Source organism: Lynx rufus, unplaced genomic scaffold, assembly GCF_022079265.1.
Source record: "Lynx rufus isolate CCGP_SWC_20201006 ecotype Redwood Valley unplaced genomic scaffold, mLynRuf1.p SCAF_6, whole genome shotgun sequence".
Classification (NCBI taxonomy): Eukaryota; Metazoa; Chordata; class Mammalia; order Carnivora; family Felidae; genus Lynx; species Lynx rufus.
In genome coordinates this window covers 106,425,869-106,566,161 of record NW_025814878.1, presented here as the reverse complement: position 1 = coordinate 106,566,161, position 140,293 = coordinate 106,425,869, and the positions used below count along the sequence as shown (strand labels likewise).

The 140,293-nt window shown below is 54.9% G+C and overlaps 1 protein-coding gene, 1 long non-coding RNA gene and 1 other non-coding gene across 7 annotated transcripts; all 3 read left to right on the top strand.

The window, feature by feature from the left end:
• Positions 1-15,699: 15,699 nt before the first annotated feature.
• On the top strand, positions 15,700-15,784 carry TRNAR-UCG (transfer RNA arginine (anticodon UCG)). The gene has a single exon. It is a non-coding gene; the product is annotated as a tRNA-Arg (tRNA).
• A 48,100-nt stretch (positions 15,785-63,884) lies between these two features.
• On the top strand, positions 63,885-70,010 carry LOC124528798 (uncharacterized). Its single transcript, XR_006966234.1, has 3 exons — positions 63,885-64,081; positions 65,942-66,070; positions 69,455-70,010. It is a non-coding gene; the product is annotated as an uncharacterized LOC124528798 (long non-coding RNA).
• Positions 70,011-76,041: 6,031 nt separating this feature from the next.
• FOXP4 (forkhead box P4) lies at positions 76,042-127,692 on the top strand. 5 transcript variants are annotated; one of them, XM_047102463.1, is made up of 17 exons: positions 76,042-76,125; positions 94,103-94,334; positions 106,772-106,861; positions 112,996-113,085; positions 113,702-113,788; positions 115,096-115,243; positions 115,366-115,579; positions 115,831-115,935; positions 116,741-116,828; positions 117,818-117,901; positions 117,984-118,191; positions 118,274-118,350; positions 119,285-119,386; positions 122,945-123,066; positions 124,573-124,639; positions 125,129-125,298; positions 125,789-127,692. In XM_047102463.1, the coding sequence occupies exons 2-17, from the start codon at positions 94,119-94,121 to the stop codon at positions 125,934-125,936; spliced, it is 2,016 nt and encodes a 671-aa protein (XP_046958419.1). In that variant the 5' UTR covers positions 76,042-76,125; positions 94,103-94,118; the 3' UTR covers positions 125,937-127,692. The 5 variants fall into 5 exon arrangements, with proteins under 5 accessions (XP_046958419.1, XP_046958421.1, XP_046958417.1 ...); XM_047102465.1 differs by having other exon boundaries at positions 112,963-113,085; positions 115,369-115,579; positions 118,020-118,191; XM_047102461.1 differs by having other exon boundaries at positions 112,963-113,085; positions 115,369-115,579.
• The last annotated feature ends 12,601 nt before the right edge of the window (positions 127,693-140,293 follow it).

The following is a 140,293-nucleotide window of genomic DNA, read 5'->3' as shown; positions in this document are numbered from 1 at the left end:
GGAAGTGGGCACGGTGGGCAGGAGAAGTAGAGAGGAAGCTGTGTGCCAGGGTGAGCCCGACGGCCCCTCTGAGATGCCACTCAGGTGCCTTTGCCTCCTGAAACTGGGCTGTCCGGCTCTGTCCTCTGGGCAATGGATATGTCCCAGAGACCCCCGCTTCTGACCCAGGGCTTCAAGCTTCATCCCTACCCTCCGAAGATAGGTCTTCCTTTCCCAACTTCTGGCCTGTCCCTCCCCCAGCCCTGTGGCTGTCCTGCTGGGGGTAACATTACACGATGAACTCTGGGCCGTGCTCTGCTTCCCGTGTCCGAGGTTCCTGAGCTCTCTGAGCAGATGCCTGGGGATGCTTCCGTGTATCTTCCAGGCCAAGGATGAGCATACAGTTCTTGGCTCATGCCTGAGCAGGGCTGGTACAGAGGAGAGAAGCAGTTGATGCAGGCTGGAGAACCTGACAGCTGCCTCTTGGCCCCCCGGGGCTGCGGGAGCAGTGTGCTTTAGCTATTACATGATTTTAATAGTTAAAAAGCAGGCCCAGCACGTGCCAGGGACATAATTGATGACACCTAGCACTTGGGAACCCGCTCTCCGTTGGAGGCACTTGGAGAAGCTCTTTGCAGTCCTCCGCCAGGCTCCCTGAGCTCGGCTGCCCCGGTAGGAAACATCAGTGAGAAAGGTGCAGCCATATCCGCCCGATGAGATGGAGACAGAGAGAGAGAGGGCCGAGCCATAGATAGCAGAGTTCAGCTTCTCGCTGTTCTTTTAAGAGCAAACTCCACAAACTGATGTGCAGTGATGCTGGCATTTCCAGGCACCTGACAGGCTGGAATTAAACACCTGTCCATTAAACTGACAGCCCCAGGAAGGAAAGAGACGGGGAGAAAAGGAGGAAGGGGGAGATCTGGGAACCCAACTGCAGGCTGGCTCCTTCCCTGCAGGAGAGGTCAGGGTGGGAGCAAGCCCCATCTGAGCCCCTGCTCTCTAGTGTCTGAGACAAGAGTGTAGGCAGGGCAGCAGCAAACCAAAAGTCAGACTTGGGCATTGGGGATGGAGAAGGAGCATGTGATGCCCCCAGGGGGCCGGGCGAAGGAGAGGCTGGAAGAGTCCTCCTCATTTGCTCAGAGAATTATTGGCCATGCTCTGGCAGCCTCACTGGCCTCCCCCACCACGTGGTCTTTGTCTGCTCTGGACCCTTTAGGTATGTAGCATCCACCAGGTGACCCATCCCATGCTGCCCTGAGACACCTCTTGGGATGTTGAACATTCGAGTGGGTCTATCCTGGCTCCCCAACTCAAGTGTAGGCTCCTAGAGAGAAGGAAGCTTGTCTTCAACTCCATAGATGCTACCCTACAGTGCTCAGAGCGTATCAGTGGGTGGGCTGGGGTGGAATGGGCTTAGGGATGGATGGGGTTCATGGATGGATGGATAGATGGATGGACAGATGAGTGGATGTCATGACGATAGGTGCTATAAATATCAGAGTGCCTATACTGGTTGTTAAAATTTCTGTACTGGTTAGTTAATAGTCATCATCCCAAGGCCATTGAACGCTCCACTCGCCCCCATCCTAAACGCTGCCCTGGGATTTGCTGGACCTCCCCAAGATTCAGCAACTAAACCTTAGCACCCAGCCCAGCAGGGGGCCCCAGGACCCTGCTCCATTGCTCTGACCAGCATCCATTCTTGTTGGTTTGTATATGAGCTCATTATTTTAACCAACTCCTTTGGGTGGGGAAAACAACAGAGGCCAAGACTGAATGTTGAGATTAGATGATTTTAGGAAAGAGAGAAGTGAAGGGAAACAGGGAGGGACAGAGATGCCAGACAGCCTGGCCGGCGGCTGGGTTTGGGTTCTTGGGCCATTCGGTTGAGTTACCTGAGCCTCAGTTTGCCCATCTCTCAAGTGGGGACAATATCCACCCTGTCTACCTTAGAGGGTGGCTGTGCCCAACCGGAACCTGTCCCTCCGTCCTCTGCTCATGATTCTTTGCTGTGTGCGCGCCCAGTTCAGCAGACAAGGAGCTCCTTGACAAAAGGATGTTACGGACAACACCTGTATACCCCAGCACGTGCTTGGTAGGTGTCTGTTGAGCACAGGGACGCAAGGGCAGTGGAAGAGTGAATGACAGAAGAAGCCGACTCTGAAGAGTATAACGGGAGGGGGTTGCAGGTGGAGGCAGCTATGACAGGATGGACAGGGAAGGAGGGGCAGGAGGCTTCAGGGCGGCACTGCTGGGAACCAGAAGGGGTCTCCTTCCCTCCTTGGCCAACCCCTCACATGCCTCGGTGAGGCCCGCGCTTCAGGTGCACCAAGCCCGCGTATGTTGGCAGACAGTGGGCTCCAGATGGCACAGGGCGGATCCAAGTGTTAGTAACGCCACTTGAGCCAGCTTCCCAGGGTGCCAGACTGCAGTCTCGGGAAACTCCAGGTATGAAGCCCCAGGAAGCTCCAGGAAGGTTGCCCCAGAGGGGAGAAGGGGAAGTGTCCAAGGAGTGAGACAGGAAGCCGAAGGCCGGAGACGCTCAAACCCCACCCTCCATCCCAGAGTCACCCCCTTCAGCCTGTCCCTCCTCAGCAGGTGACCCTGCTGGCCACCCCTTCCCAGGCCTCTCCCCCAGGCCCAGGGCTCTTTCTCCAGATCCTGCAATTTCAAGACCCACCCCAGCCTCCTCCCAGTGCAGGCCCATACAATTTAGCACTTAATTACTTCCCATCCCGTATGAGTCTCTCCTTGCTGGCGAGAGCGTGCATTGCACGCGAGGGTGATCCCCCATGACATCTGTCACCTTCCCACCGCCAGGGCCAATACGGCCGATCTGTCTGGCTAGGCTACTGTGCCTTCGTTCAGGGCTTCCAGCAAGTGGCAGGCTGGGAACAGCTCGCTGGGCCAAAGTGTGTGCAGCAGCAACCCCCCCCCCCCACCGCCAGAAACCACACGTGTGTGAACATGAATGTCAGAGCCAGACCCACCCAGGCTCCAATCCCAGCTCTGTCATTGGTTACCTGTGTGACTTTGGACAAGCTGGTGGACCTCTCTGGGTCTCACCCATTGGCCCTGCCCACCTTTAAAGGGTCGTTCAGAGGATTTGGCAAGAACAGGGGTGTGAAAGCTCTTTACAACGAAAGCAATACACAAATGCACGGGAGCGCTGTGGCTATTATTGGCATCATTTTCGTGATCGTTATTGGTTCAGGTGCAGCTGAGAAAGCAGGAAGGAGCCACGGCCGGATCTTATTAAGGCTCTGCAGCGGAGCAGAGTGATAATGTGCAGACTTCTAGGGGAGAAAAATCCTTGGCCATCTGTTTGTGTTATAGCAGAGCCTTCTGCGGCTACTCCGGCCCACAGCGGCCCCTCTGAACCCGTCCTGAACCCCCTTCAGGACTGGGCACGGGCACCGCTTTCCTTGGGCCGTGCTGCTCTCAGCCTCCTCCTTCTGGGCTCATGCCCCACACCCAGAGTGTAAATCGTCCCTGGCCCGCATGGCTTCCCCCCCCCCCCATTTCTGGTGTATCTTTAGAGGATTGAGCCCAGGGAGGGGGGGCAGTGCACGAAGGCAAAGAGGGAGAGAAGAGGGAGGGAGGTGAGGAACAGAGGGAGACAGGCCCTTGGGATCCAATCCTGGATCTATCACTCTCACTAATTTGAGTGGCCTTCACTAAGCTGCTCAACCTCTAAGTGCCTCAGTCTCCCCATCTGCTAATGAACCTTCTGGTACCTTCTACCAAGAGTCAGAGAACCAGAGACTCAGATCTCATTTCAGGGCAACCACCTCTTCCTCCACCAGACCCTGTCTACAGGGAGCCAGCCCCTTAATGTTCCATCTCTGGACCCCTGGGTCCTCCACGACCTCCCCCCCCACCACCGCCCCCACCCATATCCTCACCAGGCACCCCAGCTCCAAGCCTGTGTTTGTGAGCTCACCAGGAACCGCGGGACACGGGCCTTTCTCTCTGCCGTAATGAAACCCTTTAATCATATTCAAATAGGTTACTGTTCAGGGGGAAAATAGAAATATGGATTTGATAGCAATAAATTTCCCTGGCTGGCTAAGCCCAGTTCTTAATTGTCCTGTCCCAGGGCTCGCACATTTCATTGTTCGTTAGGTGCTTAAGTCCCCACTCTCATTTTGTGGCGGTGACATTACCGTTGATGGCTCTAATACTCTCATAATTTGAAAGGGGATTTGCATGATAGAACGCAGAGTATTAAAAGAAAAAGAAAAAAGGGAGAGAGAAAAATGGGGGGGGCAAGATGGGAGGAGGAGCTCTGAAGAGAAGGGGGATGGCAAGGGGGAGGGGGCGGATGAGGAACTCAATCCAGCTTTCACTTTAAAAAAGTCACTTTCTTCAAAGTCAAATCATTGTTTTCATTAAAGTAAAAAAAAAAAGAAAAAGAAAAAGAAAAAAAGGAAGAAAGAAAAAAGCCGAGGCTGCACGTTGGGCTGACTGGGCACTGGTATTCTCCTTATTGTTCCTAATGGTTATTAATTATTATTATCCGGCTGTGCAGGGCTCTGTGGACGTGATGTCCCCAATGTCCTTGGGGTGGAGTTGGGGGTGGGGGGGGACATCAGGGGAGGGACTGACTCCAGATGGGGAGGTTTGCTCCTGGGCCATGGGAAGACGTGGATGTCTACCTTGAGGCAGATGCCAGGGGGAGCCAGGTTTGGGTAGGTGGAGGGGAGAGGGGACACTTTCCAAGAAAGAAGGCCTCAGTCAGAGGAATCCAAACCTCCTGGGTCCTGTCCAACTCTTCCTGAGTTTCCTAGAAGTTTCTTCTTTCCAAAAGCCAGTGATTTGGCCACAGCCATCCTGGCTGGACACGAGACAACCCTGATCACTGGTGGCGTCCTCCAGGTCCCTTTTGCAAACCGGATTCCCCGTCCTTCCCCTGCCCCCATACAGAACCAGAAGGCCTTGCAGAGGCTTGGCTGGATTCCCATAGGGCCTCTCCTGACTCCATCACTGGGCATTCAGGGTCAGTGAATGCTGTAGCCATGCTGCCCTTTGCGCCCACCTGGGAAAGTCTCAGGGTCCCAGTGACATCTCCCCCCACGCCCCCACTTAACATCTCTCTACCAAGGGCCAGAAGTTCTAGATGTCACTGTGGGCCTGGGTTTCCTGGGTTTGAGGGATAATCAACCCAGCTTTCGTTGAGGTGATGGGTTTAGAGACAGGAAGAGGTGTGTGACTCCTCCTTGGACAGACCATGTGACTGTGCCAGGGAGCACTGGAATGGGGGGACATTGACTGCTGGGTAGCGGGGATGTAGGGAAAGAGTGTTGCCCATGTGAGCTGATGAGGTCAGGTGCTTGGACTCTCACCCTCCTGCAAACCACACTCCTCCAGCCTCGTCACTTTGTCCTCCACACCCCACTGGCCAGTCCCTGGGACCCTCCCCCATGGGGGCGAGCTGCCCTGCAGAGAGCAGCTACAGAGGCAGGTGTTTTGGAGTCTCACCCCTGCACATTTCCTGTTCCTGTCAGTTCTCAGCACCTCCCGGCCAAGACTTACCCCTCGGCTTCCCAGGGACTCTCTTCTAGATTAGAATTTTAAATCAAATAAATTCTGGGATTGGTATAAAAGCTGTCTGCAGAGAGCCTATTCACACTCCTTCTCCCCCTTTTGGCCTGATGGAATTTCAGGGGGGGGGGGCTGCGAAAGCACATTCTCAAGGTCTCCTCCACCCCCTCGCCCCCTTTCCCTCACAGTTGATCCCCCCCACTCAGTCCTCCTCACTGAGCCCAGGACCACCATCACGGCTGGAGGATATCCAGTGCCTGAGGGATGGGTCTGGAATCAGCTTCCTCAGAGGGAGTGGCTGACCATTGCTCAGCCCTCTGCCACTAAGGATATCTAGATCATTCCCCCAGCTAAAGGGGCCGAAGTTGCAGAGTGAGGGAGAACGGAGTAAAGGGACAGGGGAACCTAGACCACCGCAGAAAAAAATGTGGCTACTAGACCATAGAACCCTAGGTGCCAACACATTTCTTACTGTTTTTAATTAGGAGGATCCAAGTACAGGATGGACAAGTGGCAGCCCAGTCCTCATCTGTTCCCCGCCCCTGCACACACCAGGAGTGATGGAATGCCACAGACCCAGGCTCTCTGCTCCCCAGCCTGACTCCCAGATCCATAACATTTTCGACGTGAACAGTCTTCAGAGGTGCAGCCTGAAGCCGCAGGGAAATGAACTTGGTGCCCCCCTTGCCCCACCCCCAAGACCCCCAAGGAGAAGCTGTCTCCAGGAAAGGTGGGGGAAAAAAAGCCAGAGAGACAAAGTGATTCTTAAATATTTTCCTTCTCCGCAGTCACTCAGGGAGGAGGGGGTGAGGGGCGATGGAGGCTGGAAGGGGGGACAAAGGGGGTTTAATAGGCTCCGGTGACAGCACAGTGTCCACATTGGGAAAAGATTAATGACGAAAATTAATCGCCTGACCTTTCTTTCCAGGAGCTGGAGGTGAGGCGGGCCATTAAAGCCTCTTATGTTGTAATTAACGTTGGAGGGGAGAAGAGAGCTGCCTTCAGAATGGATGTGATCATTTAATTAGGCTTAGGCGTAGGTGCCACAACAGGTCCGGAGAAGTCATAATTTAACTATAGCTTTAAATTACACAGGCAGAGTGGGGATGGCAGAGTTTGACGGCAAGGAGAGCCTGCCGCGGAGCTCGGGAAAACAATTCAATAAACACCCCGAGTGAGGGAGAGAGCCGGTGACAGAGAGACAGACAGACAGACAAAGAAAGCAGTTAGGCGCTGACAGCCAGAGAGGTGGGGAAGGAAGGGCTCCCGCGAGGGGGGAGAAAAGTGCGAGCGACCCGAGAGGGTCAGCAGTGGCCTGGGGCGGGGCAGGGGAGACGGGGAGGGGGACGGGGGGGGGGGGGCGCGCGCGCTCCCGCGCCAGTGCCTCTGCGCCCCCTTGACTCCCACGCCAGGTGCAGACCGCGCGTTCCACAAACACAGCCCGACCTTCGAGGATTTGCAGACGCAAGAAGGCAGAGAGGGCAAGCATTTCACTCCGTGCTCTATTTGGCGGGGCGCCTCTCTCCCCACAGTCTGCCTCCCTTGCTAACCTGGAGAGTCGGGGGGGGGGGTGGGGGGGGGCGGAGGCGGTCCCCTGAGCGAGCGCCACACGGCAAGCGCCGGGGCTCCGTGAGATGCCCAGCAAGTGCGGGTAGTTCAAGGCCCCGGGCACAGTGCCGCGCGGAGGGGGAATGAGCCGCGATGGCCCTGGCTCCGGAGCCTGCCGCTTGCTCAACCTGCGGGATTAATCCCTCCACGGGGAGGATCGGGGTCGTCGCTTAGCGCTTCCTTGAGGGGGAGGGGAGGCAGGGAACAGAAGAGCCTGGGGCGGTGGGGAGAGGGGCTGGCGACAAGGCCCTAGCTGAGGTGGAAAGGCAGCTGTGTGGACCCGAGGAGGAGGGTGAGATTGAAAACCTCGCCAGGCAGGTGCCACTGCCAGCTTTATTCAGGACCGTGGAGTTAAGTCCAAGAAAGGCTCTGAGTGGAGCCCTGGGACACCTGGGTCCCTGCTCTGCTTTCAGACGCTGGGCACTGTTGGGACTTCCTGGGACCCCAGAGATCTGTGATGATCCCACTGTCCCCTCCTGCGCTAATCCTTTGGGGACTGGAGAGGACGTTTGGGAAATGGAGAAATGACGTCAGGAATGACAGACTAAGGGATGGAGTTGCAGAGATGAGGCAAGTTGAGACTTCTCTTACCCTCCAAGGGCTCCTTGGGCTGAACCCAGGACACCAATGCTTAGGGCCTGGCAGGGGACCGCACCTCTCCCTGCCCCATCATTTGAATTGGAAGAAGAGAGTTGTGGTTGAGGAAGGAGACAGAGATTCCCCCAACTTCCCACTCATTCACCAGCCCCCACCCCAGATGATCAAGCTGCCAGACCCTGCCTCCTGCCCCTTCCATATGGGAAAACACAAAACCACCAAATCATTGCCTGAGGAACACTTTTCCCCCCAAAGAGCAAGGATGTTTTGATTAAACATCCACAGTTTCTCCAAATTAGTGAACCTCTCAATTGGAGCTTTGTCCCTGCCCCTCTGGTTAATTGACGGATGGAAGGATGGATGGATCGTCTAATGGGGCTCTTTGGCCACTGCCGCAACTCGGAGCTCTGGCCTGAGAATGTCCAGCCTGCACTGGGGATAACGAAGGAGAGGTGGCCTAAAGCAACTGGAGAGCAATGGGGGTGGGGCTGGGCAGAGGTGCAGGCGTGCCAGGTGGGGAAGAGGGCTCCTCTCCTCAGATCAGGACTCGCCTGGCTCATGAGCCTTGAGGTCGTGTCTTGATTGCGCCCTGGGCTGCCTTTGCTGTATAGGTGTCCAAAGAGCCTAGAACCCCTGATCTAGAACTCCTAAGGCCCTGACCTGAGTCCGATGGGGAGGCAGAGGCTGCCTGACACCTTGAAGGCCAGATGGGGAGTGTGGAAAGATGGTGGGAAATGGGGAGTCAGTGAATAGAGATGAGAAGCAGGGAGGCAGGAAGTCTGACCAGGCCTACAGGCTGCCTTTGAGCCCCTTGACCGAGACTACCAGGGAGAGCCCCTGTCCCCCCACCCCCTAAGTCAGACACTGCATCCCTCACAGGACCCCCAGCTCATAGGAGATCTTTTGTGGTTCCCACATTTCAAGTGTTCCCTTCCCCCCTCTACAAGACTAGGGATTCCAAGAACCTTCTCTCCTGCCATTGCCATTGTGTTTAGAATAAAATCTGAACTGCTAAGAGCCTACAAGACCCACTATGCATTGAGCCCTACATTTCCATCTCTGTCTAGGGTCCCACGTCCCTCCCCACCCTGCTCCAGGCTCTTTCCCCCAACTAGAATTTAAGCTCCCTGAGGGCGGGACCAGGCTGTCGGGTCCCCCCCATCAATGTGCAGTGCCTAGAATGGCCCAGCGTAACCACAGAGTAAACATCCGTTGACTAAATAAGCCTTACGGTTCTGTTTCTGCCAGCCCCCCACCCCCAGTGGGGCCTGGAACACACAAAAGGCCGCTCCCCTTATGGGCCTCTTACATCCTGCCCCAGCTCTGTCTACTCTACGTACTGTTTCCTTCTCTGCAGAGACCAGAATTGCGTGTCTCTGGGAGGATCACGTACAGAGACCACAAATTAGCTTGCAGCAAAAATAAAACGGTCCACTTGGGATGTCTGACCCAAATGGCCAGGATGTAGGGCTTGGCTGGGACGCACTGGGCCTCACCCGGCCAGCAAGTGCCCCATCCCATCCTTCCCAAGACCCTGTCAGTGTATTCCTGCAAGATGGCGTAGGAAAAAGTCATTGGGGAAAGCGGTTTTTTCAACATGGATAGCAGGATCATCCCCTTTGGATGAGATGAACAGAAGCATTGGGGCCCTGCCTGGAAGAATTTGGTGGGGAAGAGTCTGGGGATGGGGGAAGGGAGGAGGGGGTCTGCCTCTCCATGAGAACAGCCTGCACCTCTGGTCTGTTTGTTTTTCTGTCTGACTGTTTGTCGGATGGGGGGTTGGGGAGATAAAGATGTGGAAACAACCTTAAAATAACCTCCACTATTCCCTGAGGTGCTCCAGGGACTGGGCACTGTGGTCTAGCTTGGGACTCACTGGCTTGTGTTGTGGCCGAGGAGGTGGGGTTATGGGCCCTTCTGGCCGGTGTCTGTCTGTCTGTACCCTTGCACTGTGCTCTAGCCCTGTCCCCAGCCCCCGCTCGCTCCCTAGTGTGCTCTGGGTGAGCTGGCCGTGGAGTTCAGCCCTCTCAGCTGATGCTAGCAGGAATAAATAATCCCGTGATTTGAGTTAGGAGGCAGGGCCCCAAGGAGGCATGGCAACTGCATAAATCCTGAAGATGTGGGGCCCAGGTGGGCCCCACAGAGCAGCCGGGTCACTCCCTGGGAGTTACGACTCCTTAATTCGACACTTGCCTCCTCCTCCTTCTCCCTTCTCCCTGCCCGGTTGCATCCCACACAGAGGGCTGACTCCTGGACCCCTGCCACTGAGCCCCGGGGGGACCTGGGCTGTTCCTGCAGCGTGGGCTGGAGGCCCGTGGATGCCGAGACTCTCTCTCTCAGGCCCCATCTCCCCACACTCCTCCCCTGGTCTCTCTTTCAAGCCTCCCTCCTTCCCCAGCCCCGCCCTACAAGGCATCCACAGCCCTGCAATGGAAGCAGTCTCTACCCCCCCCCCCCCCCCCCGCCCCGTACCATTACGCTAGCACCTACCCCTTCCCACCACCAAGAGGCCTAGGCATCTACTGGGAGGCTCGAGATAATCCTAATCTCTATATCCAGACCTCTCCATCCCCAAGATCTGGGAGAAAAGTGCAGAAGGAGGAACATTCGTCTTGAAGCCTACTCTGTTTTGGTTGCCCTCCTCTGGCCTTTCTCTGGACCTAGATTGGAGCTCCCTCCCACTCTGCCGCTCTGCCCAGCCCAGCTCTGGGACTTTGACCTGGAGCAAATGTTCTCCTCTGCCTGTGGCCTGGAATATCACCCAGCCAAGTTCCTGGGCAACTCGGTTGGGTGATGGCATCTCTTCAAACAATTGGCTGAGTTTTAAAAGAGGGGCTTTTTAACCCGATGAAGTCCTTGTCCTTCAGTGGACATGTGAGTATGGGGAAATTTTCGAAGAGGGACTTTCTAACAGAGGCCCCCTTGCCCACTCGGAAGACCCCTTCAAACAGCAGCGTTCTGCCGATCGGCCCCTTAACTTTCCAAAGGCTGCTGGTGTCTGTCATCATCACCCCCAAGCCCCCAAAATAGTCGGTGTCGGAGTTTTTAAGTGTTTCAGAACTCAGAAAGGCTGGACCCCAAACCGCCAAGCATAAAATCATTTTCCAGAGGCACCTGGGTGGCTCAGTCGGTTAAGTGTCTGACTTCGGCTCAGGTCATGATCTTACAGTTTGTGAGTTCGAGCCCCGAGTCGGGCTCTGTGCTGACAGCTCAGAGCCTGGAGCCTGATTCGGCTTCTGTGTCTCTCTCTCCCCCTCCCCCACTTGTGTGCGGGTACTCTCTGTCTCTCAAAAATAAATACATGAACTTTAAAAAAAAAATCATTTTCCAAACCCACTTTAACAGACCATGTCATCCATCCCAGCAGACATGAAGTATTTATTGAGCAACCAACCCGAAACGCTGGGCACCCACACCGAGATGAAAACCAGGATAGGTTTAGACAGTTTAGATCCCAGCTGGGTGGTTGACAGTCCACAGTCTGGGAAGTCATTAGAGCCCGTAAGTGAGATAGAGACACGGGTAAGAGAAGGGATGAGACAGGGACGGGGAAGGAGAAGAACAGAGTTAGAACCATCGCCCTTCTCTTGCGCTTGACCCCAGGTGGCAGATGCGTCCTCCCCAGATTGCCAGGTGGGTGGTACTCACTGGAACTTCTGGATTGGGCGCCAAGGTAGACCTTAGCGAAGGCAGACTTTAGGGAACCTGGCTGTTCTGCGGCGAGTGACTTGGGGGGTCTCGTTGACCCCTTCCTTCCTTCGCCAACAGGTATTTCCCAAAGCACAATTCCATGCTGACCAGAAAACTCCTAAGCCCCAGAGAGACGAAGGACGTTTCTATTCGTTTGGAAAGATTAAGCCAATGGTGATGGACTGCAGGAGCTCGGCAGAGGGAGGGTGCCCAGGGGCGGGTGGGGTGGGCTGTGAAGACAAGCTTCCGCAGGGAAGTGGTACTCCCATTGTCTTTCGAAGGATAGGTGGTATAGACTGATATAGCTGGTACAGACTGGCACAGTGGAGGGAGAAAACCTTTGGCACTCGGGAGGGAAAGGACAGGAGACAGGGAAGGAAAGCAAGACATTAAGTGAGGCAGGGGGGGAGTGAGAGGGGCTGCTGAGTTTCACGGGACAGTGAACGGACTGCTTCGGCTGGAGCTGAGTTGTTGGAAACGGGACTGGAGAGGCAAGTGAATGGAGACTTCGTGGGGATGACCTTGAGGCTGCGTTAGTCAGCCATCACCACAGAAATGATGCCTCGCAAATCACGGGAGCACTTCATGGGTTACAACAAGGCTTTGTTTTTCTTACTCACAGCCTGTGGGTTGGGCTCAAGGCTACTCCACGTTCTCCTTGGGCCAGCGAGGCTATCGCTGGACCTCAAACACCACAAACGTTTTTCATCCTGTGCTCTGCTCGCATCCACGGACATGCCATTGGAAGTCAGGTGACCAAGCCGGCCACCAGCGCGGTGGGAACGTGGAGTCACGTGACACAGGGTGTGGGCGTAGAGTCTGATCACCAGGAGGAAAGAATTGGGGCCGATGATCCAATCTGCCTCAGTGCTACACAAGTAGCCATTGAAATTTCTTATATACAGTTGAGCCTTGAACAGCACAGGTTTGAACTGCACGGGTCCACATATATGCAGATGTTTTTCAATATGGTACAGTTCCGTGAACGTATTTTTTTCTTCCTTATGATTTGCTTAACATTTTCTCTTCCAGATGACTTGATTGTAAGAATACAGCATACAGGGCGCCTCTGTGGCTCAGTCAGTCAGCTAAGCATCTGACTCTTGATTTTGGCTCAGGTCACGATCTCACGGTTGGTGAGATCGAGCCCTGTGTCAGGCTCTGGGCTGACCGTGCGGAGCCTGCTTGGGATCCTCTGTCTCCCTCTCTCTCTCTCTCTCTCTCTCTCTGCCCTTCCCCCACTCATACTGTCTTTCTCTGTGTTTCTCTCTCTAAATAAGTAAATAAACATTAAAAAAAGAATACAGTCTACAATACACATACAGAATACATGTTAATTGACTGCTTATGTTACTGGTTGGATTCTGGTAACAGCAGGCTATCAGTAATAAAGTTTTCGGGCAGTCAAAAGTTATACCCAATTGTCAACTGTGCAGGAGTCAGGCCCGCATTGGCCAGGGTCACCTGTGGCTGAGCGGTATGAGCAGTACCCTATGGTTGCTGAATTCTTGTTTCCAGAAATTCTTTCCCTGCCGCTAGCTCATTTGCATTTCCCCTACAATCCTCTGAAGGAGGTGTTGTTAGCCCGTCTTTCAGATGATAAAAGAGAAGTGATGTGGCTCAACTAAATGACACAGCTGGGAGAGGATGAGCCACGACTTAAACGGGGCTTCCTGGGCTCCAGGTCCAGAGTTACGTGCTGTCCCCAACGGCCACTGTGGCAACACGGATCCGCCCCCGTGTGCAGGGTGGGAGAAAGCCGCGGGGTCCGTGGATGGCTGACATCGAGAAGCACTCCTCGGGCCGGGCTGGTGGCAGAGGAAGGGAGACAAAGGCTGAAGTCTTTTATGTGTTTGTACATTTTCTTCCTTTTTCGAGGTGTCACTTTCCCAGAGTAGGAAATACACAGATCCGAAGAGTACAGTTGAGGAGTTTTGTCAAACGTATCTGTGTTGTCAACGCCCAGACCAAGGTAGAGAGCCTTTCCATAATCCCAGAAGGTTGCTCTCGTGCCCCCTGCCAGGCCACCCTCCCTCATCACCATAGATCGGTTTTGCCCGTCTTTGTGCTTGATATACACGCAGTCACACAATTATGTTCTCCGTTACGTCTGGCCTAGTTCACTCGGCGTAATGTCTTGGGGATTCATCCCTGTGGCTGCATGTAGCACTCGTGTGCTTATTTTTATTGTAATGCACATTCCATTGTAGGCATTAACCATAATTTAATCCATTTTCCTGTTTCTAGACATTTGGGGTTGTTTCCAGCACTTTGGCTATTACAGCGCTGCTATTCACATTCGAGGACAAGTCTTTTTTGTGAATGTAGGTTCTCACTTCTCCTCGGGTACATCCCTGGGGGTAGAATTGCTGGGTCCTGGGTGGGTGCCTATCCAGCTTTATCAGAGAGACTGCCGAGCAGTTTTCCAAAGTACTTTTACTACCATACACACCATTAGCAAGATGAGAGAGTTCCAGGTCCTCTCTGTCCTTGCCAGCATTTGGTGTGATTGGTCTTTTTCACTTTAGCCAGGAGGAGGTAGGATGTGAGGAGGTATCTCGCTGTTGGAAGGTCCACTGTCAAGGCCAGTTCTCATCTCCCTGTGACTGCCCTGGATCTCCGGGGGGGGGGGGGGGAGGGGGGCGATCCCTAGGCTTCTTTGACCAGAAATTCCATCAGAGGGCTGCGGGCCGGGTTCTGCTAAGGGGAGGCACTGGCAGGAGACTGGAAGGCAGGTGGAAGAGGAAAACCAGAGTATGTCTACCCCCTGTGTTGCCTCCAGCCACATCTCCTCCATGGCCCCATCTCCTGGCCTTACAGACCCACTCTGGTTGCAGCTTCAGCTGGGTGACAACCACCACCAACCCCCCCCCCCCCGCCCCGGGTTCCAAAAACAGCACTTCTTCCTTTTGTCTCTCTAGCCTAGGAGCGCTAGCGGCTTCTGCCAAACTGTTTCACCAATACCTTTTGGCTTTTCAGCTCTCCCATTATCTGTGCAACCATTTCCTGCCTCTGGGATCTTATATTCACTGTTCCTTCTACTTAGAATGCTCCACCCCCCCTACCCCCCCACATCTACATGGCTCTTTGCTCGGATGTCACCTTCTCAGTAATGCCTTCCTCCCCTGACCATCCAACTTACAATTAACACTCACAGTCCCTCTGTCCTGCCTTATTTTGCTCCACAGCAATTATCATCTTCCTTCACACTTGATGCATTTTATTTATTTATGTTCGCATCGCCTTTCTCCATGAGAGTGGAATTTGCTGTCCGTTTTGTCCGCTGTGGATCCCCAGTGACCAGTAGCCAGCACAGAGTAGGCAACCAGACATCTGTTGAGTGAATAAATGTGGGCAGAAAAAGCAGAAAGTCCCAAGCTTCTGAATTGGGACACTGGAGTTAGGGTTTCCCCGGGGAATCTCTAAATCTCCTAGGAGCTCAGGGGGTGATAGAATCCCAGTTGAAAGGGGCCGGGGGAGGAATGTGCGTCATCGCTCTGTCCCCCTGTCCCCTTTTCCTCATGGCCCAACCACTTCCCTGGGAAGAGGTGGGCCAAGCAAATTTCAGGAACTCACACATTGAGAGCTCTGCCCTGCCCCCTTCACAGAGGCCCAGAGGGCTGCTTCTGAATTTGGCTGACAAAAGACACATTTGGACACAAAAGCCCCTCTTGATTAAAGTAGGTCTTTCATTGGGAGTGGATGGGGTCGAAGGTCAAGATGGTGCTAGCCCATATTTTTAAAATGAATCTTGACCCCTACCTTACAGCATACACGCAAATCAACTCCAGCTGGATTGCAGATACACATGTGAGAGATATGACAATAAAGCTTCTAGGAGAAAGCAGAATATCTTCATAACTTTGGGACAGGCAAAGATTTCTGTAAAAGAGACCCCCAAAAGCACTTTATTGTGAAAGGCAAACATTGACAAACTGTCCAGCATTAAAATTAAGAACGTCTGTTCATCAAAAGACACTTTGAAGGGAGTGAAGGGAAGCCACGGGGTGGGAAAGGATATTCGTAGAACGTCTACCCACCAAAAGACTCATATCCAGGAGATTATATTTCCTACAAATCAATAAGAAAAAGATGGAAAACAATAGAAAAATGAGAAGACTTGAATAAGCATTTCACAAAAAGAGGATATCCAGTGGTGCCTGGCTGGCTCAACTGGCACAGCATGTGACCCTTGATCTCAGGGTCATGAGTTCAAGTCCCACATTGGGCATAGAGTCCACTTAAAAATAATAATAATTATAAAAAGGAGAAGGATGGGGCGCCTGGGTGGCTCAGTCGGTTGAGCATCCGACTTCGGCTCAGGTCGTGATCTCGCGGTCCGTGGGTTCGAGCCCCACGTCGGGCTCTGTGCTGACCGCTCGGAGCCTGGAGCCTGTTTCCGATCCTGTGTGTCCTTCTGTCTCTGCCCCTTCCCCGTTCATGCTCTGTCTCTCTCTGTCTCAAAAATAAATAAATGTTAAAAAAATTTTTTTAAAAAAGGAGAAGGTGAAGCAGACAGAGACAGAGGAGGAGGAGGAGAAGGAGAAGAAGACAAAATTGTTTTAAAAAGAGGATATCCAAATAAGTAATAAATATAAGAAACGGGGTTCAATTCATTAGTCATCAGAGAAACACAAAAACTAAAAACCACAATCTGATACCACCCTACATCCAGCAAAGTGCGCAAGATGGGAATAGAAGTTGGCTCAACAATTATCGAGAACTTCCTGGCGTTATCTAATGAAACCGAACACACGACCCAGAAATTCTACTCACCAGCGAATATTCATGGCAACATATGTAGCGGCCAAAATCTGGAAGACTCAGCAGTAGAACGCAGAAGTAAACTGAGGTGTATTCGCACAACGGACCATCACAAAGTAATGAGAGACGGCGTGCTATTGCTACCCACGATGACTGTAAGTGAATCTTGAGCGAGAGAGGCCAGGCACAAAAAGCGTACATCCTGACATGACTTCGCTTACATGAAGTTCAAATGCAGGCTAAAACAAATCTATCGTATTAGAAACTAGTGTGCGCAGCGCCTGACAAGGGGCACAATGAAATATTCCAAGGTGGTAGTACCTGTCCCGATTCTTCATCTGAGTGCTGGTGACCTGGCTGTGTTCAGTTTGCAAAAAGTCCATCAAGCAGGAAGCTTACAATTTATGCACATGTGTATATGTATATTACACATCAGTAAAAAATACTATGTTTAATAGAAGTGTTAGACACTGGGGGGAACAGAGCAGTGGAAGCAGCGACCCAGAGTGGGAGGGTGGCCAGGGTAGGGGCTGGGGAGTGGGCTTCTGCACTTGCCTGTCTTAGAAAGCCTGGTCCCTTCTTCTCTGGCCCTGCGGCTTCCCCTCGGGTCCGGGGGCTGAGATGTCAGTGTCACTAAGGGAAACACAGGAGGGCAGGCAAGGAACGTGGGTAGGGAGGCAGCAGCCCTGGAACACAGCCCACCTCACCTCTGAGCCTCAGGAAAATAAGGGGGATGCTACCCCTGTTGGTTGCAAAGAGCACAGGTCAGTGAACCGGGCCACTGGCGAGAGCCGCCCCAACAGAGGCCGTGGTGGAGTCCTGTCACGTGAGCCTCTGCTCGCAGGTATCCAAACAGCAGGAAAAGAGAGAGACCCGATTTAAACCTGGAGGTGAGAGAGCGCCGCGAGGGAGCTGAGATGGAGGGCATCATCGGACATCCGTGCGCCGTTCCCCATCAGCCCAGGGTACCTCTCATGGCCCGAGCGTCTCATTGCACTGATGAGAATTCTCTTGAACAGCAGACAAATTTTTCAATAAGCAAGGCCCCCGCACAGAAGCCAGCTGCCTCGTCTGGTCTCAGCTGCAGACGCCATGATGTATTCCAGGATGGAGTGGAGGAACGGGCCTCTGGAAAGCCTCCGCGTAGTGCGGTCTGCCCCCGCCACGGTCGGGCCTTCTTTGTCCCCCTGCGGGCCCCCCCCCCCCCCCACCACACTCCCAGCATCGTCCTGTCTGCAAAACCCAGGTGTCCCCCTGCCCTTCAGCCTGGAATGTTCTCCTTCACCTCCCTCCAGTGAGACACTCATTTCCTCCCTGACTCACTCCCCTTCCATCTTCTGGAAGCCCCGCCTCCATGCCTGTGCTCCGCCCCCTAGACGGGGAGCTTCGTGGGGAGCAGGCTGTGTGTTTTGTTCACCTTGGTGTCTCCTGGGCACCCAGCACGTAGGAAGGGAACAATACATGTTCTCCGAAGGAAGGGAAGGAGGAACCTTCCTGTAACTGGAGTCGGATTGTAAGGGATCCGCGGGGCTCGGTCGCATGAAGACAGTAAGCTCCTGAATTCCAGGAATAGTTGTTAACAGAGGATAAATACCTTGGCCCCAAGGACCGATGTTGGCATTGATCGTGGACTGATGAGGGAAAATGTGGTTCAGCTGGGTCCGCGGTGCACAGATGCCTCCACCTGAGACCAGTCTACACATCCATCATGTCACCACGGCCATGGCCCATAGTGTACCAGACGCTGTGCTAGGCGTGTCGTCCTGTTAATCCTGACGCCCCCACGAGGCGGCTACTATCACCAGCCCCATTTTACAGAGAAGGAAGCTGAGGCACCAAAAGAAAAAGCGATGTGTCCCAGGGACACGGAACTGTTAAGCCGCAAAGGACGTAAACTGGGGCTGGCCGACCCCCGAGCCGTTGTGCCAAGCACCCAGCTCACCGTCTCTCAGTGTCGCAGACCCATCCGGCCATCCTCACGGAGAGGCCTCCGCAGGGTGACTTAGGAGGTCAGGGTCCCCAGGTTTCATTTAACGTGAAAGCGCTAAGTTGAGGGTAAAGCGCCGGGGGAGGTGGGCGAGGGCCGTAGCCCCGTGTGTACGTGCCTGTGCGTGAGCGTGTGTGCGGGCATGTGGGTGGGTGTGCGTTGTGCGCGTCTGCGGGAATGTGGGTGGGTGTGCGTTGTGCGCGTGTGCATACACGCGTGCACGGGTCTGTGTGTGGATGCCTGCGTGTGCCAGCGGCCGAAGGGAAGGGTCCGCCAATTAGGAGAAGTTGATCGATGTGAAACTTCCTCACACGGTCAGCGCACAGTAAATATTTGCAGAATTGAATTGAAATGCTAAAGAGAGTACTCTACAAATGTGCGGTGTTACTATTACTATTATCTCCAAACTGCAGGCCTCAGGAAGAGAGAGGGGCAGGTAGAGAGGTGGTGACAGGGTCAGTTAGCTACCTGTCACCTCCAAACCGCGGTGCACGGACCCCCTTCCGTGGACTCTCTCTGAGTGATTTTTCCCCCTGAGCCGACTGAGGCAGGGATCTTGCAACCTGCGAGGACGGCAGTGACAGTGACAGCCATAACTAACACGCAAGCAGCCCTCTGTATGGCCCAGCCTCGCCCCTCTCTGCTCTCATTGTATTCCCAATGCACAGAGGGTGAAACTGAAGCTCAGAGGGGTTGGCCAGAAGAACGTGTTCGTGGCTCTTGAGAACCACTAGAGAACAGGGCTGTACCTGTCCACCATCTACACCCCCAGTCCTCCTGTACAGCAGGAGCACATAATGGGGTAACAGGTGGTGAGGGGCATGCAACGGACTGAGTAATGGAGAACGTGAGACCCGAGCTGGGCACTTCCTCTCCCACTGCCTCAGTTTCCTCGCTGCACAGTGGGGTCGAATCGCCGCCGCAGCAGAGAGCACCTGTGGTAAGAGAATAATACCCTCAACTGCCTAGTAAGTCATGAGCGTGCAAATACGCGAGCTGTCACTGTAAATGTCCTGAGGGCTCACTGGAATCTGATTTTCACTTCTTCTCCCACCAGGGAGTGACGTCGGACTCGGAGGACTGGTGCAAGTTCAGGAATTATCTAGTCCAGCCCCCTCTGGGAACCGGTAAGAAAAATGAGACCCAAAGGACAGCACCAAGGTCACATGGCTGGTAAGTGGCAAGGCCTGGATTGAAACACAGTTTTTGGGCTCCCGGGCAGGGCCTCTCTGCCCCTCCAGACTGCTTCTGATGGGGACTCTGGCTGCCCTCATGGGGCCAGCCTGGGGACGCAGGGGGCCCAGGGGAGGCGAAGAGGGGGAGCAAAGGCCCAGCCTCCAGAGAAGGGGTGGCAGCAAAGCCTGGGGGGGGCTCTTGGGAGACAGCCTGTCATTCATTAAGCCTGTCAACCCTCCTAGACTCGTGGGGAAAGGCCCCCGTCTTCTCCCGGCTCACCAACCCCAGCGGTCTTGCGGTCTCCTATGATCTGAGCCACTGACCAGGACACCAGGGGAGAGATCTGGAAGGCCATGCTGGCCCCCAGCGCTCTTCCCTGCCCCGACCACCCCTTTCGAAGGCCTATGCCCTCCTCCTCATCGCCAGCGGTCCCTCCTGACGGCCGCCACGTAAACCAAGAGCCTACAAAACACCCGTGTCAACGTGCCTCCTCCCTGGAGGTCCAAGGCCTTAAAACTTAATAGTCTCTCAAATGCCGTAACGCTAGAGGGGGCTTTTATGGACTCAACAGGGATAACATTATGAAGGGCTTTAGCAGCCTACAGTGGGCCACCTGCCCCCAGCCCCTCACACACACTTCAGGGACCTCTGAGAAGCCCCTCCACCATGAGGGCCATAGCCCCCCACTCCTAGTCCCCAGCCAGCCGGCTCCTCTGTGTTCTGACAAGGTTATTAGGAATAGTTCGCTGCAAACAGGGGCCTGGTGGGAGGTTGGGACCCCGCTGGCCCTGGCTCGATTGAAGCTAGACGAGTTGTGTGTCGGGGGGGGGGGGGTGCTGGTCCAAGGGAAATATCTTGGTGACTAATGAGCGGGCAATTGAAAGCTCCTTCGTGTCAATGGAGAGCAGATGGGGAAGGAGGGGAGTTGCTGAGGCCTGGCCTCAGAGGTGTGGGTGGCTGGGAGGGAGGGGGAGAGGGGGCGAAGCCTGTGGGGTCAGCAGGTGGGGGATGGGGGTAGGGAAGGGAGGCCCGGCCTGCTGTCACCCAGGGAGCAACACAGCTCTGGGGGCCCAGATCCAGGGACTCTGGCAACAGCAAGAGTTAGCAGCGTGGCCACGGTGTGTCGTGGGCCAATCGGCTTTTTTTCTTCTCTACCAAGGGCCCTACTTTTCTACTCGCCGCCCCCCCCCTTCCTTTTCTTGTCCGCTCAGTGTCTCCTCGTCTGGCCTTGCCCTGCCCTCTTCCCCCACCCCTTCTTCCTCCCTGTTTCCCCTCCTCCAGGCCCCTTGCTCTGACTCCTGGGAGACCACAAATGGTGGTCAGTCTTCAGTAGGAGTGGGCAGCCCCCGCCCAGTAAATAAAATACTAAATAACGCTAAACAAAATACCCTGGCTGACTTGCCGACAGACACACACTTATCCCAGGCACACATGCGTGCACACGCGTGCGCGCGCACACACACACACACACACACACACACACACAGAGGCACACTCACACATATTTTCTTCATTACCTCCTCTAATACTGTCTTTCTTCCATCTTGAGTTCAATGTTGTTTTTTGTGTCTTTTCGACCCTCCCCCTCCACTTCCCCTCAATTTATTCCAGCTGTGAAAACCTTTTTCCCATCTCCTCTGTCACCCCGGCAGATAGGTGAGTGGCAGGCAGAGGAGTCCACTGCGCAGCCACCGTTGGTAATCGATGCCAGATGTGGCGCTGGCCCCCAGCCCAGCCCCAGGCAGGGCTCCCGCGCCCGGCTCCTGCATCTGGTGTGAAAGGCGAGCTGCGGCCCCGGGCCCGGGTCTTGGTGGGCTCAGGGGACGTGGTTGGAGGGGGGTGCTGGGCCCAGGGGCCCCCAGGAGGGAGCAGGCCAGGGTGCAGAGGATAGGATGTGGGAGCCCCTTGGAGGAAGAAGGTGGCCACCCAGCAGGCTGGCCGGGTATGAGGCTGGGATGCGAGAGGCTGAGACAGCCCAGAGACAAGACGGGGAGAGCCGGCTTCCCTTGGCCCCTTGTCAGCCATTTCACTCCCTGGGGGAAAAGGTTTGGGGCCGCTGTTGTTTACAAACGTCTGTATTTGGGAAAATAGAAAATGCCAATTAAACACGCTAGAACCCTCCACAATCATTCTACCATTCACGGTACAGAAAAAAGCTAACATTTGTGGAGTATTTTCAGTGCTTTCTGAGCCATTGCACATGAATTCACTCATTCTCTTGTTTCGTTTTCACCACAGTCACATGAGGTAGGGACCATGATTGGCCCCATTTTACAGATGCAGCGAAAGAGGCCTAGAGCATCTAAATGGCCCGCCTAGAAAGTGGTGGTAACAAGACTTGAGCCCAGACAGTCTGGCTCCAGAGATGCCTGTTAGGCTCTCAGGAAAAGACTTTAAAATATGAAAAGGTCGGAGCTAGAAGGAACCTGGTGCACACCCTCATCCTAAGGAAGGAATGGACGTCCAAGGAGGAGAGGCGACTTGCCCAAGGGCACACACAGTGAGTCGAATCCAAAGCAGGGCTGAATCCCAGAGCTCCTGGTACCTGTTCAGACCCCCTCATACAACACCACCATTCTGACTCAGACTGCAGACCCTTAGCCAACAGCCAGACTTCCTGGAGGAGGTGACTTCTGTAGGGCTTCTGTAGGGTCGAGATGAGAACCAGAGACTGACAGAGAGGCAGGACACAGCACCTTCAGTGGAAAGCTTTCTTCCAAAGACCAGCGTGTGGGGAGGGCAACACCAAGGTGGGGCTGGCAGACAGCATTAATCGTATTTCTACTGCCAGGCACTGGAGGTTACAAAAGAGACTTAGAGCCAAACTCTGCCCTCAAAAATTTTTAAAAACAAAAGAGAAGAGAAGAGGAGAAGAGAGGAGAGGAGAGGGGAGGGGAGGGGAAAGGAAGGGAAGGGAAGGGAAGGGAAGGGAAGGGAAGGGAAGGGAAGGGAAGAGAGAAAAGAAAAAAGAGAAAAGAAAAGAGAAAAAAGGCAAATGAGATAGGGAGTACCACGAGAAGCAGCAGTATGCTGTTTCAGATACAGTCGCAAGGTGACGTTTGAGCAGACCTCTGAAGAGGCAAGGGAAGGAGCCACGTGAACATCTCGGGTAAGAGTGTCCCAGGTGGAGGGACGGCAAGTGCAAAGGCCCTGAGGCAGGAGTGTGCTTAGCTGGCTGGGTCCAGAGTACAGGGAGCAAGGGAGAGAATAATGGGAGGCAAGTGAGAGGAGGGAAGGGGACAGATCACATAGGGCTATGATAGGGTCAGGCTTTTTATTCCCAGTGCAGGGGGACGCCATGGAGGGATTCTGAGCAGAGGGGAGACATGGGACCCGAAGGAAAGCAGCGGAGGTGGGGGGAAGTGGTCGGATTCTGGGTGCATTTTGAAATTAGAGCCGACCTGATTTCCTAAAAGTTGGGTGTGGGTGTGAGAGAGAGCCGTCAAGCCCAACTCCGGTTTTTTTGACCAAAGTGACTGGAAGGATAGAGCTGCCTTTGCGGACGACGAGGGATGAGTGTAAAGGAGCAGGTTTGGGGCAGATCAGGAACTTGCTTTTGAACCCACTGAGTTCCAAGTGGCTGCTCTCGGGACCACGATGAGTCACGTTGGAGACTGAGGCAGTAAGGGCGATCAGGAAAGATCCTGTCCTTATGTAAAATTGTAGTAGCTTGTTCAGCGTGGATTTTTTTGGCACTCATTTTGATTTTTTCAGATAGGACCTCAAAATATTATTTATATTGATTACTGAGGTTTGGGGCCCCCACTTAAGTCTTGTATCCTCGTCTAGGTCCTGCCTGGTTCAGATATCCGCGCGGAATGCAGGGGTTGGGCCAGCCTCCCTCGATTCCCAGACACTCTCCGTCCACAGTGAGCAAGAGGTCCCCGGAGGGGAATCTGTGGCAGGAATGTGACCTCAAGGGTGGCCGCATGCAGCCAGGAGGTGGTCCCGAATGGAGAACGTGGCCAGGGCAGGCACGGAGAAGAGTTGGTTCTGATGTGTGCCTGGCTGACCTAGAAGCAGCCAGAAGGGTGTGAGTCCATCAACTCACCGCGCCCCACCCGGGGCCCCAGTGATGGATGGCATCTGTCTTCTGCTTTATTAAACTCACGCCGCTCAGTTCAGCCCTGGATTTGCAAACGGCTTAATAAGCATTTGGAAGGGATCGGGGGAGGGAGGCCGGGATTTCAGGGGGTTACCAACCCAGACAGGAAACAGGCTTGCGCCCAGAGTGGGCCCCAGGAGGGAGTCAGGTGTCCGGGTGGGCGACTGGGGGGAGTGTTTGGTTTCACAGAAGGCACTTGGGAGCCCCAGAGGAGGGGGGCCACAGGCCTTTGGTGCCACCCCTCCCCCAGCACAGTTGTTACCACACATTAGGAGTTCACAGCACCCAGAGGGGTTTTCTGGGCACTTTGAGAGGGCAAGGGGTTGCAGGAACTGACCAAGGACGGGGGAGGGGAAGAGGCGGTCCCTGTCCTCCACAAGTTCCCAGCTGCAGGGGACAGTGGGATACACAGCACTGACGCCTCCCCGCCCTCCACACACACACACACACACACACACACACACACACACACACACACTTCCTTCCCACTTGTGAACTTCTACAAACTCCATAGCATGTGCCATGGTTTGGAACCTTCTGTACAACCCTGGCATGGGCCCTGAGTGTGGGTACCCGGTGCCGCTTCTCTCCTGAACGAGGCTGGAAGCCCCCAGGGGAAAAGAGGGGTCCTCTAAAGCCACCTTCTGTCTGCACGGGCAGCTTGGGCCCCCCCGGACTCAGTGACGTGCAGAAGCCAGTTCATACGGGCTTGCCAGAGCAGACTGCGGGCGGGCATCGCTTCCGAGCCCCGTCTGGTGAAGGGCGCCTTGGTAGCTTGGAGTGAGCCATTGTGGGGGTGCTTTTTACACCAGGGAAACTGGTGAGTGCTTTTTTTTTTTTTTTTTTTTTTACTCTTGGAGGTCCAACTGTTGAACACATACCTGCCTACCTCCGCCCTCAGCCAGAACCACAAGCCCCTTCGGAGATATAAAAATGATCCCTTCTTCCTGAAAAGGTTGTGCGGCTCCTTCTGGACCGTGGCAACTGGGACTGTGTCTCTTCTTAATAAGGACAGTACCCGCGGTGGTTAAGTCTCAAATGTCTGGGCTCAGATCGTGGCTCCACCACTGAATAGTTGGTGATTTACCATGCTCTTCGTTAGATCTTGGAGGGGTTGTTCTGAGATTTCCAGGAGGTGACTTGAAAGGTGCTTTAGACCCGGGGCCTGTGCCCGGTAAGTAACCAATAGATGTTAGTCTTTGCTGTGGGTCTTTGGTGACACTAAATACCTTGCCCTACCCTGAGCCTCACAATCACCCTTGATGGAACTACGACTGTTATCCCCATTCCCGTAGATGGGGAAAGTGAGGCGAAGGTGCGTTCATCCCTTCCTGAAGTCACGTAGTGACCGAGCGGGGGTCTGAACCCAGGGCTGTCATGTCTCACAGCCCCGCTGTCTCACTACTGTGCCACTGGACCTATCCAGCATGGCAAACACAGGGCTGGGGATTTTAATCACGGAGGAAGTGGCCCTCGGTTTTCCCCCGTCTCCTTCTCGCCAGCAGCAGAGGTGACGGACCCCCTCCTGTACCACCCCAAGAAGAAGGCTCCTCAGAGCGCTGTCCCCCAGCACATCACCTCCACACCTGCTCCTCCAACCCCCAGTCGCTCCAGAGGCTGGGAGCTGCCTTATCCAGGAACCTCCCACTTCCCCTCTGGCATTTCCTGCCTACCTCTCTTCCAACTCACTACCTTTGTCTGTCTCTGGGCCGGTTTCCCCGCCTGCCTCTCTCTCTCTCTCTCTCTCTCTCTCTCTCTCTCTCTCTCTCCTCCCCCTGCCCAAACTCCCTCTCCACCCTAGTCCTCCCAAGCTATAGAAACCAGGTCGAGAGCTGCCTGGCTCAGCAAGGGGCCAAGGCCAGGGTCCTCAGCCCCGGCCCCAGGGAGGTCAAGGGCCCAGCAGCTTTCCCGCAGCGTCCCTTCCAAGTGTCCTTTTATTTACTTTTTTCTTGCTTGCCAGTTTTAACCATCTCTTCTTCCTTTTCCTCCCTCCTTTTCCTTTCTTCTCCTCACCCTTGTTTGTGTCTTTGGTATCTCAGTCTTTATATCTTCCGTCCTTCCGTCTCTCTCTGCTTTTGTCTCTCTCTGGGTCAGTCTGGTGCCAAGTGTGTATGTGCATGGTTCTCTCTTTGTTTTTTTTGTGGATGTCTGTGGGTCTGTCTGTCTGTCTGTCTCTCCTCCCCCTGTCTCTCCCTTTTCCCAACATCCTGGAGTGGGGGGGAGGGGCGGCTCCCCATGTCTCAGAGTCTCTAACTTTACCTCAGTGCCTTTCCTGCTCTGTGTGTGTCTGTGTGTCCGTGTGTCTGTCTGCCTCTGACTCCGCCTGTCTGTCTTCAGGGCTGCCTCCCCCCCCCCTCTCTGGCAGCATTCTTTAGGGCTGCACTTTGGAGGCTCCCGGAGGAGACCCCCACTCACCCCTCCCAAAGTTCACTGCCTTGTCAAATGGAGCTAATCTCTTATGGGAGGAAAAAGCCTCATTCAAACTGGGGGGCGGGGGGGGGGGAGCGGAGGGGGAAGGGGAGGTCTCCTTGGCTGCAGCCTGAAAACACCCTGGCCCATAATACCCCTTTTGTTCTAGGCTGGTGGGAGGGGGTGGGCGGTGGAATGAAAGAGGGGGGATATTAAAGGAGCAGGTGAAAGACATGTGTCTTCAGCAGCCAGAGATAAGCGCTTACCCCCTTCTAATCTGACTGAGGCCTATTATCTTCCTGCCACAGTCATTACTATTAATATTAAACACCCCCAACCCAGCTAGAAAACAACCTGAAGGGGCTGACTCCCAGCCCCAGCCAATTCTGGGGGGGGGGGCGGCGGAGACCCTGCCCTGACACCTCCTCCTACAGGACCTGACCACCTCCACGGTCTCCAAGCCCCCTTGAACTTCCCTAGGACATCCAGCCCCCAAGGCGGCCCCCTTCTTCTGCCCCTCCCCCAGCCCCACCCAGTAGCCTCTCTGATCCCTAACCCTTTCTCTCTCTAGCAGACACCCCCCCCCACTTCACCATCATTTCTGGGGGTATCTCTCTGCCACAGCCCTCTTCTCTGCACACCTCAGGATAACATGAGGTGTTAGACAGAAGCCATGTAGACGTTTACTCCCCTGACTTTGACATCTGACAGAATTGGATTTGCATTCCAATGCCAGCATGTGCAGGCTGGGTGACCTTACCCCTCTGAGCCTCAGTTCCTCACCTCTAAAATGGGGGCAAGTTACCTAGTCCTTATGACACGGGAAGCAACAAATGAAGGACTCCTATATGCTCGATGCATTCGAACGGCTCAATAAACAATGATGGTAACTGCTGTCATTTGGACCAAAAGCGACCCAGGGCAGAAGGTCTCCCCATTCACTCCTTCATCAAGCCACCCAACAATCACTACCCATGCCACCCTCCCCGTTGGGAGGTAGAAAAAACAATTCCTGCCTCCAAGAATTCACAAGCGGGTGACTGCGAGAGACACGTAAACAGGTAAACGCATCATTGCAGCGCTGGATAATATGAACCACGAAAGAAGCTAGTAGAAAGAGCTTTGGGAACAGGGGACGGTGAATTCCCTCTCGGTGGGTGATGTTGTGTCTACGCAACCCAAGGATTAATTGCCTATTCAGTGTCTACAGGGCGGTGAAACCAGTTACGACCTTACTCACGTCTATGGTTATAGCTCTCAGGAGGAGAAAGTCATTAGGCTTCTGCCAGGAGTGGCAGAAGGTTTAGTGGGGGCCCATACGTGGGGGCCCCCTTCCCAGCTCCCAGGGCCCTGAATTGCAGGAGCTGGCCTAAGGAAACTGCAGACACAGGAAGAGGGAAATTGAGAGCTGATGTTTACTAAATGCCTTCCTCTGAGACAGCCACTGGCCTGGGTGTTTTGGTCTCCAGTCACTCACTCCTTACCACAGCCCCTCTCCCCAGCAGGCATCATTGTACCCATTTCACAGGGGAGCAAACAGGCTCACAGAGAGGAGGTGACTTTCCCTAAGATCCCACTGCTGGAAAATGGAAGAACGCATCTTCCTCTCTCTGGTTCCCAAATCCACATTATTTCCGTTCCGAGTGCATCTCAAATTTCCAACCCCCAACTCATCCTTACCATCAGAGAAGCTTGAAAACATTTGCAAGGGGATGAGGAAAGCAACCTGCTTACAAACCCTGGACTCTTTTGCTATCTTCTACTTTATCTTAGAAGTCTATATGAATTGTGAATTTTAAATTTTACTCCATAATATAGCTATGTGTGCTATAAGTAAAAATAATGTTCTAAGATGTCATTGATAGGGGCGCCTGCGTGCTCTGTTGGTTGAGCATCTGACTCTTGATCTCAGCTCAGGTCTTGATCTCAGGGTTGTGAGTTCTAGCCCCCATGTTGGGCTCCATGCCCAACGTGGAGCCCACTTAAAAAAAAACAAACAAACAAGAAGAGAGATAATGGGGCGCCTGCGTGGCTCAGCCGGTTAGGCATCCGACTTCGGCTCAGATCATGATCTCATGGCTCGTGAGTTCAAGCCCCGCGTTGGTCTCTGTGCTGACAGCTCAGAGCCTGGAGCCTGCTTTGGATTCTGTGTCTCCTTCTCTCTCTGCCCCTCCCCTGCTTGTGCTCTCTCTCTGTCTCTCAAAAACAAATAATAAACGTTAAAAAAAAATTTTAAACAAAAGATAAAATGTCATTAAAAACTTATCCAAGAGACTCCTGGGAGGCTCAGTCCATTAAGGATTCTACTCTTGATTTCAGCTCAGATTACGATCTCACGGTTCATGAGTTCAAGCCCCACATCAGGTCCTGTGCTGATGGCACAGAGTCTGCCTGGAATTCTCTCTCTCTCTCTCTCTCTCTCTGCCCCTCCCCTACTCTCTCTCGCGCGTGCTCTCTCTCAAAATAAACAAACTTAAAAAAAAAACTTTCCCCAAAAATCTTGGACTAAAATTTGAGGCTCTAAGAACATGGGCCAAGTTTATTCTGTTCTGCCTCCTTACGGGAGGGCGTTTGTTGTTTTGTGTCTGTTTCTGTGACTTACTTATTTTATAACTGGAAGTTTGTACCTCTCAATCCCTTGTATCGATTTCACCCACCTCTGCACCCCCACCCCCTCGGGCATCCACCAGTTTGTTCTCTGTATTCCGGAGTCTACTTGTTTTTCTTTCCATGTGTTTGTTCATTTGTCTTGTACCCCTGTCCACTTTTGGTGATTGCACCCTGTTCCTTCACAGAATGGCTGCTCCCCCATTCCATGCAATTCTATGGGGCTACCAATCACAATTCCCCATTCCACCTGCCCCCCCCCCCCCGGGGCGGGGGGGCACAAGCACCAAGCTGAGCCAATCATTGCACGCCATTTTCCTAGCCACTTGATTTGCCTAAGAGGTGGGCACATGACTGAAGCTAGGCCAATAGGAGTCTTCCTCTAGGATTTTATAGGCAGAGGGCGTTGGAAGTCATACATGCGCTCTTTCTTCTGGGCAAAGCCCTGACCTCCCTCTCCCTCCCCACTCCCGGGGGGGGGGCAGTGGGAGGGGGGGGAGAGGCTATTGTACACTAAAACACATAGCCAAGATTTGGATGAGGTCAAGAGAGAACACAAGAGAGAAAGCTGATGGTATCTTTTGAGGCATGACAATGTCTAAACTGTGCCCACACTCCCACCCCATGTGTGCGTGCACACATACACACACTCCTTCCTGGTTATTTGAATCAATAGATCCATTCCTTTTGCTTTAACTATTTGGAGATGGGTTTCCATTACTTGTTTGCTAAGCAGCACCTCCTGGAACACTCAGTCCTACTGAGCCCCTCCCCACTGACCAGCACCTGCTGGCAAGAGAAGGACCAGGGGCCCCACAGGCTTTGGGATTAAGGAAGCTCAATTTATATGCCACACAGGTGTCACTTCTTCCATCAGGGACCTCTAGGGGCTCTCCCTCACAGTTTTGGGCTGGAAAGAACCAAAAGCAGAGGGATGATAGGAAATCTATTCTAATCAGAGAGCTCTCTGCTGTCTTCAAGGAAGACTGCCCTGGAAACACATCCCAGGACCCCCTTCTCTGAGATGTTGCAAGTTCTTTCTAGCTGCTTTGTCCTGCCTTAGTGGGAGCTGGACAGTATCGATCTTTCTTCTGTTCTCTTCCTTCAGAGGCTTCACTATTCTTTTGCCCTTGTTCGGTTCATGCAGGCTGTGTGTACTATGTACTGGTTAAGAGCCCAGGCTCTATGGGGCGTGTGGGTGGCTCAGTCAGTTAAGCATCTGACTCTTGATTTCGGCTTAGGTCACGAGCTCACAGTTTGTGGGATCGAGCCCCACGTCGCGCTCTCCACTGACAGCAGGGAGCCTACTTGGGATTCTCTCTCTCCCCCTCTCCCTGTCCCTCCCCTGCGCATGCTCATGTGCTCTCTCACTCTCTCAAAATAAATAAACAAAAAAAAAAAAAAAAAAAGGAGCCCAGGCTTTAAACAGGATCAAATCCTGGCTCAGTTACGGTGTGACTTCGAGCAAGTTGCTTACCTTCTCTGGGCGTCAATTTCCGCATCTTGGAAATGGGAATGATTCTATGAATTAATGCGTGTCAAGTGCTGAAGCCATCCCTGGTACACAGTAAGCACTCAACAAATGTTACCTGTGATTATTATATGCTAATGCTGTGTGTCTGTCTGTGTCTGTGTCTGTGTCTGTGTCTGTGTGTGTCTAGCCTCCTCCATAAGGCTGCGAGTTCCCTGAGCACAGGAGACAAACCTTGTTCATCTCTGAAGGCCCAGACTCATTGAGAGGGTGCTGGAAAGATGTTTGTTCGTTCAAAGAATGGTAAATGAACGAAGGTCGTCGGCTGAATACTCTGAGAATTTGAATCTTGATTTCTGTCCTCAGGTCTCTCCATAGCCTCATGTGGGTAATCTTTAATTCCCCCTACCCCTGCCCCCCAGAGGGACGCTTTGTTAGGCAGACGAGGTCTTGCCACAGAGTAACAAAAGAAGCAAAAGCAGTCCGCTCTGCCTTGGGTACAGCCCTTGACAGTGTCCCAGGCTCTGTCACAACACCACACAACGCTGTGAGGCAGACAGGGCAAAGGTCGCGACAGATGAGTAAACTGAGGCTTAGGGCAGTTATAGGACTTTCCAAGGACAGACACAGCTGGCTTGTGTCCCAGCTGAGGCCAGAGCCCGGTCACCAGACCGCTGGACTTGGATAGACCTCTGTCAACCACATCCCAGTGGCCAGAGGCTCTCTCCCTGTTCCATCCTGGCTGGGGGCGGGGGGCGGGGTGGGGAGAGGAAGGGGAAGCCCAGAGCCCAGGCGTGACAGTGACTTCAGCACATACAATGGCCCATTGTGCCCCCCCACACACACAACCGCGTCCCCCCTCCTCCTCCACCACGCCCAGCACAAGGCGTCCTGTTTACCTGCCTCCAGGACCTGGCTCTGTCTCAGGTGCCACTCCAGCTGGGCCTACGCACGGACACTGCCAAGCCCTCTGCCCACGAGCCTAGGCCTGGCAGTGGCACCTTCCTGGGGACTCCCCCCAGCCTTTGTCCTACCCCCATGCCCTTCTACCCCACCATGGTCACCCCCTCTCGGCTCATAGCACTGCGGAAATGGATCCTGATGATCAGAAGTGGGTCCTCAGTGACCACAAGAGCCCCCAGCACGTGTGCCTCCGGGAAGGAAGAGCTTCTCCCAGCCTCAGAGGTGGGACCTGCTATTGGGGAGGAGGTGCGTTGGGGGCTCAGTGTCAGCTAGACTTAGAAAAGGCTTGCTCTCCTGCCCTCCCCCTCTCCCTCAGCCTGGGTTTCTGACGGGGAGGCGGCAGCATGGGAATAGTCAGCCTGCCAGCCTCTGGGGACAGAAGACCCATATAAGGTGCTCTCTTGGTCCAACTGGGATGCCATTCTCCCACCAGTCTCGGAGGTCAGAGGTCAAGGGTCAGGGCACCACCACCAAGACCTTCAAGGACAGACTCCCAGCCCAGAGGACAGATGGAGAGGCACGGATCTTTAGGCCTAGGTCCTGTTCGGGGGTCAAGAAGCCAGGTGGAGGTGAGAGGGGGAAGCCCGGGGAAGGAGTCAGTTCAGCCACACATTCTCGAGCCGCTAGGACTGTGGCAGAGGAAGAGGAGGAGAAGGAAAGATGATGGACAAGGGGGACAAGCAGGGAGAAGGACAAGGGGGACACCACCGAGAAAAACCAAAAGCTGGCGAGAAGTGGGAGGGCAGAAAACCATACCCTCAGATGCCCAGCCTCCAGAAAGGAAGCTGAGGTTCCCCCAGCTCGGAAGAGAAGCACCAGAGGCTGCGGGGGAGTTTAGAGAGCATCCAATCCAACCCACTTGCTTTATTTATGAAAAGCCCAAGGCCCAGAGAGGGGACGCGTCTTGCCCAAGGACACACAGCAAGTCAAGGCCCAACCCAAACCGGAGGCGCAGAACAGCGGCTCCAGGCCAGAAGACTCTTCCTGACTTTCTGCTGAAAGGGGGCAAAAAGAGCCTTCCAATGGTCCTGCTCTGTCTGGCTTCCAGAGATGTAAGAGCCAGAAGAACGGCCCTCGTGGCTCCCCCAGCCTGGAGCCAGGTTTCAGAAGGAGGAAATGGCACATTAGCGCCCACCAGCCACCACGCACAGCGTTGTCTACCTGGTGTCGCATGAGCCCGGGTTTGATGGGCTTTCTATTTTCCGCATCCATTTCTTCCACCACGTACTCTGTGTGCCCAGCACTGTGCCAGGCCCTCGGGTGGGGGGGGGGCGCAGGCAAAGGGAGAACAGCAGGAGGGCTTACAAGGTGGTCTGCCCATATCCTTTGGAAGAAAACCAGTTAAAGTGGACATGCATTTGGAGCTCACCCCAGGCCAGCTTCTCGTCCTCTCTGGCCCCCATCGGATCCTCACAAAGCAGTTACTATTGTTGGTCCCGCTTTTTAGATAAACTGAGGCTCCGAGAAGCTACGAAGGCCTGGATCCCACAGAGCAGGAAGCCGAACCGTACCATCTGGCTTCAGAATCCTCGTTCTTACCCACCAGGCTGTACTTCCCCTGATGCTAGAGCAGTGACCCCTCTCTCCCCCCACCCCCGCCACCACCCTGCATCCATCACACCCGTCCTTCCATCGGAGCCCAGCTGAGGGACTCCCTTCTCCCTCAAATACGTCCCTTGGGCCCTTGTTTTCTGCCTTGTCTTAGAATTAATGGTTGGCATGTCTGTCTCCCTGGCAAGTTTAAGGGCAGAAATGGTCTTTGATCATCTCGGAATCCCCAGCGCTCAGCACAGTGCCTGGCACAAGGCAGGTGCCCAGCTGGAAGATGTGACATCTGCATATGAACAGAAGGTAAGTCCCAGTCAAGGCTTAGGCCTTGGGGTGGGGGGAGGGAGGCAAGGGGTCCCATCCGTCTCCAACTCCCGATCCTAGCGCACTGCCTGGCATACAGTAGGTGTTCATAATTGCCTACTGGAATGAGCACAGTCAATATGGAGGATGCTCCGGATATAAGTCTTCTGTGGGTCTGGAGGGTGGGGTCAGGAGGTCTGGGACTGCATCTGGATTGGGGTCAGAACTGAGTGTCTCTCCTCAAGAAGTCTGAGGCCCAGCCAGGCCTCCAAGAGAGACTGCCGAGGACTGAGAATCAGGAGGTGGAGGGGGGTGGGGGGTGGGCAGCTGTTTCTGGGGACTCTGCAGGGAGTCAGGAGCGGCAGGGTGGGGGGCAGTGGTGGGAGTGGGCAGGCTGGAGCTGGTGTACATTTCCCAGCCTCTTCTGTTTCCAGGTGCCTGAGGACACTACCCTGGGCCTGTAACGGTCACTACTAACTTTGTATCCCCAGGGACAGGGCAGAGGAGCCACAAATGGTGGTGCCTTGGGCTCCAAAGTCTAGAAGAGCCACAGAAACTAAGAGATGGACAGAAAGAGGTGAGGAGAGAGACCCAAGGAGGCTTCTGGGGAGGAGAGGGAAGGTTACCGCGGGGGAAGTCTGCACTCCCAGCAAGCCATGCCTCTGGCAGCAACCCCACTGGGCTGGGGTCCCAGGGATTTATTGACTAATCCTCAATGATACACTCTCCCTGATTTATTCTCTCTCTGGCTAGCACCCTCACAAGATCCCATTGTCTCCAGACACCGCTGGCCCAGGGCCTCCACCGCAGGGCCTCCTGCCTCCCATGCATTTCCGGGGGGGGGGGTGGAGAATGGAGGCGCGCCACCACCAGGCACCGAACCTTCGCTTTGCTCTCCCCGCCCGAGGGTCAGGCTGCCAGGCCACGGGGCAGTGCCAGGCACAAGGCTGACGGCACCTAGTCAACTCGAGGAGCTGCCGGTGAGCAGGGTGACTGCCTGGGGCTGCTGGCATTTGTGCCTGGCTGATGCAGTCGCTCCGCGAGTCTGAGGGGGGAGGCAGGGGCGGGTGGGGGCGTGTCACCAAGGAAGTGGGTGTCAGGGGTGCTGAGCGAGGGGGCAGAGGAAGGTCAGAGTGGAGGTTTTCACTGATCCGAGTGGGCGGGAGTAAAGAGAATTCATAAAAAGTTTCTTTCTTCTTTAATGGTCTTTTTTCCCTATCCGAGGGCCCGGGAGCGGGAGGTGAGGGAAGACGGGCGGGGGCAGGGCAGGCCCTCCACAAGTGACACTTAATTCCCGGTCTGGACTGGGCCGGCATTTGAAAGCAGCTAAATTAGCAAAACAGAAGTCAACTGTCGATTGCTTCATTGGAGGATTAAGTGTGATAAATGGGGGGTTTGTTCGCTCCCAGGTCCAGATGTTGTGTCTAAGTGAGGGTTTTTTTTTTTCTTTTCTTTTTTCTTTCTTTCTTTTTTTTCTTTCTTTTTTTTTTTTTTTTTTTTTTTTTTACATTCTTGGCCCAGGGCCCATATATATTTTGGATACTGCTGGGAGTATATAATATCATTGGAAAATGATGCGGTCTGCTAACCTTTTAAATAACATTTCCTCCCTCCTCTATTTTCTAATAGTTTGTTTTTCTTTCCATGTTTGCCTTTTATTGGGGGAAATTTTTTTTGGAAATTAATGAGGCTCAAGTTTGGAGAGCAAAATAAAAAAAAACTTTTTTTTTTTTTTAAGAGGGGAGTGTAAGCGGCAGAGGGGTGTGGAATGAGGCTGGGCGGGAGGAGGACGGCTCTTTGTATCTTTTAAAACTTTCCTGGGTTTTTTTCCCTTTTTTTTTTTTTTTTTTTTTTTTTTAATCTTCCTGCGGAGGCTGCCCGCGGTCCTCCGGCTGGGCTGCGCGGTGGCGCGCGCGGGCAGGGAGCCCGGGACTCTCCGCGGCGCCCGGCGCCCGCTCGCCCAGCCCGGGGCCTCGGTGCTGCGCGCCGCGGGCCTCCGGGAAGAACCTGCCCGGCCCGACGTGAGACCGGGTGGGGGTGGGGGCGCCTCCTTCCTGAGTGAAACCTACGGAATCCGGCAGGAATTCGGGCCTCCCAGATTTAAGAAAACAAACAAAGGAAAGATTGTCAGAGAGGGGCCGCCAAGAGCCGCCGGGCCGCAGCGCTGCCCTCCGCGCTCACCCCGGGGGCGCCCGGGCCTCCCGGCGGGGGCGGAACACGAGGCTGGAGTGGGGGGGGGGAGGGCTCCCCCGGGTGGTCCCCGGTGGGCTTCCCTGAGCTGGGCCTCGGCTAACCTGCCGTCCCCCCCCCCCCCCCCCCCGGTCTCAGGGCGCCAGGGAAAGGAGAGTGTCGCCGGAGTGGCTGCCTGGTGGAGGAGGGGTCCTGCGGGAGTCATTTGGGGGCAATACCCAGCTGCGAGGCAAGCCCCCCGCAGAGCCCCATCCCGCTCCCGCCCGCAGTGTCCAAGCCCCTAAACCACGTTTGGGGCTGAACTCCACGGCTCAAGTTCCTTTGTGGGCGAGGGCTCTTCCTCCGCGCAGCCACCTAGGTTCCTCGAGGCCAGGACTAGGTCCCCGTGCGGGCCCAGTGTAGGAAGCATCTAGGAAGAATTATAAAAAGTGAGAATGTGAGAAGGAGGCTCTGTAAAACAAGAAGGGTGGACACCTGTAACGCAACAGGACCCGGCGGTACACGTATGGGTCTCCAGGGCCCGGTGCTCTCCGGCCCGTCTCTACGCGTTTACCTCTCCCTCACGACTCTACTCTCCGGTCAACGCCCCCTGCCTCTGTTTCCCTGTCTTTCCTTCTCTCTGTGTCTGTGTCTTGCGCCCTCTCTTCTTTCTCTGCTCCTAAATCCGAATGCGGCTCAACATTTCTGGTTTCCCCTTTGTCTCTGTAGCTCTGTCTCCTTTTGAGATTGTCTCTGTTCCTTTCTGTCTGCCCTCTCTTCGTGTGCCTCGGTCTCTGAGTCTCCCTCGCGCTTTCGCTCTTGCTCTCTCGCCCTCTCTCCTCCTCCTCATTCCCCTCCGTCTCTCCACCCCGCCCTCGCCCTAGGTAGTTCTGCGGACGGGCCCCGGGCCAAGGCCGCCCCCGGCAGGGCCTTGCCCGCGCTGACAGAGCCTCGCGCCCGCGGCCCAATTAGCGCGCCGCGCGAGGGACGCGGCATCTGGAATTGCGCTGCGCTCACGGCCAAGGCCGATTGTTTAGTCTGCGCGGCGGGGCGGGCGGCCCGCGCGGTGGCCCCACATCTGGAGCCGTGGCCAGACGGCCCTGCTGGCGGCTGGCCGGGGTGCGTGTGCATTTTTAACTCTGGGATTTGCTGACAAGTTAAGAAGTCAGAAAGTCAGTGGCGGCGGGAACTGGCGAGGCGCGCAAGGAAGGGAGGGGCAGGCCGAGGCTCGGGCGCACACGCCGCCAAGGAGACACGCTCCCGGGGCGCGCACAGCCGCTTGGCGCTTTGGCCCAGCGTGGCTTTCCCCAAAACTGCCCCCACCCGCTGCTGCCCAGCGCCACAGCCGCGTGTTGACTTTTCTTCCGGATTGCTTCCCTCCCCCGCCCTTATCCACTCCCATTTCTCCTTCCTCTTCGTTAATTAAGTGGCTGAGTTATCCCAAAATCCCACACTCCCCAGCGGGTTGGAGCTCCTTGGAGGCCAGCCTCTAAGGAGGAAGCCTGGGAATCTCAGGGCTCCCACGCTTTGGTGGGAGGACACAGAGGCCCAGAGAGGGCCAGCGACTTGGCCGAGGTGGCTCAGCAGTCAAGTGGCAGGCTAGGACCGGAGGCCAACTCTCTTGACCCCTAATATGGTTCTTGGCCCAGCTCTGGGTCCCTCTTGGGGCTGGTCCTGACTAATGAGTATTCTTACATCGTCATAGTTCCTTCCCATTCTTAGAAATGTGCTTTTGCACTTCTACTCATTCATTTAACAAATACCTGCGGCTCACTGCTGGCAAGGCTTGGGGACTATCCCTGTGGATAAGACTAGCACGTTCTTATGCTACAGAACTTACACTGGAATGGAGAAGACAGAGATGTGGGGGAGACAGACTTCACAGTGGATCAAATAAACTACTCAAAGTTACTGTCAAGGAGCAGGAACAAAATAACTAATGTTTATTGAGCATTTATTATGTCCCAGGCACTAGTAAAGGTATTCGCATTAGGGGCACCTGAACGGCTTCGTTTCTTAAACATCTGACTCGTGGTTTCGGCTCAGGTCATGATCTCACGGTTTGCGGGTAAGTTCGAGCCTTCGATGTCCAGGATCCATCATACAGGCTCTGTGCTGACAGCACAGCACAGAGGCCCCTTGGGATTCTCTCTCTCCCTCACTCTCTGCCCCTCCCCCCCTCAAAATCAACAAACTTTAAATCTGCTAACACAACAGTCTAAAAAACAAAACAAAACAAAACAAAAACAAAGGTGTTTGCATTTGCACTAACTCGTCCATTCCTCGTAATGTTCCGAGGAGGTACCTATGGGTCCCCACTTTGCAGATGGACAATCAGAGGCCCAGAAAGGTTAAGTGATTTTTCCAAGGTCACACACATTCACACGTGGTGGAACTGAGGTTCAGGTTCAGGCTTGACTCCGGAGTCAGGCGTCTTAGCTTGCAAGAGACTGCAGGAGAACTTCCTGGTTGTCCACAACGGGATAACTGGCATCCAGGTAGTATACCATTTCCTCCCGCCGCAGAACAAGAGTTCACCAGGCCTCTGCCGTAATGACCATCACTAACATTCGCGTATACCTCCCATTTTCATCAGCCATTTTCCACTCGGTCACCGCGACTTAGATGTAAGCATTATTATCATTTCCATTTCCACATCTGCAAACTGAGGCCGGCGACTGTCCCCAAGCTTCCTGGGAATGAGGACTTCCTTTTCTTTCCAGTTCTGGTCTGTTTTTCTCTTGTTCTGTTTTCCGTGGAAACAGGCCTCAACAGCCACCCTCATCCCCGGGGAATAGTCTTCGAGATGTCTCCCCAGGAGCGTCCTGGGAAGACAGCCCTGCTTTTCTGGTTGAACAGACCTACTTGAGCTACATAGCCACACAGGGTTAGGGACTTTGGGGTCCATCCGGTTCCTAAGGTGTCCCCCAACACGGTCACATTCCCTCTCTTGAGATGGGAGATGTGGGGTAGAGCACGTCTGCTTTCCTTGAGTCACATACTCATTTGAAAATTTGCTGGAAGCTCCAGATCATCAACTTTGAGTGGTTCACGTGCCCGCATATCCTCACACACTCGATTCCCACGTGTTTTCAGGAGATTTAGGGGCTCCTCAAACGTATCCGTGGGCATCCTAGGGATTCCAACACCCCGCCCCCCTCATATGGAGCACCTCTGTACTAACGGTTTCTACATTCCCCAGCCATTGGCAACCTCCAGTGCACACCTAGAAATAAGCCACACAGCATCCCTGTGGATGCCTTTGGATCCTTTTGGGATTCTTTCCACTGAAGAGTCAGCAGTTTGAAGCCCTTTGGCCTTTTCTTTCCCGATCCTTTACCTTGGAAGTTGTCACGTGATGGAAAGAGGCGGGAGGCATCCCTGTAGGGCCAGGGAGCACACCTGTGTGTTTTGACCACAGAGGTGTGTGAATAGTGTGGCTCTTGGATAAAGCCTGGTTGGAGGAACTGCTCCCCTGCCCAGCATCGTCACAAGCCACACCTTACCACTTCTCAGCAGCCACTCCCCACCCCCCTAAAGATCATTCCAACTTGTCACAACAGGGCTCCGGGCTAAACAGACAAGGTGGCGATGGCCTGATTTTACAGAAGGAGCAGGTGGGGCCCGGAGTGGCTGTATCTCTCTCTCTCTCTCTCTCTCTCTGCGTCACACGATGAGTTCAACCCTGAGCAGCAGGGAAAGTCTAGGTTTTCCCAGTTCTTAACCCAGCCTCCTTGTAGGCACCAGTGATTATGGTGAGCCTACGGTGTGCAAAACCCTGTGCCGGAGGCTGTATGGACAGAAAAGTGAAGAACTCAGCCGAAGGGCACTATTGAGGCCCCACCCATGTCCCTGGGGCCACCTCCTAGTTCATCTGCAGGCTGTCAAGGCCAGGAGGCAGGGGGCCTGGAGTTGCCTGCCCCAGCTAGCTTCTCTGCTTCCTACCTGCACCGTGTTTCAAGTGCTGGGACCCCGGGGTAGCTTTACTCAGCCTATAGGGTAGCTGGGACGGGCCAGGGACTTATGGCCCCAGGGACAACTCTAACTGAGGAGGACAGGAGCAGATGGAGGAAAAGGCTGGCTGCCTCAGCACTCTTTGGGATGATTCTATAACGTGTCCTCAGGGTCCTTCAGCGAGCCCGCGTTGCCACAGTGTGAGTCGTTCATGGACCATCCTTCATTGGCTTATCTCCCTTCCCTTCCCGTCCTGTCTCCCTTCCCCATCCACCCCCTCCCCCCGCCTCCAGCTCCCAAGGCCTACCTTCCAAATAAGCTACCTGCACTGGAGTTCTGGCTTCAGAGACTCTTTTCAGGGGACCCAAACTAGGACACACATACACACGCAGCCGTGTCTGAAAACGCAGGGCACAGAGAAGCGTGTTGGCCACTCACGACTGGGAGGCACCGATAATAAATACTGATGTGCACACGTTCTTAGACTGGGCCCCTCACTTTGCCAAACACATTCATTTCACACTCGCTTCATTTAATCCCTGCGACCATCCCATGATTATACCTGTTTTACAGAGTAAGAAACTGAGGCTAACAGTAACCTTCCCCAGATCCCTCTGCTTAGTGGTGAAGCCTGGCTGTATGCTCAGACCTTTCTGTCTCCAAAGCAGCCCCATAATGACCACACTGGGCTCTCAGGGGCCAGTGTTGGAGGAGCCCAGCAAGGTCCAGAAGGACTAGGGGTGGGGGACTTCCTGGAGGAGGTGGGGCTTGGCTTGGGCTTGCAGGACAGGGTAGGCTTTAACTGCTCTGACGGGAAGGAGGAGGAAAGTTCTGAACAGGGTTTGAAAGTGTGAAGAACTTTGAAAAGAACGGTGAGGAGCTGGGTCTGGCTGCCCAGGGATCTGTGTCTAGGAATTGGAGCAGGTCAAAGCCTGGCTGTGGCCGCCTGAATATCAGCTCAGATGGATGGCTCTTCCTTTCCCCTCCTGCCGATTGGCCTGTGTCGGAGAGGGCTCAGGAGCAGGGACGGAGGCGGTTGGGGACTAGCCACAGGAGTCCCGCTGTCCACCTGGCCTCTCCCCTGTTTCCCGGCCAAGCACCCCGCGGGACTCGATGATCCCCCCGTTTCCAAGTAGTAAATAGATGTATAAAGCAACCATTTCCATTTAAAGCTCTGCAGACCGTAGGGAGGAAGGCCTGCAGGCCATCTGGGCCCTTGTTTGGCAATGTTTGTGCTCACAACAAACCTGATAGACAGAGATTTATCACCGTTTTCATTAGCTGAGGTTCGTTTGGTTTGCTGCTTTTCTACCACAGCACCCCCTCATCGCCCCCACAACACTCCAGAGTTACAGATTTATGGTGAGTGGGAGGGCCAGGGACTGGGGGAAAAGGGAGGAGGGGGCTGAGAGCAAGGTGTGGGCTTGGAGCAGGGGGCAGGGGGAAATTAGGGGCTCTGGAAGGTGGGTTGGCCAGAAGCACACCAGTTCCAGAGAAAGGACCGAGGGAAAGAAATGTGTGTGTGTGTGTGTGTGTGTGTGTGTGTGTATTAGGGAGTAAGGAAAGACATCTGCAGCAACACCCCCCCTCCCACAGGCACACACACATCTCATAATCACCATAATTGTTAAGCATGGAGGCTATTGACATTCTAAGCCATCACTACCAATGCTAGGCCAGAGGGTCCGGAAGGACACACGACTAGGGCAACCTCAGGGTCCGCTCGGGTCTGAACATAATTCGCAAAGGTCTATACACCGTTCCTCCTGTGCTAGACACTGTCCTGGGGCTTTAGATACATTAACTCATTTCGCTCTCAAACCAACGCTCTGGAGCAGACACCAGGGTTTTTGCTGTTCTGCCCCCCCACCCCACCCCCACCCCCGCAGGCTGTGCCTCGCTCTTCTGGAGGAAGGAGCCTGGACGTGTGTGTTCCCGGATGTTGCAGAAATCATCTTTACCCCTGGATGTGCCTGTGGCACTCCCACAAGCACCGACTGGGAACCCCTTCCTCGGTTTCTTTGCAGCTCCTTTGCTGCACAACCGCTGCCACCAGGCAGGCTCTGTGCCCGCGTGGACCTTGCGGGACCCTGGCTCGGCATCCTTCCCCACCTCCCGCCTCCTCCCTGCTCTGCCCTCCCCACACCTCCACGCCTCAAAATTCCTCCAGCCTTCAAGTCCATCCTGGCGTCCCCCTGGTGAGGCCATTCCTGAGGTTTCTCAATGTGGTCAGGCCTTCCAATCAGAGACACTCAGAGCTGCCCTTTGAAATTATCTGAAAAAGAGGAAGAAGCCAGAGAACAAGGGCTCCCCGCCCTCGGAACGGAGCTCCTCTACCTTTTACGGCAGAGTCCTGTGTTGTATTTCATTAGAGCCCAGGTCCCATATTGAGAGAGGAAGAAAAGGTTTAACCCAGTGATCAATCCGAACGTTCTCATCTTATGGATGAGAAACCAAGATCGGAGAGGGTAAGTGACTTGTCCAAGCCCACACAGTGAGTTCACAGGGCCAGAAGGCTGAGGCTCCCTTTATGTGATGTTCCCCCCAGTGTGAGCGTCCGTCTTCCTAGGAGACTGTGAGCCCTAGAGGGAAGAAGCCAGAATCAAACACCTCTGTCTCCAGCCACAGCTGAGTGTCATTTCATGGGTTTTTGCTCCCCAAATCAGGCATCTTTCCAAGAAGCACATGTCACCAATTTGCGTCCGTGGTGCCCAGTAGAGACAGGTTATGGGGCTGCGACGGGGTGGGGGGAGGACAGCTCCTTGTCCCTGGAGAATCCCCTCTGACTGGAACCCACACCACCGAGAAGTTTGCCTCAGAATTTCCAACATACAAAGGACCTTCCTTTCCTTCCAGATCCACCCAGCCTGCGTCTCTAGAAAACAGAGGGTTGTTTTGTTTGTTTGTTTTTGCCTGGACAGCTCTCAGCTATAATCTGAAGGAAACCAAAGGAACTTCCTTTCCCCCAACACACCAGGACGTCAACCTACCATCTTCCTGCTAAGTGGCTGCAGCTCCCCCATCAAAGTGCCTCCTTTGGGATAGGGCCTTGTCCCCAGCAAATCTAAACCCCAAGCAGGAATGCCACCGTGGGCACTGAATGAGGCCAGATCCCTCATAGGGGAAAGAGAGTGCCCCCCCAGCCACACATTCCTGGGTTCTAGTTCTGGCTCTGCCCTGGGAGATCCGGGGCAGGTTACTTAACCTCTCTGCTCTGGTCTCCCCGTATGTGACATAGGGACAATAGCATTGGGAACAGTGCCCATAGGATGGTTACAGAGACTGAATGAAATCACGAGTTGAGGGCACTCAGCACAGTGCTGGGTGCAGTCTCGCCCATTGATACGTTCCTGCGAACAGCGGCCTCGAGAACTAGCGAAGCTTCCAGGGAAAAAGAGCCTAGGGACAGTGGAGCTTGAAGAGACAGAAGACAGGGGGGATCACCCAAAACATCAGACAGCCCTGGGGGCGAGGCGGTCCCTGGAGGGGGCTTAGGGGGAGGGGCCGCCCGATCACTGAGTGCCCTCCCCCCCCCCCCCCCATGGGAGTCCCGAAAGTGGGAAAAGAAAGATCTGGCACCAAAACAGACTTTGATTCCTTCCTCGGTTTGGCAGGAACGCTTAGCTTGGCTTCATGTTCCCTCAAAGGGGCCATTTTATGTGATAGTAATAACAAATGTTTTATAGCACTTACTGTGTGCCAAACAGTCACTGCATCTTTCCCCTCCCCATACCCTGTGAGGTGGGGTAATTAGGGATTATTATCACCCGCCAGTCCTACAAGTACTGAGGGGGGCTATGCAACTGGCCAGGGACCGCTCAGTCCTCAAGAGCAGAGCCCGGCTTTGCACGGGGCAGTCTGTGACTGGAGTCCCTTCTTCGAACCCCTGGGCCCCGGTCTGCTTTCTCCCCAGCCCCCTGTCCAGGCCACACCATCCAAAGGCCTCCCTAGACTCCTTTCCCCCTGGGGCCACATCAAGTCCTCATTTCTCGCTATCAGGCTGGGATCTGATTCTCTTTCCAGTTCGATGGAAATTACCAAGCCTAGGGGCCCCTGGTGTGGGGTGTGGAGGGAGGGAGAGTGCACAAGGCAAATAAGACATAATCCTGGCCCTGGGAAGTTTTCCACTCACCCCTTCTGGACCGGGCAAAAGTACAAATGGAGGCCCACATTCCATATGTCTAAATATTTAAAAGTTATAAATCAAGTTAACAAACTGTTAAATAAAATATGTTCTATTCTCCTATGCTGACACATATACCTTCTAAAGATCTGGAAAGCCAGGTTCAAATTTAGAGTTCTCAGGCTCCTTGGAGCTCTGCACAGGGCAAGGCGGGGAGAAACTGCCTCTGTGCTCCCCCAGCTCCTGCCTCCCCCCTTCCCTTCTCTTCCCATCCCCCACTGCACCTGAAACTTTGAAGCGCTTCCGGGTGTGGACACCCTGGGCCGCCAGCCGCTGGGAGGGCAAACCCGGGGAGGCAGACTGCCCAGGCCCCTCACGCAGACTCCTGTCCCTCTCCCGGAATTCGGGGCTCTGGGAATCTGGAGAGTGATCTGGAAGGAGGGTGGCTCCCTGGGTAGACTCCTTGCCTTGTGAGAAGGGGCAGACGAGGCCCTAAGTGGGATACCCTCATACCCAGTCTAGAGGCCCTGGAGCTGAATGAGGGTCTCCCTTCATTCCTCTGTTTCCAGCTCCCTTTTATCCAGTCAGCCAATGTCTGAACCTCCTGACGACTCTCATTGCCAGACAGTTCTCTGAGCCCCATCGCAACCCCTGTGGTCCAGGCCACTCTCATCTGTAACCGGGTCACCATGACAGCCCCCTACTGGCCTCCCAGTCCCCAGTCCTGTCCTTCCCCCTCTCCACAGCCAGACTGATCTTTCTCCAGCACAACCTGGATCGTGACGAGGTCAGGCTTGACACGCTTTTGGCTCCCCGCTGCCCACTGGAGAAAGCCCACACTCTTCAAGCTCCAGCCCTTGGCTCCTGGCCCCCCAAGCTCCCCAGCCCCAGCCCACACCACTCGCTGCCTCTAAATGCTGCTCCGGCCCCTCGAGGCTGATCCCAGCTCCCGGGGACACGCGTAGACCTCACTCAGCCTTGCTGCCCTTCTGGCCCATCTCCCATCCCCCGCCTGGACCAGTTCCTTCTCTTTCAATTTCAGCTCTGATCAAACCTCCAGCAATCCTTTCTTGTCAACAGCCCCGTCCTGCCTCCAGGCCCATCAGGAGTCCCTGACTTGTGCGCTCATGATGGACCATCTCCACTGTACTGTAATTATGTCTAATCTGACCACTTCCCCATACCCCAGCCACCTCACCCAAACCATCACCGTCTCTTGCCTGGACTTTGCAGTAACCTCCTTACTAGCCTCCCTGCTTCTACTCTTGCCCCCCGCCCCAGGCAGTCCACTCCCCGGAGCCAAAGTGAGCCTTTTAAAACAGAGGTTTGCTCATTTCACTCCCTCCTAGATATCCCCAAAGGCTCCCATCTGACTCTAGAATCCACAGACCTTGCCAGGGTTCCCGCACCAGTCACGATCTGGCCTCTGTCGCTGCTGACTCCTCTTTTCCCCTCACCTATCCTTCTCCAGTCACACTGGCCTCCGTGTTCCTTTTGGCTCACACAGGCATCCCTGCCTCGGGACCTTTGCACGCACTATTTCATCCCTACACTCAGGTCTCTGCTGAAGTGTCCCCCTCCAAGACCCTTCTCTTCCCCGCTGCTTTGTTTCCCTCGCCTTGCTTATCTCCACCTTGCAGGTCATATATCTCTTGGTTTCTGTGTGGCTGCCTCAAGCATGTAAAAACTCCATGAGAGCAGGGACTCTGATTTTTTCACCTCAGTGTCCCGAGGGCCTAGACCAGCATCAGGCACACAGTAGGTGCTCAACAAATATTTGGCAAAGGAATGAATCTGTTTATGCTTCTATGTTTTAACTAGAATGTGTCCGTCTAAAAGCAGAGCCCATGGCTTATTCATCCCAGTGTCCCCACTGCTTAGCCTGGTGCTGGGTACATAAATGGAGGTCCTCATTTGGATGGTGAAGGGGAGAGGGCAGGACCATAGCGTGCACCTAGGCACAGAGGTAGACAGAGCTAAGGTGGAGTGGAGCCCAAGTTATGGAGGGGCCTGAAGGTTGCTGAGAAGACTTGCCCCTATCTGATACGGAGCATTGCAAGGTCTGGGGCCAGAGCGAAGAATTTTATACAGAAACTAGAATTTGGGAGAAGACGAATTCAGAAGGCATGGAATTGACCGAGAGATTGCAAGAGCCCCTCACGCCCCAGTCTCAGATCCCGGAGGAAAAGCATCATCTCTGATGTGCTCACCTTTGGACACTTGTGGACCTGCTCACCTTGGGTTTGTCACCTTCTAACTCTGAACATGGGTGGTGGACACGCCTGCCCCACCACCCCTGAGGCTGCCTGGATTTGCGTGAGCAGGTGTATGAGAGAAAGATTTGGACGGGGAGGTTACAGAGACCCTGCCGACAGCGGAAGATCGAAGGCCCCTTTTGGCAACCCCTCTGGCCCAGGGCTTGGTCACCAAGAAAGGCCTGGGAAACAGGACGACAGAGTGTCTAGGGTCTCCCCTCCCCCCTGCCCACCCCCAAGGCTTTACTCTGGGTCAGTTGGAGCCTGAAGTGGCTTTTAAGCAATTAGACTGAGCACTGGGCCCTTGCAAATCTAATTGTTTCAAAAGCCCTTGAAGGGTTTGAGTCTGAGCTCTTAAAATGCCAGAGAAGAGGGAAATCAGTGATGGTGGGAGGTGTGGAGGCCCTGGCTTCTCTTCCCCTACCCCACTTTCTGCTCTCCATCTTCTCTGGGGATGGGGAGGGGCCGGTTCAGGGCACAGGAGCCCCTCCCTCCTGTCTCTTAAACGCCCCCCTCACCCTATGTCAGGTAGCCAGGCAGCTGTCTGGCCCGTCCCCGTGGGCAAAGCACTTCGCCTTCACCCCCAGAAAACATGTCAACAGCTTCCCCGCGATTGCACACTTATTCATGGGCTGGATGCTTGAGATTAAAAAGACACCCCTGACCTCAGCGAGCCCAACAGTCCAGGAAGGGAGAAAAGATCTGCTCCGAGGGAGTAGACATATAGGGGAAACTGATCTTTGGAGAGGCGCAAAGACAGGGAGCTCTGGGAACACCAACGAGGGTGGGCGTGGGGCCAGAACTGGATGAGAGAAGGGGACAATGCTCCACAAGGAGGTGGCATTTCAACTGAGCCTGAAGGGCGGGAAGGATTTTGCAGGTCACGTTGGAAAGGAGGATATATCGTGAGCCCAGGAAATGAACGTGAACCAAAAGCAGACCATGGGCGGGCAGAGAACCCTAAGGACCAGCATCCTCCCCACCATGTTCTGACTCGGTTTCCAACCAGCTCGGTGGATTCTGTCTGTGTTCTCTAAGCTTTGGTAGTCCACAGGGGAGCTTGGGACCACTTCCGGGGTGGGGTGGGGGGGGGAGGTAAGTATACAGCGTCCACCCCCGACCCCTGCCCCACTTCAACTAGAGCTACAACTCTTGGCCGGTTTACCTTTTGGGTTTCAATGTAAATTACGTTTATTAAAAGGCAGTACTACTTTTAAACCACTCTACCTACTGGAAACTACTGGACCAGATGGTTCCTTGGGTCCTTTCAAAGCTCTGAGCTCAGAGTTTTCTCATAGCTCCCAGGCAGCCCTTCGTCTACTGAGGACAGAGCGAGAAACACACCCAGAACCCTGATTGCCGGTTGGCCCCGTTTGGAAATTGCCCGCAGGATCTGATTTCCTAGATGGGCTCCTTCCCACCCGCCCGGAGGAGCTCAGCCCCAGGACCAAACTGGAATAAACCGGGTGATACCTGAAGAGGCACCCTCAGAGTACCACCTTTGTCATTTAAGGCAAACCCCCCTGAGCTTCTTCGTGGGGATGAGTTACCTTTCCTTTCACCCAGCTGTGAAAAAGCGAGCCTGGGTTGCTGCCAATATACCTATGCCTTGTGTGAGAAGTTGGGGGTGTCAGAGCTTGGACGGTAGCCCAGCAACCCGCGTAGAGAGGTCGCAGCTCGGGTTTTCAGATGGGGTGGAGGCTCTTCAAGAAGGCCAAAGGAAATGATTGAGTAAATCAAAGAGTGAACGGACAAAGAGGCTGTTGCCAAAATGCACTTCTGTCACGAAAGGGTCACTTTAGAAGCTGTTATCAGTCCTGTTGACTTTGGTGTGAGTGAAGTATCTTAGAGCAAGAGTTGATAGGGGTAGGGACGGTTTGGGAACCCAGGTATCACTATATAAAAGAATAATACCAAAAGGAATGTGACCAAGTGTAAGACAGTCCCATAACTTTGTCTTCCCCTGGACTACCCCCACCGACCGGCCTCACCTCACCCCAGCCCTCCGCTCCTCACACTCACCCCCTTTCTTCCCTGGGAGCCCAGCCAGGTGCTGAAAGGTGCCTTCAGGGGAGGGGAAATGTATTTGGCCTGGAGCAGGCGGGTGAGGGACAAAGTGTCAGTCTGTGCCATTGTGAGGGGTGTGGCTGGCTGAGTGTAAACACGGGGGAGAGGCAGTGGCTTCCGGCCTGAGCTCTGGGCAGGAAGGAGTGAAAATTCCTACCTGCGCTCCTCTCCCTTCCCCACCTGCCACCGCAGCCCCTTCCCTTCACAGACAAAGCACAGACTGGAAGTCAGTGGAATCTTTGCTATGACATCCACCCTAGCCCAGGGCCTGGGCCCTTACAGACGTCCTTGGATCCAGCCTCCGGCACCTGGGACCCCACTCTCAGAGGCCTCTGCCCTGGCCCACTTCCCTGGCTCCGTTCTCCCTTCACGTGCAAAAGCCTGAGTAGGTTTTAAGAAAACAAAAACAATAAAATCTCCCACGGGGCTCCCAAGTTCATAGGTGGAGAAGTCAGGCGTGTGTAACTTAGAACAGGTCCTTTAATTTTTCTGGACTTCAGTGTCTTCCCAAACAGACAAAATAAGCATAAAGACAGCTCGAAAGCGCCTTTCCAGGGTTAGGAAAAAAATATAAGGCCACTCAACTGTAGGTCCAAATCCTGCCTCTACCTCCTACCCTATAGGTGGGGGGTCTTGAGCAAGTTACTAAGTGCTTGGTAACTCAGTTAGGGTGCGCTCATGTGACTTATCTCAAAGCTCCCAGAGGTAAATTGCATGACAGAATGCATGCGAGCCACCCAGCCCAGGCCCCATAGGTGGGAGATATTCCTACCTTGCTATATGTCCTTGAACTAAGATTGTAAGATGCACCATTATTTCACGTTCCACTAAGAAAGAAATAGTGCCGGGGCACCTGGGTGGCTCAGCCTTGCTTTTGGCTCAGGTCATGGTCTCACAGTTTTGGGGGTTCAAGCCCCACGTTGGGCTCCGCAGCTGGCAGTGAGGAGCCTGCTTGGGATTGCCTCTCTGTCTCCCTCTCTCTCTGTCCCTCCCGGGCTTGTGCTGTCTCTGTCTCTCTCAAAATAAATAAACTTAAAAAAAAAGAAGAAGAAGAAGAAGAAAGAAAGAAATAGTGCCATCAATGGATTGGGAGACACATCTCAGATATCAGAGATGAGTGCACCTTAGAGAAATTTTTTTTTAATGTTTATTTATTTTTTAAGAGAGAGAGAGAGCACAAGCAGGGAAGGGGCAGAGATAGAGAGAAAGGGAGACACAGAATCCGAAGGGGGCTCCAGGCTCCCAGCTGTCAGCACAGAGCCTGGTGTGGGGCTGAAACTCACGAACCGTGAGATCGTGACCTGAGCTGAAGACAGACGCCTAACCGACTGAGCCATCCAGGCGCCCCAAGATGGGTGCACCTTAGAATTGAAATACTGCATTAATCCGGAGGACAGACAGGGAAACGGCAACAAAAGAGTCAATCTCTAACAGCAATAGCTCTCCACTCGGGATGCAACTTAGAATCGGGCAGAGTATATCTGTTTAACCAAAACCTCCGGGGTGCGACCCAGTAATCTTTCGGTGCCTTGTTTTCCCCATCTGCAAAACTGGGATAATTATAGAATCTACTTCTGATGTTGTACTGAGTTAATTCACACAAGTGATTTAGAGCAGCGCCAGGCCCCCCAGAAATGCTAACCTAAGTAGTGTAAGTAAATGTTAACGATTTCTCAACTCTGCGCCCCAGGTCCTGGCACCCATGAGGTACCTCCTAAGTGTTGGTAGAATGCAGTAGATATTGCCGCGTGACTGCTGCCCTGCCCCCCCCCCGCCACCCCTTAGCTGGGAGAGGCCCTCTCTGGCCTCTGTCGGGGGTGGGGGCCCAAGAAGAGGCTCACCTGCCCAAAGGCCTTCCGTCCAAAGTTCAAGAGAGCCACACCCTTTCCAGGCACAGCGCCGCCCCAGCCCCCGGAGGCTGCTTTGCGGTGGGCGCCAAGAAACTGGACCTGCCACGGCCCTGCAGAGTCAATGACAAGAACCAAACTTCTCCCCTAGCCTCCATCCCTCCCCTTTCCTGCTTTTCTTATTTTCTTTTCCATAAAGATTAGTCTGTTGCTCCTCTATCAAGGCCTCGAGGATAAACATGTGGTCCAGAGGCAGAGAAACCCCAGGCTTGAAAGCCCCACTGCCCCCACCCCGGCCGCATAAACCCAGGGCTTTTAAGCAAGGAATGGTTTTCAGTAAATCTCTCCTATCAGCAGAAACCTTTGAAAGAGTTTGTTTAAAGGCCAGGGAGATAAACAGCAAGGAGAAGTGTTTGTTTAAGATGTATGTTCTGTGTGGCCACTCTGGGGCCCGGATTCACATCTAAGGGAGAAGAGCCACTCAGGGACCAGGGTGGGGGCCTCCCAGGGGCGCCTGGGGCCCTGGGTGTGGATTCCAGCCCAAGCAGGGACTGAGCCTCAGGAGGGAGGGGGAGCTGGAAGGCACCTGCGGGGTGCGTGTGGGGAGGGAACCTCGCAGCCAGGGGCTAGGCGATGGGGGCTAAAAGGAGCTTCAGGGCGGGGGAGGGGTGGAGGAGGGGGACCCAGAAGGAGCTGCTGGTTGGAGAGCAGGTGGAAATCCCCCAGGAAGCCCCCTAACTCAGAGTTCCAACCACCGGCTCAGGGCCCACCCCACACCATACTCAGCAGCCCAAACTAAGCAAGGGCTTGACTCTGGGTTCTGACAGCTCTGTGACTTTGGACAAGCCACCCAGCCCCTACCTAGAGCCCTGACTCCTCTCTGTTGTGCAAATAACACGCCTGCCTCAAAGGAGTTGACAAATAGGCGTGTTGAGCACCTGCTTCTACCAAACACTATTCTAAGGGCTTCGTATATACGACAGTAAACAAAATCAACCAAGTCTCTGTCCTTTGGGAACCTAAAGCGAAGGGGAAATAGGCAGTGAGCAGAATGACCGAATTATTACTTCGCTAGGTGACAGGAGCTGTGGAAAGTAATGGAACAGGGCACAAGGGACTGGGAGAGGCTGGTCAGGTTCAGCCCGGCTGAGAAGGTGGCCTTGAAGGACATGCAGATCGCTGAGGGGAGAGGGGTCCGGGAAGAACACTCAGCCGGGGCAAACGTCCAGGGAATTGAATGAAATGCCCTACGTTAAGCACACCTACCACCCCAGGAGCACAGTCCTGCGGTCAGAGAGTGATAGCTGCCCTTGTCGTTGTCTCCCTGAAGCAATTACTGAGGGCAGGAGAGCTTTCAGGGAGGAAGCCGGACTTGAGCCGGGTTTCCCCTGGAATTCCTTGTCCCTGCCAAGTAGAAAGGAGAGAAAGCCTCTGTGGCCCAAAGCATTTTGAAGGTGGGGAGACAGGCAGACCTATGACAGAGCCCGTTCCCCAAACCCAATGGATCCTCAAGGAAAAGCCCTGAGCTGCGCCCAGGAGTTCTCAAGTCCAATTCTGACTCTGCCTCTCATGTACCAGGTCATCTGGGGCAAGTGACTTGTAGCTTCCTGGGGTTTTCTTTTCTCCAAGTAAGATGGGAATAATACATCCCCTCTCACTGGCTGGCTGCTGGAATGGCAGGAGGTATGGTGGACGGTGGATGTGTGTGCCTAGAACATAGGAGATGCTCAATCATGTTAAGTTTGTGTTTGGGGCCCTCCCTCATCCTTTTTGAATCCCTTTTGGCTTTTCCACGGGAAGGTGAGCTGGATGGTTGACGGGCTCCCCAGTTCCCAGCGTTGGAGGAGAAGTTATTCGACAGCTGAGTATTGTCTCCATGTAGTTGAGGGGCTGCCCCACTGGAGAAAGTTGATTTGCTCCTGGGCTCCAAAGGGGAAGGTAGGAATTCGGGAGAATCTTACACTCAGGAGGAATCTTCCAGTGACCAGAGCCTCTTTGGCACGAGTAAGCTCCTGCTGGTGGGAATTGGGTGAGCGCAGACAGGCAGCTGAGCTTTGGGTGGAGTTTGAGCAGAGGAGATACCTGCTCTAAAAGGAGTTTAGACCCTGAAACCAGAGGGTCCCTCCCAGCTGTGAGATTGGGGGATTCACTTCCATTCCTTTCCAGACTCCAGCGTCCATCAGTTATCTGCCCACACGTCAGACCTTCTCCGTCACCTTGTGAAAACTTGCCTGACCTGTGGCCTTCAGGTTCTGCCATGGGACAGGCCAGCATGTCTGATAGCTAAGTCCATGTTAAATTTGGAATGGCCCCAGATCAGCATATCAGTCCTGCCAGGTAAGCCAGGTGGCAGTTTAACGGGAACTAGGATGCGTTAACTCAAAAGCATGAGGAACGGTGGAGTTTCAGGAGAGACCAAGGGACAGATACGTTTGGCAAAACGTGCCTGAGTAGTTGATCCAATAGTTCCCAGTACTTAGCTAAGATCACAGACCACGGCTCAAAGATTTAAAGGGCCGGAGTGCCAGCCTTGGCCAGTCCTCAGCGTGTCCTCACCAACCAGCTGAAGTCCCAGGGGGATCTCTGTGCACCTCTCCCTGCTCCACGGACGCCTTGCCAAGGAGAACCCACTCGCCTGGCAGCTGGAAGCCAGCACTTTTCTTTTCAAAGCCTCTACATCTCCTTTCCCTCCTCCTTCCTTCCCGCCTCCCCCCCACCCCGAAAGGAGGATGCCCCTTCTGTTGAGTACACAGCCTGTAATTTTGCTGTCAGATCTCAGCCAGGAGGTCAGTGTTGTGACTGACTGTGTAAGGATCGCTCCCTTAAGGGTAATTACACTAAATTCCCCTCTGAAGGACAGCTCTCTCTGGATAGAATACAAGAAAACCCCACATCCCCCCATTCATGGAAATTCATGATTGCTGTGGTTGTCACTGGCACCCTGGCAGTGAGACACTTTGAGGCGCTCCAGCTGCTTGGAGGTGAGTCTGCAGGGTGGCAGGACCCAGGCAGGGAGAGGGTGTGGGGGTGGATGGTCAAGCAGCCAGGGAAAGGGGGCCACAGAGGGGGCCACACTGGGAGCCAGGGGCCTGGGTGGCCCCACAAGAACTGGGCCAGAGCCGGGAGGATGGTCACCCTGAACCGGAAAAGCAGGACAGCCCCCTGCGGACACCGGACACCGGCCCAGGAGCGGAGACCCCTCCACATTCACTCATTCCTTTGTTTAACAGGTTGGCTTTGATGGTCCGCCTGCCCCACACTACACTAGGCCCGGAAGGGTGACTCCAGGATGGGCAGCAAATCCATCTGGAAAGATCTGGAGGGCTCTTGGGCAAAACAAAGAATTCACACATGGAAGGTGAATGAATAGCCAAGCCCCTGCCCACCAACGCCAGGCTCCTCATCGCTGGCTGCTTCCAGAACCACAGCCCGACCTGCAGAGACCTTCCAGATCTAGCCTTCCCTGCCCTGGCACTTCTCCTCCCCCCTCCCCACCCCCCCCCCAGGGAGACCCGAGGGGGAGTTGGGGAGTCACTCACCCACGACAAACAGTTAAAGGGAAGAAAGCGGGTCTGGCGATATCAATGCACTTTGATAACAATAAACTCTGCTTTTAATTTATGCTAATGTGTAGGGCTGTGGTGACAGTAAGAACTAAATTACAGAGTGGCTTTCGAGCTGGTAATTATCCCTCCATTTTTCGCTGCTCTGGAAGATGGACACACAATTATGCTCTCTTGCTGTATATTAATACAGATTCTTGACATCTTCAGCAGACCTGGAGCTGTCATGGAGCTTTTTGTCTCCTTTAATTGAAAATTAATGGTTACTGGGTTGCCACGGAAACAGAGGCCACGGACGCCAATGGCGCTCACGTCTCACCAAGGGACTGGCGGCGTCAGGAGTCCGGAATGACCTTGAAAGTTAAAAGAAAAAAAAAAACTTAAAAAAGAAGGGAAGAGGAGGGGAAATGAGGACAGAGGACAGGAGGGTGGGAGAGTGTGCCAGGGCTGAAAGAGAGAAGGGAGAAGGGGAGAGAGAGGGAAGGGAAGGAGAGAAAGGGGGAAGAGGGAGAAAAAGGGAGAAGAAAAAAAGAAGAGAAAAATAAGAAAGAGAGAACTACAGGAGGTTGGGAGAATGGATGCTTGAGAGGGGGATATTCAATTAGGAAGTTTTACCTCTCGATTTTGGTCTCCTACCTTTTTTTTTTTTTTTTTTTTTGTAAGACCCGTTGAAAAACTAAGAGTTTCAAAATCCATGATTCTTAAAAATCTGTATTAGGAGGAATGAGGGACTGTGCCCAGAGCCCCGGGGCGGGGGGGGGGGGGGGGAGGGCAGAAGAAGAGACAAAAGCTCCTGGGGGCCGTGGGAGGTGGCAGGCAAAGCTGGGGGCAGGGCTGAGGTGCGCCAGAGTGGGCACCTGCCGGGGGGCCGCTGGGCTGTGCGCTGTGCTGACAGAAAAGGAGGCCGGAGAGGGGGCTGCTTCGTGGGGAGCCCGGGGAACTGCCACAACATTGCTCCAGCAGTAATGAGCAGGTGAAAGGGCTCTGTCGGCTGGGCCCTCAGCTTGAAGACACAACAAAAGAACTCAAATGAGTCAGGGATGGGGGGTACAAAGGAGGAGGGTCCCGGCAGGGGGAGGCAATGTTTGGTTTGCTACCAGGAAGATAAGAGATACTGGGAGGGATTTCCATGTGCGTCCAGGACGGCCAGGGGCTCTGAGCTTGGGAATGTCTTTTTCCCAGGAGAACTGGGCAGGCCCAGCATAGGGGCACCGGGGACCCCCTGAGGGTTCTAGCAAGGAAGGTGGGCTCCTCTCTGATCAGCCCACCCTTCAAGTACCTCACTCCAGAACAGGTTTCAGAAATGCCACGCAACTCCACAATTACGGCACGTCTACAGTGAACGAGGAGCCAAGCTAGGGTGCAGAGTCTGGTCTAGAAGGTCTCGGGCTCCAAGCAGAGGTGGGAGGTGGGTAGACAGACAGATACACAAACACTGCAAAAGTCAGCCACCCACACACATACACCCCCACACAAAGATCTCTATAAGGGAATGTTTATCACGGTGTTGTTCACACTAGAAAAATCTAGAAACACTCTGGATGACCAATAACTGAGGACTGATAGAAGTACAGTAGTTCCCCTTTATCCGTGGTTTCGCTTCCCACGGTTTCAGTTACCTGTGGTCAACCATGGTCCAAAAGAAGATAATCTTCCTTCTGACCTATTGTTGGAGGGTCAACAGGATCCTAACGCTATGTCACAGCGCCTACGTCATTTCCCTCACCTCCTCTTATCATGTGGGCATTTACCATCTCGTGTCATCACAAGACGAGGGGTGAATGCAGAACAGTAAGACATTTGAGAGAGAGAGACCACATTCACCTTTAAAAAAAATTTTTTTAACACATATTTATTATTGAGAGACAGAGAGAGGCAGAACATGAGCAGGGGAGGGGCGGGGGTGGTGGGGGGAAGACACAGAATCCAAAGCAGGCTCCAGGCTCCGAGCTGTCAGCACAGAGCCTGACACGGGGCTCGAACTTAGGAACCCAAGATCATGACCTGAGCCGAAGTTGGACGCTTCACCGACTGAGCCACCCAGGCACCCCCACATTCACTTTTTATTATTATTATTGTTATATATTGTATAACATATTGTTATATTAAAGTTATTGTTATGTGTTCTATTTTATTATTAGTTATTGCTATTAATCTCTTACTGTGCCCAATTTATAAATTAAACTTTATTGGGGCGCCTGGGTGGCGCAGTCAGTTAAGCGTCTGACTTCAGCCAGGTCACGATCTCACAGTCCGTGAGTTCGAGCCCTGCGTCGGGCTCTGGGCTGATGGCTCAGAGCCTGGAGCCTGCTTCTGATTCTGTGTCTCCCTCTCTCTCTGCCCCTCCCCCGTTCATGCTCTGTCTCTCTCTGTCTTAAAAATAAATAAACGTTGGAAAAAAAAATTAAAAAAAAAATAAACTTTATCATAGGTGTATGTGTATGGGAGAAAAACATAGTGTATATATAAGATTTGGTACTATTCACAGATTCAGGCATCCACTGGGGGTCCTGAGGGTAAGGAGGGGACCACTGTATACACCTTATGACACATCCAACAGATGGAACATTTCAAATTATGTTCGAGAAGAATATTTAATGACCTGGAGACAAGGTTCTTCATATTTTGTTTGATGAAAAAAAACAGTTTATGAAACAGTAATATATTCTTTCTCTTTTTTAATTTTTAAAATGTTTTTATTTATTTTTGAGGGGGGAAGGGGCAGAAAGAGAGAGAGACACAATATCCCAAGCAGGCTGCAGGCTCTGAGCTGTCAGCACAGAACCTGACGCGGGGCTCGAACTCACGAACCCAAGATCATGACCTGAGCCAAAGTCCAACGCTTAACCAACTGAGTCACCCAAGCACCCCTGAAATGCTAGTGTATTCTTGATTCCATGATCCTGTTCCTAAATTTTGGAGATGTATATACATCAAGCATGTTATGCTGTATGTAATAAAGTTAATACGTGTGTGTGAAAATGTATGAGTGTGTGAGTGAGTGTGTACTTAAAAAAACTAGAAGATACAGTAAAATCCTCCCATGGTAATCTCTGAGTGGTGGAATTATGGCTGAACGTCATCTCCTTTTTTTTTTTTTTTTTTTTTGCGTTTTTCTGTATTTTCCAAATTTTCCACAATACATAGATATAACTTTTATTGACAGGTTAAAAAAAAAAAAAGACGTATTTTTGAAATTAGCTTTTTCAGAAACCAGTCCCCTAGAAATAGAAATTCCCAGCCAGGCGCTCCCCACACACTGAGACTAGAACCCCTGGCCCAGGTACTTTTCCCAAGAAATCAGACTCAGCAGACCCTTTTCAATTACCAGTATCTCTCCCAGGCTCTCACTCCCACCCAGAAGTTTCCCCAGTCCTAGCCTGTCCCACCCTACAGTGTCCAGAGATGGGGTGAGGGGCTGAGGACCTCCAGAAGGGACTGTGTGGTAGGCCAGGCTAAGCAGGTCCTGAATCACATAGCCTGGAGGCCAGCAATGACCCCTCCTTGGTATGAATCTTAATCCCATTTTGCAGACCAGGCAACAGAGGCCCAGAGAGACTAATTGACTTGTGCCAAGTCACACAGCTATAAGGTGGCAGAGCCCTCTGCCTCCAGATGTGTAGCCTCTGTACCTTTCTCTGTCGCCTCGTCCCTCAATGGGCCCAGAGAACTTGAGTTCAACTGGAAGCCTCTTTGAGTTGCTTGGATTTCCAGAATAAGCTCCATTCTGGGAAGGTCACCATGATGAACAGCATCTTTTCATGGTCTTTGTCCCCTTGGCTTACCCTTGGTTGGACTGGGAGAGGGTAGTCATGTTACCCCTAGTTAGAGCAGGAACTTTGGCTCGGAGCAGGGCTCCAGGAGGTATATCCTTTCCCCCTTCTCAGACCCTGCACTCACCTGGCAAATGGGACCTCCACCCCCACCCCTGACTCACACAGTCCCCGGTCTCAGTCTCCAAACTGAGATTCCATGCTCCCTCCCTCTAAGACGCTTTCAGGCGGGTTAACTTCACGCAGCCCCCTGGTAACAAGACTGCCCTCACTGCACACATCCCCTGCGGTGGGCCCTACATCAAATACTTTTCACGTGCTCTCTCCGTCTTCTTGACAACCTTGACAACCAAGCAGGGGGTGCTAGTATTTTCTTCCACTCAGGCATAGAGAGGTGAGCCGACATGACCAAAGTCACGCAGCAAGTTGGTGGCAGAGTGGGAATTTGAACCCAGGCAGTCTGAGGGCAGAAGCCACAGTCTTAACCAGCTCACCCGGGACACTGAGAGGGTTCGAGATTTTGCTGCAGCTCTACTGGCACTGGCTGGCCTGGAATTCAGAAGTCCATCTGGCTGGCCTCTTGTGACATTTGGACGAGTAGGCACATCGGGGTGATGGCCTTGCCCCCAAAAGAGGGGACCTTGCATTTGTAGGCAGGTAGAAACAGGTTCGTCCCCTATCCAGAGGGATTCTGGCGTCTGCCATGTTGTTCTGGTGGATTCTGTCCTCAGCGGCCCTGCCACCAACACTCAGGACAGGCTCTGCCATGGGGGCAGGTTCACAAGGGGGTGGCTGGCCTGCTGGGGACAGGGTCCCAGGGAAGGGCCCCCTGTGTGCCCCTGAAAGCCACGAGGAGGCCTGGCGTCCTCTGCTCTCCACTGCCCTGCACCTGCCTCTCTCCTCCCTTTTCTGTCCTCCTCCCCCAACCTCCCTGCCTGGCCCCAGCCCACTTCCCTCCCCACCCACCTTCCCAGAATGAGAATAAACAAGAAGACAAACCCAGCATCATCACGGTGGCAGCAGCAGCAAGGGGAGCAGGGAACTTGCCTTCATTTCCCTGGTTTCCCTGATCCCGACCTTAATCCCCCGCTCAGCATCCTGTCAGCCGGCTTGTTCTCAAGCTGACTTTGCTGCAGGCGCCTTCTCGGCAGCTTTTCCTCAGATCTGCCTCCTCCGGGGACTTCTAAAGAGGAGCCCGAGGTTTCTCTGTTACAGCCGGCTTCACTCGCTGCCCTCAAGCAAAGCCTGGGCTCCCGGGGGGCCATGGGGAGTGGGGGCTGCCGGGGGGGGGGGGGCAGTGCCAGGCCTGACGTTTCGCAGGACGAGGGGAGGATGCGGGCGGCTGCACCCCAGAGGCTTCCAGCCTGAGGGTCAGTCCTAGGGCAGAAGCCCCTCAAGCGGTGGCAGAGCCTCGCTCGGGTGTGGCGGCCCGCGAGAGGGGACACTGAGGCTGGAGCGCAAGGAATTCAGGCCGGTGCTGGTTCTGGCTGTGGAGGAAGCAAAGGGGCCTGCGGTTTGCTGAGTCTGCACGGAGGTCACAGCTCAGGGTGGGTTTGGAGAAACGGCAGCCGGGGCCTGCGCTGCTTGTATACGAGAGAAAACCCACATACACGCACTGATCAGTTGACCTGCGGAACATTCCTAGATGCCGGGTGCTGGGAGAAAAACGGGAAAGGCGGCCTGGTGAGAGGAATGGAGCGGGAGCTTGGCATGAGACGGATCTGGGGACCAGCCCAGCTCTGCCATGTAAGAGCTGTGTGGCCTCGGGCCAGTCACTTGGCTTTTCTGGGCCCCGTGTCTCTCCTCTACAAGGTAGTGGGAGGTGGCAGTGGGGAGGGATATAATAAAAGCTTCCTTGCAGGATCAATGTGAAGTTTAGAGACATGTGCGGAGCACCTGGGGTTTAGGATGATATTTACTACTCCCGTCACCACCCACAGGGGACATTAGAGTCCAGAGTTTTGTCTGGGTCTTCACGAAGGGGGTCTGCATGCAAGGGGATCACCTGAGAGCATGTGTATGCAGGTGAGCATCTGTGAGGGGTCTGAGCAGGGGTCTCATGAAATTGCACAGTCCCTGTGTTTTAAATCAAGCTCAGCATGAACAAACGACTAGGACAGTAGGCTCTGGCCAGCCCTGCCCCTCCCCACACACTCCTACGCTATCCTGCCAAGGGGACAGAGATGTGGGAGGCACCTGGAAACCCAAGAAGCAGTGTTCCTTGAGCCCCCTCCCCCCATCACACGGTTCCTCTCTCCTGGGATGCCCTCAGAGCCACGAATGCTCCAGGGACTAAATTGGCCTGGAATTCAGAAGCCCATCGCCCAAATATCACAAGAGTTCTGGGCATCGACCCTCGGGCAGAGAGCCCTGAGACCAGGATGCAGGCTGGGTGGGCTTCGAGAGAGTCCACGGGGTTCCAAAGGCAAGGGGCTTGGTGAGTGGCAGACAGGATGCCTCCCAGTCTAACTCCTTGGTTCTTATTTCACAGGTGGGAGGAAGGGAGTCTTGGCAAGAGGGCTGCAAATCGGGTTCTGCACTCAGTTACTCTATCTCCTTGAGATGATTCCTCCCGGGAGCAGTGAAAAGAGCAGTGGCTCTTCCTGATGCCAGGATTGACTTAGCTGAGTGGCCTCAGACAAGTTACTAAACCTCTCTGAGCCTTGGTGTCCTCCTCAGTAAAATGGGAATGTTATTGTTTGTTGACGTTGTAGCGCAATAATGAATAGGATGTCGACGATGTTTCAGGTTTCAGAAATGGCAACAAATGTCAAAAAGTCGAAACAGCCGGATCCAAATGTCCCATAACTACGCCTGGCACCTAATAGATGTGGGTAAACTCTCATTTCTTTCCTTCCTTCCTCCTTCCTCCTTCCTCTCTCCCTTCCTTCCAACCGAACCAATTTTACCATTCTTCTGACCAATTCGTTCCTGCCCTTTGGGGAAAGTCAAATTCCCTCCCGACCCAACCCATAAGGCTCGTGGCTCATCTTTGAGGGCACAAGCTGCTTGCAGGGCCCACTTATGTAGGGCACTGTTGACTCCAAGTCTTTGGGGGAAACCACCAATCTCAGAATCTCCAGGAACTTGCCCAATTCCTGGGCACTCCCCACCTACTGAACTAGCACCCAGGGGTGAGCCTGGGCACCAGTGTTTAAGAAGCTCCCTTGTGATTCTGACACCCGCTGGATTTGAAAGCCACCACCTTGGCTCGTGTTCACTTTTGCACTGGGCGCGCACCATGTGGTCTGACATTTGTCACATGGTGTTTAAAGTCCTTGTCTTGGGAATGTGGCCGCTTCTTCCACCGGCCAGGAGATGCCCGAGGAATAGTCCTGTGAGACCGTGAAGCCGCTGGGCGGGACCGATCCCATGTTACCTGTATACATGCCCCACCCCCCACAGTCTGCAGGGGTGGGGGCTTCCCGGCCCGTCTTCCCCAGTGGACGCTCTATTCCTCAGGTCAGTACCTCCGGGTTTCCCCAGTAGATGGCCTGGGATACCACTGGGGCCCCATGCCAAGCAAGACCCGAGCCCCCTGCCTTGGCATTCAAGGAGACAGGCTCAGGCTGAGCAGGTTGCCTTCAAATGTCCCCAAAACCTCCTGGCCCTGGGGTTTGGGGAGCAAGGCCGTTTTCTGAGGCTTCTTCCCTCCCTGGATCATCCCCCAAAGGATGGCTGCCGTCGTGTTTGGGAAGGCTTGGGAGGGGGCATGTCTCAGATCTCTGACAGCTCACATTCCCCTACATTCCAAGACCCACACCCTTCTAACTACTCCCACCTGCCTTAGCAGGAGTTAAGTTGACCAGAACCCTACCAAGGGAGGTGCCCCTGGTAGAAGGGGAGCTGTGGGATGTGTGAAAAATCCGGGCTTTTCGCAACCAGTTGAGCAGACCATGGCGAGTCCTTCTGGGTCCCTGCCCTCCCCTCCCCCTCAGGGAGCAGCATCTGAAAGCTGACCTTCAGACTTTTATAAGTGTTAAGTGAACACAAGCTATGGATCTTTTTATTCATATTTTATAGAATGAATCCTTTCGGGCCCTCCCCGCTAACAGGTGCAGGCCACCTAGGAAGCCCCCTGTCCCACCGCTACCTCTCAGGGAGTCCCAGCCTCAAGCTGTCTGGCTCTTAAAACAAGCCCATCTGCTTGAGGGGTTTCAGAGGCAGCTGGGAGGGGCCTCCCATCACCCCACTCCTTCCAAGAATGAGAACCCCGCTCTAAGGTAGCCTTGAGCCATGGTGTCTGCCCAGGAGGTACTGGGCCAGGCGGGGAGGGGAGGCACCGAGGGAGGAGGACTCTGGGAGCCAGATCCCGAAACTCCCATGGGCGTGAGACCAGAAACCCAAACCGGGGCCCCCCACCCTACCCCCCAAGCCACCGTCCGGAAAAAATAAACTATTTCCTGCAACCAGCTCCGAAACAAAGTCTCTGAGTGAGCTGTGACACATGTTACATAAATAGAAGCCGCAGAGGGGAAAAGCCTGTTTTCTCTTTCATTATTTATCACTCTCTAACCATCTCCAGCTGGGTGAGTAAACAGGCGCATTGGCCCATAATGAGGAACAGACTGAGCCATGGGGCTGCCGCAGGGGCGCGGGTGCGAGTGTGACTGTGTGTGTGTGTGTGTGTGTGTGTGTGTGTGTGTGTGTGTCTGTCTGCCTGCCCCCGGGAGGAGAAAGTGGGAGTCTGCAAGGAGCAGGCTTGTAGGGGGCACCTGATTCCAGAAGGCAAGGGGCTGTCGACCGCCTCCCCGCCCTGATGGTTGGTTGTTCAGGGACTGGGTGTTCTGGATGGAGGCGTCAGAAAGGGAGAGGCTTGTGTGGGTCGGGGAGGATGTGAGAGATACGAGCGGAGTGTGAGGCTGTGAATGTGCCAGGTCTCAGAGCGTGACCTCGGCGGGGTGGCCTCTGAGTGTGGCCAGGGGATGTGTAGGAGCAGGGCGGGGGGCTGTGGAGAGTGTGTGTGGCTGTTTGTGAGACAGAGACTGCGGAAGAGGGGATCGGGGGTGGTGGAGGCCCTGGGAGTGTGGACCGTGTGGTAGGCATGGGTATGTGTGATTTTGTGACTATGGCAATGTGAGTGTGAGCGTCTGGGTGACTTGGTAGTGCGTCTACATCCGTGTGGCACTATGGGAGTATGATCCGTACATGTGAGATCTTATGACCATAGACGTGGTTATGGGTTGAATTGTGCCCCCCACCCAAAAAAACATATGTTGAAATCCTACCCCCCAGCACCTCAGAATATGATCTTTTTTTAAATGTTCATTTATTTATTTAGGGGTGCCTGGGTGGCTCAGTCAGTTGTGTCTGACTTCGACTCAGGTCATGATCTCACGGTTCGTGGGTTCGAGCCCCACGTCGGGCTCTGTGCTGACAGCTGGGAGCCTGGAGCCTGCTTGGGATTCTGTGGTCTCCCTCTCTCTCTCTCTCTCTGTCTCAAAATAAATAAATAAATGAACATTAAAAATTTTTTTTAAGTTTATTTATTTTTGAGAGAGAGAGAGAGAAAGAGCGTGAGTGGGGGAGGGGCAGAGAGAGAGGGAGACACAGAATCCGAAGCAGACTCCAGACCCCGAGCTATCAGCGCAGAGCCCAACATGGGGCTCGAACTCATGAACCGGGAGGTCGTGACCTGAGCCGAAATCAAGAGTTGGCTGCTTGGCCAACTGAGCCCCCACCCCCCCCCCCCAGGTACCCTTCAGAACATGATCTTATTTGGACACGGGGCTGTTGTCGAGGGATTCAAGATGGGGTCGTGCCGGGACAGTACTGGTGGTACCTAGCGCGATGTGACTAGGGTCCCAGTAAAAAGATGTCCGCGGGGAGATGGAGGCGGAGATTGCACAGTAATTGATAATGAGGTTCTGTTGTTTCAGCCACCCAGCGTGTGGTACCGTGTCACAGCAGCTCTTAGGGAACGGATGCTGGAGGATACGAGTATGCGTGCACACTTGGGAGCAGGCAAATAAATGTGGGAAACCATGGGAATGTGTACGCGAGATCCTAGTAGTGAAGATGGGTGTGGGTGTGATTGCCCGACTATGGGGGTGTGTAAATATGTGTGCAAAACCAGGGAATGTGCCAACGTGCACGTGTGTCTGTCTGCACCAGCACATACACGCTCGGTTTCCGCTTACCATCATCCCTGAAAGGAAGCCAGCAGCCATCCTTCACTTCCGGCTGCCTCTGCACACCCCCAGAACCCTTCCCTGACCTTGGGCAGTCAAGGTCAGGTCCGCCCTGGAGGTGGGCTGAGATGGTCTTGCTGAGAGCGGCCCACAGCCTGCCCACCCCCCCACCCCCGCCCCGCCTTGGGGTCAACCCGACATCAAGGTTTAAACCCCACCCATGCATGCAGAACCAGGAGCGTTCAGATTCCTTGTTTGTGGCCCTGGTCATTCTTGCCCAAAGCCTGATTCCTCTCTAGCTCAGGGCTCCTGAGCTGATATCGAGCTGTCTTGCATGGGGACTTCTAAGGAAGACAGGCCTAAACCCATTGATTCTTAAAACAGAGCTGCGTTCCTGAACACCTTTGTTGACCAGGCCCATCCCAGGTGACCACTGAATGTCACAGAGCCACCTGGACACCTAGCATCCCGGGCCATGTCCAGACCAGCCTGTCCTCCCACTGGCCAGCCTCTGTCCCCCAGCCAGGGGCTACCACAATTGTTCAATCACTCACTGAGCATAACACGTGTCCCTAGAGCCTGTCTTAGAATCCCCTAAGGTATCCCAGAGAGGCCTTTCTGCAAAACCTCAGACAAGCCACTTAGGGAACTGAGCCTCAGTTTCTCCTCTGTGAAAAGGGTACAACCAACCCTTGCCCTGCCTATTTTATAGGAATGGTGTCAGGTTTAGGGGGTCTAGTGGACATGGACTTGTCTTATAAAGAAATGCCTTATAAAACGCTCCCACAGCCTGCCTCTGAGAATGACACATCACAAAGGGAGCCCCCCACAGGAAGACCTGTGGTACCGGAATCATCGCCACCATCAGGGTGGTTTTCTGTCTCCTTTTCCAGCTTTCCACAATCTCTTCCCTTAGCTTCTTAATGGTTTGATTTAATTCAGGGGGTCTGCAAACGGTGGCCCCTAAGCCAAACCCTGCCTATTTCTGTACGGTCTGTGAACGAAGAATGATTTTTATAGATGAACGAACATTTGCCATCAATTTTATGATAGGGAGCATTACCTTTGAGTTCCAGTCAAACAAAATGTTACCCCTCTCCTCCCCCCAAATCCCATTCTTCTCATTAGCAGATATGGGCTACAAATATTACACTCAGTTATTTTTTTTTGTACTCCGTTATCACTGTAATTGTAATCCCGTCAATAAAAATTTTGTGAAAGTTTGTTTTCTTTCTTGTTATAGGAGTCCCTACGTAATATCCTTGATTCTGTCTCTTGGCCCACAAAGCCTGAAATATTTACTATCTGGCCTGTTACAGAAATCATCTGCTGGTCTCTGCCTCCACTACTGAACCATTCTGCCATTCCAGAAACAAGTTGGCCATGGTTTGCCAATCCCCAAATAGAACACTCTAAGCCCTTGGCCATTTTGATTGGTTTGGAGCAAGGTAAGTAAATTCCTAGACAGGTCCCAACAAGCCAGCATTTGCTCGAACAGTTCACCGGCCTGGACTGGGCAGGATGTGAGTCTAAAGCTGATGGGACTCCCTCCAAGGACTCTGAGAACAAAGCCCACCCAGGGAAAGGCAGAGTTAAGCAATGCACAGAACCCAATGGCAGGGGTTGAAGCCCCTGGATCACACATCACCTGCAGGGAACCCTACCCCTTGATTTTTTGGGTTACGCGAGCCAATCAGTTCCCGTTGTTATTTGAGCCTATTTGCGGTGAATTTTCTGATGCTTGCACGGATACAAGAGTATAAAAGAAGAGTGTCTAAGCTAGCTCGGGGCATTCAAGGAAAACTTCCAGGAGGAGGTGTCATCTAAGCTGGGTCTTAGAGTCAGCCAGGAAAGCAGAAAGAAGAAAAGGTATGCCAAGCAGGGAGCACGACGGGAGGACAAGGAGCATAGCACAGGCCACAGGTCCCAAGTGGCAGAGCCGGGAGTGACCAGGGATGGACTCAGAGGTTCAAGGGAGGAAACCTGTGCACCAGGCCAACGTGCTCGAATTTAGCTCTGTGGAGATGGAATTTTTTTTCTAATGTTTATTTATTTTTGAGGGAGAGGGAGAGAGAGCACGAGCAGGGGAGGGGCAGAGAGAGAGGGAAACCGGGGGATCTGAAGCAGGCTCTGCACTGAAGCCCCACCTGGGGGCTCGGGGCTCGAACTCACAACCACAGTCTGATCAGACCTGAGCCGAAGTCGAACGCTTAACCGATTAACCGCTAAACCTACTGAGCCACCCAGGCGCCCCACGGAGATGGGTCTTAAGCAAGGCATGACAAGCTCTGGTTGGCACTTGAGACTGAACTTTTGACCAATGCTCTTTGGTCAAAAGAGAGGGAGAGAGGAGGTATAGGAACAGGGAGGTATAGGAAGAGATCAGGTTGGAAGTGGGGGGAGGGGTGGCAATTAGGAAGCTACTGGAATACCTCAGGGGGAAGACGATGAAGGTCCAGACCATCAAGAGTGGGGATGGAGAAGAGGGAATGACCCTGAGAATATTCTGGAAGTCACATCCGGAGGACTTGGTGACTGATTGGATGTGAAAAGGAAGGGATAGGGAGAATCAAGGGGTGACTCCTAGTTTCTAGAGGGACGGGGTGGATCAGAATGCCACCACTGAGGAGAAAATGCCAAAGTGGAGTATGTTTTGGGACGCAGATGATGATTTGAGTCTGGGATACGTTGCATATGCCATCACTGGAGGCTCACAGACGTGGAGGTGGGGGTGAGACGTCCAGATTGGGTTAGTACTTGGAGCCACCAACCCAGACTTGGTTAAAACCATGCGAGTGGGTGGGACTGTCCAAGAGGACACGCAGCTTGAGGGGAGCAGTGGGTCAAGGCTGAAGCCTTGAGAACACCAAGCATTTAAGAGGGGGGCCGTGGGAGATGACACGAATTCACAGAAGCACATGGAAAGGAAAAGTCAAGGAGGAGAACAGAGGGCAGAGTGTGCCAGGCGCTGGCACCCGGCCCATTATCTGTGGGCACATACCTCTAGATGGACAAGGCCGCTCACTGCCAACACCTGCTCTTTGCCAGAGGGTTTTTCTGGCCATGGAAACACTCTTGACTCCAGCTCAGGCCAAGCTGGAAGTGCTGGAGAGTTAACGTGCCCTGAAGCAGCCTTGAACCCACAGCAAAGGGGAGAACCAGTAGATAAATACCCCAGCTTTCTCGCCCTGTGGTATGGACAACTTGAAGCATATCTCATTTATCTTTCAGAGTTCCCGGCCAATGCACGAGAACACTCCCTCCATTGGCTTCCTGGCCTCCGTTCTCACTTTCCCGCTCCTCCACAGGTATTTCCAGGGACCCCTTCCCAAACAGACTACTTGTGCTGGAATCTTTGTCTCGGTGCCTGCTTCTGGGAGAATCTAAACTTGCCATGAAAACCAAACGAGTAGAAACTTTCAAGATGTTCCCTCCAGGTAACGTCTGTCTTGAGGGAATCATGTCCTCACTGCCCCCGTGTTCACCTCTACGCTCACAAAGAGGCAGGCCAATTATTGCCCGGCTCCCAAGGTTCTCGGGGGGGGGGGGGAGCTTTCTCATCTGAGGATGAACAAACCTCACTCTCAAAAAATCCTTTCTGGGGCGTCTGGGTGGCTCAGTTGGTTGAGCATCCAACTCTTGGTTTTGGCTCAGGTCATGGTCTTAGTGGTTCATGGGTTTGAGCCTCAAGTTGGGCTCTGCACTGACAGTGCAGAGCCTGCTTGGGATTCTCTCTCTCCCTCTCTTTCTATCCTCCCCCGCTCGCTCTCTCTGTCTCTCTCTCAAAATAAACAAAGTTAAAAAGAAATCCTTTTCCTCTCTCCTCACCTCAGCCCCTCCTGTGTTTCGGGGTTCCTGTGTGCAGGGAAGAGGGGTCACATTCTCTTGAATAGTGCAGAGGCTCAGAAAGGACTACCTCGGCCTGAGCACCCTCTTCTTGTACCCCTGGCTCAGCCCTCTCCTTTTCCAGCACTCTGGCACTTTTTTCCATTCGTCACATGTCCAGGCTGGCAGGTTCTCTTTCTGTCTGTGATCCAGGAACTGGCTCTGACTGCCAGCAGTGACCCACAAGGGAGGCAGGAAGGGCTGGGTGGCCTGGAAACACTCCCCACTTCCAACCTACCTCTCACGTCTTATCTCTCAAGGCACGAAACCAAGGAGAATGGCCTTGAACCAGACTTCTGGGGGGCAGGGAGGAAGAGCCCTCAAGAAGCCATATGGTAGTGCAGCAACAAAGTGGACACATGCTGTGTACCAAGCCAGGGTGTGGACACAGGCACTTTGCTCATGTCATCGGGGAACTGGGCATGAGTTTCACTGAGCTGTGGTCTTATCACTTGTAAAGCGAGGTTAATAACACTACCCACCTATAAATTGGTCCAGTGTGGAAAACAGTATGGAGGTTCTTCAAGAAAGTAAAATAGAAATACCATAGGAACCAATAATTACACTACTGGGTGTTTACCCAAAGAAAACAAAAACACTAACTTGAAAAGATATATGCACCCTATGTTTATCGCAGCATTATTTACAGCAGCCGAGATACGGAAGCAACCTGTGTCCACCAATAGATGAATGGATAAGGAAAAAGTTGGGTGTGTGTGCATATACACACGCACACACACACACACACACACCCTGGAGTATTACTCAGCCATAAAAAAGAATGAGATCTTGCCATTTGCAACATGGATAGACCTGGAGGGTATTATGGTTAGTGACATAAGTCAGACAGAGAAAGACAAATACCATACGATTTTGCTTACATGTGGAATCGAAAACAAAACAAAGCAAAACAAATGAGCAAACAAAGAAAGCAGAAACAGACCCCTCTGTACAAAGAACAAAATGATAGTTGCCACAGAGAGGAGGGGAGTGTGGGGATGGGCCACATGGGGTGAAGGGGAGTAGGAAGGACAGACTTCCAGGTATGGAATGAATAAGTCACAGGATGAAAGATGTCGCATAGGGAAGATAGTCGAGGGTATTGTAATAGTGTCATATGATGACAGGTGCCAGCTACACTTGTGAGCACAGCATAATGTACAGACTATGGAGTCGCTGTGTTTTACACCTGAAACTAATATAACGTTGTGTTAACTATACTTCGATTTTTTTTAAATGGGGGGGGGAGTGGGCCTTACGGATGAAAGATGCACAATACCACTCCCAATGAAGGAAATGCAAATTTAAAGCTTTTTTTTTTATTTTGAGAAAGAGCAAGCAAGTGGGGGAGGGGCAGAGAGAGAAGGAGAGAGAGAGAGAGAGAGAGAGAGAATCCCACGCAGGTTCCAAGCTGTCAGCGCGGAGCCTCACTTGGGGCTCGAACTCGTGAACCATGAGATCATGCCCTGAGCCAAAATCAAAGAGTCAGACGCTTAACCGACTGAACCGCCCAGGCGCCCCTGGAAATACAGATTTAAAAAAAATCACAGTGCCCACCTGACTTAGGCTGGATGCCCCCGAGACAACTATTCCAGTATATGGGTCTGATTCAGGAGGTAAACGCCAGTAGAGAAGTGAAGAAGTAAGACAAGGAAGGGAAGGAAGGTGATAAAGGGTGGGGGGCTCTCCCAGAAGCGGTTAATGCCCCTGCACTTCTGGCCTCCCACACTGTGGTAAAGTGGATTTCAAGGCCCAGAGGGAGCCTTCAGGCAAGGACAGGCAGGTGTTGGTGACTAAAAGCCTTAGGAGTCTAAGAGGTCAGGGGGAAGGCACAGGAGTGGGGCACTAACATAATATATTGTATCATCTCTGAGGGCTGTTAGGAGGTGAAATGAGGTCACACATGAAGAATGCTTAACACAGTGCCTGATGCACAGTTGGTTCATCTCTAATTGAGATCCAACCTCACTCCAGCCTCCCGATGCCTGGCTCCAGAGACTTCCTGCTGCCTAGTGACCACGAGGAAGGTCTTGGAGACTGGAGGGCCAGGGGTCAAGAGAAGAAGGGACTGGAGGAGAGAAGGCCAGAAAAAAGAAGGGGTACAAAAGAACCAAGAAGGAGGTGGGCCCAGCCCAGACCTGGCATGGAATGTGATTCAGGACACAGTATGAAAGCCGCAAGAAAATGTGTGAGCTCCACTCCATGGGCCCAGCTGGACACCACACACAATAAGCAATGTGTAAAAACTCTCTCTTATCTCCTCTCATATCCATGCTACATCTGTTGCCTCTGCCATTTGGGGCACTGCCTTCTAAGAGAGAGAGAAAAAGAGAGAGAGAGAAAAAGAGAGAGAAGAAGAAAGAAAGAAAGAAAGAAAGAAAGAAAGAAAGAAAGAAAGAAAGAAAGAAAGAAAAAGAAAAAGGAAGGAAGGAAGAGAGAAAGAGAGGGAGAGAGAGGGAGGGAGGAAGACAGGAAGAGAGAAAGAGTGGAGGAGGGAGAGATAGGGAGAAGGAGAGAGGAAGGAAGAAAGGAAGGAAGGAAGGGAAGAAAGAAAGAATCCACATTAGGACCACTGTGGGAATCAGAGATACGTATCAGATACATATCAGAAATGCCTGTTATATTGGGGCACCTGGGTGGCTCAGTTAGTTAAGCATCCAACTTCGGTTCAGGTCATGATCTCGCTGTTCATGGGTTTGTGCTGAGCCTGGAGCCTGCTTTGGATTGTGTCTCCCTCTCTCTCTTTCTGCCCGCCCCCCGCCCCACTCACACCCTGTCTTGTCGCGTGTGCTCTCTCTCAAAAATAAATAAACATTAAAAAAAAAAAAAAAGGTCTAGCATATAATAGATGCTTCATAGGTGGTAGCTATTCCCAGTGTGAGGCTACCTTGGCTTTGACTTTCCTCCTTTATATCCCATCCCATCTCACCCTCCAGCGCCAGTGGCTGAGACCTCAAACCCTAGGCTTTCAAGGTTCTCCTGGGAAGGAATGCTTCCCTTGCTCAGCAGAGTTCTGAAGGCATCCTCATGGACCAGCAGAAGGGGAGCAGGAAGAAGTGTGGAAAAGAATGGAAGCACAGCCTTCTGGGAGGAGGGGTGCCTCTGAGGGTGTGAGAGTGCCACCTTGTCCTACCCCAGCTCCCTTGACGCCCCCCAGCCCTGTCCCTCCATCAGTGAAGACGCATTTCCTGCCCAAGTTCTACAACCAACCCCCAGCCGATGCCTTCAGGGCACCAACTTGCTCTGCGGTGTATCAGGCTTTTTTTTTTTCTTTAAGCTCTGCTCTTAAGTATCTAATCATAATAAAATGTAATCAACAAGCATTTACTGTGCATGTACTATGCAAAACACACTGTGCTGGGTGCAACAGGAAATTCCAAAATGACTACAATTGTAAGCCACTGACCTCAGTTTGTTATGTAGTTGGAGAGATGAGGCATAAATGATTAAACAGTTAACAAACAACAGAATGTGTTACAAGTTCTTAGGTGCTTACTGAATAAAAGTTAGCCAACAAGGCATTGTAACAGGAGCGCGGAAGGGGAGAGGGAAGGACGTGCAAGCCGGACAGGTAATCAAGGAATAACAACCCAGCTCCAATCTACCCAGTGCTGAGACTGAGAAGCCCACGTGACTTACACCATGCCTCCCCACCTCTCTGCCTGATCATGTGTCTCTCCATTCAGCAGCTGAAAAAACCCAGTAACCCCCCACCGGGCCCCTCCGCTTTGGGATTTCAGGCTAGAAAGTGACAGAATTGGGATTAAAATCCAAGCGTCTTCACAAGGAAGGAAATCATGGGGCAGCTCCCAAAGGGGATGAAGGGAGAAGGGGTTCTGTCCTCTGAGCCTGCTCCTTGCCTTGTCGCCAGGCACACCCCTTCTTCCGTGAATGGCAGGGTGCCATGCACAGGGGAGGGGAAGGGCAATGGGCGTGCTCCTGGTGTGTGTCCTCCTCTATCCCTCCAGGGAAATCTCTCCACAGAGAAGTCTCATTTGACCCAAAGACACTGTGTTCTAATTGATGGAAAATTGTCCACTGCTTGTCAAGTTATTGTTCATTTCCTGGTCCTTAATGACTGATTTTCCACCAATTAGCCTAGAGTCCCATGCCCGCCACCCTATGGACAAGGCCCAAGTCTCTGAGTCCCTAAAAGCGACTGCAGGGGGCCCTACAAATATCTCCCAGGGCCCAGGCACGCGGCCAGCCTAGCACCAAGCAGGGCAACTGGGTTCCGCCCCCAGTCCTAAGTGCCCTCCACCTCATAGCCCCTTGGGATGGTTCCCCACACAGTGCATGGTCCTCTACTCAGGGCAATATGGTAAACTGATAAAGCTTCCCCCCGCCCCCCCAGGGCTAAGAGCCTCCCTTAAGGGGTGTGTGTGTGTGTCTAGAGAGTGTCTTGAGGGTTCCTGGCACAGTTCATTAAGATATCAACCCTTAATGAAATATTTCTTTGTTTAAATCATCATTTATCTTGCGGAACGGAGGCCTTTGTGGCAAAGGAAAAGGCTGCCCCCTTCCATCCCTCCCCCACCTCCACCCAGCACAGACCCGGGGTCTTTCTGAGTCAGAAAGACTGGGAAGCAGGGTGGGGAGGAGCAGCTGGGAAATGAGGAAGGGAGAAGATTCCAGAGTGGAGGAACCACAGGCGGAAAGGGGAACAACTTGATTGAGCAGGAGGCAAAGGAGGAGAGAGAAACAGAAGGCCCCCGGGGGGTGGGATGGGGGAGGGGAGGTGGACACAGCAGGAAGCCCACTGCAGTGTGACCACAATGGCCAAAGGTTGGAAACAACTCAACTGTCCATCACTGGGAGGCTGGGCAAGGAAACCAGGGCACCTGCTAGAGTGGAATGCTCTCCACCAGCCTTTTCAATGATTGACCTAGAGATACATGTAGCAAACCTAAATTAATCTCCCCAGCATGGAGTTCAGTAATAAACACCAAGAACAAAAAGTAAAAGCAAGGAGCAGAAAGATACCTTCTATTTAAAATTTCATGATACCCAAGCGACACTAAATGATGAATAGTATAAAACTTAATTTGGGAGGGCTCCCTCCAACTGCAAGGAAGTGGCTACCTCTGGCAAGGGAAGGATAGAGAAAGACTAAAAGGGATACGGAGAGGTCCTCAATTCTATCAGCAACAACGCTGAAGCTTTTTAGTTGAAGCATGAAGAAAGGCACGCAAATCAGAAGGACACATCAGCTCAAGTAATTTTCACACAGTGAGCAGAACCGTGCCACCAACTCCCAAATCCAAAAAACCCCGAACAGGGGCATCTGAGTGGCTCGGTCAGTGAAGCCTCCGATTCTTGATTTCGGCTCAGGTCATGATCTCACGGTGTGTGGGTTTGAGCCCCGCGATGGGCTCTGTGCTGACAGCTCAGTGCCTGGAGCCTGCTTCGGATTCTGTGTCTCCCTCTCTCTCTGCCCCTCCCCACTCGCTCTCTCTCTCTCTCTCTCTCTCTCAATAAATAAATAAACATTAAAAAAAAAAACAAACTCAGAACATGCCCATGCCCAGATCCCCCCCCCCACCCCGGAACCCCTTTGTACCCTCTCCCAGTCATGTCCCCTCTCTCCTGAGTTCTAATGTTATCAATCCGACCAGTTTTTGAATTTCAGATAAATGGATTCACACTGGCTGCTTTCTCTTACGGCTTGTCTTGTTCTTATGCACAACATTCTGTGCGTGAGATTCCTCCACGGTGCTGTGCGTGGCGACGGCTTATTCATTCTCCTTGCCAAGTACTCGCCCGTGTATGAGAATACCCTGATACGTCTACTTATTGCAGTGCTGCTGGGCACATCCTTGTGTACGTCTTCTGGTGAACATGTCTGCATTTTAGGACTGGAGTTGCCGTGTTAGGCTGGAAAGTTTAATTCCGCAATAAGGCTGAGGGAAAAAAAGTTAAGACCCAGTCGGTCAGATGAACGGAAACATAAAGTATCTGGGCCTAGATGTGTTGGGACTGTGGGATTAACGAGAATACTATTTTTGGACACACACCCACCACCACGCAGGAGCGTCAGGCTGGTATGAGGAATGAGCTCACCCACTAGCCCACTTCATCCCCACAACAGGGAGGCAGTGGACCCCGGGGGAGGAGCTTCTGCTTGGGAGCAGGAAGATCTGGGAGCCCACCCCTGCTGCAATACCTCCCAGCTGTGTGGCGTGGGGCAAGTTGCTTGACCTCTCTGAACCTCAAGTGCCTCACTTATAAAACGAGAAGAGCCACCATGTCTGGGGTGATAGAGCTCAAAAGCATGTGAGTCAAGTGGCTGGCATGCAGCCAGCAGCTAGTAAGGATCAACGGCTGTTGTATGCATGATGTGCATTTTTGTGAGGTCGGAATTCTGCATTTGTAGGTGAGGAAACTGGGATTTACAAAAGGGAAAGGGAGCATTTGTGGAAAGCTGGATGATTTGCCCGTGCCCTGTCCTGCCAACCATCTAAGGAGCCATTCTCTCAGTGTCGTGGACGAGGAAACTAAGGCGCAGACATCACGTAACTTGCCCGGGTTACACTGCTGGCAAAGACAGAGGCTGAAGTTCAACCCAAGGCCGCCTCACACCAGCCCAATCTGAAGCCAGCTCCAGGCTCTGAGCTGTGAGCACAGAGCCCGACGCAGGGCTTGAACCCACGAACCGAACCATGAGATCATGACCTGAGCCGAGGTCAGCTGCTTAACCGACTGAGCCACCCAGGCGCCCCCAAGGGCTACTCTTTTGAACCTTTTCTCAGAGCTCTTGTACCAGAAGGAAGAGCTTTGAACTGGCTGCTTTGATTTCACTGTGTTAATTCTGTACCTTTTTCTGGTGAGGCCTCGCCTTCCTCACCAAAATGCCCTTTAGGGGAGGATAAGACAGGATCTTTGCCTCTCTCGTGTCCCTAATGTGACTCACAGGGTGCTGGAAACTGAGTTGGCCTGGAGATGACCGGTAACCTGAAATGAAAGCCAAAACAACCCAGGGAACTCTATTGGGGCAAGGGAGCCCGTGTGGGAGGTACGGAGGGCTGCTCCAAGAAAGCCATGTGGAAAGGACTTGTTGGGGCTGAGAGCCAGAAAAGAGGTGGAGAAGCCCACCCCACCTCCTCTCTGCAAAAATCCCTTCTTTTCCACTGAAAGTCCTGAGATGTCACCCCACCCCAAGCCTCCGCAAAAATGATGGGAAGGAGGCCTGAGGGGCACGGCCACTGCCCAGCTGGGCTTACACGAGGGCCTGCCAGCCCCAGGCCTGGCCCAGACCTGTCCACCCATCCTGACTCCCACCAGAGCTGACTCCCCATGGAAGATAAATTGGATCACGTTATCAAGAGCTTCCTTCCTCCGCAACCGCACTCCTCCTCAGGTAAGACCCCAGCAGTACTGCTCTAGAAGCCTCCGTGAGGTTCTTCCCTGTCCTCCTGGAAGCGGCTCCGGTTGGAATCCTGCTTCACCACTTACCAGCTCTGTAAGCCTGGGCAGATGACTTCATCTTTCCGTGCCTCAGCTTTCTCCTCTGTAAAATGGGCATGACGGCACTATCCACCTCATCAGGTTATTGAGAAGATGACACGTGTCTTCTGCCTGGCCTGTGGCAGGACTCGAACATTTGCTGTGGTTATTGCTACTGCCATGGCTGCGCTGGGAAGGACACTGTGGCGCCCACATGAATGACCCTTAGAACACTCCTTCCAACAATCTCACACCTAGATACCCGGATGGTTCCAGCTGGACCTAAATATGCCCATCACGCCCACACAGCAAGGCAAATACATAGGATTCTGGACCTGGACAGGCACCACTAACTTACAACTACTTCTGACTATTTGTACCCAACAGAAGAGGGATGGAATAATTGATGAACAACCCAAAAGGGAGCCTCCTCTCCTGACATCCTTTTCTTCCAAGCCCCATTGGAAAGACTTTCTCCTCTGAGAAACCCTTCTCTCCCCAGGCCACAGGACTGACTCACCCTGAGGACACCCAGCTCACATTCCACAGGGGCCTCAATGTGCCTGCCCTATCTCCACCTGCCTCCTGTGATTTGGACCAGGAGAGCCTTCAAGAACCACCGTCTTCCTGCCCTCCTCCCTTGCTCACGGGCACTCCTTGAAGATCTCTGGGGGCGTCCTTCACCTCTCCCCACGCGCAACACGGAGACAGACAGGAGATGTTTGGGGGGTGGAAGATTTATTCAGATTTCCACGGGTCTCTGAGCAGAGCGGCTGCTACCAGCAAACCCTTCTGCGTTGGAATTTGGGCCTTTCCCCATCTGGACTCCCCCCACCCCATCCCTGCCCCCACCGAAACCCAACACACGCCACGGCCTCCACCACTCTCTCTCCAGCCCCCCACCCCACCCTTCCAGCCCCCCAGGCAAAGGCTCTGCGCTGAGCTTTGTCATCTAATTTGCCCGGATAACTGCCTCGACTTTGCACCTCGCTTCTCCCGCGTGTATCCGGCTTTGGGCCCCTTCTTCACCGGTTCGCAGAGCACTTTCTGGGAAATTCCCCTTCCGGAAAGGGAGTCAGCGCTGGCCGGGGGTGAGCGTTCACAAAGCCCAGAAGGAGCCTCCCCGCCTCCCCCACCCCCGGGTCAGAAAGCTCACCTCCAGCCCCCACGCAGTGGCGAGCAGGAGGGAGGCCAGGAAGAACCCGGGCCGACACCGGCCCCGGGCTCCGAGCCCCCGGCCACTCCCCGCGCCGAGAGCAGCCCGCTGGGAACCAATGAACCGTGTGGGAGCAGGGCTCGGCCGTACCTCCAGACTCCAGGGAAAAGCTGGGGTTTGCCAAGCGCGCCACAGGATTCGCGAGGGCAGAGAGGATCCCTGGGGTCTCTCCACCTCCCGGCTTTCTCAGGGCCGCAGTCCCGTGTCTTCTCCCCAAGTCCCCACTTTCCTTCCCCTAAAGTTCGCTCCACGTGGTGTTCTCTCGCCCGCCGCGGCGGCCTGGCCGGGTGAAAGCGGCTGCACCTGCTTTAGGCGAATTATGGTAGCGCTAGAAGTTGGTCTCCCCTCCCTCCGCCGCTCGCTCGCTCCCTCCTCCTCGGCTCTCCGCGCGCTCCCTCCTTCCCCCTCCACCCCGCGTCCCCCGCCCCCTCCCGCCCCGCCCGCGCGCCGCCCGCTCGCAGCCACTCGCAGCCCGGGCTCAGTCGCAGCCCCTCGGAGTCCAGAGCCGGCCGCCCCTGCGGACCGGACAGCGCGGCCGGCGGCCGGGACGGAGCCCCCAGCCCGCGAGGAGGGCGCGGCGCAGGCGGCGGCGGCGCGGCGGGGAGGAGCCCGGGCCGGAACCAGGGCTGGGCCGGGGGCGGGGACGCCGGGGTCCCGGAGCCCCGGAGCCGGAGCGAGCGAACGAGCGTCGCGGGAGGACCGGGAAGGAGGAGCACCGCCGGAGCGAGCCGAGCTGCCCACAAAGTGCGATGCCCCGGCGGGGCTAAGGCGCGCGGCGGCCGGCGCGGCGCGGCGCGGAGGGAGGACGCCCGGGAGCTGCGCGGCGCCGGGCGGCGCGGAGGGGCAGCCCCAGCGGGCGGCGGCGGGCCCGGGCTGCGACCCGAGCGAGCCCCATGCCCCGCGCGGGCTGACGGGCCGGAGCCCGCACGGAGCGGCCGGGCCGGACAGGTAGGTGGCGGGCCGAGCCCGGGGACGCGGGTGGGGGCTGGGCCGGCGACCAGACCAACTCCCTAGCTCGCGCACTCTCTCCCCGCTCACTGGCTCACTTTGTGTTTGCAAACTGCCCGCCGGAGACGCGCCGGGCGCCGGGAGGAGCCGGGCCCAGGCCGGCGCACTTTGTTCCAGCCGGGGCCGGCTGCGGCGCCCTGACCCCGCGCCGCCACCACACCCCGCCCCCGGCCCGGGCCCCCGCGGCCCAGAGCCGCCTTGGGAACAGGTGGGGGCTGCTGCGCGGCGGCGGGAGGTGGGGGCAGCCGGAGGTCGGCTGGGGCGGGGGTGCTGGCTGGAAAGGCTACTGAGGCCCGCCCTTCCCCCCCAGAATCTGGGCCCCGCCCCCTCCCGGCCTGACCGCTGGGAGTGGGGTGTAAGGGGGCGCGACCCCCCCCCCGGTCCCCCGCCCGAGTCAAACAAAGAGTACTTCCCGGCCCGGACTTTCCAGAGCTGGGGAGGGAAGTGGTAGCGCCAGCTCCCCCAACCCCAGTCTGTCCAGCACTCCCCGAGACGCGCCGGAGGCAGATGGGGGGGGGACCTCGGTGGCACCCGCCGCGTCGCCTCGAGTGAGAGGCAGACTTGTTTTTCTTGGGGTCGCACCTTGGAGGCTCCGGGGCCAGTCAACCCCTTTCCTCCATCGCTCGGTCAGCTCGGAGATTGAGCGGAAAACTTCTTGGGGACTTGAGAACGTCTGGAAACGGCCCCCGTGATTTTGTGCGCCTGTGCTGGAGGGCGGGGGACAGACCCGGCAGATACCTTTATTCACCGCATTTAGGGAGAACCACCCCCACCCCCCCTCCACCTCACCATGGTGGGGAGAAAGGGAGGATGGCAGCAGGGTTCTTTCCAGGGAAGAGGGTTCCCAAGTGACCAAGCCCAAGCGGGACGACCCCCCCCCCACGGACGCCTCTCTTTGACCGGCGGTCACCCCGTGGCGCTCTGGCCTCGCGCTCCCCATCAACGCCAAACAAACTAACTTGGAGCTGAGCCCGGGCAAAGCCTGTGGCGCTAGAATGCGGGGCTCCCTGAGCGACCCGGGGTCCCGGCCTCCCCGGCAAAGAACGGTGTGATTTCGCGGGACGCGGATTCTGAGACAGAGGCCCTAACAGCTGCGGATTCCTTCTCTACAATTGGGATACCTCGTGAACACGTCCGCGTCTCACCCAGACTATCTAGGTTGGGGGAAGATGATATGGGAATGCGGCCCCCCTGAGCCTGCAGAGCGACCGGCTCATCCCTTTTGCACCCCGGCTTCTCTTGCCAACCCCCGCCTGGTGGATTTCCTCCCTCACTGGGCGCCTGGGGTTTAAGGCGTCTGGAGATCACCGCGTGCCTCGCACCCTAGCACCGGGTCTCCCTGCGGATTGGCCGCTGAGGCTGGAGCAGGGGTTCAGGTGGGGACCTGAAAGAGCAAACCGGAGTATGAAGCTGTCACGCAGTGGGGGGGCGGGGGGGTGTTCCTGAGAAAGCCCAGGAGCGTTTTGGCCAATGCGGGTTTTTACTTGAACTTCAACATCTTTATCCCCCGGCTTAAAGCACCACCTGGATTGTCCCAGGGTGAGCTGTGTTGGGTCTGGGATTAAGGCCCCAGGAGTGAAGCTTGAGGGGCAGCTTGGGGTTGGAGCCACAGACTGGCCAGGGTGCGCCATCTCCCACGCAGGAAGAAGGGGCAGCCGGCCGTCTATATGGCGTGTAGCTGCTAGAGGGTTTGACCAGTCCCACTGGGCAAACGGAGTGGGTAACCCAGGCTTGAACCCAGAAACTCACTTTCAGCAGAGAACTGGGACTGAACGCTTCCATGCTGAGCATTTCAAGCCCCTGAGTCTCCTGGTGAGCTAGTGGGTGATCGCAGGGGCCGGAAGGCAGGGATGGCAGTGTCTCCAATGCCCCCCAGAGAGAGAGACACTGGCTTCAGACAGCCCCTATCCCAGACAAGCCTCGCATGCTACCCCGCAGAAAATTGCTTTGGGGATGGGGGAAGTCTGCAGGCTGGCTTTGTTTTGTTTTAAACTTAAGAAACTTTGTCTTGCCGGGGGTTCTGGGGCTCTTTGTCACCTGGCAGGCTGGAGGGAGGGTCCCGAGACTGTTGTAGGCACCTGGACAGCTTGCTTGCTCTGGCTACCTTAGATCTGAGCCTCTCAAAAGCAGGGATGTGCCCTGGCGGGGGGGGGGGGGGCGGATTCCCTATGGGGTGTTAGCCACTCTTGTCAACGGGGCAAGGTAGCATGGGGAGGAAGCGATGCTGTGGGTGTCCTGTCCCCCAGACATACTCAGGACCCCAATAGGATCTGAATCTCCTCCCAGACCCTCCGGCCACTACCTTACCCTGGTCCCAGCCTGAGCACTAAGTTAGGGGAGACCACAGGAACCTTCTCCTTTGGCACTAAGCCGTTGGGTCTCTGGGTGGGGTTTTCTATCCTTCTTCCAATCCTGGGCAGGTTTCCCAGGACTTATAGAATTGGGGAACCACTGAGTCCTGGGGAGAGAAAGGTCTGACACCAGTGCTGGGGTATGCCAGGGGTAGGGGCAGGTTGGGCTCAACTTGTGACAGCCCCTGTCCCTTTGTGGGGGTGCCCTTCTCACACCTACACACCAACACCCCCGCCCCCTTTCCTCCGCCTTTGGCCAGAAACTTCCTTTCTGGCTGCCGGCAGGTAGGTCCCTTCTTGCCAGGAATGTGCATATCCTGCTGGGCCCCTACTCCAAACACACCTCTTCCTTAGGGGGAAGAAAGCCGGAGGACGTGGGGGTGGGGGGCTTCCTTCGATGCAGTAATACCCTAAGTGTTTGCTGAGCCCCCCTACTCTGTCCGGCAGGTCCCAGGCTGGGCACTAGAGTGCCCAAGCCGTGAAGGCTGAGGTCTGCTCTCTGATCCTCATATTGTCAGGGTAGGAGAGACAGGTAAGGTATCACATCAGGGAGAGGAGAGTGGGAGCAGGGTGTCTGTTTCAGAGGAGAGGTGTGAGACGTGAGGGGAAGGAGGGGTCATTTCCTCAAGAAGACTTCCCTGCTCCGCTGGCCGGGTCTGGCAATGGCTGCACCCGCCTTTCCTACATCCTAACCCTTCACTACACCACCCCACCGCCTTGGTGGTTTGCTTGTCTCTCCAGCTGAAATCCAGGCCCCTCCACGCCTATCCTGAGCACAGCGTCTTTACTTTCCTACTAGCCTAAACTGTGCAAAATACTAATTTCTTCTACCCAAGGAGCTCCACGCCATGTCCCTTCATGATCTTAGAACTCTCCCAGCTTCCCTAGACCAAGGCCAGGCAGATGCCACTTTTGACAGGATTCCATTGGCTGAAATGGTTTCCTTGGACTTGGTTCCAGAACTCTGGATCCCAGGGCAAGGAACTCAGGGCCTGCCCAGGGCAGACCATGGGTCAGAGTGGAAAAGGCTTTGGAACTGGCCAGCAGTGACGGGACTCTGGGGAACTCAATTAAGCTCTTGGAACCTCAGTTTGCTTATGTGTAAAGTGGGTCAATAATATCCACCTTAGAGGATCCTTTTGGGAGTCGAACGGGAGAGTGTATGTAAAATCTGTACCACGGTGCCTGGCACATGGTAGCGCTGACCAACGGTGACTTTTATCATTAGATTCCCAGCACCGCCAGCCTGCACAGTGGACAGCATGTTGGAAATGCTTGAGTTTTAACCTCCATCTCATGGGCTGGGAAAATGAAGCCCAGAGAGAAGAAGCAACTTGTCTGATGTTCCACAGCGAATAAAATATGGGGCTCCCAACTCCTGGTGCAGCCAGTACGGCTTGGGGCTCTGCCGTGGGGAAGGGAGAAAGGAGGGGATGCGGAGGGCCTGTCAACTCCCCCCTCACTCCTTTACAAACTCAGGCCTGGGCCGCCCCTCTCCCCTCCGGTGACGAGGCTATGTTCTCTTCTCCTGCCTTCCCTTTAAGCGGGGAGGGTCTAGGTTCAGAATCTGGCATTTCCCACCCACACATAACCCTGGAACAGTCCAGTCATACATTACCCCCCACCCCCCACCATGCCCTTTTAAGGTGCTCATAGAGACAAATAAGAAACGGGAGGGAGAATTCCCCCCGGGGTGTAGAGGAGGAAAAATGGCTGACACCATCTCTCTCCAAAAAGGGAGACTTCTGGGGCTTGGAACCCTAGCCTACACAGTCTTCTGGAAGTTTGGCCACCCATCTGAGATCAATTTGGGACCTACTATGGATGGATCATCTCAAAGAAGCAAAAAGAAACTTCAACTTAAAGCTTCTGGCTTTTTGCACTGCCTTACTGGACTGTCCATGGGAACGCATACCTTCTTTACCCATTGCCAGTCCCACCTTGCCAGGATCACAGCAGGAAGGGACCCTGTGACTCCAAACCTTGTGGCTGCCGATGCAGTGGTCTGGGCAGGTCCCTCAGGAGTCTGAGCTCGGGGCATGCCTGCCTGAGCTAGAAATCTAGAGCTCCCAGCACAGAAAGTGCACATGTAGACAGGGCCATGGGATGTTGGGCTGTGAGACCAAGCGTCCTGTGCCTTGAGGGGGCCATCCAGGCCTGGGTCTCGTGGAGGCCTTCCTTCCCTCGATCCTTGTCCCAAATCTCCTCCTTTCCAGGCCTTTGCCAGGCTGTCCCTCAGTCCAGGGCCTCCCAGCACCTTCTCCCCACCCTGACCAGAACCATGCAGCCTGGGCCCAGAATCTCAGTAGCTCTGCTGACCTCACCGGTCATCCTGTGCCCATCCTCTGCCCAGCTGGAGCCTCTAGAGCTGGGACCTGAGGGCCATTGGGCTCACTGGTGGTACTGGACAGAGGTAAATAATGTTTTCTCTCCCACTCAGAACTGATTCCGATGGCACCTGACCTGGGCTGCCGGGCAAATGGGGGCGAGACGGTGGGTTTTCCTCAGACAGTAAGAGTGGAGTGGGTAGAATAGCGACCCTCTGGCATTTGTTCAAGGTAGGTGGAAGTTACCTAGAATTCTCACTGACAGCAAAGGAGGGACAAATGATGGTGACTAGAAGGCAGGTGACTCAGGGAGTCCTGGTCTCCACTCCACAAACATTGTGGAGCACTTACTGTGTGCAGTGGCAAGCAAGAGGGTCGAGGGGAAGAGGTGACTTGGTCCGTGGCAACTTGGAAAATCAGAAATGGAGCAGGTGCCCCAGGGCTGATCTTGCAGATAGGGACTGTTGTGCTCTGGTCCTGATGCCCCCCAGGGGCGGCCAGCTGCCTGCGTTGGCCTGGGAGAGCCCTCAGGAGGGCTGCACTGTGTGAAGGGGAACTGGAGTGGGGGTGGGTGGGAGAGGGGGGCTCCCATTCTTATTTCCTCAACCCAGTGAGCTCCCTCCGATTGGGTCCCCCAGCTCTGGAGCCCACCCTTCCGGGAGACCGAGGCTGAAAGAAAGTGGTCCAAAAAAAGGGTAGCAGTGTACTTCCTCCTTTCCTTCAAAAGTGCCCTGGGCAGATGTGCATCCGCACCCTGCAAGGAAGGGCGTGCGCAAATCTGGGGAGAGATTTGGGGGAGAGATTGAATGGCAGGATTTGTGGGACACCCAGGGAGTGGCTGCAGCTGTAAGCACTTAGGGAGCAAAGCCGGAGCGCTGGAGAAGCTCCCTATCTTCTCAAGGCTTCCACACCACTGGATCGGAGCAGGAGGCTCTTGGGAAGGTCGGGTCTTGTTAAGGATGTAGAGTTGGTCCTCTTGGGAGAATCCCTCCTTTAGGAAGCCTCCGGGATATCCGCCCCACCCCCCACAACCCCTGAGAGCCAGGGCTACTGGTCTCCCCTCCCCAGCTCAGCACGCTTGCTTTGGGTTGCTTGCCTCCCCAGACTTTTCCTGAGCTTCTGCGAGCGCATCAGTGCAAGTTGCAGGAAGCTCCTTAATCTCTTAGACCTGAGCTCGGGGATGCAGCACGGAGAAAGAGCCTGGGGCACGGGGCCCACTCCGCCCAGGGCCTGGGGGTCTAGGGAACGTTGGAAGGGGGGCTGCTTGTCTTTTAGCCACTGGGAGGGCGCCTGTGCCCGTGTGCTGCACTCTACTCTCTTGGCGATGACTTCGCAGGTCTGGGTGGTAAACAAGGTCTGGATTCACCAGTCGTCACACTGCTACCAGCTTCCTAATTCCCTCTAAGACCTTAGGCATGGCCAACTTCTCTCTGGGCCTTGGCTTTCCTAACTGCACAGAGGATGAGGGATCACCCGTGGGCTCCTCTCCCGGGCCTCTGCAGGCCGAAACTGCGGGTTGGGCATCGGGCGGAGAAGAGACTGGAAGGTCTCAGTGCACTCCCCCTTTGTTCCCCCGCCTGGAGCCTACTGCCTCTGCCACTCTTTCCCAAAAGGGGCGCTGTGGAACATGGGGCAGGCAACCCGAGGCCCAGTCAGGTCTCCTCCTTCCCAATTAGGCAGCGGAGCCTGATTAAAAGGGGGGTGCTGCCCGCCCCCCCTCCTGCCCGATCTCCATCGACGAGATTTCCCTTCATCAGAATCTCACATCCTCCAGAAATTAATTTGATGCCTCTTGTTATCAATTAATTGAATCTCGTTGGGAGAGAGAGCTCAGCAAGGCAGGCTGCAGCTTGGCCCTTGTATGCCGCCGTTCTGCCCTCCCCCTCACATCAGGACAGCCTCTCCCTCCCCCCCCCATTTCTCTGTTTCTGCCTTGCTTTTATTCCACTTATTTTCTAAAACCACCGCTGGGAACCCTTTTGCCCAGTTTGGCTTGGATGGTACCCATGGACTGGACACTCCCTGGGCTTCACCCTTTCTGAGCTGGGGAGGGGGATAGGTCCTCTCTCCTGGGCCCTGTTCCACCCCTCCTTAAATCAACAAAACCTCACCCTTTGGGAATTTGGCCCTGACCCTGACCCTGACCCTGACCCTGTGCACTCCAGGGGCTGCTGGTGAGAAACTTGGAGAGGAGGACTGGGGGAGGGAGAACTAGGGACAGACTCCAAGGAGCTTCTCCCACTAGACACCCGCACCCTAGATGGGGGAGGGGACACTGGAGGACCAGGCTAGGGACATGTCAGCCATCAGGATTTTGTTCATTCATCTTTTTTTAGAAGAGGCAGTTAGGAGCCATTGCCCCTGCTAGAGCCGATCACTGTAGGGGGCGAGGGCACAGATGTGTGCTACCTCCTGGCTGCCCAAGAGCTGAGGCAGGCATCTGAAGGAACAAGAAGGTAAATGGAAGATGAGAGAGGAAGGTTCTAGAAGACATCCTGATCTGGGAGGGGGCTGTGGCAGGTACAGGGTACAACTAAGTGGTCACCAGACCCTGACTGAGGAGCCGGGCCTTGCCGTTTCACATACTTTCTTGTTCTGATCCTCATAACACCCCTGAGAGATCCTCTAGGCAGTGATACGCGTTACTCTGAATTGGCGAGCGAGGGACCCGGGGGTAGAGTGGAAATGTAACTTGCCCGGGGCCACATAGTTACCTGGAACCTGCCTCTCTGGAATGCTGGCCACAAGGGCCGAGGTCACAAATTGACTAACTTTACCCCCTATGAGTTTTTTGTTGGCCCACACAAAGTTTATTACAACGGCACGTTTCACATAAATATCCCCACTTTAGCCTCTTTTGAAAAACCGGAACCCTGTCAACAGTCAGCCTGCATTTCTGGGTGTGGTAAAGACAGACTGGGATTCAGTGCCCTGCACTTCTCACCTGCCCTCCTAGGTGACCAGCCTTGCCCCTGAGGGCATTTTGGTTAGTAGCTCTGTCTTGGAGATTTCACCTGTCTTCAGTATTCTTTGAGGAAGAGCTGGGGGAAGGGGGGTGGTCTCCGAAACTCTGCAAGCTCTCCACTAGAGCTCAGAGAAGACCTTTAAGGACACCCTGACCCCAATCGAATTCCCACACACCTGTTAAAAACGGATGGTGGGGGACAATTGTCCTGTTTTCTACCATGGCAGGAATTACAGGGTCTTGTGTCTCCAGGAGCCTGTTTGAAGCTAAAACCAGCCCATCCCTGCCCAGGTGAGCCTGTCTGTGAAAGTCATCATCACCCTCTTCCCTGTCCCCCAAACTTATTTACTTTTTGTTGGGGGAGGGGAGACTCTCTTCCAAGAATGGAATCTCAGGTGGGGACTAGAGAAGAACTAGGCACAAGTCACCTTTCTGGAACTCATTTGGAACAGGGAAAGAGGTGAGGAAGGATGCTGAATCTTATGTATTCGGATGTGGCTGTGTTTTAGATGCCCCTTGAGTTGGTACCCAAGATCCCTGTAAATGCCACACCTAAATATCGTGAGGGGAGACAGAGAGAGGGCCCAGGGCCTGTCAGGGACAGGTTAGGCCTAAAGCAGTCAAGGTCCCAGGAAGGGCCAGACCAGTGATCTGTCCCAGGCTGGCCAGAGCCCCTCCTTTGCTCACGGGAGCCCCCTGGTGCCAAGGGCACTACCAGAACCAGGCTCCAGATGGCCACTCAGGCCCTGGATGAGTCGCCCCCACCCCTTAACCAGCAGGCCCCCCCACGTAAGACGTCACTATTTAATTAGCCATCTCTGATTAACCAAACTTGGCATTCGGCTTCTCTTGCCCTCATCTTTCCCAGCTCCGAATCAATGGCTTTGATATGCTAATTAGGGAGTAATTTAATTTCAAAAGGCCGCAATTAACAAGGGTGTTGTGGACATGCTGTAGTTAAGCGGAGTAATCTAATTTGCATTAGTAACAAGCAGGGACTAATTAGAAGCTTAATTAGACACTTAGATGGCTCTTATGTTTACTTTCTTAATGAGATGGAGTGGGATCTTTGGTTCTCTTTCTTTTTTCTTTCTTTCTTTCTTCCTTTTTTTTTTTTTTTTTTTCCATTGTTAATTCTTCCTCTTGGTCTGGTTGTAAAAAGGAGTGTTGAGGGAGGCCACCTTGCTAGGGCCTGGTGGAAGCATTTTAGGGCCAGAGCCAGGGGAGAAAGTCCACTGTGCAGGGGTGGGTGGGTGGCAATGGTGAGGAAAGGTTCAGATCCCAGGGAGATTGCAGAGTGACTGCCCCAAGCGAGGCTTGCGGCTTCTGAGGTGGGAGTCAGGAGAAGAGCACTGGTTTGGGAGTCAGAAGAGCTGTAGGGTTTCAGTTTGGCTCAGACTTCTAGCAGCCAGGTGACCTCGTCAAGTCACTAGGCATCTTCAAAGAATGGTTCCTTCGTCTGTCAAATGTATGCCAGATTGTATGAAGACGGGAGATGACAGGGGTGTGGGAAAGGGCTTCCAAGGACTCTGCGAGTGGAATGGTTGTTATTAAAATAAAATAGAGTCACAAATTGTGTGCCTAGTCTTCACTTCCTTGTGACTCAGCTTAGAAGTCACCTCCCACCGGAGGAGCCTTCCCAGAGTAGGCTTCCCTGGAGCATTCCCTCCAGGCACCCATAGCCAGCCCACCTCCCCCTCCCCCCCCCACCCCCCCCCCCCGTGTCAATTTAACATAACATTTGTAAAGTTGTGTGTTGTATAGAGCAGAGGTTCTCAACCCTGGCTGCAGTTGAAGTTTAGAATACTTGGAAAAGATTTTAAAATTATCCACGCCTGGGTCCCACACCCCAGAGTCCAATTTCATTGATCCAGGGTGGAGCCTAGGTACTGTTTTTGTTTTGTTGTTGTTGTTTTAACACCCTGTTTGCCTGCATGTCTCCCTTTCTCCTCCACCAACTGGTAAGCCCCCCAAAAGCAAGGGCTGTGCTTTCTTCCCTCCATATGCCCAGACCCCCCTGTGTTCAGAGGGCCACCAGCCAGCTGTACCCTGTCAACTCACCCAGACTTGACAGTGTTGCGTTTTGAGAACTTTATACAGGATCTGAGAGTCTTCTGGAGACAGACCTGAGGAAAATGGAGGGAAAATGCGGAAAAGGTGAGGGGCTTATAAGTCCTCCAGGATATGGGTGCATTGCTGAAGGGAGGATAAAATTGGTACCAAGTTTTTGGACATCAAGTGGGGAACAAATGCATTAACAGCCTTAAAAAGAGGCAGTTCTACCTAAACATGTATCGTAAACAAATAGTTAGAAATGTAGAGTATTCCGTTCACAGAAGAGTGTTTATTGCAGAGTCATAGTAAAAAAAAAAAAAAATTGGTAACGGTCTAGATATCCAACTCTGGGCGATTGGCTAACTAAGTTCTGGAAGACGCAGCCCATTTGAGCAACTATGTGGCCACTAAAAACTGTTGCTTAAAATATTTGATGTCATGTGGAAATGGTTATGATAGTAAGTGGTGAGTGGAAAAATAGGAAAATTCAAACCATGTACAGATTATGACCCCAATTTCACTTTTTAAATGTTTATATGCCAAAGAGGGTGAACACGAAGAGAAGGGGTAGATCCCAACAGGCCAGCTCCCTGGGTGGCAGAATTATGGGTATGACTTTTTTTTCTTTGTACTTTTTTTTTTTCACCTCTTCAAAATTTTCTACCAAAGTGTCTGTTACTTTTACGATTGGGAAATAAAGTTATTTGAAACTCAGAGAACTTGGAACAGCTCAGGATGGCGGCTCACCTTCCAAATCACAGAGGCTCGTTGCCGCCTTTTAGAGAGGCATGTCCTCACCCTGCCACCTGCACGAAGCTCCTCGGGCCCTAAAGTTTTGTGCTGAGAGGTCTTGAATGGTCCCTAACATTGGGGCAGGTGGCTGCTAGTGTGTCATTTAGGGAGAGTTGCGAAGTATAGGCAGGACATGGGCTTGGAGAGGGATTAAGCTTTTTCTGGAACCCAGGAGAGCCCCCATCTTCTTGGGGGGAATTGGCTTAGTCAGAAAGCCAGGTAGTGACGAGACTCACATCATCCTTCTCTGGTTTGGGGACCCATTTTGGAACTATAGAGACATTCTCACCCATGGGCCCTACCTCACTTTCCTCAAATGCTGAACCAAGAGCTGTGGTAAGGGGATGGGCTCATAATCCATAGCCCACTCAGAGTTGAGTTGTAGCAGGTCCTTCTGGGCCCCCGTAATTATACTAACTACCCTTCTCTGAATGCCTTCTTCCTGCAGTGTATTTTATTTGATATCACAGCAACCCTGAAAGGAAGGCTTATTGGTATTAGCCCCAAATCAGGAAACCAAGGCTCAGACTGGTGACCTCACTGCTCAGTGCTCTCATTACAAAGATAATAAGAGACCAGAAAAGGGCCAGCAGGTAGGATGGCAAATGAGTGGCTAGCAAAGGAGGGCCAAGGCCAAAGGTGGCTGCTGCCTGAACGAACCCTCAGCTCTTCTGAACCCTCAGCTCTTCCGGTAGCCTGAGCCAGTAGGCCTTGGGGGCCTGAGCTGAATGAGGGAGGGGGAATCCCAGGGCCTTTGGATGACAAATTGGGAAGCATCCTTCAGTTACTTGTAAGGTCAGTGCTTATTGCTCTGAAAACCCTCTGCTTTATGTCCCTGACACAAGTAAGATCTGATAGTAGGACAGCTAGAAAAAAAGGAAAAGAAAGAAGGAAATATAAGCTGTCTTCATGCTCTGTTCCCTGTGGTACCCACGTCTTTTTATGTAATCTAGCAGTATGTCCATTTCAAGGACTTGTAGCTCTGGAGAAGTCTGAAACTGGCAACCTCTCTTATAAAATAAGGGCCTTTGCATATGCTGTTTCCCCTGCATTCAGTGTACACTTCGCCTGGCCAACACCTACTCATCTCTCATTTCTGAGCATAAATGCCATTTCCTTAAAAAGAAGGCCTTCCTTGCGCCGCCCCCGCCCCGTTTAAATTAGATTCCCCTGTTTATTCCCTGTACTCAGCATTCGATAGAACCTACTTTATTTGAGCCTATCTATTTATTTGCGTCCTTATTTATCATCTGCCTCCCCTCAAGGGAACCATAAGCCCCAGCATAGAAGGTCTGCATACTCAGAGCATCGCACGCTGTAGGCGTTTACCTATATGTGGAACCAGTGAACGGATGGAGGGTCATTGCTGGTGAAATACGCCCCAGGCCATCCACCGGAAGAGAGAGAAGAACTCCGTTCATGGCCAAAACTCTACTAGTGGCTAAATGTTCAAAATGACAAATGCCTGGGGCCCCTGGGTGGCCCAGTTGGTTAAGGGTCCGACTCTTGATTTTGGCTCAGGTCATGATCTCATGCTCTCTCTCAAAATAAATTTAAAAATTAAAAAAACAAGGGGAAATTCTGGAAAAAAAAGACAAATGCTAGATTTACCTAGTAAAAAGGGGTGCGGGGAGTAGGACCCCCGTTATTACAAGTTGCCTTCAGAGCATCTAGGACACTACGCTGGCCACTACTGTACCGGCTTGTTCAAGATTTTTATTTTTTAAAAACTGTTTTTTAACATTTATTTATTTTTGAGAGAGCGTGAGCAGGGGAGGGGAAGAGAGAGAGGGAGACACAGAATCTGAAGCAAGCTCCAGGCTCTGAGCTGTCAGTACAGAGCCTGACGTGGGGCTCGAACCCACGAACCATGAGATCATGACCTGAGCCGAAGTTGGGTGACTGAGCCACCCAGGCACCCCTTGTTCAAGATTTTTAAATCTGCAAAGGGCAGGGACCAAATTCCAAGTTCCTTCCTGAAAAATAGATCCTCACTGTTTGTCTTCTGTTTATTTATTTTTTTTAAAGTAAGTTCTTTACCCATTGTGGGGCTCGAACTCACCACCCTGAGATCAAGAGTCACATGCTCCACCAACTGAGCCAGCCAGGTGCTGCCCTCAGTGTCTGTCTTAAGCAGGCACTAAATCCCTATTGAATGAATAAATGGCCTTGGAGATGATCATCTCATTTTGGCCACCAGGCAGCTCATAAACTAAAGTCAGTGGCCATCATCGGGGACACCCGTCGTCTTGGATGAGTGGCTTCAACATTTAAGTGGAAACTTTTTAGAAATGAAAATTCTCAGGCTGGGTCCCAACCTACTGAATCAGAAACTCTGGGCCTGTGGCCCAGTAATCTGTGTTCTAACAAGCCCACCTAGGTAATTCTGATGTATTCAAGTTTGAGATCCTCTGGCTTAAGGTTTTGGTCCATTCGTTCTCCCTTTCTACTACCCAGTGACATTGTATTTTAAGAAGCTTCATCCGCCTTTTATTGCAGTCTGCTTCCTGACCTTCCTTGGAAGCTGATAGGGGTGCACATTGTAAATAGATAGCTGCATCTAGTCTAGTTTTCCCCGTTATACAGAGGAGAAAAGAGGGGAATGAACTTGGCCCAAGTCACACAGCAAGTTAGTGATACAGACCTGGGGCTAAGATGACGGGTTTCCCAACTTCCAGTCTCAGGCTTTCAGCTGTCTCTCCGCCTAGGTTATGGGTTTGCGGAGCGCTGGAAACCGTGTGTGCTTATTTCATCTCAAACCGCCACCATTGCTATGGGTACAGGTTACCTGTGGTCACGCCCCCACCGGCTTTGCTCGGATTAAAGCTAGGAGTGCCTCCTCCGGCTGTCCAGCTGCGCGCATGCACGTGTGCGCTGGGGTCTGCCCCGCCCCCTTCCCTCCCTCCCTCCCTCGCGGGTAAACTCCGGGCATCCATCAGTCTGTTAATTGCACTAATTAGAGATCGCGGAGGTGTTAATTGGAAAACCCTGGTATTGTGCCTGTTTGGGGAAGAAAACGTCAATAAAAATTAATTGATGAGTTGGCAGGGCGGGCGGCGCGGGTTCACGGCGAGGCACAGGGTGTCGTGGCAAATGTTACCGCTCAGATTAAGCGATTGTTAATTAAAAAGCTACGGTAATTAATACTCCCTTCACCATATGTGCCCGCGGGAAAGGCATAAAGGTTTCTCCGCGTGTGGGGCTCCCCGTCCTTCTTCGTCTCACCCCAAAACACCCTAGTCCTTGGGTTCTCCTTTTAGCCGCAAGGTGGGTAGAACTCGTCACTTCCGGCCTGGGAGGGGACAAGGCGGACCAGGAAAGTTACAAGGAGGCCTCCCTTGTTAAGTGCCCCCTGGGGTTCTTCGAAGGGCCAGGAGCCTCAGGGGAAGTGGGAGCCCCCAGGGGCCCGCTGCCTCCCCCAAAGAGGAAGAGAAGGCTGCGGCTTTGACCCAGCTTCCTTCCTTCCTTCCGACAATGTCTGGGGGAGCTTCGGGGCTTGGCCCCAGGCTGAGGTGCCCGGGTTCCCCAAGGGGTTCCCTGAGAGGACACAGGGAGCTGCCTAAGGGCGGGACTAGAGAACCAGAGAGAAATCCTAGGCCACATAAAACAACCCGGCCTGAGTCGCTTTCCCCTGCCCCCAACACGTGGTAGAAGAGGGGTCAGGGAAGGCGGAGGGTGGGGGATGAGGGCCCCATGTTTAGCGAATCCTAGAAAGATCTAATTTCCCCCTTACTTGCTGTGCGAAGGAAGAAAGACCAACCCAGTGGCTTGGGCAAGGGGCAGTGACTTGCCCAAGGTCACAGAGCTGGCCCTTGAAACCAGATGGTCTCCTTCCCAGAGCTTCTCTCCCCATCTGCAGGTGTCTGCTGCTCTTTGCTGAGGAAACGGGTGACTGGGGGAGGAGTGTGTGGAGAGAGAGGGAAGGGCCAGAGTGAAAAAAAGAGGGGGCCCTTGGAGGGGGCCCCCCACCCCATTACCAGAGGAGGAAGCACAGGTCGACGTTGGGTGGAGCCCTTCTTTGGGCGAGGGACCACAGCTGTAATTCAAATGGACCCTTGGTGGCTCCCACCGGCCCTAGAACACTGTGGCTTCAGGTGCACCTGCCGGAAGAGGGAGTTTTACTCCTGGAGCTTCAAAGTTAGATAAGACCTTCAAGACCACCTCTCCATGCAGAGAGGGGGAAATTGAGCCCCAAAGGAGGAGGAAGGCAAAGGATTCACAGCTGGTTGTGGCTGAGCCCAGGCCCCTGCCTTAGCCAGAGTCCGGGCTCTCTGGGCATTGCTGTAAAGGCCTGCGTCTGCACCCCGTGCCTGGCTGTCTGGCCCTCTGAGCCCGCTCACCCACCATGCAGGGAACACCCCAGTGCTGTTGCAATGCCCAGCGGAGAGATGGGCAGGAGGCATGAGGCTGCTGGTGTGCTCATCTTCAGAGGGCAGGGTGTCCCAGGGTAGAGGAGGTGAGGTTGCGGAGATACAGGGAACACGTGCAGGTTTGGGTGTATGTTGGTGGGCGGGTGGGAGCATGGAAGGAGGTGAAAGCCCCGGGAGAGGGCAGAGCGTGCCACATGGGAATTAATGCCATTCATACACCCTGCGGAAATGACTTTTCAAATGCATATAATCTCAAGCATGCAAATGAGAGGCTTGCTTCACCCTGTTTAATATGAATGATCGGCCCCTGAATAGCTATTATTACACGCCACATTGCAGCAATTATGTTGTTCACTGGGTGTCGCTCTGTTACCCCCCCCCCCATAAAAAGACAGAAAAGAAAGGGACACCTCTGTTAGGAGCCTCCTTCCTTTTTTCTCCCTTTTTCCAAACTTGCTGTCTGATCTACAACTTTATACTGTGTGTGTGCATGAGTGCTGGAAGGGGGGGCACTCTCCTTTACCCCAGGGAAAGTGCTGGATTCTCTTTCCTTTCTCCTTTGCACACACACACACACACACACACACACACCCCTGAGGCTCTAGTCTTTGTCCCCTGGGGCCCAGGAGTTCTCAGATCTCAGAGAAGCTAGACTTGGAATCAAGGCAGGCAGCTGCTCTCCACCCCAAGCAGGGCCAGGATTGGGGGAGAGGAAGCAGAGTGGGCCTCTGCTGTCTCCCCATCCCCCTTATGTGTAGCTGGGGCCCAGGCCTGAGTGGGGGAAGGTGCTCTGTAGGCCGATGGCAGGGATCAGGGTGGGTGGCTCGGAGGAGGGGGCTGGGGCCCTGTGCTCTGACGGGTGGAGGATGGCGCCCACCCCATCCATCATTTGGCAGCCACTGGCCCTCGGGCTGACATGGCCATTAAGGCCTGGGACCAAGTGCTCAATCTCTTCCGAACCATCGCCCCCAACCTCACCCTCGCCCCTGGCCCACCTCCTCTCGGAACTCAGGAGTGGGAGCGGCCACTGGGGGTGGGCGCTGGGGAGACAAACCCTTGGAAACACACAGAAATGCACAAACATGGGACACGCTAACAGCACAGGGTCACCCAGGAAGCCACACAGATCCATCCACTAGGACAAAGAAACCTAGAGTCACAGATGGAGAGGGGCCACAAGAGCAGCGATGTGGCACACGTGACCGGTGGGCTCCCCGTGGACCCCTTAGCACCTCTCAGTCCCCCCGCCCCCACCAATCCCTCCAATACCCTCACACGGCTCCCAACTCTGCTTCCAGCAGGGACAAAAACAGCAAGTGGCCCAGCAGAGCGAGGGAAAAGAGTTCTTCTGGAGTGAAGGGAGAGAATTTTCGGGCCAAGAGAGATCCAGAGAAATAATCCAGTCTCTCCCAGCAGCTTTCTGGTCTGCTTCCTGCAAAGGCCCTCATCCACTTACCTGTGGGGAGTCCCATGTGGTTGTGGGTCTGCCTAGGCCAAAAAGGGATCAAGAAGGGAAGAAAGAACACTGGCTGGCTTCCATAGACTCCTCAAGCTCTATGTGGTCTTGGCCTCTCTAAGCCTGAGAGTCTTCAGCCTTACAAATAGGGCAGGTGGAGAAGGGGTGGATTGGAGTGGACACCCCTGAGTGGTTTACGTGTGCTGTTGTATTTCCTCCTCACAGAACTCTTAAGAGGCTGAAATTAATAACTTTTACAGACAAAGAAACTGAGGGTTAGGGCTGAGTTTTTTGTTGTTTGGTTGTTTTTTTTTTTAAGTAATCTCTATACCCACCGTGGGGCCCGTTGAGATCAGAAGTCACATGCTCTTCCGACTGAGCCAGCCAGGCGCCCGAGGTTTAAGGGAGTTTAAGACCTGAGTCAAAGATCAGTGATGGATACCAACCAGGTCCCTTTTAACTGCAATCCACGTTCCTCTCAAGGGGCTATGGCTTTGGGGATAGCCGGGGACTGGGGACACTGCAGACTTTGAAAGCAGCCCTGGATGCCAAAGCCCCCTATCTGCGTCACACTGTGCTCCTACATGCCCCCTGCCCCTGCCCCAAAGATGTGGGAACCTCCTTGAGTGGAAGAAGGAAGCTCGGGCCTCCTCCTTTGCCTGGCTACCTTTGACCGCTCCAAACATTCCCTCTCTTTCTGGGAATGTTTCCACCACTCGTTGAAAAGCAGCTAGGGAAGGGAGGGAGGGAGGGCACAGGATTCAGGCCTTGACTCTTTGCCCCGAACTCTCTGGACTCTCAGTTTTCCCATCTGTAAAAGAAGGAACCATGGTGTTTGTAGAAACAGTGAAGGTTATTGGGTGTCTACTTTTGGCCAGGTGCTGGGCTGAGGGCTTTAGAATGGAAGGTCAGAGACGTGGGACCACTGGCTGCCTTCCCTGCACACCTCCAGGCCCACCTGAGTGGCTCCCAGTAGGTGCTGGGCAAAAGGGCAACCACTTTTACTATGGAACAAACATAGATTAGAGCCTTTCTGGGTCCTGGGGAAGGAGACCCTATAAGGAGGCCCTGCCCTGGTTGGTCTCTATCTATGGGGAACAGACAGAGAGGTCATTCATGTTGGTGGGGCTGGGGTGCAACCTATCCCTTTGCTATCCTAGCTGGACCCTAGCTTCCCCAAGGCCCTGGCCTGGAGGGAGAGGCCAAAACAGGTTTCTGACACCACCCTCCCCAGGGGCAGGGGTGAAGGCATCACCTCCTCCCCTTCCCTGCCAAGGTCTCCTGGAAGTCTAGAAAATGTGGGGGAGGAGGGCAGTGGGGCAGCCTCAGCCTGAAGCTGCCCCCTCCCTGGGGCCGAGGGGAGAGGGTGACATTGGGAGGGGGGCCGCCCCCCAAGAGGGTTCCCAGGAGCTGCTTCCAGGAAGTTGAGGAGGAGGCGATGCCCTAGGACTGGGGAGGATGGCGGTAGTGTGATGTTGGGGGTGGGGGGTGGTTAAGGGGCTTTTTGTTGGTGTTGAGGGGTTTCGGTGGCCACCCCTGGGGTAGAACCCTGTCCAGCCTGGAGTCTCAGCCCCTCCCCCACATCTCTCCTCCCCCACTAGGTCCCGCTAGAGCGACATGATGGTGGAATCCGCCTCGGAGACAATCAGGTCGGCTCCGTCTGGTCAGAACGGCGTGGGCAGCATCTCCGGGCAGGCGGATGGCGGCGGCGGCGGCGGCGGGGCCGGGGCTTCGGGCACCGGCGGAGGCGGCGCGGGCAGGGACGCGGCTGCGGGCGCCGACAGCAACGGCGAGATGAGCCCCGCGGAGCTGCTGCACTTCCAGCAGCAACAGGTAGGAGCAGCCGCCCCTTCCCGGCCACCGGGAGGAGAGGGGGCTCGCCTGGCCTCTTCCCCCTCCCTCCTGACGACGACGTGGGCCCCAGGCTTCCTGCCCAGCAGCCTCACTTTCAACCTTCTTGAAAAGGGCCAGCCCTCCAAGGACTCCTGCTCCCTCCAATTCTAGTGGCCCCCTTGAGGCAGGCAGAGGGAGAGCGGGGGCTCCCAGGAGAAGTGGGACCCAGGAGGCCCCGAGGTCAGGGAGCTTAGGGCAGTCTCAGAAAGACCCACGAAGACAGATGCCTGGGCAGTAGGCTGGAGAGTGTGCGTCTGGGATGGCTGGGCGCCTGGGCTCTCCTCCTGCACACTGGCTAAGTGAACAGCGTTGGGAGAGGGAGACCCCGCTTTAGGTGCATGCCCCTTGGAGGAAGGGGACTGTGTATACACCGTCTTCACTTTATTTGTATTGTAAAACATTCCCCACCTCCATGTCTGCCTGGGCCCCTGACCCAAGCTGTGAAGAAATTAAACTTCCAGGCACCAGAGTCCAAAGCTCCTAGGAAAAGGCCAAGAGCAACAGGCAAAGTCAGGCCTCCATTTTTAGGGCTCAGACTGGGGATCCCTATCTGCGTCCGCCTTCCCATTTCCCCCCTTCGTTATTCCCACCCTCAACTGCAGAGTTCAGGAGTTCAAGACCAGCTGCTGACGTTCCAGAGGCTCTGGGGTGGGGAGCCTGGTTGGATGATGACAGAGCAGGGGCCCCAGGCCCTGGCCCCATGGCCCCACCCCTGGAAAAATGGAGAATCATGCTTGACAAGTTCAGGAGAACCGGCCCAGCCAGCCTCAGCCTTGGGATTCTCCTTCTCTCATTTGACTGCTCAGCCAGGCACACTGGCGGCACAGCCCCTTGGGGGCTCTGCTGGGAATGTGGAAAAGTCGGGTCTACATGTAGTCCCCGCCCATGCCTCAAGCATGCACAGATGTGTGTACCCATATTGCCCTCAGGCTCTCTCCCAGGCTCACGCTGGGGCTCCTCCCTCAACTGCATAGCCCCTAAGGGGCCCTTTCCCACCACACTTGTGGAACCCAAGGTCAGACTGGAAGCCCAGCACCCTGCACTGAGTTGCTCAGCTATCACTAACACAAACTGAACAAACCCAGGTTAAGTCCCAGCCAGCCTCTTACAGCAGTGTGACCTTGACCTAGTCATGGGCCCTCCCTGAGCCTTGGCCTCCTTGACACCCTAAAGTACAGGGTTTTTAGGATCAGGTGCAATTTGAGTGTGAGATCCCTGCACACAGTGCGTGGTTGATGTGGATACTAACCGAACTGAGGACTTTAGAAATCACTTCCTCTTGGAAACTATGGACAGGGGAACAGGAAGGACCTGTCACCTTTCCCTGGGGAGATAGCACTGGGGAGTTTGCTGGCATCTCCCAAGACTTCCTAAGCAGGATCTCTGCGGAAGAGACCCTCAGAGTCTGTGCCACCTACCGGGGACAGAAGGTCAAAGGGCAAAACCTACCCCTTAGGAAAATAACAAACACACCCCACCGGAAGTCTCCAAGGCCACCCATTTTATACAGCCACCTCTTCCCCTCCCTCACCTCTATGCACACAGAGCTAGGAAAGATTTGAATGTGGTGGGGGATGGGCTGTGGGAGAATACTGAAACTGGAAAGTGTCTTTTAAAACAATTACTTAAAACTGCAGAGTAAACACAGATATCTCTATAACTGGGGAGATGTGTAGGGCAGGGAGAGACAGAACTGTCTGTACTGATCAGGTTTCTTCATTCTGCATTGCACACAAGCCATGTTTTGCCATCTATATTCCACGTTCTAGTTATTCCTGTTTGTTTTGGGGACTATCCCAAAGTCCTGGAAAATCCTATATCTGTTTCACAAATAAACTGGGGTGGAGCTTTGGAGGCAGGCGGACGGCTGTTTTATCCATTTGGGCTCACTATGGGCCTGGGGCCTGGGGCCAAGGAAAATATTTGAGACTTTAAAAAGGTTCTATTGGCTCCAAACTATGAGAGAACGCTGCAAAATTACAATTATAAATGTTTCAATTAAAGGGAAAGTCTGTGGACGGTCCTTCTACCCCCGTACAAGCAAGGCTTTGAGGAAAGCTTCAGGGGTAACACTCTCTGGTACCCCCAACAACAAATGTTCCTGATTGTTTGTGGAGTAGAATAACTGTGGGGAAGAAAGCCTGACCCAACGGGTTCCTCCTCCCTCTCCTCCATCCCATCCAGGAAGTCCTTTGAGGACAAACCAACAAATACCTTGCCTCTGTTTGGTGCTTTGGGTCTTTCTCCTACATGGTGTCATTTAACTGCCTCCCCAGCCCTGGGAAGTGGGTGTTACTATTATTCCCATTTCACAGGTGAGGGGGGCACTGGCTGGTCCAGGTGACACAGGAACAGCTGCAGCTAGACCTCAGGTCTCCCAATTCCTAGTTCAGGACTCAACACAGCCTCCTTTTGGCTGCTGCCACCTCACACAGTCCCTTGTAGGAAGTGGAGGGAGTAAGGCCTGGAGCATAGTAGGTGCTAAACTAAACGTCTGCTGGTGAGTGTATGAGAGGACTCTATTCCCAACCCTAAAAGCTCTTAAAATAAACAAACAAAAGCAACACTGCCAGCCCTAAGGAGCCACTGTAGAGGGAGGTTGGGGGTGGGTGTACGGTCTGCATTAGTCCCATCCCGCCTCCTTGGGCCACCAAGCCCCTCTCCCCGTTTCCATCTGCCTGTTGGTCTCTGTCCCTCCACTCTAGGTAAACAAGCCCTGGAAGTGCAGTCTTAGCCTTTGGGAGTAATGAGTTGACTGAGGAGAGAGAGATAAACAGGGCAAGTCAGAAGTCAGGCCAGTGACAGGACTTCAGGCTGAAACAAACAGTACTAGAGACGGTGGCCGCATCACTTTGGAACAAGATCAGGCACTCGTTTCCATGCAACAGCAAGCCGGGAGCTTGTTTAAACAGAGGCTGGGGGGTGGGAGTAAGGGGGTGACATGGCGTGGCTGCCAGGCCCCATCTGACTGGAGAGAGGGTCCGTGGCTGGCTGCCCCGTTTCAGCCATCAAGGCCCCAGCTTCCGGCTCCCTCCTGTCAACCCGCTTATGGATGAGTGATAGAGCCACACCACCTCCACTCTGTCCTTGGGGCTTTCGTGGGGTCTCCTATCTCACCCCCTTATGGAGAACGTTCCCTGAGAAGAAGGCCTTGGAGTGTGCATTCATTCAGCAAACAAGCATCGAACCTTATTTGTACCAGCACCCTGCTGGCCAGCCAGCTGGAGGTGATGATCCCCAGCAGCTATTAAAGAATACCCTGGACCCAGCAGACCTGCCAGCCACCTCCCGTTGCCGTCCCCTTCCTTCACCAAGGCAGAGTCTCCTTCCTCATGGCTCCTTCCTCCCTTATTTCCCTCTGATGGCTTTTTTTTTGAAGGTTGCCCTTGCATTTCCTCCTATTCTGGTTTCACCTGTATGAAATGTTCCCAGTGTGTGTGGGCTTTCCCCAGGGACTGCACGGATACCCTTTGAGCTCTGTGATGGGGGGCAGTGAGGGCCGGGATGAGTGTGGGAGGTGGAGGGCCTACAGAGGCCTTGGGGACAGGCCAGGCCGCTCTGGCCCAGGAGAGCTGGACCTGGGGCCGGGAGGGCTGGGCCAGGCAGGGTGGGGGCTGGCAGGGCTCTTGGCGGCTGTGCTGAAAGGCGTCCTGGGCCTCCGGAGCCTGCACTTCCATTGTCCTCGGGTTTCGGGGGTGACAGGTCAGCGAGGGTCACGGGAGGGTTGCCTAGCGTCTGGGAACTCCCACCGCAGTTGCTGTGGCAACCGAGGCCAAATCCCACCCTGTTCACATCCTGTGAGGAGATTCAAAGACGTTGGGGGGCTCTGCACATTAATGGGCTTTTAACTCACCCCCTCCTAAGAGATGGTCGGGGTGGGGGGACGTCAGGGCGAGGAGGAAAAGAAGAATGGAAGACATTTTTGTTTCCTTCCCCCATCTGGCTGAACTCTGCCCAGGCTACTTAGGGGGATGGGGTAGAAAGGGGAGCCTTCTAGGGTGAATTAGCACAGACACCCCCCCCCCCCACCTCACACAGTCCTCAGTGGTCTTCAGTCTTCAGGTCTGGGGCCCATTTCTCCCTGGGACTCATGCCCCAGATTTACTCTTCCTCTCTGGTCCCACACCTTTTGGACTCTTCTTTTGGTAGAATGAGCTCTTCCCCAGGAGGCGTGGCGGGGGGGGGGGAGGGGGGCCTGAAGGGAGAGTTGGGGCCCCAGCGCCCCAGAGAGGAGACTTAGGAACTTGTCAGTGAAGCCCTTGACTCTCCAACAGCTGTAGCATAGCATGTGGAAACTACTTTCCCACCGCTGCTGGAACAGAGGGCCGGTGAGTAGGGCCCAGCAGGAAGGCATTCTTTGGGGTTGTGCAGGGAGAAGGCCTTAACCCCCTTCTTATATCCTTCCTGGGTTACTAAGCCAAAGGCCACCCTGTTTTATGTGTCTGCCTCCAAGTCCCCAGGAGGGTGCTAGGGCAAGAAGGGTGGAAAAGGCAGAGGAGAGGCCCCGGGCCCAGGAAAAGGGGCCCAGGTCCTTGCTTTGCTGGGACTGGGAGGGAACCAGCCCACTCTACCGCTAGCCTTCCCTTCTGGTATGGAATTCTGAGACTTCCTCTTTCCCAGGCCAACCCCCTTTTATGCCAGGGTTCTTGTCCTTACTCATTGGGAATTTGGAGACAGAAGGGAGAATTTGGGGGAGGGGTGGCTGAATGTTTCCTCTTCTGAGTGTGAAAGATTAAAGTGGAGAGGGTCACATCCCAGGGCCACCCCTTGGCGGGCCAGCTAGTTTTGCACCAGGGGAGCCCCTTTATTCTGAGAAGCCCGGTGAGAGTCCTTGGGAAGGGACTCACATGCCCCTACATGTCCCGCTCTGTGCCCCACACTTGAGCTCCCTATAGAAGCACTAGTGTGAGGGTAGCAGCTGGGCGCACAGTGGCTCTGATCCCAGACCTGGAGAGACACCCACTTCCGGAGACCCCACAGCTGCTGTGAGTCTGGGAGGCATCCCAAGCGATCAAGCCCCCCCCCGCAGAGCCAGGAGGGAATGAGGGAGCCACAGAGGAGCCCCTTAACCGCTTCAGAGCAGTTGGGGTCACTTGTTAATTCTAATCTCCCGGAGGTGGGAGGCCGGCCATTCCTGGCGTTGGTGAGAAAGGGGGCCTGAAACCCGGCTGTGCACCCAGGCTCTGAGTCTCCCACCCACGTGGGCTGGGCCTGCTTGTATCAGTGCGTTGCTGGTTTTCATTTTAATGGTTCTAATTTGAGAATGCGCCGATGTCATTTTTACGAGGTTGGTGTAAAAAAAATTTACAGCCTTTCCAAAAAGCTTTTTTTTTTTTTTTTTTTTTTCCAAGGGAAAAAGGTGTAGAATCACTTCGGGGGTTTTATGGTCTCCTCTTCCCCATCCTCCTTGCCCCCCTTCTCTGTGTCATTTCATTTTTATGTCTCTGCTGGAGGACAAAGCAGGGCTGGTAGAGAACCTGGATCTCTCTAGGTCAGTACCTTTAGTGGTTGGGACCACTGACCTCTGACCCTTCTCCCTGGGCCCCTTTCCTCCACTCTCTGGCCTCAGAGGACTTGCATTTCAAGCAGTAGACCAAAAAATGCTTCCTATTTAATTCAAATCAACAAGTTCTTATTAAGCACCTACTGTTTACTAGGAGTGGGTTATGTATCTACCCTCAGAGATTATATCACTGCCTCCTTAAAATCCTGTGGCATTTTTTCCTCAAGCATAAAGTATTGCCCAGATGCAGTGAGTATCTGACCCTTGATTTCGGCTCAGGTCATGATCCCAGGGTTATGGGATCGAGCCCCCATGTAGGGCTCCGCACTGATCGTGGAACCTGCTTGGGATCTTGGGATTCTCTCTCTCTCTCTCTCTCTCTCTCTGCCCCTCTTCCCCACTCACACACACTCTCTCTAAAATAAATATATATATATATATATATTTTTTTTTTTTTTTAAATTAAAAAAAAAAAAGAAAGAAAGATGGGGCACCTGGGTGGCTCAGTTAGTTGAGCGTCCAACTTCAGCTCAGGTCATGACCTCATGGTTCGTGGGTTTGAGCCCCACATCAGGCTCTGTGCTGATAGCTCAGAACCTGCAGCCTGCTTTGGATCCTGTGTCTTTCTCTCTCTCTCTGCCCCTCCACTGCTTGTGCTCGTGCTCTCTCTCGCTCCAAAAATACATAAATAAATGTTACAAAAAAATGTTTTCGAAGAGAGAAAGAAAACCATGGTCCCTCCATGATCTGGCTCCTGCTCACCTCTGGGACTTCCTCTTAGGTCACTCAGCACGGCTGAACTGGCCTTCATAGTTTATAATGCTCCCAGCTGAGTCCCATGTCAGGGCTCTTTTGTTCACCGCGAAGACTGTCTCCTGAAAGGGTTCCCTCCCCACCCTCACAGCGGCCTTCCCTGGCCGCACGACCTAAGTAGCCAGCCAGCCAGCCTCCCTGTGTGACGCTAACCACCCGCTTCTTTGATGTCTTCACCCGCTTGGCTTTGCTTTAGTATATGCTTCATCCCATTAGAATGTAATCCCCGTTAAAGCAAATGCCCCGTGTCCCCGGTGTCTAGGACAGTGCGAGTGCCCAGTGGGGCTTCACAAATACTTGCTAAATTATCGATAAGTGAATAGAGACCCCCTACTGTGGCCATGCGGGGGGGGGGGGGGACAGGTGATGCACTTTCCTGGGGCTCTCTTTGGGTTTCGGATAGGCTAACCCGCCCCCCCCATCACCTCCTTATGCCCCTTCCCCTAAATCTAGCCAGCCCCAGTTGAAAGTAACTATATCAAGATAATTTCTCTCTCAGTTCTGCCCAAATTAGCTATCTGCAGACAAAAGAAGTTTGGATTTTATTTTGGCCGCCACTCACCACGATCCAAACGGAACCAGAATTTGCTAGAAGGTCCTCCATCTTGCCTGGCCGCTCCTGGTTCCTCTTCCCTGCACAGAGCCCATTCAGGCTCTGCTTCCGCTCCGGTGTGGCTTCGGGCATGTCACTGCCCCTCTCTGTATCTCCGTCGCCACCTCTATGAAGCGAACCACAGCTATGCTTCACAAACCATTTAGCTTAAGAGCTACCGTAAGAGATACATTTTACGTGGAGCCCTAGCACACACCGTTCCATGAAACAATACTTCTGCTTACCTTAATAACTCTGATGCTTTCTTACATAAGGGTGTATGTGTCCCTATTTTTTGGGCCCCCTACATTGATATTATGACCCACCATTAGCTCATGACCAGCAGTTTAGAAAACACGAGACCAGATGGCTCTAACGCTTCCGGCCTGCCAGGTCTGGGTGATTCTGCTGCTCCATTCTCAAAGTTCAGCCCTTCAGGCTTGTCTCTGAGCACCCCATCCCCGCCCTCCTAATCCTCAGCCTGGGGAAGGGGCCAGTGAACAGCCCTGCACCTAGCTCCCATGGAGAGGATGCCTGTCCCTCCCCGCTGAATTCCCAGAGACAGAAATGAGGGTGTGGTCTCATCCTGCGAAGCGGAGACCCTACTGCTCCGAGACTTGTTTTTCTTTTCAGAGCGGGCCCCCGTGGCCCTCAGAGCTCTGGCTTCGTTCCCCTCCATCCCAGCCGCCCTCCCTGGATGCCTGTCCGTTATAAGCCATTTGTTCCTAATTGTGGAGATCCTGCTAATGACTTCTGAATGGGCGGTGGGGGGAGGAGAGTTCGCCTTCATTAGCAAGACCGTTCTTAGGCTTGAGGGGGAAAGGGGGGCGGTGTAGCCCGGAGGAGGGTTTGGTTAGCAAGTCCTGCTGGGTGGCACTGGACAAGTGACCGGGAGCTGCCTGGGAAGGTGGCAGATTAATAGTAACGACAGGGGCGCCTGGGTGGCGCAGTCGGTTAAGCGTCCGACTTCAGCCAGGTCACGATCTCGCGGTCCGTGAGTTCGAGCCCCACGTCAGGCTCTGGGCGGATGGCTCGGAGCCTGGAGCCTGTTTCCGATTCTGTGTCTCCCTGTCTCTCTGCCCCTCCCCCGTTCATGCTCTGTCTCTTTCTGTCCCAAAAATAAAAATGTTGAAAAAAAAATTTAAAAAAAAAAAAATAGTAACGACAAAAGTTGATGTCCGCTCAGGGCCCGCTGGGCGCCAGGCACTGTGGTAAGTGCTACATGTGCCTCACGTATGCTTCACAACAACCCTGGGGGTTAAGGACAGGGTTCTTCCTACTTTGCAGAGACAGAAGCTGAAGCTCAGCGAGGTGAGGTGACTTACCCAAGGTCACCCAGTGTATGGTGGAGCCGGGATGTGCATCCAGATGTCCACCAGCGTCCATGAACTGAATGGCCCACCACTGCCTCCTTTTGAGGAAAACTAGACCTTATCCGCCCAAGTCCCCCAGAGCTGAAGATTAGGTTTTAGGTCCAAGGGGTGGAGAGAGGGGATTTAAGAGGCCAGATGACTCCCAGTTTTCTATTCTGCCCCTGAGCCCCCTCTCCCTCTCCTTCCCTCCCTCCTAGGTTTGCCATGATGGCTCCTCCTTGGTGTGGGATTCTGAATGCCTTTTGCCACCCAAGGCCGTCTTCGGATATCTCTGGCCCTCAGGGAAGGGACATTGAGCCTGGCTTTCTGAAGAGTCCTGCCTTGGTCGTGTCTACCGGCCTGAACCAGTTTTACCTCCCTTTCACACGTAGACAGCGGAAAGCACACAGGCTTAGGGGAGAGATTCACAGGCCCTGAGAGACCATGCACAGCATCGTGAAGGCCCTCCAGTGGGTGAAGGGAGCTGGGGCATCAGAGGTGTGTGGACTCCATTTCCTGGCCGCGGGACCTTGGGTCTCAGTTTCCTTGTCTGTAAGATGGAGACAGTGACCCGTGCTTCAGCAAGATCTAGAAGGCCCTACACCGATGCTAGCTCTTTGTCCACCTGCCCTGCCAACCCTGTTCAGCCTAGACCAAAGTGAATTTCGCAGGGGTGCCTGCTGCTGGGGAGGGGCTCACAGGTACATTTCATAACATCGGTGTCTTCAGGGGGGCTATGACCTGGTCGGCATCAGCAGAGAAGGTGGGGCTGGATCTGTCCAGGGTTGGGGGCCATCATTGCCCCCAGCTCTCAGCAGCAGGCAGTGGTGATGTCATCAGGCCTCAGGGCCAGCAGCCAGTGTTGAGGATGCCTGGCACGTCAGAGTGGTGGCTAGGAGTCAGGCGGGGCTTTAGAAAGTCTCAGCTCTACCTGATCCCTTGGGTGACTGCCCTGGAGGAGGGAATCCTGGGCCAGAGGGACCCCCTAGTTTCCAGAGTGCTGTCCCCAGCTGGGGCTCTGGATGTGTGGACGGTGGCGGGGAGTGGGGAGTGGAGCAACACTGGAGGACGCAGCAGTCAGGGCCTTCCTTGTCCAGGCCATCTGGGGAGGGGAACTTGGGCCCCAAGTCCAGGGTCTGCCCATCACCCTTAACCCTGGGTACGCACAGCGTGACTTTTAGATGGTACCCATGCCACTCTCAGTTGGGTCAGGGCTGAGCTCTGTAAGCAAATTGCACGAGACAACCCTGTGTACCATCACCTCCCTGTCTCCTCTGAGCACAGGGCCTGTGCAAGGTGGATGGCCACGAATGTGAGAGACTGAATGAACGAATGAATGAATGAATGAATGGAGTGCCTGCAGGCACTCTGACCCTAATGACCTGAGGCCCCCTGTGGGCTCCTCCAGCCTTTCCTGCTGTCAGCCCAGGAGTGGTTTCAAGGTCCCGGGACTTGCTGGGCCATTTCACTCCTCTGTGCAGCGGGGGTCGCTATGCCAGCCTCCTGTCCTCCTGAGGAGCCCGCCCTTTGGGAATCCAGGCAGTGCAGCCAGTGCCGCCGCCTTCTCTGGGCTGTGGTGCCCTGTGCTCACCTCTACTCAGGCTCTGAGGGGCGGCCGTCGTCACAGCCCCGCAGCCACGGGTCCTGGGGCAGGCCAGCGTTGGCTTCTGTGTGTCTCAGCACCTGGCACACAGCAGGCGCTCAGTAACGTGAAGGAAGAAGTGAGTGGGGCTGTAGCCGGGCTCCCTGTCACCTGGCCTGCAGGGGAGGCCCCGAGTGGGAGGAGGGCACGAAGGCGAGTGAAGGGCCTGTCACCGATTGAGACTATAAGGCCTGTCGTTTTTTCCTACAAATCTTGTAATTTCGTGCTCCAGGGGACCACAAAGCAAGAGAGTCTGTGGGGAGTGAATCCAACTCCCCCCAACTTCCCCTGGAAGCCCCTCCCCTGCAGCTCCCCTCTCCCCACTCTGGGTTGCCTGGGCTGGCCAGCTTCTCCAAGCCTTCCTCTTCCCCCAGCTTGCCCCCTGACCTCTGACCTCCTACCTCTCTACCCCACCTCCACTTTTGGAGGACAAAGAGCATCTGTCTGACTCCCGTAGACCTGGAGGAGGTCACTAAGGCAGGTAGAGGCAGGGGCTCCTTCCTGATGACCACGTGGCCACCTCCCTTCCTTCCCTCACCCCATCTCCCTCGTTCCAAAGCCCCTCAGAGCCTTTTGACTCAGGTCAGATTTCTACTTTCTGAAGTCAATCTGGGAGAAGAAAGCTCAGGCCACCTCCCTAGGGGAATGGATGGGGTACTGGGGAAGGTCTAGGACCTGGGGGACTGGGGAAGGCATCTGAACTCCAGGTTTGCTGGGGGCCATGTGACCCGAGGTACACAAGTGAGTATTTGGAAACCGTGCCAAGGGGAGCTAGGCTTAAGCCTGGGGGTGGCTCAGCTGTTCAATGGCAGTTAAGAAGGGGCCACGAAGGACGCGTATATACGTGCAGTGGGCCCCCCGTGAGCATTCGCTGGGTGGGGAGTGTGTATGAGCGTGTCCATATTGCACTGCGTAAGGTTTGCCTTGGTGGTGGTGAGGTCAGAGAGCAGAAGTCCACACGGGGACAAACAAGTGTGTGTGTGGATAGAGGTGAGGGAGCTGCGGTGAGCATGCTTCCTTACATAAGTACACTGGGCAGGAGGCTGTGCTGGGGACTGGCCGAAGGAGCCAAGGGAGAGAGCCCAGGAAGAGAACCGAGATTCCCGAGAAGGGAAGGGGGCAGACGCTTCGTGATGCCACCCTGATGCCAGGCAGGGGTCCTTTCATCCCCCTGGTGTTTCAGAAATGGGTAGTGTCCTGGTTTCGCAGAAGAGACTGAAGCCCAGGGAGAAAGTAATTTGCCCGAGGTCATACTGCTGGGAAGCAGCACAACTGGGGTTCAAACCCAGGTCTGTCTGGTGCCAGAGCCCCCTATCAAAGGCCAGGACACAACTGCCTGGGGTGTCGAAGGAGATCTTTGTGGAATGTGGGGGGAGACAGGTGTTGTGCTCCTGGAATGTGGATTCAGGACAGGTCCCCACATCCCCTGCCTCTACTCCCTCTCCCCTCCCCCCCCCCCCCCCCACACACATAGTGACTCAGAGTCTGGCAATGGAGGGCCTGGCCGTCCTTATGGATGGAGAACTTCCTACAGCTGCCTCCCTGACCCCCCACTCTCCCACCAGACCTCTCGCTGCTCACCTTCCAGGCTCACGGATGGGCCGGACCTGCTCCACCTGCAGCCTCCACACCCTGCCGGCCCACAGTCCTGTCCAAGCCACCAGGGCCTCTGAGCCCGGACTGCCACAGTGAGGTCGGAGCTACTCGCTGGTAGTTCAGACACACCCTTGAGGATTTGACCGAATTCCCCCATACCACGAGGGCCTGCACCCAGATCCCCCGACTCAGAAAGCCACACAGTGCTCGGACCCTGAGATTCCGCCCTCATGGCCCTAGTGACTCCGAGTAAATGCCCCTCCCATAGCCTCCAGACCGGCCACCCAGCCAAGGCTTCCTGGGCTCAGATCCTGTCTCTGACACCTGGCTGTGTGATCCTGGGCACGTCCCTTTACCTCCTGGAGACTCCCATTTCCTCAGCCGTAGAATGGAACAGATAATCAATCCCTGGCTCCCAGCCTCACAGGAAGGATTCAACGAGATCTTGTGTGTGAAGGGCCTGACTCGTAATAGATGTTCAGCGAGTAGTACCTACTGTTAGTACCTGGGGTCCAAGTGCTGCACTTTCCCCTGGAGTCCTTTCGTGGCCGCTGTCCCTTCCATTTGCTGCCCCCACTGAGTCCCAGTAAAACCTCTCAGGTCCTAGAGTCAGGACCTAAAGGCTCTGATCCCCATGCCCTGGCGGCTTCTCTCAGGGACTCCTACTTTGGGCCTTACCTCCAAGCCTAAGTGGGCCCTGGGACCTGGTCACTCACCCCCAGGACCTTCCACCTTAGCCTGCCCTCGTCCCCTTTGCTGCCCCCCCCCCGACTCTCCCTGAAACCCAGGTCCTGCACTGACCCCCGACCACCCCCTCTGGGCCCTTCAGGCCTTTGTTAGAGCAGGGAAACCTTGCCCTGACAAGCCCCTATCTTGCAGGCTCTCCAGGTGGCCAGGCAGTTCCTGCTGCAGCAGGCCTCGGGCCTGAGCTCCCCGGGCAGCAATGACAGCAAGCAGTCTGCGGTGCAGGTGAGGAGAAGGGTGTGGGCTGGGGCCGGGCAGGTCGGGAGGGGGTGACTGGGCCCGGAGGGAGGGGTAGGGCCAGCAGGAGGATTGCTCTTGCCAGCCCCCAGTGCCACAAAGTGCGCAGCTTTCCAGAAGCAAATGCAGCCAGCGCAGGCATGGGGTGGAAGAACTTCTCTTTCTCTGGCTTCACCTGATCAGCCAGGCCTTCCTCAGCTCAGCCTCTTTGTGTCTGTGGCTCAGAGTTTGTGGCCGTGAGCTGCAGCTCTCTCTCCCCTGGCTTCCCTTCCCTGGCTCTGCCCTCAGGGTCCCCATCCCTTCTCAGCTTTCTGCTTCCCCATCCTTGTGAATCATTCAGCCTGTCCCTTTCTCCCCAGCTCTCTCTTAGAGGCTGCTCCCCATCTCTCACCCACCAACTCTGTCTCCCCCAGTTTCCTGTCTCTTGGTGTCTCTCTGTCTCTTTTGTTTTCCTTTGCACAATCTGCCCTTTTTTCCCCCCCTCTCCCTTCCCCCAGCTTGCCGGCCCATCTGGCTGGCTGGGGGAGGGGAGATCTGTGGGAGGTGGGGAGGTGGGGGGGGTGGAGGGGTGGGGAGGGAAGCCGGGCCTTCTGTTTACCTTTTGTGTCACAAAGAACTTGGGAGAATTGCGGTCTGAGTCGGGTGGGTCATGATTCGGGCAGCCAGCTCCCCTCCCCCGGGCCCTGCAGCCTTGTTTCCCGGCTCCCCCACCCCTCCCCACAGCAGCAGGGGAGGCTTGGAATTGGGGAGAGGATTAAGCAGGGCTTTGAAAGGAAGTTTATCCAGGGGAGGAAGGGTGAGCACTGATCGCTCTGGAGTTTGGGGAGGGGGTGCTGAAGGAAGGAGGAAAGTGAGGAGGTAAGCAGGGGTGGGGTGCACTGTGCTTGGAGGACCCAGGACTAGACTTTGTGGGGGTGGGGGGCGGGGGGAAGATTCTGGTGCTCTGAGGAGTATCTGAGCTTTATGTCAAACAAGCTTATGTTCCGGAAAATGCTTTGAAGAAGTTCAAGGTGACTGACAGATGTGGGGCCTGAGCAGGGGCCCTCTTTTAAAGTCTTGAACCTAATGAGACAGCCCTCAAGGGGGAGGAGTTGGGTCAAGATGGGTAGTGGTCTGGGTGGGGAGGTGAGAACAAAATCTGGAAGGTCAGTAATGGGCAGAGGAGAAAGTTCTCACACTGCAATGATGTAGAAGGTTCTCATGCTCGTGTGGTATCCGGACTGGGTCTCTTTGAATTAGGGATCCCTCCACCCCCCACATATTCCCTGGGTCTGAGTGGTCTTCAGGCTACTGCTCTGGGTTGTCCTCACCCTGGGCCCAGACTCCCACCTCCTTCTAAGAACAGGGAAGGGTGGGCTGGGGAGCAGGAATGCTCCCCCAGCTAGAGGAGACCTGCTGACCCAAAGGCAAGAAGGAAGGAGCTAGATGGTAGTTGGAGAGACCGAGGTCAGGCATCAAAAAGGACTTTACCGTTGGCCGTGAGGCGTAGGAGATCTGAAATCATTAAGAGGGGAAGGGAGACCATGGAATCTTCCTGAGAAGGGCCCCTTCCGCCAAATAAGGGTGACCCTGGATGGCAGACATTTTGGTCAGAGGGACAGATCAAATGATCCTTTTCTCAGGCCTCCTCTCTCCTTGCCTCCTCCTCCTAATCACTGACTGAGTCATCCATTCATCAAATACTTACTCAGTGCTGACGAAACTAACATTTACAGAGTGCTTACCACGGGGCAGACGCTACGTGCTTTACGAGTGTCCTCTGTCTCCCTCTATCCTCACAACCCTGTGGGGTCTATAGATGCTATTATTATTAGCCGTCTTGCAGATGAGGAAACTTTGGCCCAGATAGGTTAAGTAATGTGTCCAAAGTCACACAGCTAATGAGGGACAGAGCCAGGATTTGACCCCAAACAACTTAGCTCCAGAATTTAAACTTAAATGTCAACACTGTGACATTGTGTGTGCTTTGCACAGTAGTGAACACCAGTAGTCCCCAGGGATGATTCTCTGGGCTCAGGGAGATGGGGTTCATGGGGCCACGTCTGTACTTCTCCAGGAGCCTGGAGCTCTGACTGGTCCTCCTTCTCCCCCAACCCTGGATACCTTCCTTGCCTCTTCTCTCTACCGTTAGGTTCGTCATCTCTAAGGAGATGGGTCTGACTGGGTCGCAGGGCCTAGAAATAGCTTTTCTGTGAGTGAAATGGTTCAAAGAAGGAGATAGGTGGCGGCCCTTTAACAGTGGCCCCCACATGACACTGCTCTGTTCCCCATCTCAAGACAGGATTGGCTGCCCACTCACCTCCCCACCATGTTCAGGACCCCTCTCCTGCAGCCAGCTTCAGAAGTTTCTAGAACCATTGGAGTCTCCACCCCTAGCCTGGAGATGGCCTAGTTTGTGCCCCAGTCTGGGCCCCCAGGCAGGGAGGGGTCAATTATAGAAGGCAGCAAAGGTAGCTGGGAGTTTTGGGGGGTGGAGGGGATGATGGTAGGCTAGGGCCAGGCCCCTTAGCTCTGTCCAGCCTCTGTATCATCTTCTCCAGAATTTCTGGAAGTTCACCTTGGTGCCCCACCACTTCTTTACTTCTTCCTTGCTGCAGCTCCAGCCCAGAACTAGCCTGCCGACTTCCTTCTGGTCATTTGCAAGGGAGTTTAACCTAGACCAAGCTCTGGCCCGTCTGGCCTGTCTGGCCTGGTCTCTCCACCAAGCCAAGGACCTTAGACACCACTTAAGAGGTTGAATTTGGGGGGCGCCTGGGTGGCGCAGTCGGTTAAGCGTCCGACTTCAGCCAGGTCACGATCTCGCGGTCCGTGAGTTTGAGCCCCGCGTCAGGCTCTGGGCTGATGGCTCAGAGCCTGGAGCCTGTTTCCGATTCTGTGTCTCCCTCTCTCTCTGCCCCTCCCCCGTTCATGCTGTGTCTCTCTCTGTCCCAAAAATAAATAAACGTTGAAAAAAAAAAAAATTAAAAAAAAAAAAAAAAAAAAAGAGGTTGAATTTGGGTCCTTGATTCTGGCACCAAATCGCATCCATGGGGTGCACAGCCTCCCAACCCTCAGGTCCCAGATAAGCTGCCTCTATGTCAGGCCACCCAGCCCAGCACACTGTAGTCATGGTGGGTGGAGGACTCAGGGGCCTGGGCAGGGTCCCTGAGGGAGGGGCTGGAGGCAGCTGTCGGCATTTAGCCCAGGGCTCGCACTGCCAGGGCTTTAGTAAGCATTTAGCTGTCCTGGCCACTCTCCAGATAGTGACTCACGGGCCTTGCTGAGCTGACAGGCTGACAGTGCCTATCCTGACACATCCTAGCCTGGTGAGGGGTCAGTGGGGACCCCTCTAACTCAGTTCTCAGAACCCTAAGGGGCATGGGAGGAGGCGGATGGGGTCAGGCAGTTCAGAAGCTCAGCATGCGGCAGCCACTTCGCTGACCTTTCTTGACCCCCTTGGCCCCACTGGACAAGTACACACAAGGTGATCTGTCCACATCTCTGCAGCCGCCTCTCCGGCCAGCTATTCGGCCACTTGGCAGGAATGGCAGAGGCCAGGGAGGCCTTCCAAGGTCATCTCTTCCATTCCCCTGCGTCCAAGTAGGAAAGCCCCAAGGAAGGAAATGCCACATCCTTTCTTGCATGCCACTCACGGTGACTCACAACCCTAGTGGCTGGAAAGATCCCCTGGTGTCTGGTCTGCCTCCCTGCCTGGGCCATGTCCGGCTCTAAATTGAGTCCTCCCTGGGAATGACAGGCCCCAAACTCTGGTCCTTGGGGACCCTCGCCATGCAGTACCCTCCAGGGCTCCAGGCGGGCCTAAGGGGCAGTCATGGGGAAGAGAGAGGGAAAGGGGGAGAAGAGAAAAGAGAAGAGGAAAACCCAGAATGTTTTTAAAAGTAGTTTTCCCTGCATTTGTATGGAATTTGATGGCCTACAAATCACTTTCACTTACCCCTTCTCCCATTGTGCCTTTGAGGAAAGGCAGGTGATTTGACTCCGCTGGGCCTCAGTTTCCTCATCTGTACAATAGTATGAGGATTAGACCCTCCTTCCTCGGGGTTCTGTAAAGATTTGTGAGACAATATGTACAAAGGAGCCAGCTTCAAAAGTTTGTAGAACTTAGGGTCTGGGTGCCTAAAGGCATGTAATTAGCAATTGGAGGTCTGGTAGGAGATGAGATGGGGTATAAAGGATGGTCAGTGTCAGGGACAGGAACTTAGGTCACCTGCCTCAGGAATCCAGGACTGAGCTCAATACCACCATGGTGGGCACCCCCATGGAAGGAGGAAAAAAAGGACAGCTGAGCCACCTCCCAGCTTTGGGGACAGCCTGCAAGGGGCATGGGTCTGTGCCATTGTCTGCCCCCTTGGCCCCGGCCCCTCCGAGAGCGAGGACCAGAAGACCCCTACACCCTGGCTTTCTAGAGTCCCCTCCAAATATGCTTGTAAAAAGGGAGGCTGGCCTTTGGATCTCCAGCCTCATTGACCCCTCAGCTCCCTGGATAAGTTCAGTTTCCACATACTCTTCCAGACCTTCCTCAAGACCTGCTCTGGGCTGGAGAAGGCAGTGTGGGACATAGAAACACCAGGAGCCATGGAGTTCACAGACCTGGGTGTGAATCCCAACCCTGCCATTTAAGGCTCCTCGTTAGAGGCCCCTGGGAGCCTTCATTCACACAGAGCATCACAGCTAAAGAGCTAGGGTGTGCCCCACCCTAGGCTGTTGGCACAGAGATGACTGGGATAAAGGAGAAAAGCCCAGGGCGGGGGCTCAGCCACTAGTTGTTGGTGGGGGGTGGGGGTGGGGGAGAAGAATCGGGGGCACTGGGACTTCCCCGATGTCCCTGGATCCACCACACTTCCCCTGCTGCTCCTCTATCAGGGAAGCCCCTAATTGGTGGCTTGAGGCTGAGTCCTGCCCCTGCCAGGGATCCAGAAGGGAACCAACTCCTCTCCCTTGCCCCACCCATGAGGCGAGGGGGAGGTGACAGGGCCACAAGTCCCCTGAGGACATAACCTGTCACATCCTGCCCAGGACAAGTCCCTGCAGGATACCCCTCCCTGACTGGGCTGCCCGAACCCCTCCCCACGCCTGGGCTGGCAGAGGGGCCTCTGATCTGCTGGGGAAGGTATTTCAGCTCAGGGGTGCAAACACTCAGTGAGTGCCTGCTGTGTGTGGGAAAGGGGGGGTTGTGGGGGCGCTTCTAGGGCTTGGCCGTGGGAGGGGAGATTAGACAAGCTGGGCTCAGAGCGGTGGGGTTGGCATAGAGCCCCATCAGGGCACCTGCCCTGCCAAAACAACGGGAGAAGACAACGTTGCAACTTGGGCCTCCCTGGCGATGACTGCCCCAGCCTGGGGATTTCAGGGAGGTGGGGCCGAGAAAAGAATGATGTTATTGCTTTTCCAGGAACCTCTTGCTGGTAGCTAGGTCCTGCAGGCCTCCCACAGAGGCCTAACCCAGGGCAGGGGATAGAAAGCTGCTCTACTTTGAGACTCCTGCACGTTCCTACTGGGAGTTCTCTCTTGTAGTTCAATCCCTGTTTCACGTTTGAGGAAACTGATGCCCCAGAGACGGCAAGTGACTTGCCTAGAGGTCACACAGCAAATTCATTCCAGGGCTAGCAGCAGCAGCGTGCCTCCAAACTCCCTGCCTGGTGTGCTTTCCACCCGCGCCCCTCCCCCCCTTTGACTTAACTACACCTGTGTGTGCCGTCTAGACAGGTATGTGAGAGTCTGTGACGTGTATGGGATCAGAGCCAGAGTCCCCATGCCATGCGGGCCACTTTCTGAGTTCTTCCCATAGCTGCAGACTGCCCTCCTGGCCAGGCCCAGCTTGTAGACAGTGCTGTCAGATTAGACTGAGCAAGAACTGGGAAGGGCCCAGTGTGGCCTGTCCCCCGGGGGAGAAGCATTATAGGTTCTACTGACCGCTCCTTCCTGTTCAGCCACCAGAAAACAGAGAACAGGGAGGTAAGTCACTTGTCGCAAGACACACAGCTGGCAGGTGGCAGAGCCAGGTTTCGAACCCAGGCAGTCTCGCTCCAGTCCATGCCGCCATACTGTGGGTGGGATCGAGGTGAGCAGGCTAATGGGGCCAAATCCCACAGGTGCCCGTGTCGGTGGCCATGATGTCGCCGCAGATGCTTACCCCCCAACAGATGCAGCAGATCCTGTCACCCCCACAGCTGCAGGCCTTGCTCCAGCAGCAACAAGCGCTCATGCTCCAGCAGGTGAGTCTGGCCCCGGGGCAGCTGGGAAGTCTAAGAGAGGAGTGGGGGGCAGGGTAGGTGCTGGCTTCCCATCTCCCACCCTGTTTACTGCCAACATCACTGCTGGCCAAAGCAGTGGCAGGAACCAGAGAGACTGCTCAGGCTGGACTGGTCTGCATTCCTCCAGGGCCGCTGGGGACAGGTCAGAGGTCAGGCCTGTCCCACAGCAGCACCCCCAGACTCCTCCTCGTACGGACGCCACCTCTATATCCAGAACCCCAGGGAAGGGCAGAGTACTGGAACCTCCTGGCACCTTGTTGTGACCTGTTCAGGAGACCCACCAAGAGGCAGGGAGGGCTCACAGCTGTGGGGTGAAGCCCCCTCTCCCTTCTCCACCGCCTCTCCATCCAGGCCCCGCTGGGGACCCTCAGAGCCCACTAGGGAGAGCAGACATCTCCCTGCGGGGGGGTGTCTGTGTCACCGCCCCGGTGAGACTCCCTCCTTCTGCTCCAGGAGCCCAGTTAACAGCAGGCTGGGGTTGCTGTAGGGTCATCAGTCCCCTACCCGCGGTAACCCACTCCCACCCCTGCCACCCCCTTCCCCCCTCCCCCCGCTCCCACCCCAACCCTCCACCCAGCTGCAGGAATATTACAAGAAGCAGCAAGAGCAGCTCCACTTACAGCTCCTCACCCAACAGCAGGCTGGGAAGCAGCAACCCAAAGAGGTAAGGGGCTTGGGCAGGGCTGGCTGTGCCCTTGTGTTGTTGGATTAATGAGAGCAGAAGGCTAAGCCCTGCTGTGTTCTCGCACACAGGCGTGTAGATGTGTGCATGAGCGTCCGACAGCCCTTGCTCATGACCAGTTGCTTTGTTGTTGGCCCCTTTCCTACCCACTTGCACCCCCCCCCCCAGCCCTGCCCCAGCCTCGGCCACTTGTCATATCCTGCCCTTCCCCTCCAGAGAACTCCCTAGCCTGCATCCCCTCGCCTCATCTGGGCCACCGCGTCTCCTGAGCTTCCATACCAGGCCCCTTGGCTCTCCCTCCATGCCCTAGACATGAGCCTCCCCTTCAGCTGGCCAAACCACAGCCAAGTCCTGAGCTGCCTCTTCCCAGAAGGCTGCCCTGGTGATGCCTAGTCATTTCCCAAAGCCCAGCAGCCTCCCCCTCAACAGTCTTGTAATTGTTGCATTCTCTGCATTATCTCTAGGCTGGGTTTATTGAATAGCCAGCCCCCCACCCCACCCCCAGGGCAGGCAGGCAGGCAGAGCCATCCCTGCCTCCCAAGCACCCAGGACTTGCTTGGCTCCTGGGACTCAGAAAAGACTTGCTGACGGGCCCGACTTGTCAGTGCCTGTGTGAAGAACTGAGGGCGGGGGGGGGGGGGGGGACGGGGGGCGGGCAGAGAGAGAGAGGGAGAGAGCCGAGCTCCCGTACAGCGAGCAAGCGTGCCACTGAGCAGTAGCGATGTGGCTCTTCCCTGGGCCTGGGTCCCAATGACCAGCTGATGCCGATCTTTGAAAGTCTCGTCAGACTCTTTGATTCCTTGTATCTAAGAAGCAGGAGAGGAGAGGAGCTGGAGGGGGTAGGCCCCCTCCTCAGCGCAGAAGGGGGGCACCCGGGCATGTGGGAAGGGTGCCCGCCAGGCGGGAGTGGCCCCCGGAGTCTGACAGGCTCATCGATCATTGTGATGAGAGCCCCCCCCCCCTTTCCAGGCGAGCACAGCTGCGGTGCGGGGAGCTGAGGCAGCGGAAGGAGGGGGGCGGGAGCAGGGAGGGCGTCGTGCTGCGTGTCTGGGTCCGCTGTGTGTGTTTGCGCGCGTGCGTGCGTGCGTGCGTGCGTGTGTTTACTGCGAGGAGGCATGCAGCCCTATGGAAGCTGGGCCGGGAGCAGAGAGGCGGCAGCCGCGGACGCCGCTCCCACAGCTCCGGGGGCTGACAGGCCCTGGGAGGGGGTGGCTGCAGGGTGGGGGCCAGACGGCTCGCCCTCGGCCGATGGCACCCCTCTCTGCACGCCCCCTCGGGCCCCCCACCAGGCACTGGGGAACAAGCAGCTGGCCTTCCAGCAGCAGCTCCTGCAAATGCAACAGTTGCAGCAGCAGCACTTGCTCAACCTGCAGAGACAGGGGCTGGTCAGCCTGCAGCCCAGCCAAGCCTCAGGGCCCCTCCAGACCCTCCCGCAAGGTGAGTGCGCGCCCCCCCCCCCCCGCCTGACCTGGCCCACTCCCGCTCCCCTGGGGTGAGGTGGGAAGCCCCGTGGATTCTCCGGGGGCCCTGCCAGCCTCCCGCCTTTCTCTCTCCCGCAGCAGCCGTGTGCCCAACGGACTTGCCCCAGCTGTGGAAGGGCGAGGGTGCCCCCGGGCAGCCCGCCGAGGACAGCGTCAAGCAGGAGGGGCTGGACCTCACTGGCTCGGCCACCACCGCTACCTCGTTTGCCGCCCCCCCCAAAGTTTCACCCCCCCTCTCCCACCACACCCTGCCCAACGGACAGCCCACTGTGCTCACACCTCGGAGAGACAGGTGCGGGGCCCAGGTTGGGAGAGGGTGCTGCACACCTGCCCCTGCCCCCGGGGTGCCCCTGGAGCCCCAGGGATTGGGGGGGAGGTGGAGCCGGGTTCTGGATGTTCACCCCTCTCCCAGGGCACACGAAATTATTCCCGGCTTCTGGGAAACCCATAGTAGGGACAGAAACATCAACGGCCGGGGGTGGGGAGCCAGGGCTGTTGGAATCTTTAGGGTCCCTGACCACTGCCTCCGTCCTGCTCTCCTAGCTCCTCTCATGAGGAGACGCCAGGCTCCCACCCCCTCTACGGACACGGAGAGTGTAAGTGGCCAGGCTGCGAGACCCTGTGTGAAGACCTCGGCCAGTTTATCAAGTAGGTGTCACCCCCAGCAGCCTTTCCGTGGGGCCCCTGACTCCCCAGCCGGCCACCTAGCTTGCCCCTTTTTGGGCCTCCAGCCGCCAGCTGTCCTGCTGTCCTCACGCCTGGGGTACCTAGCTCCTTCCCTGCCCCCACCAGCTCCCTGATCACTCCCCCCTCCAATATGTCGCAGGGCCTGCAGCCTCTGTGTACCCCATCCCCAGGCTGTCAAGAGCTCAGCAGGGTGGGGGTGTGAGGAGCAGGAGAGGACGCCCCCCGCCACCCTCCCCAGCTTCCCCACAGACTCAGCCCCGGAGACTGATGGCCTGGTGACAGGCCGGAAGGCCGGTGGACAGGCAGGGAGGGAGGCGGACAGGCGGCTGGCAGCAGGCGGCCAGCTGCCACAGCCGTGCCAGGCTCTGTCACTGACTGATTAACTCCGCTGTCTCCCAGACCCTTGCAGCATCAGGGTCAAACAAATTGTTTTCACGCTTCGTCAGAGGTTTACTTAATTAGTTCATTTGCAATTAGATCTCTCTGTAGCTGCGATTTTAGCAAAGACATCAAAGGAGGCTGACGAGAAGGCGGCTTCCTTCGTTGCCCCGTTGCCCCGTTTTTTGTTTTGTTTTGTTTGGTGTTTTTTTTCTTTCCCACCTCTTTCCCGTTGTATCCCTCGGTTTGTCTACTTTCCAGGCCGTGGGTGGGATTAGAGCATGGGATGGTGGGGCGGGGGGGGGGGTGGTGGTTGGCAGGCGGGGGTAGTAGCAGCTGGAAAGCCAGGCCCAACTTTCCCTTCTCTGCCCCCTCCCCCTCCCCCAAGACACCTCAACACAGAGCACGCCCTGGATGACCGGAGCACAGCCCAGTGCCGGGTGCAGATGCAGGTGGTACAACAGCTGGAGATCCAGGTGTGCACTGCAGGGACCTGGGGACCTCCGGGCCCTGCCCTACCTACAGCACTGACATTCCAGGAGGGGCTTAGAGGGTCTCGTGGAAGGGTCATCTTCTGCTTTCTAGTTCCTGATAGCCAAGGTCATGAGGTGATCGCAGTCTGATTCTGAGCAAATGCGGGGGGGGGGGTGGTGGCCAGAAGAGTGCCATCCTTATAAAAACAATAAAAACATTAACAGCTAACACGTTGAGCACGCCCTTTGTGCTGGTTTAAATACTTTACTTGTATAACTTGAGGAATCTTCTAAACAACCTCATGTGGCAGGTACTATTACCATCCCCACTCTACGGATACGGAAAATTAAGGCCCAGAGAGGTGAAGAAACTTGCCTCTGGTCACTCACCCAGTGGGTGGCCAAGTGGGGATTAGAACCTAGGCAGTCTGTCTCCCGAGCGTGCACTCTGAAGCCCGTTCAGGGCAGTCCGTCAGGCAGCCAGTCAGCATAAACCCATTTCCCTCCGGCACCTAGCAGAGCGCCCTGCCATGAGAGGGCAGTTGTGAAAGATCTATTGAATTTATGAATGGGGGTGAATGAATCATTCATCCATTCCCACGTCTCCATTCATTGCGCGAGGACCCTCTCACACACAAGTGCCACTGAACTTGGGTGTTGTTCAACCACAGCCTCTGCCTTCGATGGGGAGAAAAGGCCTGTGCCATGAGGAAGGAGGCCCCTGACTTGTAGCAGCTTGCTGAGCTTTAGCCTGGGACACACAGTGTGGGGGAGAAGGGGGGCGGCTTTATGCAGTGGGTGGCGGCCCCAGGCCCTGGCCTTGAGGGTGTGAAGGGGCAGGGCGGAGCTGAGGCTTTCCAGCAGTAGGGGACCCCTGAGGTGTGGAGGAGAGGGGTGGTGGGAATATGGGTTTTCATGGGTGTCTGGTGGAGGGGGAAGAGGACTGGAGGCCCCTGGGGCTCAGCCCCTGCCCACCTCCCGCCTCTTCACAGCTCGCCAAGGAGAGTGAGAGGCTGCAGGCCATGATGGCGCACCTGCACATGCGGCCCTCTGAGCCCAAGCCCTTCAGCCAGCCGGTGAGTGACTCACCCCTCCCTGCGGCCCTCCCGGGACCCCCACCCTTGGCGCTGGTCTCAGCACCCGCCCCATTGCTCACAGCTGAACCCGGTCCCTGGCTCCTCCTCATTCTCCAAGGTGACCGTGTCTGCAGCAGACTCCTTCCCAGATGGTCTTGTGCACCCCCCCACCTCGGCCGCTGCCCCTGTCACACCCCTACGGCCCCCCGGCCTCAGCTCTGCCTCCCTGCACAGCGGGGGCCCCGCCCGGCGGAGGAGCAGCGACAAGTTCTGCTCCCCCATCTCCTCAGGTAAGGACTGCCGGGAGGGTCATTTTCCCCCGCAAGCCGGACTCCCCAGCTGGCTACCTCACCCTCTGCCTGTCTCCCCCAGAGCTGGCCCAGAATCACGAGTTCTACAAGAACGCCGACGTCAGGCCCCCCTTCACCTACGCCTCCCTCATCCGCCAGGTGAGTGTGGATGGTACAGGGGGTGGGAAGGGCACACAGGCTGCACACACACACACATACACACACACACACACACACACACACACACACACACACCCACACACACCCTCAGTGCCCCAGCCTCCAGGAGGGTCCTAGGGCCAGAGGAGAGACTTCCCCTCCCACACCTGTCCTGTCCTGGCACGTGGGTTTTCCTTCCCAGCCATACGGCCTCTGGCACAGGCTTTGCCTCAGCACCTGCTGGTGCAGACATGTCTCTGGGGGCACACGCATTTTTTGTTGCTCATACCCACTGTCAGTCGTTTTCTCACTCCCATGTACATACACTTCTAGGAGATTATTTTCTCATAGGCTTGCCCTTTGTCTGCCTGCCCCCTCTCCCCCTCCCCCCCAACCCTCTTACACACACACACCCCTGTGTTCCTTCCCTCATGTCCTTAATGCTTAACGGACGTTTACACGTACGTCCGCTTGCTCTGATCTCCACACGCAGGCACACACATCCTCACACTTATTCTCATATGTGCTGCATACATACCCCATCTCATGCTTTGGGTGCCCTCTGCCAAAATTAGGATAAATTCCAAATGGCCCCCACCCCGAGGACATCTCTTTCCTGAGAACGCTGCTTCATTCCCACTCCAGGGCAGGGGTGCTTGAAACCAGTTTCCTTCCAGAAGGAAGTCATGTGCTGCTTGCACAAGTGCATAGCCCTTGAGGCTCGTGTTTTCTTTGGCCCCTGGCTGGGCTGTAACCAGCCTGCTCCCATCAGGGGACCGACAGGCACCCACCAGTTCTCTTGTCCCACAGGCTTCTGTAGTGGATGTCCTCTCTCCTCGGGGTGAGAGTTGGGCCAGGCAAAAGAGAGAGAACACAGGCCTGTGACCCCTCGAGGCCCAGACTAAGGGTCTCTTTGCTTCTCTCTTGCCCATAGGCCATTCTGGAAACCCCCGACAGGCAGCTGACCCTGAATGAGATCTATAACTGGTTCACCAGGATGTTCGCCTATTTCCGGAGAAACACTGCCACCTGGAAGGTGAGGCATGCTCCTTCCTCCTTCCCAAGGGCCCCAGTCACCCTTGGACATGTCCACCTCCCTTTGAGACCAAGGGTGCATAACATTTAGTCCCCTCGGAGGGGCAGTTCTACAGAAATGGCCCCAGCAGGGCCCAGGCTGCACCATGGGCCCCTCCACCCCCACTTCAGCATGGGCTATATAGTATGTTCTCAAACTGCTTCTCAATACTCCCTCCTTTCCAGCCTTGTGCTGCCTTCCTTCTGGGAAGAAAGTTTCCTTTCTCTGGAGTGCTCCCCGACAGGCCCCATAGACTCCAGCCCCATGAAGTAGGGCCTCCAGGAGTCCGTAATGCCCAAGCCTGTTAGGAAGAGCCAGGTTACACCCTCAAGAGACCCTAAGGGTCTGGGTACCTTGGCTAAAGGTACATGTTCTGAAGCGTAGGGTGGGGTGGGCAGTGTGCAGACCCGGACACGTGGATGGACCAAGCAAGACCTGTAGACTGTGCTGGGGCACAAACACAGGCTCTCACACCCTCTCCCCAGCTCTGCCATGGCGGCAGGAAGATAATTGTCTCGATCCAATTAGTCATTTCAACACCTTCAGCCATTGAGTGTTCTCAGGGGACCAGAGGCAGGGAAGGGAGGGACCCTAGAAAAATGGGACACTGAGATGTGGACTGGGGCACTCAGCTATTTGTTTTTCCATAGCCAGGAGGTGTGTGTGTGTGTGTGTGTGTGTGTGTGTGTGTGTGTGTGAGTGAGAGAGAGAGAGAGAGAGAGAGAGAGAGAGAGAGAGAGAGAGAGATGGGTGAGAGTATGAGGGTCTGTGCAGCAGAGTGGGGAGGTGATATCTAAACTGGGAAGGGGGAGGGGAGAGGAGAAGGGATTGTTGGCACCCTGCAGGGAAAGTTAGACACCTGGGAAAGAGTCCCTTGGTCTCAGAACCTTAATTGGATCCCTGGCTCTTGAGTCCCCCTGCTGGCCAGCTTGGAAAGTGCAGCAAAACAGGCTACCTCCCCACCACCCCTCTAGGTTTCAACAAGTGTCATTGAGGCCCCCTCCCCACCAGTGCCGGATTGGGTGGGGTCTGCACAAGGCCCGGTCTCCTCTGCCCCGAAATGTGCTAACTGCAGCAGGAGACACTGCTCTATGACCTTCCGTATCCCTGTGCCCAATTCCCAAAGCTTGGGAAAGAGGCTGTTGGGCTGGGACAGCTGCTCTGATTGGCTGTGAATGATGTCATTTCCTGCCAACCACAGTCCTGCCCTCTCCCTGAGCCAGCAGGGCCTTGTGGGGACCACCTAGCCTGGTCTCCAACCTCTAGGCCAGTTTGGATGCCTGGTCTTATAAATGATAAGAGTTCTATGCAAACATAAAGGATCACTACAGCTTTTATCTAACGTTTATGTTAATGATGCAGATTAATCTTCTGTCTTTGGGGGTGAGACTATAGAGCCTCACTTCATAAGACAACCTCCTTCTGGGGGCAGAGTGTCACTCAGCCACCTACTCTCCTTTCCTGTTCTCTTAACTGTATCACCCCATTGTCCTTTCTTGAGATCAGAAGGAGCTGGTTTGGGGGACTTCCTGAAACCCCTCAATGACCGTCTTGAAGCCCCTCCCTTTTAGCCCATTGCCTTTGGCCTCCCATGCCACCTTCAGTCGTCACCCAGCCAGGGTCATCCCAGTCGTGTGTCTCTCACTCCCAGGTCTTCACCTCCACCCCCCTCACCTAGTGTAGGTCCCAGTGTGACACCAGGAGCTGGGGGAGCAGTTGACCTTCCTAGTTAGTGCCCTGCTGCTGTTTCTGCCACTTAGGGCACTACCTGTGCCCTCCCTACCTGTGGCACAGTAGAATCTGTCCCTGCTCGAGGTCCACTTTCACCCTCAGGATTTTTGCAGCCAGGCTTCATCCCTGTTCCTCAGGAAACGTACCCTGTCTACACCCAACTGTTCCCCTTCCACTTTCCACCCATTCGTCTGCCCCTTGAGGCCCCGCCTCTTCTCAACTGTATCTCGTCCCCTCCTCCCTCTTCACCCTTTCTGGCCCACACCCTGAGTTGCTGTCCACTTCAGACCAGGGCAGAAGGGTCGGGCACCAGCGTGGGCCAGGCCAGCTGCCGTTCATCCGGGGACAGAGCTGCCATCTGCCAAGCCAGTGGTCCTCACCAGCCCGCCCCCTGTGTCCATCCCCTCTCAGGGCCCGTGTTGTGGGCCCGTCCTTTTGTTTACGCAGCCCCCCGCCAGACCCCTTAAATTGCCGTTAATGTTTCAGCGTAACGAATTAGTCTCTCATCACGAATCAGGCTTCGAAATGAGGGAAAAAAGCCCCGGTGAGGCCATCCTCGGAAATTGGGGTCATTCTCATTTGCAAAGCGGAGGATCGGAGCCCCGTAATGCGGGCAAATTTATTCCGAGGCAGGAGCCCCGGCGTGATTAGGCCCTTTGTAATTATCGCTCCAAGAGATTCCACTCCAGCCGCCCGCCTCCCTCGTGGATTAGCAAGCGAGTCGGAAAAATACACAGGATTTAATTAGAGGCAAATTAAAATTGGTAATGAAATCGGGCCAGTTGCAAGTGGCAAGAGTTGGAAGGGAGAGAGGGAGAGGGGATCTCCAGGGGCACGGGCTGCCCGCCCTGCCGGCTTTCTTCCCCGTTTAGAAATGTAAAGAGACAAGGATGGGGACAAGGCGGGGGAAGCAGAGGGAGGACAGGTAACAGGGACAGGGATGGCTAGGGGTGGGGGAGCGAAGCCGAGAGAGGAGAGCACAGAGACGGGACTGAGGGCCATGGGGGGAGTGGGTGGGCTAGGGCCCTCGTCTAGCCCCCCCCCCCCCGGGGGAAATTGGGCCAAGCACCCCCGCCCTCACCCAAGTGTCCTACAATTCAGATGGCCTCAATTCCTGAAGTTACCCTGCCAGGAGGAGGTGGGAGCGACAAGGTGACTTTTCCTCTTTTCTCTCTCCTCTTCCTGCCTCCCAGCTACTAAACCCGTGCTCTCCTTTCTCCCCGTGTATTTCAACAAGTATGCATTAGGCCTGCTGTTTACCTCATGCTCTTAATAAGCTGTCTGTTCTCAAAGTCATGGTTCCCACACTCCTAGAGATTGAGGAAGGTTGCAGCGAGGGTTCCTGATTTATGTCCAGAACTTCTAAAGCCTAGTGGAAATTCTGCATGCACCTGAGATAACAGGTCACTGATGTGCCGGGGCCCGAGTGTGATCTCCTGGTGATCAGGAGCCCCAAGTAACAGCTACGTGTGTCTGATCAATGCTGCCGGGAAAACAAGTTATTACTACCTAGATAGCATTTAGTTGGTAGACAGGGTTTTCCAAAAGATGGCAGGGAGAAGGGAGCAGATCGTAAAATGGGTTGTGGGCTCTGAGGACCCTGGCAGTCCCTGGGTCAAGGGCGGGAGAGAGGCCTGCCTTCGCCCCTGGCTGGGACTCCTCCCTGAGGCAGCCTGCTTGTCCTTGGGCCAGGGGAGGTGGGACATGGTGGGACAGGGACTTTGTTGTGTGTGCTTGCCTGAGTGGGGAAGGGGCCTCTGAGCACCCGCCCTGTCTCCGCACCCCCAGAATGCTGTGCGGCACAACCTCAGCCTGCACAAGTGCTTCGTGCGCGTGGAGAACGTCAAGGGCGCCGTGTGGACCGTGGATGAGCGCGAGTATCAGAAACGGAGGCCGCCTAAGATGACGGGGTATGTTGGCCCAGCCCCGAGCAGAGGCATCTGCCTGGGGCGTGGACCGGGTCACCCCCCATTTTTCTCCAGGACACCCATGTGAACCCGGTCCTTCCCACTTTGGGAGTGGGGAGCCTAGAATCTGGAAGTGACAGGTGATCAGAAAGAGGATATGTATGTCTTATTCTGTCCCTATTTCTGGCTGAGGGGAAGGAGCCTAGGGGGACCTGGCACCAGAGACAGAGACCCAAAGTAGCCATGGCTGGAGCTGGGACATGGGCAGATGCCAGCTAGGTGGCCATTGGTGAGGGGGCTGCCAGCCTCAGAGTCGTACTCCCCTATCTCATCACAGGATGAGCTGACCTCTGAGGACCCCAGGCCCTACCTCTGTGTTTTATAGGGAGAGGAGACCCAGAGACGGCAAGGGGCTGGGGGAAGGTCACGCTGTACTGCAGATTCACAGCAGAGCTGGGTCTCGGAACTCCCACCTTTTGCGTTCGCTCTAGCATGCAGCATTTTCATTGGAAACTGAGGGACCTGGGGGCGGGTCGAAACCTCCCCTTGGCTTCCCTTCCAACACCCAGTGGCCTTCCCACCCCAGATGTCCCTCACGCGGGCCACCCTTTGCCCGTGCTTCTTGGGCCAGAGGCCTGTTGGGAGGGGGAGAGAAGTGAGGCAAGTAGGTGGGTATCGATTTGTGTGAATGCCTTTTGCCCTCGAAGATCTTTCTCCTGGGAAATGAGCCTCTCCACCCCACTCAGCTGTGGGGGCTGGGCAGGGTTGGGGCCTGGAAAAGGGAAGGAGAGCCATCCCCTTCTGAGTGCCCCCCTCCAAACATGGGGGGATTATCTTTACGTCTCTTTACCCACTTGGTCAGAAGACCTGGATTCAGATGCACCTCTGCGTCTCACTGGCTGGGTGAGCTTGGGTCAGTTCCTTAACCTCCCTTAGATGCTCTGTAAATGGGGGGTAGGGGATTAATTGCTATGGAAGAGGGACAGCCCTGAGCCATGGTTTTTCCTGACCCAACTCCTGAACCCCTTCCTGGGCAGACAAGCCTTTGGCGTGGAGCGCCTGGGGACAGGCCAAGCCAAGCCCCTGGGTTATTAGATGTCCCACGATTCCGTATGGCAAGATAGCGTGGATATTACAGACTGGGGAGGTCAGGGCTCTAGCTTGGGTCCGCCAAGCACTGGGAAATGGAGACAGCAGAGAAGAACTGCTGGGATGGCATGATGTGAAGACAGGCATCGGGAGGGACCCCCGTTCCCACTTGCCGGCTCTGAGACACTGCCCAGGTTCCAGAGCCCCGGGCCCGGGAAGGGGGCTGTCAGCACGTGACGCGCCATGCTGGGTCAGCGTGAGGGTTGAGGGCGATGGAGCCCACCCAGGGCTCGGCAGACGCTGCTGACTGTGCCGTAGCCTCCTAGCATCAGGAATGGAATATCGCCGAGCACAAGGCAGGACCTAGTCAGGGTCAAGGCCTGAAGGAACCAACGGAGCACTGCCTTCTCTGTCTTCCAGGAGCCCCACCCTGGTGAAGAACATGATCTCGGGCCTCAGTTACGGAGCACTTAACGCCAGCTACCAGGTGAGTGCGCCCTGACGGGAGCCCTTTTCCCTCTTGCCCCCTTGCTGTCCTGCCCACACACACTGCCCTTCGTCCACTCTCCCCTGCAGAGCTCCCATCTGGCTTGGGAGGGGGAAGACCACTCTGAGGGGCCCAAACCCCAGCCCTCTGCCCCACCCCAACTCGGGGCACCAAAGCAGGGAGGGAGCTCGGCATAATCAGCCGTGTCCCCTTCTCTGGCTCGTCAGGCTCGGGGCCCTCTGCCTCCTGGGAAGGGATAGGTCAGGCCCACGTTCCCAGGTTCCCGGGAATGTTGTGAGGCAGTGGGTCAGGGTCACAGTCTGGCCTTGGGAGGGGAGGGGTGATGTGTGGGAAAGGCCGAGCCTGGGCTGGGGACTTGCCAAGATAGATCTGCCAGCACAGGACGCCCTGGAGGCTTTCTAGGGACACGGAAGGGACAGCACCTGCCTGGATAGGGCTGGCTGACGGGGCCAACCCTGTGCCCTCCAGGCCGCCCTGGCCGAGAGCAGCTTCCCCCTCCTCAACAGCCCTGGCATGCTGAACCCGGGCTCCGCCAGCAGCCTCCTTCCACTCAGCCACGACGACGTGGGCGCCTCCGTGGAGCCGCTGCCCAGCAATGGTAGCAGCAGCCCCCCTCGCCCCTCCCCACCCCAGTACAGGTGAGCACACAGCACGGATCCCCCACCCCCGGGGCCCCTCATACACCACTGCAGGTGGGGTCTCTATCTTCTTACACCCCCCCCCACACACACACACCTGTCTTCCCAGACGAGTGACTTCTCTTTCTCCCTTCCCATGGTGCCTCTCCTCCCCTCTCCCTTCTCATTCTCCTCTCTCCGCTTCCTTTTTATTTCCCTCCTTCCTGCTTTCTTCCTCCTCTCCTTCCTCCTCTCCCCCTGTTCTTTGTCTTCTCCCCAATCAGAGGTGACCTCTGCCCAGCCCAACATCCCCCTTCCTGGGAGGAGAGCTCTGGGGGGAGATCAGACCTAAGACGTCAGGCCCCAGTGGCTCAGGGATGATGCGGTCCTAGGGGAGTGAGCTGCGGGCACCCCACTGCACCCCCAAATTCTGGGTGTTTGTGGAGGCCGGGGAACAGCTCCCCCCCCCCCCCCCCCCCGCCGGGTGCCCACAGGATCCCTTCTGTCACAGCCACCAGGTGCAGGTGAAAGAGGAGCCGGCCGAGGCAGAGGAAGACCGGCGGCCAGGCCCCGCCCTGGGCCCCCCCAACCCCAGCACCGCGGGGCCTCCAGAAGACAGGGACCTGGAGGAGGAGCTGCCAGGAGAGGAACTGTCCTAAGGGCCTGTAGGGGCAGGCAGGGCAGGGGTGAGACCCCTCCCTCTGGAACCCAGGCCCCACCTACCCCCACTCCTCAGCCCCGCCCAAACCTCAAGGCACTTCCAGGACTCAGATGGGGGGGTGGGGAGGCTGGGCCAGCAACTCCCAACGTGACCTGACTGACAGACGCTCGGGGGCAGCGACGGTCCTGCCCCCGAGGGGACACCGAACCCCTGGTCTGGGACCGGCAGAGGAATCGGAGGGCCCAGACCCTTCCTCAGACCCTCCCCTACATCTGAATACAGCCTCCCCCCAACCACCAGCAGCAGGGCCCTCCTCCCCCACCAGCTCTCCCCTACAGGGCCCCTCAGCGCCATGGAGACCCGCAGGCGGGGCTAAGCCACCCCTCTCAAACCCAGGGCCCCTCGCACCTGGCTCTGGCAGTGTTTTCTGGCCAGAGCCCCCCCCCCCCTTTTCCTAATTTGTGCCCCCTTTCACCTTCTTTTCCGTACTGTGAAGAAATCTCCCCAGCCCCCACCTCCTCCCCCTGCCCCGGCCTGGGCCCAGGGGGGAGCTGACGTTCCAGACCATCCCCAGAAGAAACGGGCCCCCTGAGCTGTGCCCACTCAAGAGCCACAGCTGGGGTGTTGCTGCCCTGCGGGGTCTGTGAGAGCAAGGCTGCCTCGCTCCCGGACAGGAACCCAGGCCGAACTGGGCCTCCACCCCATTCACTGGGTGCCCCTCGGCTGCCCCACACACACCAGGGAGCAGAGGAAGAGGCCCAGTGCTGGCTTCCTCGCAGAGGTCTGTGCCGGGTGGGCCGATGGAGGGGGAGCCGCGAGGCCCTCGAGGCTGAAGCTGCCAGTGCCACCCAGGAAGCATCCTGCCTCTGTCACGGGAGAGGCCAGGCCGAGACCAGGCTTGAGGGGCAGGTGACTGCCGTGACCCAACAGGTCACCCCCAGCCTACAGGTCCCCTCATGGTAGTCCTCCCTCACCCCTCCTCAGCCCCCCTCCCCACCCCCAGTTAAACCGATGACCAAAGACCTTTCTTATGCCGGAAGCAAAAACCAAAACTTTTTGTTGGCTTTTTCCTTTGTGGCCTCCCACCCCCACCCCCACCCCCACCCTCCTTGCTCCCCGCCCCTAGCCCCAGGCTGGAAGCCCTCCCTCCACTTAAGTTATTGTTTTAAACCAAAGTTTACAGTGTCTGTTGGTGGCCCAGACCCTCTCTCCACCCTTCCTCCACCCCACCCTGAGGACCCTGGGACTCAGTAGAGGCTGGGGGCCCTGCTCACCCCCACTTCTGCTCTTGGCCAGCCAGGAGGAAGGTCCGAGGGCAGAGGGAAGGAGGTGTGCTGCCCTCAGCATCCCGAGGGGCTCTCCTCTCCTCGGGCAGTGGGCCTTGAGCCCCAGTCCCAACCCTGGGCTGCTTCCTGGGGGCTCTCCAGACCCCTTGCTAGGACCAAGTCCCCCATCACACTGGGAGTGTGGATTCCAGCAAAGGAGCTGGAAAAGAAGTGAGACTCCACAGACCCCCTATGGGGGACCCCAACTTAGGCCATGGACTGGGTGTGTTGGATGCTCGTGATACCCCAGGCCAGGCCCCTTTGCTGAGAAGACCTCCTTGGACTATTTCCCAAGAACCCCCCACATACACCCCTTCACAAGCCACCCCTCCTGAGAGGCAGGGGGCCCTCCGCCCCCTCCCCTGTGTACTCCCCACCTGTGTTCTGTTTGACCAGCACAGAAATATTAAACGTCCTCTATTCACCGGGCCCTGCGTGTGTCACCAGGGTGAGGGGGGAAAGGCACTGAAGTGGAAAGATTGCTCTGAGGGGCCGGGGGAAGGAGGCCCTGTGGACAGCGGGGGCTCCTTAGGGGTGCTTTCTGGAAGTGCATGAGCAGACCAGGACATGGGGGTGGGGGGGATGCGGGGGGGGGCAGGGAACCTGTCAGCAGCTCCCACCTGCCTCTTCCACTGTCACCCTGGTGGTGTTCTCTGGTATTTTCTTTCAAACCAGGTCTCTCCATCATTTTTTCTCCCAAAGTCACTGTTCCTTCCTGCCCGCCCCCACCCCTTCCTTCAAGGGTAGGTTCAGCAGGGAGATTTCTTCCGGGGTTGGAGACGATCCTTACTGCAGGACCACCACCCCTGGAGACCTGTGCTTGCAGGCCCAGGTGCCCTTCTGGGCCCATCACTCGGCCCCCATGGGGGCCTGGATAGGGGCCTGGGTGTGCACATGCATGGTGGGGGGGTGGCTGTTAGTGGGTGCAGGCCTGCCGCTGTGTGCCCTGTCCGTGTCATAGTGCTGGTTGGCTCTGCTAGGAAAGGGGGTTAGCCTGACCCACAGGTAGGGGTGCCCTCGATGGTTAGAGGAGGGAGGGAAGGAAATCGAAGCTGTGAACCTGAACGTGTGTCCTGACACCTCCCTCGGCCTTCCATCCCACAGCACTTCCTGGTCCTTCCCCAACGGGGGACCCCCTCTGGCCTTCTCAGTGCCCAGAACCCACCAGGGTCCTCTACCAGTTCCCTTCTTCCAGCACCTCGAGCACCTTCCAAACACTTCCTTCTTGAGGGCAAGGCCCCCAGACCTCTGTCCTGGGGCAGGAGCCCCCAGAATGTGTGTACCTGGGTGGGTGGGGGGGAAGCCGGGAGGTAGAGGAGTAGGTGTGGAGAAAGCAACCCTGTTGGAATCTGTTGCCCTTGCCACCAAACTGCTAGAACTTTCCAAAAACGAAGCTGGGGGTGGGGGAGCAAGTGGAGCGGGAAAGGATACAGGATCTGGAAATGGGAGTCTTCACTGACTTCTCTGTCTCAGGACTGTCTTGTCCTTTCCTAGTGCTTTCGACCACTGTCTGTCACCTTCTGCCTCTTTCTCCCCCTGTTTTCTCTCTCTCACTGCTGTCCAGGCCACCTCCTCCCCCTGCCCTAATCCCCTGGACACTTGCATAGAGCCTGGGGTGAATTCCCAGTACCTCCTCCCGGCATCTCAAGATGGCCTGGGCGGGTCAGGCCAGGGGAGCTCGGCCTGGAGTCTGAATCCACACCCCCCCGCCCCCAAACCCTCCACCCACAGACTCGCCCACCAGCACCGTATCAAGAAGCAGCAGTGCGATGTGCCGTCGTGTGGCCCTCCCTGCCCTCTGTGGAGGCTGCCAGCCCAGGAGAAGTGGCTGCGTGTGTAGTCTGGGGACAGCAGCATCCCCTGCAATGTAATAAAACAATCCCCTACAATTTCACTGCGGCCACTTCCCCTCGGGGACCCACCAACCCCCTACAAAGCCCCAGAGAATCCCGGGGTGTCTGCGCCAAGCTCCCAGCTCCCTTAGTCCACCCTGGGAGACCAAGGTCTCTGTCCTCCAAACTAGCCCCAGTGACTAAAGCGACAAGACTACACCCAGCCTCGCTCTCAGGACAGTCCTTCCCGCAGTCTAACTTGTGTTCTTCTGCTTTAACTAGAGTTTTGGTTTTGGTTTTTGTTTTTAATTCCTCCCTCCCGCCGCCCCCCCCCCCCCCAGAGGTACAGCAAATGTCTGGCCAGTGCACTTGGACATGGAGGGAAGATCTATCTCCGGCTTTGAGGAGGAGAGGGGCTTACAATATGAGCAACAGGAGACAGCTGTGGGCCACCACCTTCTGAGTGCACTGGGCTTACAACCCAATAACCCATTTTCTCTCTAGTCTCCCAGGTTCCATGTGGGGCCCTCTCCCATTACCTTCTTCAAAAGAAGAACCAACCCCCTAAGCCCTTCATTGTGCTTTGCTGTCAGGATGCCCTGTGTGTGTGGTCTTGTCTCTCCTTCCTCCTGTTCGGGGAGATGGGGGCAGGTGGTCAGAGCTGGCTGGCAGCTTATCCTGGTCTTAGCATTTCTGTCCTGGTGGGGAGAGGGGAAGCTATCTGCTGAGCCCGTTCTCAGGCTGGCAAACAAACAAACAAACAAAAAAGGGCTACCCCAAGCCAGATATTTTGGAGATGAGAAGGTAGGGCTCTGGGCTCTGCACCGGACAGAAGTCCCCCTCGCATTCAGAAAGCTCTTCCCTGCCTCTACCATGAAGTGTCCACCCCTGCTCAAGGTCTTTTGCCAGCGGCCAGCAGAGGGCGCTTTAGCCAAAGCCGACCTTGGGCTCCTCCTTTGGGCAAACTTGCGGGTCTGAGGAGGTGGGGAGGACGGGCTCTGTCTAGGGTGAGAACAACAACCCTTCACCCCTCTGGCCCAGGGCAGAAAAAGGTTCCGTCCGTTGAGCGGGGACTTCGCGGACCTCTCCAACTTGGTGACCTACGCAGTCTCCTGAACAGAAATGGGAGAAGGCAAGAGAAATACTGAGTGATCTAGAAGGAAGTCGTCTCTAAAGACTAGTATACCGGGCAGATAGGCTCAATAAAGATGTTTAATGGTAATTGCTAACATTTAATGGGCTCTCGTGTGCCAGACACAATTCTAGACACTTTATGTTTCCTGTAATCCCCCCGCAACACCTCTGAGTTACATGCCATGATTACCCCCATTTTACAGATGAGGACATTGAGACCCAGGAATCAAAGAGATTAACAGACAAAGCATTGAGAATGAGGAATACTGTGGTGGGAGGCTCGGTGGCTTAGTCTCAGCGTTTTAGTGACACTATTTGCTTTGCCTTCTCCCCCCCGCCCCCCCCCCCGCCACCTTCTTGGAGACTCCCAAGGGGGAAACTGAGGTAAGAGCCCCTCAGCTGCCGTTCTTCTCTCGGCAGAATGAGGTAAGTCGGGGCTTGTTGGAATAGCCACTGTGGGACAGAGGGAACGGGAGAGAGAAGGACTGGAACGCCCTATAAAAATAAGCAACCGGGGGCCTTCTGAAGGAGCAGAGAGTCTGAGCAGGGAACACAAAGAGGCCCTTGTCTGAGGTGGGGGATTCACGACGACCACACACAAGCATACACCTGAGCACGTGTGCAGACGCACACGGGCACACACGTGCCCCTCGCTACTCGAGCTATGTTTACACCGAGAGGTCCCTTCCACCCCGAAAGCCTGCAATTAAGCCCGTGGACACCCAGGGCAGGGACACATACCACACGGTAGTCACAGAGACGTCCCATCACACAGGCCCAGGACCTCTCCACACCTTCAGTCTGCCTCCCTCCTGGGATCAAAAGTTTAGAAAAACAGCCCCTCCCGAGAAGGTGGTCATGGCGGCAGCCAGGGCTGAAAGGCCCTGTGTCCTAGCCAGGAGGGGCCGGGGCCAGGGGGTGGGGGCCGTTGGGGGTGGGGGCGGGTAGTGCAGAGGTGGGATGGGCACTCTGGAGCTTCCGGCCCGGACTAGAAGGCCTGTAGCCGCACTAGGGGTCAGTGCCCCTCCCGCTCTTGAACCGGGAGCTCGGACTGTCTACCTCAGGCCACTGCCTGGGCTTTAGGACGGGCCAAGCGTGTGGGGTGGGTAAGGGTGGGTGGACACCAGAGAACTCCAGGAGGGGTCTCTGCTCTCAGAGAGCTGGATCTCTGGCTGAGAACCTGACGGAGATGGGCTGAGCGCCCGGTGCTCCGAGGAAGAAAACTCAGGTCCTGTGGGGGTCAGCCCAATGAGGGTCTAAATCCTGCGTCCGCTACTTGCTGGCTCTGTGGCTTTGGGAAACTTCGTGACCTCGCCGGGCTTCCGTTTCCTCATCTGTAAGACTGGAGCCGGATAATCATCTCTGGCTTGCTGTTCCTGTGTAGGAAAAGTGGCACATATTAGGCCCACAACACATAATAGCTGTTAATAAAATGTAGTCTGGGATGCCAATCACCATGGGGGGTGAGGGGGACCAGAGTGCTCCTGGAGGAGGCCCTGGCAGAGAGGCTGGGATGTAGGGAGACAAAATGTAGGGGAGAGGAGCGACGTTTTAGGTCTGCGGCGGAGCTTTGCTGGAGCTCGGGGAAGGTTCTCGTGGCAGGAGACAAAGGGTTCAATGGGGGCAGGAGAGGCAGGGGCAGGGAGTCCAGGGGGCCGCCAGCAGCCCAGCCCGCCACCATCATTGCCGAGGCACATCCACATCCTGTGGCAGTGGGCGAGGCCGCAGGCAGGTGAATTGCAGCCGGATTTCCTTATCTCTAACGTGGTGAGGAGCCCTGACCTCGCAGAAGGTTAAGGAGAGGATTAAGAGGAACAGCGGATACGAAGCACGCGCACCAAGCTTGCACCTGTTCGTATCCCGCAAGTGCTGACGCTGCTGAGGTTGCTGAAGAAGCTTCAAGGGGTGGCCCGCGTCACTGAGGAGCTCCCATCAGAGGGGGACAGTCTCGTATTTAAATAAACACATAGCGGGCTAGGCTTCCAAGTGGTTCCAGCACTACGTGCTTGGTCTTCGAAGGGCGTTCAGGAAAGGGCTCTTGGAGAAGATTAGGCTTACAAGGAGCCTGGAAGGAAAGACAACGGGAGAGCTTGCCATGCAGGCCAATACGTGAGTCAAGGCAGGGGTGGGACCGGTTCGGATGTTCGGGGAAAGGCTGGAAAACCCCAGGGGCTGCGGTACTGGAAGATGACACTGGAAAGGTGGGAGAGCCAGGCGGTGAGGGGGTCCCACAGGCCAAGCTGGGGGTCCAAGCCAGGGGCGTGGGGCAGCGCGCCCAGGAGGAGCTTAGAGCAAAGTAGTGACGGATCCGTGTCCCGTTTGGAGAGAAAGTAGGTGTGGGGAGGATAGGCTGGGCGAAATGTTGGGGCTCGGGGGCCAACCGGGTGGCCACCCGTCTTGGCAGGTGGCAGACGGCAGGCGGCAAAGTCCCAAATAGGGAGGGTGCTCTGGAGAATGCCAGCAGGAGGCTTTTTGAACAACAGCGGAACAGAAGACGGGACTGGGTTGCTGCCTGAAAGAAAGGTCCAGAATGGCCTCAGCTGGGTATGTCCTAAAGGTCTATTCCAAGTGTGGCACATTCTCACGTGGAATATTAAACTGCAGAGAAAGGGAATGTGTAAGACCTGCCTGTATCCATGGGGTACATTTGAGAGGGAAAAAAGGAAGGGGAAGAAAGATATGGAGAGAGTATTGCCATTTACATAGTGTTTGAAAACAGGCATAATAATGCCATATGTCATGTAAGGGTGTATGTGCATGTAGCGAACATTTAAGTAATTTGTAGGACAGATGGATAACAAGTTCAGGTCACTGCCTCTCTGGGGAAGGTGGGGAATGCGATGGGAAGGGGCACTCAGGGGGCTTCGAGTATACTGATAATTCATTCTAGAGCTGGGGGTGCTAGGGCAAGAGACACGGCTGTGAAAGAAGGCAGAGATGGTCGGGGCCGAGGAGGAAGAAGAGGCAGGAGGGAGGGCAGTCCCGAGGCAATGATGGGACTCATGGGCTACAAGGCCTGGGAGATCCCCTCCCACCACCACCATGGACTTGGCAACGGGAAGCCTCTGGCCCCCTCGGACAGCAGTTTCCAAGGACAGGGATGAACTAAGTAGTCAGTGTGTGGAGTGAGATGAAGGCAGAGGTGAGGTCTCTCTTTCGATGAGTTTGGTGGCCAGGGGAGAGAGGGGGCGCCCAGAGGCGGAGGGGAGGGGGACACAGCATGGAATGCCAGGAAAAGGTTTTCTTATTGATTTTCTCAACTGTAATGATCTCGTGTTTTGTTATGTATCTTTTAATGTTTTTTATTTTTATTTGGGGGGTGCAGAGAGGAGAGGTTGAGAGAGAGAGAATCCCAAGGAGGCTCTGTGCTGTGAGTGCAGAACCCGACACAGGGCTTGATCTCACAAGCTGTGAGATTATGACCCGAGCCGAAATCGAGAGTTGGACTCTCAGGCAACTGAGCCATCCAGGGGTCCCTGTATTGTTTTGTATTTTTAAATTTTTTTTTAAATGTTTATTTATTTTTGAGAGAGAGAGAGAGACAGAGTGCGAGCAGGGGAAGAACAGAGAGGGAGGGAGACACGGAATCGGAAGCAGGCTCAAGGCTCCGAGCTGTCAGCACAGAGCCCGACGCGGGGCTCAAACTCACAAGCCACAAGATCATGACCTGAGCTGAAGTCAGATGCTTAACCGACTGAGCCACCCAGGCGCCTCAATTGTTTTGTATTTTTAAGTGGGGGAGAGGGCAGGAGAGGATCAAGCTGGATATTCCTATGAGTATGTGTGAGGGTGCACCTTCCCTCCTCCATCAGACTAGCCGATGCTCACTGTCCATCTTCATTAGCTCTCCCAGAACTCAGGCCCAGATGCTCAGGAAGACGGGAGTCTGGAAACCATCATGGTGCTCACGTCCGGCCCGGGGAAGGAGTGGGGGTGGGAATCCCATCCCATCCCATCCTGGAGCTGAGGTCTGGGTCCGGACTGAGGGCACGCAGACTGGGTGGCTCCCCCACGCACACTATAAGGTGTGAGGTCCTGAGGAACTGGAGGAAGGCCGGTGGGAGGGAGGGCTGGGGCCAGGCAGCCATGGGAGGGAGGCCTCCCCACCTACTTCAGCCCTCCCGCCATTGCACTCGTCACCCTCACCCAAATGGCACTCACCCCCCTTTCTCTCTGTCACCATCTAACACCTTCCTCATCCTCCGCTTGCTCCCCGCTTCCCAAAGAACGCGTGGCTGTGACTGGCTGTTCCCAGACGTCCTCTCCCACAGGCCGTTACCACCCCCGGGCCAGACCCAGGGCTGGCGGGGCTTACCTGATTTTGCCTCCATACCAGAGACTCACCCCAAACTGGCCCACTTCTCTCTTCCCGTACCCGGAGCACACACAGTCAGTCTACAAATCTTTACTGAGTGCCTCTATGCCCAGTGCTGGGTGCTGAATAGCCAGGCACAGGCCCTGCCCTCAGGAGGCTGACAGAACACCGATAGATCAAGAAGTAAAATAAGAAATCGAGATAAGGCAACGTGTGAAAGAACATACTCTTCTCCCCCTTGCTGTCAGCAATCCTTCATATGGAGACGGTCCTTCTTAGGAGACTTTCAAGGAGTTCAATTACTAAAAATCGAAATTAATAAAATTATTATTAATATGGTGGCGGGGCGCCTGGGTGGCTCCGTCGTTCGAGCATCCGTCTTCAGCTCAAGCCATGATCTCACAGTCTGTGGGTTCGAGCCTCACGTCAGGCTCCGTGCTGATGGTGCAGAGCGTGCTTGGGATTCTCTCTCTCTCTCTCTCTCTCTCTCTCTCTCTTTCTCTCCCTCGCTGGCCCTCCCCAACTTGCTCTTTCTCTTAAAACACAAAATATTTTAAAAATACACAGTGACCGTGAAGCTGGCAGCATAGACAGGAATGGATAACTAATGAAGTCCAGTTATAAAGTCAATCATTCAGTCAATGCTTACTGAGAACTTATTGCACACAAGGCACCAAGCCGGGCCCTGGAAGACGAGACCCATTCCCTCCCCTCTGCAAGAACCCCCAAGAGAGAGACAGACATGTAAGCAAACACAACATTCCGTTTTGAGTCTGGGGACCCAGAAAGGGTGGGTGCGCTTCCTTGGGGAGCGGTGTGTTGGCGGCAGGGTTTAAGCTGGGTCTTGAGAGGTGCACAGACCAAGTGAACAGAGTCAAAGCGGGGCCAGTGTGTTCCGAGTGACCACGCCCAGCAGAAGTGGCCGGAGTATTAAGCCCAGAGAGGCAGACTGGAGTCATATTGCAGAAACTTGCCTGCGCAACTCAGAAGCATGGACTTTCGGCTCTAGACAAAATCTGTTGGGGCAGAGAGTGACAAGGCATGGCAGGTTGTTTTGTTTTGTTTTGTTTTGTTTTGTTTTGTTTTGTTCCTTCAGGCCTGGGTGTGAGACGGACGATCTGGGGGGTGGCTGGTTTCTTCCACCAGAAAGGAAATAGGAAGAAGGTGGGATGCTCCTCAAGCTGGAAGCCAGAGACAAAGGTGTGAAAGTGGCCCTGCGGGGTCCCCCTCAGGCGAGAGAGGGTAGCAGAGGCACCGGCGGAAATCAGGAGAGACGGAAGAGGAGTTTATCGGGGCGGAAGGTGACGGATGGGTCGCGGTTACGCTGGCTTTGACATAACAACGGAAAATCCAGTGGGAGCAACTTGTAATGAAAGGTGGTAGATTGGGCTCGTGCATTTCCCTTCAAGTCACCCCGAAGCCCGGCTAAACTCTAGTAGGGGGCCTTTTTTTTTTTTTTTTTTTAAGGTGTGGACTTTAGAAACAAATAGAACAAGCAGAAGAGGACAGCAACAACTTTTGGAGGTTGGGGAGAGGGTGGCACAGGAATCTGAGTCCTGAACCAGCAGCCAGGAGAGCTGAGACGCGCCCAGATGTTGATGGTGGGGAGGTTGTGTGTGTTGGGGGGCAGGGGGGTCTTTGCACTCGGGGACACTGATGTAGTTGAGGCAGGGACACCACAGGTGGATTAAGTATAAGACTCTGACATCAAGATTTCTAAAGAACAGGGCAGGAGAGCCCCACCCCCTGCACAGAGCTTTGAGAGTCCCATTCTTCAGTAGAAATCCAAGGATCAATAGACCTACGAGGAAAGCATCTAATAGGAAAAAGAGACGGGGGGAGTGGGGGAGATCAAAACAAGCAGACAGGGGTGCGTGGGTGGCTCAGGCGGTTAAGTGTCAGACTCTTGATTTTGGCTCAGGTCATGATTTCATGATTTGTGAGATCGAGCCCTGCGTTGGGCTCTGCACTGAGAGTGTAGAGCCTGCCTGGAATTCTCTTCCCCTCTCTCTCTGTCCCTCCCCTGCTTGTGCACTCAAGCACTCTCTCTCGCAAAAATAAATAAATATACATTTAAAAAAAAAACAGACAAAAGCAACTTGGAGGACTCTGCTATGCAGAGAGAAGGAAAAAGTTTTAAAGTCATTTATTCTAAGAGAAATATAATACACCCATGAAATCTTTTTTAAAAAAAATGCTATAAAAGTAAATGTTCAGAGAACAAAATGAGGTCTTAGAAATTAAAATATAACAGAGGGGCACCTGGGTGGCTCAGTCGGTTGAGTGACTGACTTCAGCTCAGGTCGTGATCTCAAGTTTCATGAGTTCAAGCCCCACCTTGGGCTTGCTGCTGTCATCGTGGAGCCTGCTTCGGATCCTCTGTCCCCCTCTCTCTCTGCCCCCAACCCCACTCATGCTATCTCTAGAAAGAAAGAAAGAAAGAAAGAAAGAAAGAAAGAAAGAAAGAAAGATGAAGGAAGGAAGGAAGGAAGGAAGGAAGGAAGGAAGGAAGGAAGAAATTATATATATATAACAGAAATGGAAACAAACGGGAAAGCTGGAAGTTAAAGATATCCTCTCCAAACTACAACAAACAAAACAACAAAGGAAAACAGAGAAGAGGATGAAATTAGAAGACCGGTTCAGATGGACCATCGTCTAACCAAAAGGAAATCTGGAAAGAGAGAAACTGAGAAAGCAGAGGAGAGAAAATCCCTGAACAGGTAAGTGAAGAGCATTTCCCAGGATTGAATGGCGTGAGTTTCAAGCTGAATAGGCCCAACAGTGCGTAAAAATGTGCCCTCACCAAAGCACATGGCCGTGGAATGTCAGAACGCAGGAGACAAAGGGAAGATCTTACAAACTTTTAGAGAGAAAACCAAGCCACGTTAAAGGACCAGGACTCAAAATGGCATTGGTTGTTCAGCAGTAGAAGCCAATGGAGCATCTGTTGCCTTTGAAGTTCTAAGAGAAAATTATTTCCAACCTAAAATTCCATACCCTGCCAGACTATTAATTAAGTGTAGGATAAAAATGTGTCAAGACATGCAAATTTTCCAAAAGCAGCAACTCCGGTTTACCGGTGACAGCAACTCCCGGTTTACCGGGAGGGGAGAGGGTGTGTTCCACCAAAAGCAAGGAAAAGGAACAGAAGTTCAGCAGCAGAGAGCAGTTAGGGACCCATCCCAGATGCAGAGGACAGCCGGGTCTGCCAGGAAGAGTCAAAGGTCTCTCTCAGGCAGAGATTTCTTCAAGAAGATAAAATGCACAGGATGCCTGAAATTTAAGTATACTGTGATAAAATCTATGCTACTGGGAAAGATTTGGGGGGGGCGGTGAATCACTCACGTGTATAAAGAAAACTAAGCAAACCTGGGGCGCCTGGGTGGCTCAGTTGGTTAAGCATCCAACTTCGGCTCAGGTCATGATCTCGCAGTTCGTGGGTTCGAGCCCCGTGTCGGGCTCCGTGCTGACAGCTCAGAGCCTGGAGCCTGCTTCGGATTCTGTGTCCCTCCCCGCTGCCCCTGCTTCCGCACTGCTCTCCCACTGGGGAAAAGCAGCTGAAAGAGAATTTAATCTACACCTTATAGAGTGAGAAGAACTTAACTGGTACTTAACACTGAAAAACCCAGAAGTAGCCATGCACGTCTCTTTTCTACAGATATGATGACTCAAAGGAATCCTCTAGAAAATTCAGAGCGGCCATGCCTGGGGAGTGGGAAGGGAAGGCCGAGAGGCCAGGAGACTGCCGCTTTTCTTAACAAGTTTGCTACAACACGCTGATTCTTTCAACTGCAGCCCATAGCCCTCTGTGTTGCATCCCATGCCTCTCCGTCTGCCTGTCTTCTAGAAGGTGACTTCTGTAGGGACAGGGACAGGCCCCACTCATCTTGTTGCCCCAGCACCTAGCCCGGTACCTGTCCAACAGCAAGCCCTCAATTACAGGTTTGTGGAATGAATCATGGTAGGTTCAAGCTGGGAGGGACCTCTCATTTCGCGTCTATCATTTTACAGGTTAGAAAACGGAGGCCCACAAAGAAGAAATGACATGTTCCCAATTGTTCCGGGGGTGAGTGGCAGCTCCAGGGCGATGCTGTCAACCTCCGGAGGCTCTGTCCACTGCTCCGGCAACGCCAGCGACTGCCTTCTTTCTCATCTGCATAGAGGCCACCGTTCTGGGAGCTGACAGCTCTCTAGGGGAGAGGTTTTGAAGAGAGAGGAGCGGGAATGTGCAGAGGGGAGACAAGCCATCCAGGAGGAGAGGTTAGACAGTAGGCACGGCTCCCACCGGCATTGTGTAACGTTGCCAAGCAGGGAGAAGAGCATCTCCCAGAAGAGGAGGTGGCCGCTGGGGACCCCCCGGGGCGCTCCTCCCCGCTGAGGCCCCACTGGCTCTCAGAGTTCAAGCCCACTCCCCACGGCTGCCATCCAGGGATCAGGAAGAGGCCACCGCTGCGGCCAAACCTGCTTGTCCAGGGGCAGGAAGCTCAAGAAAGGCGCCTGGAACAGTGTCGCCGAAAAACTGCACATTTCTACCACCTCATCTGTGAGCGAAAGCAGCCGCAAAGGTGCTCAGTGCGGCCTTTCCAACAGCACTAAGTGCATCGACACAGGAATTTGCACCTGCATCACTGTTGCCTGTGAGCTTTTGAGGGACGTGGCCGTCGCTGTCTGCAGCCTCCAGAGAAGGTTGGACCAGAGATCGAGAGCGACATTCCACAGCCTCCTCTGTTGTCACGCCGTCTGTCTCGTCTCTCCCTCCAGCCTGGGCAACCGCACCAGAAATGGCCCTTCCTTCCCAGGCCTCTGAAGAAATGCCCACCCAGGCGTTTGTAAATTCATACAATCAGATGCCCTGGGGTGGGGGTGGGGTGCCCGGACACCCAGTTCTGCCCCTTAGCCTGACCCGGCGTGGGCTTAGCAAGGACACCCTGCTCCCCACGCCCGAGGAAATATTAGTGTCATTAATGGGCACCTTGTCCTTCCTCTCTCATCCATCAAGGACAGCATGCAGCACCCAGAGGAGAGGGGGATGCTAGCTTTAACTTGTGACCCGAGGAGAATGTTCGCCAGCACACCGGAGTGTGATATAAAGAGGCAGGAGGGAGAGTGGGTTCAAGAGAAAGGAAGCAGCTGATGTTCTCCCCAATGGGACTCTGATGTGATCCTCGTGCTCATGACCCCAGCTCTGTGCCAGAGATATGTGCGGTGCAGGCAGCCTGTCACTGTCACAGTGTGGGTGCTGGCCTACAGGAGGCTGGCTGCGTGGGTCCCCAGGTTGGTGAGCTGAACGAGCCAGGAGACCTTTTCAGAGACAATATCCGTTTGGGACGGTGTGAAGGTGGGCAGCGTGTCAGGCAGGGGACGGGGTAAGGTCTGCCTGGGTCAAAGAGCTCCTGGCCATGAGGACCCCCCACCCCATGAGCCCTTGGAGTTAACCCCCCGATGCAGAGCCCAGTCTCCCCACCACATTCCATCCAGCACTTTCCTCCCTTACCTGCTGTGCACCTGCCCTGGCACGAGGACCATCCCTTGGGGAGTGAGGGGGGAGGCACCGATTTTCCCTGCCTCCTGTCGCGAGAGCACGGGCCCTGCCCTGGACCCCTGGCCATCCCCTCGTCCTGCCCCTCTCGGAGTCAGACAGACTTAGGTCCCAAATCACGGTCCGCCACTCTGTAGCTGTGAGACCGGGAGCCAGGTGGCGCCACACTTCTAAGTGTGGCTTTTCTCATCCGCCAAAGGTAACATT

Bases quoted from the DNA above. Each gene is read 5' to 3' on its own strand.
- FOXP4 (XM_047102460.1), top strand. From the start codon at position 94,119: ATGATGGTGGAATCCGCCTCGGAGACAATCAGGTCGGCTCCGTCTGGT. The intron at 119,387-122,944 runs GTGAGGCATGCT...CCGCACCCCCAG, and splicing joins GAAACACTGCCACCTGGAAG to AATGCTGTGCGGCACAACCT. The intron at 123,067-124,572 runs GTATGTTGGCCC...TCTGTCTTCCAG, and splicing joins AGGCCGCCTAAGATGACGGG to GAGCCCCACCCTGGTGAAGA.